This window comes from Camponotus floridanus, unplaced genomic scaffold (genome assembly GCF_003227725.1).
Source record: "Camponotus floridanus strain SB8 unplaced genomic scaffold, Cflo_v7.5 scaffold165, whole genome shotgun sequence".
In the NCBI taxonomy this organism is placed as follows: Eukaryota; Metazoa; Arthropoda; class Insecta; order Hymenoptera; family Formicidae; genus Camponotus; species Camponotus floridanus.
Window position 1 is genome coordinate 106,398 of NW_020229287.1, and position 144,179 is coordinate 250,576.

General features: G+C 27.6%; 1 protein-coding gene across 2 annotated transcripts; it reads left to right on the forward strand.

The window, feature by feature from the left end:
* Positions 1-3,019: 3,019 nt before the first annotated feature.
* Positions 3,020-116,763, forward strand: LOC105250564 (acetylcholinesterase). Of its 2 annotated transcripts, none has more exons than XM_025407171.1 (7): positions 3,020-3,082; positions 10,017-11,448; positions 94,322-94,464; positions 99,193-99,345; positions 108,285-108,448; positions 112,583-112,740; positions 115,192-116,763. In XM_025407171.1, exons 2-7 carry the CDS (start codon positions 10,296-10,298, stop codon positions 115,317-115,319), a joined length of 1,899 nt encoding a protein of 632 aa, XP_025262956.1. In that variant the 5' UTR covers positions 3,020-3,082; positions 10,017-10,295; the 3' UTR covers positions 115,320-116,763. The 2 variants fall into 2 exon arrangements, with proteins under 2 accessions (XP_025262956.1, XP_011255026.1); XM_011256724.3 differs by lacking the exon at positions 3,020-3,082 and adding an exon at positions 5,254-5,779.
* The last annotated feature ends 27,416 nt before the right edge of the window (positions 116,764-144,179 follow it).

The following is a 144,179-nucleotide window of genomic DNA, read 5'->3' on the forward strand; positions in this document are numbered from 1 at the left end:
TATATTGTAAAATGTTTAAATGCAAAATTAATTGGCATTTGTTGATAAAATGAGTAATAATATACGTATGGCAACGTGCAATAAAAATAATTTTAAGCTCTTTATTACTTAAAGATATAGATTTCTCTTGTCTTTCTTTTCTTCTTTCTTTTTTTCCTGCTTACTTCTTCTCTTCCTCTTTTTTCCTTTTCTTTCCTTTCTTTCTCTTTTTATTTTCGGTTTATTCTATATCTCTATTCTTTTTCTATTTCAGTTCCTCTTCTCTATCTTTCTTTCTTTCCTTATTTTTTCTCCTTTCCTCTCTTTCTTTTTCCAACTGCTTTTCTTTTTTTTCTTTTTTTTTTCATTCTTTCGCTTTCTCTTTTTCTCTTCCTTTCTTTCTTTTTTTCCTCTTTTGCTTTCTCTTCCTTTTTCTTTTTATTCTCTTTTCGTTCTTTTTCCTCCCTTTTTCCGCTTCTTTTTATGTACTTTTTTGTCTTTCTCTTCTCTCTTTTTTTCTCTCTTTTTCTCTTTGGCAGGATTTCACGGAAATCCATGTGATCATAGATGAGATCGTTAAATATTCCGTGCGCGTTCTGCCGGGTCTTCTCGTTAATAACATCACGCATCTTGAACATCTTTCCGTGTTCATGGGCCCTGCAGCTGCGTGTCTACGGGTGGAGCGCAAATCTAGTCAAGTTTCATATAATACTCCCACATAAAATATTTTATTGTAATATAACTTTTAGTCGTACATTATAAAGTTAAAGAATCTTTACAACATTTATAACTACGACACTATAGTATTGCATATATCTATCGGATCAATTCATTCTCTTTGTTATATGTACATACATTGTTAATATTGTATTCAACAACTCAGGATTTTGTTTTCTGAAAAGCAGACATTTATATTGCAATAATATATTATAAAAAATGTATAAATGTTTTTTTAATAGAATGTTTTTAAATAAAATATTTATATGCATATTCAATTATACATATTCAAAATTTTATGACATATATGGTTTATTTATTTCAATAAAAAACCTAAATAGTTTTTATATATGTATATGTATAATGTTACATTCTCTGTTATGTATGTCATAATCTCATATAACATACAAAAAATGATGCAGAATTATTTATTTATTAATAAGTATGCTTGGTGATATATTAGAATTCTAATTAAGTAAATGATAAATTAATAATTAGGATATATAATGAAATAAAAATATTAAATATTTATTTATTCAAATTCTTTATAAAAACTTCTAAAAATATATATAAATTACACATTCAGACATTGTTAGTTTTTCAAGAAAGTAAATGACCTATTTTGTCTTTGTACAGCAAAAAGTTATCATACGAAAATAGAAACTTGATATTATATAAAGTCATGTACAATATTATTCTTTAATGACAAATAATAATAAAATATACAAAAAGATATAATCAAAAAAATTGGAATATTTAATTACTTTTCTCTGCCTTACACACACACACACACAAACACACGTAAATTATGTGATACAATAAAAAAAACTATACGCTTAACAAAATTAAAATAATTTTAGAAATTTTAAATATCTTTAGCGAAAAAAGTGATAATATTCTTCTTGAAACTAAGTACACATAAAAGCAAGTATTCGCTATCTTATTTTTATTTGGAAATAAAATTAAAGTCAAGTGACCCAAAAAAACCTGATGTAGAATAGATAATACAATTCTCTTGTATTAGAGTGGATGTTATCAATGTAAAGAGAATAAAGAGAATATTCTCTTGTATTGGAGTGGATGTTATCAATGTAAAGAGAATAAAGAGAATATTCTCTTTTAGAAACGGATTTGATTTACAGAAATTCAATAAATAATATCTTTATTGCCAATGTGGATAGAAATTAATGATTATACGATACTGTTAATTATTAACAAATTTATATGTTTGGAATTTAATTTAAGATTTATAGATTTTGAAATTAGATATTTATTTGTTTTAAGTCTTGATAAAACTTTCATTTAAAATTTAGTAGTTTGAACATTAATCAGCTATTAAATTTGATCCTTTTACATTGATAATTTATATTTACAAATGTATGACATGAGAAAACGCAATTTATAATACATAAATATCAGAATTAGAATTTTTGTTGATGATTAATACATCAATTTGAAAGCGAAATAAATTTTTCGCAATAGTTACATTTCACTGACCATTTTGATTTTCATACATATATATATATATATATATATATATATATATATTATATAGAATCCTGAATATATCTATGTACTTTGAATCATGTTGCGGACTTCTAGTTTCTGAAATACGACCCTTTAAAATATTGTATTTTTATTCCTGATTATATTCAGTTTTCCATACTGCATATTATTCATGCCCATCCATTTTTTGACGTCTTCTGTTTGTGTACGCTATCTCTTTTGTCTTCAATATGATTGTTATATAATCATCGATAGATTTTATTCTATTTCTGTTTTATTTCTGTCAGTTTTTAAACAATTTTCAAAATGCGATTGCATGAGTATTTGAATGCAGAAAATAACTTTTTATTGTTCTATTTTACTTCAAAACACATGAGAGAACAAGGAATATATTTTCCCAAGCAATAATCATTATATCAGTGCTGTTATTACATTTATTCTTTTAATTTAAGTCTTAACATTTACATATTTGAATAAGAATGCAAAGAGTTATTAAACGGAAATTAAATTTTAAAGTTAAGTCAGGAGAATGAGTTACATAAGATTCTGCATTTTTTCTGCACAAATTAATTGATGACAATGCAGAACGCTGTTGTATATATATGTTGGCCATTAGGTTATAAAAACAAAAACAACTGAGGAAAGAACAAATACACTTATATCTTCGATAAATTATCTATCTTATTATTGTAAATGCATGATGCAAGCTTTCCGTATCATTCTACAGATTCAGTCTATTTTTCTGTGGCTTAATAAAAACATCATCTCAGAAACAAGTCTCTTGTCAGAAGAGAATTTTCTGTCCAAAATTTCAGATTATTTCCAATTAAATTCATAATTAAATTTGAGTCTGTGATTCGTTGTGACCAAGAACTGTAAGGTATATTTATATTTTATGTAGATGTGATTCTGGTGTTTGGAAATTTGCTTTTTCAGTTGCCTATTAATTTGACTGACATGAGATGTTTCTCAAAATCTTTGCACGAGATTTTATGTATTAAATTGTTACATGAATATTTCTGTATCTTTATGAATTTTAATATCTTTACAAGTCTTGTTTATGTGTCTCTCGATCTTTCGAAGACTGTGTCTCTAACCGGCGAATGCTTTCCAATGACTTTTCTGAATATACTTTTTTGAATATATTATAATTGAAAATGCACACATACATACATACATAAAAGTTATCTCTAATCGCAATTAAAACAACAATGTTGTGGTGTAGTACAAAGACTATAACATCGATTAGGACTAAAACGAAATTCCGCGTAATCCCTTTCCAGATAATTGCTTCTCCTTGCTCTCGCGGCTGTAATCTCCGGATAATAATTACGTTATTTAGGATTTATAGTAAATTACTCCAATCGTGAGAAGGACACAATCCTTCACGTACAGATTAATATTCTTTAAAATAATAAAAGTTAAACTTATATGTATGTATATATGCTGGCACATGAATATATATATATATATATATATATATATATATATGTGTGTGTGTGTGTGTGTGTACGTGTAAACGTGTAGTAAATTTTAGCAGTCAAAGTGTGTCAATATAAATAAAAATGTGAAAAAGATATCATGTAATATAATTTTATGAAAATTTTATCCAAAAAGTATAACAAAAATTATATAATATTTAATATACGCGCACACACACATACATGCATGAATGTATAAATATAAATTAATTCCACAACAATTAATTGTTAATGAATTGTTGTATACTCCTGGACAAAATTGACACATATTTTTTTTCACTTTTTCTTTAAAATAAAAATTTTTCTTAAAATTTTTGTATAACGTAAAAAAATTTCAAGAAATAATTAGTTCTTGTTTTTTTTGTTAAACTGTGTTATCATAAATAAATCATGTCGCTACTGTTAAAAACAAGATATATAGTGAGATAATATAGTGAGATAAAAATATTTTAAAGCAAATATTTTGTAAAAATAGCTATTTACATTAATGTTATGAAAGTAATTCATAAACGCATAGGAATATTATATGACAATAAAATTAGGAAATATTTTATTACTTATTTTACTAAAAAATATCTTCTTTGGCGACACATTTTTTAATATTCTTTTATTAAATCACATTATCACAAATTCATTTTATACTTTTATATAAAAACAATTATAATGATAATAATTCAAAAAATGTTGCATTTTTTATATTTATTAGATTAAAAAATTCTTTGTAAAATTGCAAATTAGGTAAAATTATGTAATAATTAATGTAAAATGTAATAAAAATGCAAAACAATTGATACCAATATAACGAAATTAATTGTTATGTTATAGAAACACAAAAGTAATTTTTACATTTATTAATACTAATAAAAATATAACAAAATTAAAAAACATGAAAATTTTACTCCTTTACGTTTATCGATAATCTCTCTGTGTGTATGTGTGTGTGTGTGTGTATTAATGATTTATTATAATATATCCTCTTAAAAGCTAATTCTATAATCATATATAAATAGATCAATATAAGTAGATTTGAAACACTGAATAAGTGATAAACAAATATTAAAAGATAATAAAAAAATGAGATTGATACAAAAAAATAACTCCATACAATTAATAATTCCAAAATCTTATTTTTGTTCTTTGATATCAATCATAAATTAATTTTTAAGATAAAAATTGTATGTAAAAGTTTTTCTATTTTGCTTTCTTTTTCTCTAAACTGAACGGTGCAAAGCTTATCAGTGCTTCTTACCAAAATGGAAGACAATGCTAACAGTTGTCGTAGACATATCTCTGTGTATTTTAGTGATTAAAAACCAAGAATTAAAGTAGGATATAGATAGATAAAACAATGTGATAGTAACAACGTGAACATCACATGAATAAATGAATAGAAGTAAGAAAGAGAAACAAAAAGGAAGAGAGAGAGAGAAGGAAAGAGAACAAAAGAAATTAAAGAAAAGAAAGGAATGAAAAAATGAAAATAGAATGAAAGGTAAAAAGAAAAAGAAAAGAGAGTGTAAGGAAAAGGGAAAATGAGAGATAAGAGGTAAACAAGGGAAGGAGAGAAAAAAAGAGGAAGAGAGGGAGGAAAAGGGAAAGAGATGAAGGAATAGGCGAAAGAAAACAAAACAGAAAGCGAGGAAGAAAAAAAATGAGAAAGAAAATTGTAGATGGAGAAAGAGAAAAAGGGAGAAGGAGAATCGTAGGAAGCAAGGACAATGTTTGAAGATTGAGTCGCTTGTAGATACGACCGCGCGGCTTATGCGCGAGGCGTACGCCACCACCACGGCTAGGACTGCCACCACCATCAGCACCACCTCCATTTCTACCTTCTCGATCAGTCGACCCCGTGCAACGCGGCACGCCGGTTGCCGCGTGATAACTGTGTCTACGTACGTAGTGTTCTCTTTGTGGCAACCCGCCGGAAACGTCGAAAAAATCGAAAAAATCGAAATTTTTAAGGGTTGTCATCGAGTAGCAAAAAAAAGGACAGGAATACGTCACGAGAATCAGAGTGACAAAGAGTCATCACTGGAAACGATATTTTGGAGGGAGGGGGGTGAAAAAAAGGTCAAGTTAGCGGAAGCAATTGAGAGGTAAACTTCCGGCGCGTATATATTGCACACGGAAATGTGTATTGGACGGAAAATAAGGATGAATTTAGAAGGCAGAAGGGAAGGAGGGAAAAGAAGAAAAAAAAAGAGAAGACATATCATGGCAGAGATAATCGCATTAAAGAGTGAAAGTTGGCTATTTGAAAAGTCGCCATTGATGAGAAATAGCTTATTGCTATTGCTGTGACTTCATGATGCAAAGGAACACTTATAATTCTTATAAAATAGTGCTTAAAAATTATTTTAAAGGACTGAATCAAAAGAGTGATTATTTTACAAAATAAGCTCTGAGAAATAATTTATTATATTCGTTTTCATAAGAAGAAATTAAGAATGTATTTGAAAGAGTACTAATCAATTGTTTTATACAGAAAAATATATCTATTCGATAAAATGTTCCTAATAAGGAACATATTTGTTATATGTTAGAGGCAGGAATGTAAAATATATATGAAAAAATGTGATATAACAAAAAATGTAATTTTCTAGTTTTTAAAAAAATACACACGCACACGCACATATATATATAGTAATTGAGAACCATAATACAATCAAAAAAAGAATAATCCTTGTAAAAATAAATAAAAATTAAAGATAAAACTTTGGAGACTTTATTTTCGCAAAAATTAAAAGATTTTGAAAATTTTGGAAAATGAATGACATATTTATATTTTTTGTGGGTTCAATAATTTTGTGTTATTAGAGTTGTCTCCACGATATTACTAATACATAAATATCAAAATACATTAATCTATTATACAACTTATAATAATTTAAGATACTAAAGAAAAAGGGGTAGAGAGAGAAGGAAAGGAGAGAGAGGAAAGAAGACAGGAGAAAGAAAGAGAGAGAGAGAGAGAGAGAGAGAGAGAGTGTGTGTGTGTGTGTGTGTGTGTGTGTGTGTGTGTGTATGTGTGTGCGTGTGTGTGAGTTATAATATGTAAAGTATCAAGTTTTATTTTTTAAATAATAATTATATTTAAGATTTAAAAAAAAAAAAGATTTTTATTGTGATTGTAATTATCGCGATAAATTCGATAATAACACAAGATTGTTAAGGATTAAGCTTAAAAAGCATACATATATATTATTACAATTTATATTATTACAATTTAGATTATGTGAGTATTTTATCAATTTTTTAGATTTAAAAAAACGGAATCTTATACAAAAAAATTTTATTTTATATTTTTTGCTTATATTTCTTTACAATTATCATTAAGAGATTTTTCTCTCTTTAATTATATTGGTTCATTCTTTTGATCTGTATAAAATTTTACATGATAGCTCTTTACAATTACATACACAACATAAATTTTAAAATGTTTCTTACTACAATTTATTACACTTCAAAACTTTTCAAATAAAGTTTTGTTTATAACTTTTTTATTACATTATCCCAAGCGAATAACGATTATGTGATTTCTATGATATATTTTGTGCAATTTGTAAATATTTTACACTGGAAAATGCATATAATGTATAGATGTAATCAAAATTTATGCACAATGGAAATTTAATTTATAAAACGTTTTTTTTAAGATTTTAAAAATCTTAGGATTATTAATTCTATTTTTTTGTAATTAAAGAGAATTAATTGTTTTATTTGTTAAAAACATTTAGCTCTAAACATAAAAATCAGTTGAATATTGTTCTTTCCCCCTTTCCTCTCTCTCTCTCTTTTTCTCTCTCTCTCTCTCTCAATCTCTTTCTTTCTTTTTTATATTAATTACTTATAATTATATTTTATATTAATTACTTATATTAATTACTTATAATTAAAAAATTGATACGATTTATGACTGTAAGAGATCCCAGAGTCTAATGTGCAAAATTATGTGTTGCAAAATTATTCTTTCAATGGAGACTTTTCTTGATGAAATTTTTATTTAATTTTGACGTAGCAGTTCTCAGAACTAAGTTGCTAAAAATGCTAAATTTTATTTTCTAAATAATATAGTGCTAATTTTATTTTCTAAATAATATAGTACATGGTGAACGTTCAACGGCTAATACGTTGACGCAGAATCCCATCGAATCTTCGGTTCATGAAGCTTTAATGATGATTCGTAGCGGACTGCATTATTGCAATCGACACTGTGTAGTATTCTGGCGTTGTGGTTTATGGCGGATACTACAATCGGAAGTAGAAACTGTTTCACGAAATACGTGAAATTATTATCGTGCGTCGCAAACAGTTACACAATCCGATAATTGTAAATAGGAATGTTATTACTAATATTAAGTGTAATTTACGTGATTAGTGATTGAGAAGTATATATATATATATATATATATATATATATATATGGCCAATTTCACACATAAACATCATTTAAAACAGTTACACAATCGGACAACTGTAAATAGGAATGTTATTACTAATATTAAAAGTGTAATTTACATGATTAGTGATTGAAAAGTGTATATATATATGGCCAATTTCACACATAATCATCACTTAAAACAGTTACACAATCGGACAACTGTAAATAGGAATGTTATTTCTAATATTAAGTGTAATTTATGTGATTAGTGATTGAGAAGTGTATATATATGGCCAATTTCACATATAAACATCACTTAAAATTTAAACATGGACATTATTTCCTTCTATTCTTTTCTAAGCCTTCTAAGTTAAAAAACAAAGAAAAAAATAGAGAATGCAGATTAATCGATTTTGGTGAAATTAAATTTTAATTGCAAGAAAAAATAATATTGGTACTAAACACGTGCACGATTATAGTGATTATTTTATCGTGCGAAATATTTTTAAATATGTGAAGAAAAATATGACAGTTATATAATTATTTATAAAAATAATTTTATATCATACGCGTGATAATTATTTATGATTGAGAATTCACATATGCATTTACAGGCAATAATTTTTATATATATATTATAAAATTGTGTGATAATCATATTCTTTTGTAAAGAGAATAATTTTACATAATAATGTAATTATGACTTAATTATAAAAAAAATTTATATTACACGCGATAATAACTTACAAATTTTTATCTCAATAATTAATCTATCTACAATAACCGTATCCTTATTTTATCACGTTATACTATTTCTTATTATTTATTAAAATTGTTCCACAAAAAGTTTATATATTTAACGTGAAAAGTATTTGACTTTCTTAATTTTTCTCTAAATAGGCTTAGAAGTATTGAAAGAGGGGAGTTGGTAGAGGGTAGTTCTCTTACCGCCGGCCTTTCACTTGCTAACTTGTTGAGTCTCTCTCTTGGCAGATACAGTCCCCATGGGAAACGCTTTATGACAATTCTAAATCTTTTATGTGGATATTATTTTTCAATTACCTATAAAAGTTTTATAGTAAAAAGAGTATCCGTTGTAACATATCGTTGTAGCGATGTAATGTATGTGACACTCGCTTTTTATGAAAGATTGAAATTAAGATTGATATTTTAAACAATCTAAATAAATATCTTAATATTCATGTTTTAATATCTATCGCATAAAAAAGTAATAGAAATAGATAAAAAGTTAACTCAATAAAATATTAATCTCAGTGTAATATTCAAATCAAATGCGAATGAGCAGTATTATTGCAAAAGGAATGATTTTTTAGCGAAGCAGAAGGACCACTTTGGAGGAATAAAGTTTTTACACAAACTATCATGTTTTATAATACTGCGATTGAAAACGATTTATTTTTATCGTTTTGCAATAATAATTAAATTAAACTTCACTTAATGTTACTAAAGTAATTACGTAAGAAATGAATCATATTTTTATCTTATCTTTTTTGAATTATGGCGCAAAAGCTGATAGATTGAAATAATTATTGGCGCAAAAATATTTGTATATATCTTCACAAAAATTTGTATTTTAATGCCGATTTTGTGCGGAGGTGGATTAACATTTCGTTAAATTGTGTTTAATCTGTTTTCAATATTGACAAACTGCAAAAATTATTCTTTTTTAAAAATCGAAATCAGATATAAGACAGCAAAAATACGCAGGATGTTTTATAGCTTTCCACAGTGTAACAAAGTTTTCCTTTGTTAAAAAGCAACACGCAAAGTGCATTGAATGCAACTTGTAAGATTGACGATTTACCTAAGGGAACTCTATCCCTCAAAATCGTCTTACTCTTCGCCAAAGAATCACTTTCTACTCCCGTTCGCCCATGTTCTTGATACATCACGTGCATAAGTGGAAACTTCTTTCCTATGTATCTTCCTAGATGACAACGAAGACATCGGGATAGGTGATTCCTGAAGCGTGCAAAATTCTGGCAAACTAGACGCGTGCTGAATGAAAACTCAACGAGTTTATCTACGCGCAAAGGACGCTTAGTGGAGTATTTAATCATCAAATAATGATGATTAAATAGTCGAACTCTCGCAGTGCTACTTGTAGTGACCACACAAGGATCCCCACTCGCGAGAACCACGTCAAACACGATCAATACAACAGACAAGACAATTGTTTCTTATCGAATACAAGAATATTCAATTCGATCATGAGTTTTTGGATGAATTGTCCATCGTTGTTGCTGTTGCTGTTAGGCCTAAGCCTGCACAGCGCGTGCATCACGCGAGCGAACGTCGCCGGCCAGCATGGTGGCCAGGACAATGGTCACGACGATCCTCTGTTGGTGCAGACTACGACCGGCTTGATGCGCGGTTTCGCTCGTACGGTGCTTGATCGCGAGGTCCACGTATTCTACGGGGTGCCATTCGCAAAACCTCCGGTTGGGCCGTTGCGGTTTCGTAAGCCGCTGCCAATCGAACCGTGGCACGGAATTTTAAATGCTACAACGTTACCCAACAGTTGCTATCAGGAGCGTTACGAGTACTTCCCTGGTTTCGAGGGCGAAGAGATGTGGAATCCAAACACTAACATCTCCGAGGATTGTCTCTATCTAAATATCTGGGTGCCACAAAAGCTGCGTCTGCGTCACAAACCAGAGTCACAGGACAACGCCGGTAATAATGGCATGGCGATATTAGTATGGATCTACGGTGGCGGTTTCATGAGTGGTACCGCCACTCTGGACGTTTACGACGCCGATCTCATGGCAGCGGCCGGGAATGCGATAATCGCATCGATGCAGTATCGAGTGGGTGCTTTCGGTTTTCTGTACCTAAATCAGCATTTTACTAACAGCGAGGAGGCACCGGGCAATATGGGCCTTTGGGATCAAGCTTTAGCTCTTCAGTGGCTTCGCGAAAATGCACGCGCCTTCGGCGGCGATCCCGACTTGATTACAATCTTTGGCGAATCCGCAGGCGGCAGTTCGGTATCTCTACATCTGATCTCACCGGTTACGCAGGGTTTGGTACGTCGGGGGATTCTCCAGAGTGGTACTCTGAACGCTCCATGGAGTTATATGACCGGTGAAAAGGCGAATGAGGTAGCCCGAATATTGGTAGACGATTGTGGATGTAATTCGACGATGCTGCAGGAAAATCCAGCGCGAGTTATGGCCTGCATGAGGTCGGTGGACGCAAAAACCCTCTCCGTGCAGCAGTGGAACAGTTATTGGGGTATCCTCGGCTTCCCGTCGGCACCCACTATCGATGGCGTCTTTCTACCTAAAGATCCGTTGGACTTGGTCAGAGAGGCGGATTTCAAAGACACCGAGATCCTGATTGGAAATAACGAAAACGAAGGTAGGGACATCAATATTTGTGTATGTGTGTGTGTGTGTGTGTGTGTGTGTGTGTGTGTGTGTGTGTGTGTGTGTGTGTGTACAAGAGTGTTGTTTTACGGTGGCATTATTGCGACGCTATTTATGGCCGGTGGCGCGGTTAAGCCACCAGCATATTATATGGCTTGGCTTTTTGTGAATGAAAATATGTGTCTACATGCCTTCACATGGCATTTTTAACAGAAAGATGTGAAACAAGACAATTTTTATAGATTTTTAGATTTTTATTTTATAATTATTTTAATATGTCGAAAATTCAATTTGCACGCCAATTCAGTTTACGATATAAAGATGAATAATAACTTGTAGAGATTAAATTTATCTCGTGATTTTTTCTTTTTATATTACTTCCGATTCGGTGGAAAAAATTATTTTTTTTTGTATAATATTATTACATAAATGCAGAATTCATATGTTGTTTATTATCATTATCATATATTGTTTATTATCAAACTTGTTATATTTAAATTAATCTTTTGATGATCTTTTATTTTATTCATTGATTTAATGTATTTTATATTTTTAGTTTTAAATATTTTTTCTTCGAAATAAATTTTTGATTAAAACTTTTTCCAATAAAAGATTTTTTCAAATCGATTGCGAAATTTATGTGCATCTTTAAAATTTAATTAAAATAAATATCGGTATAATTTCTTTCTATTTTTTAACTTTTCCGCAGAAAAAAATTAGAATTTGCATCAAATTTTTTTCAAGAAAAAATAGATTTTGAGATTTATTAAAATTAATTATTATAATTCAATGCACAAGATTTACGTTGAATTATTGCACACTGGCTTAACAGAATATTCTTAATTATTTGCTGTTAAATGCTTTTAATTTTTCTAGTTTTGTTAATTATATCTCACAGTTAACCAACATTTTATTTTATTTTATGTCAAAGTTGATTTATGATTCAATTATTTCGCAGTTATTTGAATCGTACATTTGCTGATGTACTGTATACGCTTCTCGCGATAATTTTGAATAAAATAATGAAGAAAAATATCTGTGCGTAGATGTATGTGCAAAAATTGCAATATTTAAACATCTATCTATCTGGTCAGTATTTACATTATATTAATAATCGCTTACAACGATTATTTCTATTAGCATGTCAACAAGCATATCAGCAAAATGCCATCCAAGGTTATCAGCAAAGAGTTCTGCGATTTAGAAACATCGTTCTTTTCACTCAATGATAAACTGGATTACTTGAAATAAAGTTATGTAATGATAAAAGCCATTGCGACCAATTGGTACGTGGTTCTGGCATATATTGATTAAGTGGTCAATAGAGAATGAAATGCGCGACATATATGTAGCGGCTATAGCCTGATATTCGGATGTTTTTTCATTGATATTTGAGGAAAAATATTATATATTATTTTTAATTAGTAGCACATATTCTATTCATGTACTAATAATATTCATTTAATCGAAACTCTATGAATTCGTTACTGATAAGAATTATTCCTCCACGTCTCTATGTATTGAAGTTCAAGTATGTGATTTATATTTATAAATGCGAAGAGGAGAGATGATTTGATAAAATTTCAGTTCACTGAATAAATATAAGCAAGTCAGATAAATTCAATAGAAACTTAATACATTATATTTAATCGAAATATAAATTATAAATAAAATTATTTTAATAACGAAATTTCGGTAGATTAATTTTGCAGTTAAATAATGAGAGAGATGCTTTTGTTCTATAATCATAAAATTCTAATGAAACATCTATCAAAAAAAGGAAGATGATTAGATGTACACTTTTTAATAAAAAAAATATAATAAGATTTATTGTATTATCAAAATTATACATGGTTATAATTTGATGAGAAAACTCTATATATGTCTGCATAAAAGTTTAGTTAGAATATAATGGATCTGTATTGCGAGAAGTACAAAGAAATATATTCATTTTATTCACGTGATAAATCGGTCAGTTAATTCTGAAACGGTTTCGCATGTCAAATGATGTAAATTGAGCGATATATTACAATTACTCATCCCATGTCTCTTCTCATTTTCCGCATTTCTCTCTACTTGCATATATTTTGCTTTTTATAATCTGACGGAGTGTTACGCGATGTCTCTTGCAAACGTATTGCATCTCAAAAATTGATAATTCTTAAATTATTAATAGATGTCAAAACAACATTTCTAAAATTTATAATACTTTATGCGCGATAAGTAGTTTACCAATGTTTCTGATTAATATATATAATTATATTTTATATCAAGCATTTTTATGTTTATCACTCGTGTTTCTCACAATGATTTTTTTTAACAACTTTTTTTTGTGTCTCGTAATTCCTCACAAATATGTCTCGTGCAAGATAAAAGTTGGACAGTTTGTGCTTTTTGTTGCTTATTTCCTTAATTAAGTACCAAAAGAGTTAATAACTCTTGTAACTTTTGCGCTTTTTCATAATCGTTTAACGCATAAACGATAATTTATTAGCAATCCGAACAGACACACATATATCTTTTATATATCTTTTTCATTATACAAACGTTACTGGCGATTTAATGATCATATTGCTTCCCACGCAGGATCGTTATCTTATGTTTGATTATCCAGGCGCTTTCTGTTGCTGGCGCATCTATCGAACATGCAAATGCCATGCCGAGATGATAAATCGGTATTGTCTGCAGAGGCCGCGCACACATGTATATGTTTAGTGCGAGTTTAATTCAAAATATAACCAAGCCTGCTAGCTAAATCAGTTAATTCAACTTTGCTATTGACAGCCAGTCACTACCGAGCGCAATCCTGTCTTCTTTTATTTATAGAGCGTTTTAGAGAGCGAAAAGAGAGAAGAAAGAGGCAAGAAAGAAAGAGAGAGAGAGAGAGAGAGAGAGAGAGAGAGAGAGAGAGAGAGAGAGAGAGAGAGAGAGTTGTTCGAATTGGCATTTGGCAGAAATTTTTAAAAATTATTATAAATGGATAGGAAGAGGAGGAAAGTAAAATAGATTAAACAATGAGAGAGCCAAGGATAGAGTGTTCGGGGCTATTGTTGAAATTGGATTGAATTCCGCATGTATATCCAAATATCGGCAACAGGTTTCTAGCAATGGCAGAACGAGGATAGGATTTGCTGAATGGAGATGAAAGGAGGAGGAGAAGGGTGAAGAAGAAGAGAACGAGGAAGAAGGGAAAGAGGAGAAGTGTAATTTTTGTCGGGGGTCAGAACTCGATCACGAGCACGAGGAGATTTAATTAAGGATATTCTAGTGGATGATTGGTGATGTTACATTGAATTGTTATACCGTACAGGAAATCCATATTTTCCACGACACATTGCGCGGAACGTCGCCACAATCAGATCATTCAAGCATACTGGCTCGTAACGCGACATTTCATTAACTTTATTGAAATTATTTAATATTGCTGGACATATTACGCATATTTTATTTAAAATAAAATTAAGCAATTTGAATTTTGACGTAATAATCAGTTTTCATCTTACATAATTAAACTAATAGGATTGCAAAGGAGAAAAATTAACTTTTTAATAAATAAAATACTTTGTATTAAGAACAAGAAAATGTGAATTATCAAAAAATTTGTGCATAATGATAAATATTTTTGTTGTTGGAATTAATAAAACAATGAATAGATCATTTAATTTTTATTCACGCACAAGAGAATGCAAAATTAAAAAAAAATTACTTATCAATTTAAATTTTAAACTAAAAAGAGACACAATCTTTTTTTAATGAATTTCAAGTGAACTTTACTTCACCAGAGTTATAATTTGACATTTAATTATCATGGTAGTTAATACTAAAGAATACAAGTTTTTGAGAAACAAGTTTTTGAAAATAGCTTTTATGAAATTTTTTTTACAGAAAAAAATATTTACTTCAAATATGTCAAAGAATCTATTAAAATCTATTAAGAACTATTAAGAACTGTTAAAATATATTTTATTTAGCAATCTTAAATATCAATCTTAAAGCAGATTTTTCTAAGGATTAAACAATGTTCGATCTAGACTAGAGATTGTTCGCGCTCTCCAATCTCTTACAACGATATCTCAGAGTCGAAAGTGATGAAGGCGATCATTAATAGCTGTTTCACGCTCGAACGAATCAGGGCAATTAAGTACCTGGCCGTCCACCTTTGTCCCTTCTGCTTCTTCACTTCATCCTTTCTATATTGAACCTAAATCAAGAATGTTCTCTTTTTAACAGAATATAATCAAGATAATAATTTGAGAATAATTTATTCTCGGATATTATGCAATAAGAAATTTTCTATAAAACTATGTGTATTGCATAATTTTTAAAAAATATACTGAACGAAGAAGCATTCCTTTTTAAAATATATAAATATTTTTCATTTTTTATATAAGAATCAATATTTTAAAATTAAATACTTTACAAGCGTTAAAATGAGCGTTAAAATTGAGTATTATTAGTCTGATCAAATATGAGCTTGAATTTGCCATATATGCATATCATAAAATTTTTCACTGATTATTGAACAAATTTCATATTAATATCAAATTATTTTTGCGATAATATAAATGAAATTATATATGTATATGTGAAAAAACATATATATAATACTATTGTTTATATTATTGTTTTGCTTTATTTTCAATAAGATTATATATACGTTAATATTATATATATAGTATCATTTAAATAAATTGCCAAAATTACAGAATATATTTATAGATGTAATTATATATATAATTAAATTTATCAATTATATTTTGCAGTTATCGATTTATTCAAATGATTATTTAACAAGTATTTTATTAATTATGTTTTTATTAATATCTTAATTTAATATTCGAGAAAATATCACCTTTAATGATAACAGCAGTAATTTGATGTTCTATGTAAATATTTTGAATAATTGAAAGATACAAAATTGCATAAAAAACTTATTTTAATATCAATATTGCAAGCAACATTTTTCATTAATTAAGATATCAATAAATGTTATTGAGATTGTACAAAATATTATTGTATGTAGAATGCACACATTTTATACTCTTTTCATTCTCTTAATTACTAACATCCATTTCGATTATCTGATATCTCTGTTTGTTTGTGTAATTTGGGAACGTGAAGTGACAGGCATCAAATATTATTGAATAATACATCTTATGAGAGCGAATTGTGCATTAGTAAAAGAAATATGTATTAGTAATTTACGATCAAACTCAATGTTAATTATATAATTATGACAAAACTTTGACATTTGTTGCATCGACATATATATAATTCTTCTCTAAAATGTATTTTTGTCTGAAACTTTTCTCGTTACATTTTATAATATATGTTGCTTGACATTTATATGACTTGTAGCTGTATTTTGGCATCTAAATTAGCTAATTGTAAGTAACGTTTACGTGTTACATGTGTTACGTGATAGCTTTTAGATTTATGTTTCAAGTGCTTGTATATAAACTTCGCTTTATATTCGGGTCAAAGTGGTTTTGCTACATATTAATCATGAATAAAACACATCAGCAACATTGTTATAAAATAAAAACGTATAAGACATAGCGAAAGAAAAGAAATTTTTGCAAAATAAAATATTTTTTTTTTTAAATGAGGCTCACTCGAGACTAAAACTCTATTCATCAATTTGATAGTTTTATAAAGAAACATTTATTTTTACAAGAAATATCGTCATGTTTGTAGAATGCAATATTATAGAATTTTGTAAACTATTATCAGACTGATAATCAACATAATTTAATATTATTAAGAAAAAAACAGAAATAAATGCAAAATTCAGAAAACTGTGATATAAATTGTGATATTATATCTGAATTCAAAATATTATAACTCCTAAAGATTATAAAGATTGTAAGCTAAAACTCTTTGAAGATGTACCACTGGAAACAGGTCAGTTCATGTAGCTTTCAACAAGATGATTACTTAGCATTATTTTTTACTTAGATTATTTTATACTTAGATTATTTTTCATTATTTGAAAACCGTATAATTAATCAGCTTTTTCTAACAAAATTAAATCTGCCATGCAGATCTTGTAGTTTGGAATGCCCAGTCACCTGATTTGACGCTGTTAGATTTTTGACCCCTTTGGGGGAAGATAAAATATCTAGTTTCATCATCAACGCTCAACAAAAGGAGACATGAAACGATGGATTTAGGAAGCTTGCCATTTTTTAAATTCTGCAAAAGTTTTGAATGTCGTAGATAGCATAAGACGACGATAGAAAGATATTTCCATCAACGTAGCAAATACTTTGAATATTTTTAACTATTTTGAGTCATTTTCGAGCGATATTAAATTATTTTTAAGCAAAAGGTATTCCTTTTTAAAAACTCTATCCAACGTTGTCCCATGTTGCCATTCGAAACTTTCAAGTTGCACCCAGTTTTTGGTATTTCCATGGGTCTCCCAAAAATGAAAGTACCTAATCCAACCATTAGAAACTTCAGATAGACTTTTATGGTAAACATGTTTTTGCTAACTTTCTAGCACCACCCCTTTTTAAAATAAAAAGGGAAGATGGGGATAGTTTGAAACACTCGATTCTTTCTCCGAAAAATTTAAAAAAATAATTTAATATCTATAAATACTAAAATATATCTAATATATACAGATTTTTGAATCTGCCTTGAAAAAATGAGTATCGTAAAATTAAAAATTAATTATTGCGATAAATATACATGCCACATATGATTCCTATCGTGCGACTAAATATCGTGGCTCATTGAGTAACATATTTTTTGTAGAACAGCATTTTAATTTTGTACTACAGCATTTTATTGATTACGATGGTTATCGCAATTTATTCTTCTTTGTAATACAAAATATCGAAACAGATAACTATGCTTTTACCATTATTGCACTTTGTTAATTATTTGGCTACTGCTGAAAGCTGGTCGTTTTAATACTAGCTTTATGTATACATTGCAACGGATAATTAAGCAGATCATAACGGATACTCTGAAAAACAGTACGTTTAGTTAATACCCTTTTGCATGCCTTTTAAGTTAGTTTCTTTACCCATTTCGTAATTTTAATTACACTGAAAGTATATCGCGGTTAATTACACCAAGGTTTCAACTTCTCAACCTGTAAGCTAACAAATAAATAAACCTTTCTTTCAAAAACAAAAAAGATCTTTTGCGTTAAATTTTTTTGTTTTAGATGTACTTATAATATTTAATGTAAAAATAATTATACTAAACGTATGGATTTTTTGCTTGTGATAATTTGACGAATTAGAAAAAAGAAACATGTAACATACATATATAAAATAAATATTTATAATAATCATATTAGAATATATATATAAATATTTATTTAAGTAGATTCGTATTTACTTATGATTAATAAAAGAGAAAGAGGGGGGAGAGACAGGGAGAGAGAGAGAGAGAGAGAGGAGAAAAATGCATACTTCTACTGCATATTATATTAATCTTTCATTAAAAAATAACAAGAATAAAGAAAAATTAAATCTATTAGCAAAAGTAAACTTGATATTATTGATTACTGTGTAAATTTCATAGAATTTATGTCATAAATTTCGTATGCAAATTTTATAGAGCATTCGTATTCACCATACATGTTCAAAAATTTATAATTTCGATAACGCGATATGCATATTTTTCTAAATCCTCTCGCCAGTCTGTGCAACTTTATTAACGTGTGGCTATTGTAAACCGAGCAAAATTTTTTATACAGTAACAAATTTTCGCTCTGCATTCCACGCCGCTGAGATGATCCGATCAAGCCAGTCGACGTCGAAAAAAATTCAAGTTGTTTCTGATGATTCGTCACGCGGCGCGTGCTGCTGAATCGATTAAAAACGTAAAAACCAAAAAAAAAAGGAAAAAAACTAAAAACGCTAACAGACCATCGGCACCATCGGCGCATATACAATGTTTTCTAAAAAGAAAAAATAAATAGCGCTCTATTACTTAAAGAATAATTCTTGATGATACACGTTAATTCTTGAACCTCTCTGATTATCCCAAGTTTGAATAAATTATTTTTTTTTTTGATAATTAACATGGAGACACGAAAAGAGGAGAAAAAAAGTTGAAATCATATTATTTGTATAAAGTCGACATACGACATAGATTTATGATAATGACAATAATAGACACGCGATGATATGATATTATATATGACCTCGTTTTGATTATTATTTCAAGATTTGTCAGTTTTATGTCATATTTTGGACATTAAAAAAACACGAACGCGAAAATGTCTAATTAATCTAATTAATTAATTTTGTTATCTTTGTATAACAATTTTGTTATCTTTATTTTTACTTGAAATAGCAGTAGATTATCCAATTGTTATTAAAAAGTTTTTTATTAATATTAATTATATGATAAAGAGATTTATAACAAATTATATGAATATTATATTTAAAAAATAAGAATAATCTTGAAATCTGTTCCAAAATATTAATTTAAAAATTCCTCTTGAAGTCAAAGAAATATGTAAAATTTATTTTTCATCAAACTTATTATCAAAATATAAAAAATATTGAAATAATGATTTTAATATTTTTATATATAATGAAAAGATAATATTTAAGATAATTATGATTGAGATATTATCTTATGTGAATATTTTCTATTTTGAATATATTAATTTTGTCTGTCATAATTTTTATTATATGCTCGATTTTATAATATTTTATATGTAATATGTATTAAATTATCCATTAAATTTTTGAAATGTTTTTTAAATGATGCAATAAACAACTTTTTAAAACGTTATTTTATGATAATTTATTTATTTAAATTATTAATAAATGTGCAATTTTTTATTACTTTACAAAATTATTATCGATAAAAAATTATTTCTTTCTAAAAGACTTTGAAGAACGATAGAACTTTAGAAAAAAATGCTTTATTTATGAAAGAAAAATATATAGTTACGGTTTTCTATATAATATGTTTGTAATAACTTACATTTATATGTGTATTTTATATATTGAGTGAATATACAGTAAATGGAATAAAATAAGTATAAAAAAATAAAAGGAACATTTTTTGTTTTTAAAGAAAAATTTTCTTTCGCATCTTCTTGAATAATATCTTCTTATGCGTTCCTAAAATCACTATCGTATGCTATTCTGGAAGAGTCCTTATTTTGTTACAGACATTCTATTTTGTCTTATTCATCCGTCAACTTGACTTTCTGCTTTGTTTTTCTTACTCCTATTTTTGTTTTATAGTAGTTCAAACTCCTAATCATCGTTCTGTTTTAATATTCATGTAAGAATTGCAGAAACAATCTTTCACATAGTTTTGCTTGAGATTGCATTGAATTATTGAAAAGCATCATCATTGTCAATTTAAAAAAAAACATGCAAAGTTATAGTATGTATTTAGATTATCCAAAAAATTATATTAAAAACTCATTGATCTAAAAAATATGATTTTTAACATTACAGAATTAATGACTCCGTATATATGATAATTTATATTAGTAATCTTTATTTCAATACGTATTTTATCTTTTTATGTTATAATATGTAAATTTGTTTTTTTTAAATACATGTAAATTATTTGTTTATAGTTTACTATAGTTGCCTTTTTGCATACTCTTTGCAAAATTAAAACATTAAATAAAATACATACACAATCTATTTTATTTTTATCAACAAAAACTTATTGTTAGCTTTAATTAAATTTTACTTACATTATAATTATTCATATATAATGCTATTAAATTGTTTAAAAAATTTTTTAAATATATAAAATAAAAAAGTAATATAGTTAAAGAAATCTTCTTGAATAATTTAATACAATAATTTAATATAATTTGTATCCCGTATTTTTACTTTGTACAATTTTCTATGATTTCTTTTTCATTATATTTAACATCCAATTTTGAATTATTTCATGTAACTACAATATTACAATATTACAATATATACTTTTTAAAGAGAGTTGTTGCAAAATTCAGGGATTAACAAATAAAAAGATTGTGTATTGTTACATTTATTAAATGAGATAATGCCATTATATTATAATAATAATAATAATAATAAAATAATAATAATATTCTCTCTCTAATTTATAATATTTTAATTTAATAACATTCTAATAGTTCTAATATTTATAATAGTTTTGCAACAGTTTGTGATATAATATTCTGTGAATAATTACATTATTATTCATTAATGCTTACATGGAGCTAACAATTACTGAAGTTATTTTATAAAATTTACCTTTACATACAAACTTAGGATTATTATTAAATTTTCTAAGAGAAGATTTAACGCTTGTATTAATATATAATATACAAAGATTATCACATGGCACATGTAGCAAAGATATCTAAAGCGAAAAAGATTTTATAGCAGGAGAGAGACAGCTCATATCTCTCGTCGTATCTTACATTGATCTTTTTCTTTTACTCTTGTTCCCACTCGTCCTTTAGGTTGACTGCACGTACCTCGTTCTACTTACGCTCAAGACGTCGCATCTCATGTGAGCGCACCTCGCATCAAATCCACAAGAGGTACTTTACGGACCAAGTCTTGCAATTTTTTTCATAGACAGTGTATGAAAGTTACATAAAACAGTGTAAAAAAAAACATTAATTAAATTCGCACACCAATATTAAAGCAATCTGACTATACAGTCTTTTATATAACATAATTCTTATCTAATCATCAATGTTTTATTAATCATTTATTTTTCATTAGTTATTTATTTCATTATTCATTTATTTTTAGTATAAAGCACGCAAATATATTTTTTAAAATCTTAAATTTGTTCATAATATAGATATAACAAATATAAATTGCGTGTATCGATTAAGCGTTGCGCCAAAATTAGAAAGAAACAAAACATAAAATAGTTATCTAATTTTTCTTTAAATAAATAAATTATCTAATTTTTCTTTAAATAAATAAATCTAAGGATATTAGATTTTCATAAGTTAAGTCCGTTTTAATATACTATTGTATATTTATTGTAGTTGAAATAATTCGAAAATTCTGATCTTAATGATGCTTTGTCTAGTTTCTCCAAAGACGTCTCTAATATAAGCATCGAGCTATTTCTGTTTTATCTCGAAAAAGAGACGTTTAAAGACAAAAGTGAAGAATAGGAAATGCGTTCGTACAATAGTACGCTAAATTAAATTTTTCGAAATCATGCTATACGATTGATGTTTCGAAATGTGTTACGCTCAAAGGTAGAGAACAATACTTGAAGTTTGATACCTGCATTCCAAAAAGGTACTCTCAATCGGTTCGAATTTCGAACATTAATGTAATTCTATGTTGCAATTTTAATAAATGTAAAAAACTTCTCTTTTTATATTTTTTCATAAATTTAAAATTCATGAATTTTTATGCAGTTTTTTTATATATTATAAATTTTATAAACTCTAAAATAAGTAAAAAATACTAAAAACAGTAAAACATACTCGGTTTTATTGATCTAGCATACAGAGATAATACTACAAAATAATTTATATACTCTGTAAATCTTGTTCATTGAGTATAAATCTTATGGCTTTACGAAAAATGTAATTTAATGTAATTAACACGATTTTATCAAAAAATTATTATTGTATCTCTTATTTTGTTAAATAATTGAAAAGGAATTAATAAAAATTAGTTAAAATAATTTTTTTTACTATCTTATAATAAATAATTTTATTATTAATATGGTTAGCCATTATGTATTTTATGTGTATGTGTGTAATTAAGATAAAAGTGGCTTTATAATAATTTTACAAAAAATAATAATATTATTTTAAATAAAGGCAATATTATTTGTAGCTATGTGAATGTAGAAAAAAATTACGTTAAAAGCAATTGTAATTTTTATTTTATTACATAAAAAAATTTATCCTTTATTTTTCTGAAATAAAGTATGTATTATTAAAGATATGTTATAGAGGAAGAATATGTTCTTGTAGATTTTTCTTGTGATGATTAAAATAAGGCGTATAGTTGATCTGTCAAATGTTAGAATAGAAATATTTGTTTTTGTGAGGATATTTGATTTTTTCTGTTTTAAAATTATATGTGTGTGTGTTTACAAAATAATAAAAAAATTATTAATATTTTGATGCTATGGACATTTTACGCAAATTTATATAATCTACATACATTTGAATGTTCAAGTTGAAGTAAATAAAACTCTTGTGGAATAAATTATTATCCGAGATAGTAATTTAAATTTAAACAAGAGAGAAGAAGGTTTTATTAAACGAGAGGTGGTGATTAAACTATACATAATCTCTTACCTATATGCAAATAAATTAATGGTAGCTCAATTTTTTATACTCTACATAATAATAATAATAATAATAAAATAAGCATGGAAATTCTTTTTTAAATTACTAATAAAATATTATAGGAACAATTTATTTAACAAAAAAATTGTTATTTGTTATTTATTTCTTTTAAAAATAAAAATAATTTAATATATAATTATTACTTACGATGATTTTAAAACTATAAGATAATATATAAAGTATAGTATGAAAAAGTTTTTAATTTTTTGCAATGTGATAAAATCATTTATATATTCTATGTATGAAAATCTAGAGCCATAAGACATAAGACTAGGGCATAAGGCTATATAGACCAATGAGCATCGAGTATTATGTTATATATGTAAGTCAATATGACGATTCGATGCTCGATGCTCATTGGTCCATACGGGCTTACGCCGTGCACATGCAGCTATGCAATTTCATGTGCGGTGGGCCTTATCTTTTCAAACCCATCTAGTTCGCGATCGGCGCCGCTTGGCGACGCTACTTGTAGTCGCGCGAAGTTGATCTTTTCCGAGGAGGATGCGGGTCGCGGGTGAGCTTTTTTGCTTCGGGAACGTCGAACGATCCTTGTTTTGCGATACGCAATTATCTGTGTCGCAAAATTTGCCGTGTGTGTTGACAGTACTGTCGAGAACAACAATTGGAAAGCATTAATTATCGATCAATAACATTTCTCTTCGACGCCCCGTTTGTCGTTTCAAATCGGCGAGCTTATCTATGAAGACATTTTCAAATCGATCAGATCTACCTACGAAGGCATTTTCTCGATCGAGGAAATCCGAGAAGTTATCACATACGTAGTGGACTTGTTAATTAATAAACTTTCACGAGAGTATTATATTAATTAATTATTCTCGTCTCCTCGCAGTCGAGGAAATCGGCGTCGCGATGTGACGTCACGAACTGTGTAGCGCGAAGTTGCGCGGCAGGGCATCCTTCGAGTGTCCCTTGACGTCACGCGTCTAATACATGTCAGTACATGTTGATCTTTGGCGTTGTATGGTTCAATTACGGTTTATGAAACTCGTGTGCTTTATAAATTGTGCGGGAGTGTCGAATTGAGTAACGGGCGATCATCGAAAAGTGCGAAAGACGTTGCGTCATCTTCAGCTGTTCCGATTCAGGATCCGATTTTTCACCTATCGAGGGGCACATTATTTCTTGTCAGCCGAATCGGATAGCGTATAAAAGCAAACATCGTCGATTTGAGAACTCCTCCTCGAGACTTCGTAATTAATTAAGGTACGTGACCGCAATCAGCTGTTTCTGCTTCTTGCAGTACAGTCAGGTCTGCGGTCAAATTTAATAATATATCGATTCGTAATAATATTACGGATATTTAATCGATATTACGTTACATGTACTTCTTTTTTATTAAGTATATTGCGCATTAATTCAAGATTAAATTCTTATTTAAAAATAAGCAATGATTAATATATACAAATAATTATTAATTTTAAATATACACACATATATATATAATATATTGTATAAATACTTTGAAACATTAATAGTGACAAATACATAGTGTAAGAACGATTTAATATATGTGATTTTTTTACAAAAAAAATATATCAAAAAATAATATTAAATATAAATCAATATTATATCAAATTAATAATATTATATCAAAAAAATATTAAATATATCAAAGAATATAATATTGATATATCAAAAAATAATTGGATGAAAGTTTGCACGATTGTTTCTTGATAAGGAATAGAAAAGTGGTATTGCATTTTTATCCGCAGTAATCATTTTTAGGCTTTTTTGTTTTCTACGAACAGTAATATCGGCTTTCAAATGCACATGGCTCTGAGTGATTTGCACACGGTGGTCACGCGGAATTTTAAATAACTGAAGAAAGGTTCTTTCGCGGGTCATGCCCGCGATTCACTGAGGGCATGCATATTTTAGAGGCTGGGAAGGTGCGAAGGTATAAAAGAGACTACCTGTACTTTCGTGCACTTTAAATTATAATTCTCCGCCTTCCTGCCTTTCTGAAATGAAGATAAGTTTAACTTATATTAATGCCATTGTTTTTCTAGAAAATATGTGCCGAAACATTTCATCTATAAGAAGTAGTGAATGTGTCGCTTGCGCGTGTGTGTGTGTATATTTAAAAGAAATATATTGACCTTTTTTGAAAATCATTTAATTCGGTACAATAATTATTGCGAAAGAATTATATACTTCATTAAGGATCATTTTGATTTTTATACTAAATCTTGAATTATGTGCACTTTGAAATGCATCGTAAACTCTTCTGATTTTTGAGATATATTACTTCAAAATTTTTTAGTATTGTTAAAATCTTTATCTTTTTGCTTATGGAGATGTTTTTGAAAACTTGATAGAATGCTGAAACAAATATATAATTAGATAAAGTCAAATTTTTATTAAATATATTATTTTATACAATTTACATTATTTTGACATGAAAAAAGACAAAAAAGAGTATTATTGAAAATTTTTAAATTTGTGAAATTTTTTAAAATAATATGCTTATCTCCATTATAACATAGAATTTCTTAATATAGAGAGTTTTTCAAAGTCCATATAAGAATAACACAAAAAAATATATAAGTATCGAAAACACAAATAATTTAAAAATAATTTAAATTTTTCCAAAAGTAATTTAAATTTCAGGAAACTTTAAATGAATTTATATCAGCCTTGCAAAATATCAAAATATGAAATTTGAAAAACTATGAAAAATGTCAACAGACGCTTAAAAAATTATTGTTCTCAAAAATTTATTTGGAATAGAAGATGATACTCTAAATAAGAAACTTATAGCATGTACAACAAGATTATTTAATTGTATTTAAAAAACTTTCTTATTATAGTATTTTATGAATATCCAAGGAGAATAAAATTTTAACAATTTCGAACATACAAATTTCACTGTCAACAACAAACATTAAAGCTCTATTACGTATTATGGAAGATGCCATGGTTTTCTTTACGTATTACGTAAGGGGTCACTAGGTTAAAGCATCTACTAAGCAAAAAACATCATCATCTTAAATTAGAAAACTTCTCTTCCTTAATAAGTGTCTTTAATCTATATAATTATATACTTTCGCAAGAGTTTACAGCATTTTATTCAAAACGAGGATTATACACGTAGAGAAAAAATAATCTTTTAATTTACACGGAAAACAATGTATTTTATTGTTTCATTTTACTACAAAGTATATATACATGGAGGAGGAATTTCGTTTCTTTTTCCACATTTCACCCTAAATTTAATTTTAATTTAAGAAATAAAAATTAATTTTGGTTAGATTAGATTTTTCTGGGATGAGAGTGCAAAAAGATATATTCTATAGAAACCTTGGCCTTCGTCTAATTTAAATGCATGTTATTGAGTTTAAATTTTCTATTTGACTTCACTTTAAATTTTTCAAACTTCAACCTTTGCGATATTTAAAAATTAGGAGTAAATAAGATATTAAAAATTAGGAATAAATAAGAAAAACGTTATATTCATTTTTTGCAAATATTTTTTATTTTTCGATATACATAACAATTAAAGATTGGTATGCTTGTATTAAATGTAAACAAAGCAATATACATTATTTAAGATATAAAAATATAATAGAAATTGCATTTCTAATGTAAGATTCGTTTTAAGAATTGCGAAATGGAACATCATCATGGGATTATCGGTTAAACATTAATACGGTTTATTAAGCAACTCGTTGATGCATAAACCTGTGCTCATCGAATGATGTAATTTACATACTTGCGGCAGTACATTATCGTTTATCTACGCTTAATTGATTCTACGGTGTGAATAACCTACCTATTACGCATTTCTAAAGCAGGGTGAGATCTCGATATGAAACTGTACGTTGCATCTATTCACGTATACAAGAACATAAATATTTTAACATTGCATATTACGGCTTAAGGGTAAAAAATTAAGTGACACGTGTGTAATTTGTTCATGGATAAAATTATTTGTGAGAATGCGAGTGCACTTTATCAAATAATTAATCCGTGTGTTTTGTCATAAAAGCACTTAACTATTTCGATTAATTAAGATCTATAATTGTGTATTGATGAATATGAATAGGAATGAATATCTGTAATTGATCTCAGAATTATATATACTTTTTTAATTAAACTTCTTGAAGAGAACAGAAATATTATGTACAATACATATAGAATATTATAATTTTTATTGTTAATTAATCTTCCAAATAATATAAAATTTTCAAATAGTATATAAAGAAACATTTTTCAATTAATATATTATTTTGGAAAATTTTTTCTTTCTTTCTCTCTTTCTCTTTCTATACACACATATTTAACATTAACGGTTATAAAAATAAATATAACAAAATTTAATAAGAAATTATATATATTTATCAGTAAATTTACAAAAATATATAAGAATTTATCAATACATAATTTTTTTAGATTTAATTTATTCACTTTTTTTAAATACATATATATTTTCAAAATATGTTTATGAGATGAGGATGTGCTATTTTAGTTTTGTGTAATAAAGTTTTTTTATATGGGGGGGCTTTAATATTATTTGTAATATTATTTGTTTTATATACAAAACGATATTTAATGTATTTATATCTTTATAAATATACTGCAAATATGGTTGTCGATATAATCCAATATGGAATAATCTGTAGATATTGAATAACTTTAGATTATTATATATGACATTAATTGTCCAATGAATATATATTTTTCAATATGTCCGCATTATTCATTTTTGACATATTCTATTGCCAAAACGTTAACAATTATTATAATAATTACGATAAACGTAATTAAACTATTTATTATTATTAAACAGAAAGCAATCATACATTGAAAATAGCGAAACCGTTAATAATCTAGTTTAATTGGTGTTTGACAATAATTGCGATATTTGTGTTCTTTTAATGCAAATAACTAACATAAATGCTCTCGATAAGGTGACATATACAAGAGAGAGAGAGAGACGAACAGTAATTCCATTAAGAAATGAAATATTGGAGATCAAAGAATCGGAGACCAAAATTAGATAACTAACCAGATTCCTTCTCATATAGATCATAAAGCCGCGCTTTCATTTTCAGCTTGACAAATTGTTCGGAAAAGAATAAGATGAGTAGAACAAATTTTAATGATAAATTTTTTTTGGAATTGTTTTCTCGATAATATCTTGCATCCAAAATTAGAAAAATAGTGAATTATTTTCAATTAGCAATTATAGCAATAATTAATACATAGTTCTTAAACTTTTTTTAAAGAATAAAAATAGAAAAATTATTCAATATGATACTATTTTATAATGCATTGATTTTGTATAAATAATATTTAATATTGCATGCAATCTATATGTGAAAGAGGCTTTTAATTTAATGCCAAGTTGGTATTCAGGATTTAAATGCATTTATGATTCGTATTTTGATTGAGTTCTATAACTTGTTTAGCGGAGGAGTTAAAATGCACCGCACTTCAGATGAGCAATATTTTATGATGTTTCTGCGATATTACCTCCTGTATACGATATTTCATTTTATATAAGGCTCTTGGTTTTAAGACAGTATATTAATAAATTTCGTTGTGCATCCTTGCAACTAATAACTATAAACTGTAAGCTTTATAGTTTGGCATGCTTTGTTTATATTATGCTTTGTCTACATTATATTAAACACGATGCTCTACATTATATAAATGTCATAAGATCCGAAATTTTCTTGATATTTTTAATAATCTAATAATTACCTAAAACTAGTTTTTTAAGTGCGGTGCATTTTAACTCCTCCGTTAAACAAGTTATAAAACTCAATCAAAATACGAATCATGAATGCATTTAAATCCTGAATACCAACTTGGCATTAAATTACTACTAATTGTTTTGTTTTATTTATTATATATATATATATATATATATATATATATATATTTATATATACATTAAATTCAAAACATAAAGTTTATAAAATAGACATATTATATTGGATTATTATTAATAAAAAAATGATGAAACTTGTCTTTTTATCGAATATAGCTAGAATTTTTCTCAATTTTTATTAATATTCAATATTAGTGACGCAAGTTATTTTATTTTGATTAACGCGTTATATCTATTTCTAAAATAACATTTATCAACCTTTTTAGAATCTTTGCTTATATAAATATTTAATATAATAACGTTTAATATGAAGTACAGATATAAAATATATAAATATAATGCAATATATACATAATTTAAGATTAGAAAGAAAGATATATGGATTGAAAGAGATATTCTGGTTTCTTATTAATTTTTCAATGAGATATATAGAGCAAATAAATATTGCAAAATTTAAAATTAACTTCGAGACATATTATTAAACTAATGAGTGATAGGAGTGAAAAAGTGATAGGAGAAACGAGATATTAAAAGAAAAATAAAAATATAATATTATATAAAGATTCTCACATCATAAAAATAAATTACAAAAAACAAAAATTATTCTATCTATTTTAAATATTTTAATAATAAAAAGAAACTTCTATTTGAAGAATTGTTCTCTAACGAAGAATGGACTTTATTAATTTCGCAGAAAATTTCTGACAAAATTGTTTATCAAGCATTTGGCTGATAGGAATTTTCATGCAATGTCACGCGATTGCTCTACGTCGTGAAAGATTTACTGGTATAGAATAAATTTTATGCTATGACATCGTCTCTGGTTGTTTTAATAAATATCATTTACGATAAAGCATTAAATATGCTTACAGAATATTTATCTTGTTTTTGATAGTTGATGTGGAAAATATAATTTTATCATTTACAGTATATTTTCTGATTTAATTATTGGCAAAGAAAAATAAACTTATACTACATATATTGAATGTATATATATTAATGATATATTGGACATTTTTAATTTCTGATTTATATAAAAACTTACACTTTTGCGACATCAAAAATCTTAATATTATATCGATTTCTTTTATAAATGAGAGATGTTTTACTTCAGAAAAAAATGATAGTTACAAGAATAGTTTTGATAAATTATCTCTATTATAGATAGTTTTATTTAAAAAATGTCATTTTTTTATATGATTTAGGATTACCAAAAAATATTCAGAATAGAAAAAAATCTAAAAAATTTTTTGATAATTTTATAAAAGTTTTGTTGTTTTCTTATTTTCGTTATATTTAAAAAATTTCAAGATGATGAATGAAATAAATATTAGGTTATATATTTTTTAAATGCTTATACGTCAGAATATTTAAAATAAACGATAATAATACGTTATATGATTGAATAATTAATTTTTTAAGTACCAGAGCATATGTATAAAATAATATCTTGTTGAGACATAAAAAGTTAAATAAAATATGTGATTAAATTAAAATAATACATAAAGAATAAAGTTATTTCTAAAGTTCCAAAGTCATTTTACTAATAAGCTAAGAATAATAAATCTCAGGTAGTAATTTGAGATTTATTATTTATTATTAATAAAAAATTTCATCGACATTTCATTTCTTTACCATAATTTTATATTGGAAACAGGCAAATACACACACACACACACACACACATATTTAAAATAGACATATATTGCGATTTGTACGAAAAATGCAATCTGGATATTTAACGCTTTCCCAAGTTATTGCATGCAAACTTTTTTCGCAACGTGGGATTTTGCTCGCACGATCGCTCAGGCAAGTAACGAATAACTGTCGAGGGGTCGATAGTTGTGCGGCTTACCCTACATATATCTCAACCATCATGTTTTAATCAACCAATCAATAAATTCTCAAGCCAGTTCTCACGGAGTTTAAAGTTGCGGAAGTCGCCTAGAACAGTACGAACTATCAATTGTTCTGCTTGACACGTGTTGCACGTGTACTTGGTTGTGACTGCACATTTTATATACGTGTGCACTTAGCTCACGTGCGCGCGAATAACTTTCTGTTTTATCTTTATTACGAATACTTTTATCGCAAAAGGATTTCAATCCTTAAAACATTTTTAATTTTGAAATGTTCGAATTAAAAAAATCATATATTTTATCTTTATTACGAATACTTTTATCGCAAAAAAATTTCAATCCTTAAAACATTTTTAATTTTGAAATGTTCCAATTAAAAAAATCATATATCTTTTCTCTTGACTATATCTTAATTAAATTGGAAATTTTATAAGAAAATCTCGCAAACTCGAAAATTCTGATTTTAATAAAGGAAGGGGATAAATAGATAAATTTTGAAATTTTTAGTTGCTGTCTAACAATGATTCTAATAATAAGAGAGATGAAATTATACGTAGTGATTTTTTTACTTTTCTCGAAAAATATCTTTTAAAAATAAAAATAAACTTTTATCAAAAGATATTTTAAATAAAGATTTCATCGTAAGAATATTTATATTTAACGACTAATAAAAAATTATTCTTTTTTCAAAAATATTTTTAAAAATTAATTTTCTAAATTTTTAAGATAGTTCAATAGAAGTATTTTTGTGATAAAATTTTGTATGTATTTTAAATAATCTCTAAGATACATCGACAAAAGCAAAAAGCCATTTTATTTTATAAAATGGTTTCATCCTTTAGAATCATTTTTATTTATTTATTTATTTATGTAAACAAAGAAGCTTTTTAGCACAAGAATTTATGATTACAAATTATTTACATCAGAAAAATCAACAGAGACAATGAACAAGACAACTTTAAAAGAATTAAAAGATGTTTGAAAAAATGTACGTGAGCAGAAAATACATTTGTCATTACACATATTCGATTTAGGGGCTTGAATTTTGACGTGAGAAATGCAATACAATTCCTCGTAAGAAATTGAACTGTTTCTAAGAGACTTGGCCTCTAGCTATGTTCCAACATGCAGTCGAATACGAGTCAACAAATCAGAGCACGTAGTGCGTTTACCAATTAACTTACAAACGAACAAGTTAAAAATGAAACAAAAATTTCTCTTCTTTTCCAATGTAACGAATTTAAGTTTATTTAATATAAAATTATAAGTATGATCGAAATAAGACATTGGATTTTCTGTAAGAAAACTAATTCTGTGAGAAAGTGTGCTGGCCTCTCAATCATCGCATAAAATTTAATTTTATATGAAACCCATATTATGACAGCAATTATAATCTAATTAATGAGTAAAATAATTTTAAAATGAAAATAAAGTATTTATAAGACTGCATGATAAAATCAGGTTTCTTAAACATATATATAATTTGGTGACAGTCTGGCTATGTTTTTCAAAAGATAAAACAGCACAAAAAAATTAAACTTAAATCACGAATGGATTCAGTTATCGAAAGAAGAGTTTCGTTTAAAAAATAATCATGTATATATACATTCTTTTTCCGACTATAAAATGCATCACGAAACATTTGGATAGATTAAGATGTAGGTTATTTATCGTACATTTTAATTCTAAACGAATAAGATCAATTTACAAACGACACATCGTTAGAGTTAATGTTAAATAAATTAAACACAAAGAGATCTAGGTGCGAGTCCTGATGTACGTCCGAAGTAGCGTTTATGGTCTTACAAAAAACAATTTTTAAATTTTACATCAGATCTATTTGTAATGTGTGAAGCTAGATATTTACTTTAACATGGTTTTTGCACGACAACTAGACATTTTTAAATTCGTATATTTATTTTTGCTATATACATGTGTGCGACAAGTTGCATTAAAATTAAAATTTGCACGTAATAGTGATATTTGTAAACATATTAAATGCCCTTAAGAAAATAAAAAAAATTATTTTAAAAGAATTTTATTCAAATTAAATAAATTAATATTGTTTTAGTTTTAAATTATATTGTGTTTTAAACGATTTAAAATGAATAAAGTATACGTAGTAAAATTATATAAAACTTTATTCTATAATCTCAATGGATACATCTTCTTCACCTTATATTTTAGGCATATTTTTGTTTACAAGGAATTGCAATCATTTTAATCTTAAATCGTTCGCAATTTTGAAATCAACATGTGCAAATATTTATACATGGTGACTCTTTAGATGTATTTAACTTATACAAAACAAACTCAATCGTCAAAATGTTATATAATGTTGTCCCTAGATTTTACGCAAAAATAATGTTTTTATTTTTATTTATTCATTTTGCTAGAATGACACGCATTTACTACATGAAAGAGAAATCAGTATCAGAAAATTACTACTGCGTAAAAATTAAAAGCCTGGGAAATTAGATAATAAAAATGTGTGATTTTGAATAATATTGAATTAATTTGCTTTTATTTTGAATAATAGTATAGTAAAAGAATATAATAAAAGAGATACATAAAAATTTTTAAATTTAGTCAATTATAAATTTATGGCCAATCATAAAATACAGTACAATTTCTTGTAAAAAAATATTCCAAAAATATAAGGTGAAGAAGTATCCATTGAGTATAAGGTGAAGATGTATCTACTGAGATCAATAGAATAAAGTTTTAACAACTTTGGGCAAAGAAAGAGAGAGCGAGAGTTAAAGAGAGAACGAAAAAGAGCGAGAGAAAAGTCGGCATAAAAAGTATTCATTACTACTATTTCTATAATTTCTAATGTAACGACAATTTTTTGACTCAGTATCATACTTTTCATACTTCCACCTAGTTGTTTTCTTGTCGTTAGGCTACCTGCTCGAAAGTTCTGTTATACACGTGTATAGCAAGTGATAGTAAAGACACTTTGCACAAGAGGAAATACAACGGTCGATTTATTATGTACAACATAAATCATATCTTTGATCGATACTTGTACTGCCAGTACATTCCTGTTGTTATATTATAGCCTCAGTCTTTGAAACTATATAATGCTTTTAACGTATGTATTCTACAATTCTCGCATGGTGTGCTTCGCTAACTTTGTCGTACAAACGGTCAGAGCCTCCTGATGACTTGTAAAAGCTTTAAACACGCCATGAAATCCAAAAATAAGAGTCATGTTTTTTTTCACAAGTCTTTCTCGAGTGCTTTAGAGACGAAAATTTACAAAACATATTAAATTCTATTTGATCGATTTCTAATTTAAAAGATACCATACACAATATGTAATGTAAGTGTAATGCTATCAATGCAATTGCACATGTAATTCAAGAATTAATTTTATATTTATTTTTTAATTTTTAATCTATCTTATTTTTTATTTAAAATTTAAAAGAAAACATTTGTTGCCTACATTTGTTTTGTATAATAATAATAATAGTAATATTCTTTTGCCATTCTTAGAATGTAATTTTATAAAATACATGCATGTGTACGTGTTACTTGTTTGTCAGAATCCATTCAGTCTAATTTACAAGATATTCTTCATGGAAAAAAATAATTTAATAACGTAATTTTTTCGATTTTTCAATTTGAAACATAAAATGAAAATGTATATATACTTACTAATATTTTTAAAACAAAATAGTTCGTACATTTATATTAAAAATTACATATTTAAAAATGTAACATAATTTAATACGTCGAAATTTTATTAATTATTTATTAATTACTAATATTAAAATTTGAAATGCCTAATTTCTGCCTGTTTTTCATATATTTTAAATTAATGTCTAAAACTTATCTAACTATCTTTTGTACAAATTTGATTTTACAATTCAAGTTTATACAAATTGTAATTGATATTTTATTCCTTTTTAAATGTTTATGTATAGAATTGATTTTTTTTACATGTATCATCAATTTAATAGCATGAAAGATTGTGTTATATAATTATATAATTATATTATTGTGATATTATATTTTAAATCGCGACGTGTGTATGGCGTTGAACATTGTACAAGATAATATCGATAATTATCTTGTCTCACGCATTTCACAACTGACAGCACTGTTATCGGCAGACCTCAATATGTTTAAATGCTATATCTATGAGCAAGATTCTCATCCTAAATTTTATCATGTCACGCGAGTTCCGTATCTTTGATGGTGATTTAAAGAATACGTCTTCACGTACCACGGAGTAGAGTACGTGAGCAGCGCGGCTAATGCAAGCTACGTGTTTCGAATTATGTCATAAATGCATATTCTTGAATAATAGTGAATAATAATGCTGTTCATTTTTCATGCATATAAATAAAATATGTATACTAATTTTATATACATTCTTATATACATTCTTTATATATATATATATATATATATATATATATATATATAAACAACATGTATACAAACTTTGAATTAAAAATAGGATTATCGATTACTTATCCCAATTTTGAATTGTACACGTAATATCGAACATTTTATATTATTATGTAATTATTACGTAATAATCTAAATATACAATTTTGAAAATTATTGTCTACCAGATCTTCTTTTTAAAATTATTTTTATAATTAATTTATATTAAATAATAATATATTATTTAATATAATAATATATTATTATTAATTTCACAAATGATTATATATATATATATATATATATATATATATATATATATAATAGTTATTATATAAATTTCCATTATCAAAAAATTTCTAAAACACGAAGGAAATTTCTATCTTTAGGAAAAGTTTTTAAACAAGACTTTTTTGTGTGAAATTTTCAACAACATCGGCAAAGTACGATTTTGAAATCGATATATCGATTCGATTTCACCACTTGATAGTCAAGCGACAGCGAGGCTAATATAGCACCGAGAAATTGAGAGCTTGCGTGGCTCCTTAAAATTCAACTGAAAAGTCTCTGCAAAACCATGTGCAAGATTTTCCTTCGCCCAACTTTAGCAGTGACATACGATGCATCTTCGATAAGAATCCTCCGCACGCGCTCTTGTGTGCTTTTAGCGCGACATACGAGCTCGAAAACTCGATAAGTTGAAACCCAAATGAGGAATGGTCTCCGGAGTACTGATGTTGTATTTTCACGATTTGCGTAAAAACTTTTATTAAAGACAAATATTCTCGATTCTGATATTCCTTCAGAATTTTTTTTCGCATTAAATTTAAAAAATTGTGTTACTGTGCGCCAATTTCTGCGAAAACATGCCTTTTTGCATATAAGAATTTTTATTAATTATATTTAATTAGTTCAAAAAAATTTATTATTTTTTTAAATATTTAATAAAATTGTCAAAAATTGTCAAAAATTTTTAAAAATGTGCTAATAATTATGCGTACACTTATAATTATCACTTACTTATAACTATCACAGATTTTGTTGAATAGTAATAAAAAATGCAAGTTAATTTTAATCGCATGATCTTCTTTTCTTAAAGTCCCTTTCTTCTTATCAAGATATAATATAGATAGTCCTAATATAAATTTTATTAAAAATTGTACGCATTTTATTAGTCATTCTCATTGTTAATTAAAACAATTCTAAAATCATAAGAACAGATGCGCTAAGGAAAGGATTAATATAAAGGCGATTTTAACATATCTAACCAAGTGTTTAAAATTCATCATTATTAGAATTCATTGTTCATCAAAATGTTATCCGGCTATCTCGGAAAGAACTCTCTTTGGCGATTCCTTTCTCGTTCATGTGACGTCTACTTTCAAACTATGCCAGGAGTTAATGCGATTTTCGAGAACGAATGTAACATTGGCTGATCTTTTCAACTCTGGGCTAAAATTTCCCGGCGAACTTTCGTTCACCGTAACTTTATCCACGACACATGATGGATATCCAATAAGAATTCCGTTCGCCCCCCGATAATGCGCTTTATCGCGTGCGCTACTAGTGCACGCGTTTGAGAGTTCTTAAGGATAACTCGCGGAACATACGACAATAGATGAGAAATATTCCCGCGAGATCAAGCAACGACGACACCATTCCGGTGACCCTTCCCGCCAAGTTTTTATATGCGCATACATACGTGACGCGCGTGGCCCCAAAGTGAGTATTCCCCAACGTATACTCGCGCAGATCAGCCCGAAACTTACTGGAAAACGTGTGCGAGACCACGTGTGTGGCAAGATATGTGAGGGCTCTTTAAAGGGGATGGAACCAGCCAGGTGTGCTAATAACCCTAAAAATCCCAAGAAGTCGAAATTGTAACTTCTCTCTCTTGTAGTTTGCTCGTCAGCAGAAGTCGAGCCATTCGATTTAATCTCCATGATTTGTCGATGGCGAGTTATCGAGGATCGTACTCGTTGCTTCTGAATTTTTTTCCTTTACGATTCTTACGAGAGGAAAAAATTATTGGATAAGATGGATATGTATTATGACGTTTTTAAAGGATTGCGGATCGTGGTGAGACTAATGAGATGTGTGTTTGTGGGCATATGTATTGTCGACGATTTTGCATCGTTGGATTTGCATGTTTTATGAATCAGTAATTTATTATGATTTAGCGATCAACCGTTTATCTCTAATCGCATTAATCTATTTTATCATTTATTTTATAATATGAATAAAATTTGTGAGAATATAAAAAAATTGTATGTATATACATATGGCAAGCTCATTACGTCTGAGGAATGAATAGAAGATTCTCTTTCTTTTTCCCTACCTTTCTCTCTCTCTCTCTCTTTCTATATATATGTATAGAAAGAGCAAGAGAGAGCGAGAGAGAAAGAGAGAAAAAATACCCCCCATTCATTGCTGGACATGATGAGTTTATCAATAAATGTCATTGAAATCAATTAGCAGTCCACAATCAATCGAAAAACCACACAGAATGCTTTGAATTTACATTAAAAAGAATTACAAAATTTAGAAAAAAAAATAAAATTATTAAGTATTAGTAAGCATGTTTAATTTTCATTCCAGTAAAGTAATTTTCATTATGTTTATATATGTTTTTTGTATTTTTAAAGACATACTTATAGAATATGTAATTGGTGATAGTATATAAATGTCCATTCGATATATATGCGGATGTATTTTTCTTTAAAAATATTTTACACAAAATAATATTATGCCTACGCTTATAAGATATTTATAACGTTTATAACATTTTTTAAATTACTTTTAAATGTGGGACATGTTATATCATTTTATCCTATATTTAATATAAATATGTATACATTTTTTTCTACTGATAATAATCTATCTATTTATATTTATTTAATCAATATTTATCGAAAAAGTTATATAATAGTGTTATATATGTATAAAATTATTATTATTATATATATATATATATATATATATATATATATATAGATAAAATGATATATGTAGCAAAAGTGTAATATATGTATTAAACTTTAGACACACGTATATCGTACTTTTATTATTGTATGTTTTATAAATAAGTAATATGATTATTACCAAAAATAGCATCGAAATTCGACAGCTGACATATATCAAAGCAGACCCCGATTAATTAGAATTTGAACATTATTTGACGAGTTAATGGTTATTTGATATATTAAGCAAAGATTGAACAGTTATATCAATATTATTACTAATGATTTTCTGATTTAAATAGCGATAAAACAGATTCATAAGTTACGAATTTAAGCAGCTCATCTTAATAATCTAATCAGTAATTTATGTGTGACTGTGAAAATATATTTAGAATATGTTTAAAATTATTTTAGATTTAATATATTAAAGATTGAAATTTATCTATGATTATTTCTACATCCTATTTATTATATTCATACTTATTTGAATTGCTATCTGAAGATAATGATAGATGTAAGAGTATTATAATAATGTTACACAAATTTTTTTATCACTGATATCGATATTGTTATTAATTGATATTATTATTATTGTTAATAATAATAATAATATTATTATTATTAGTGATCTGGCATTTTATTATCATACTGGCATAATATTATCGGAAATCTACAGTTGTACTAAATTATTAATAATTAATAATAGTCGTATTTGTATACATAACATGTTCTAGATATATATAATCAAGGATCAGTAATGATTTAACACATAATTTGAGCACGTATAGAGCATATTTGACGCATGTGATTTATTTCTAAATATTAGTATTATGACTGTTGATCATTTGAGAAATAAATAATATGGTAGTAGTTAATAAAAAACTAATAATAAGAAACATTACATTACAGAATTAACCCTAACAAATTAACATTTGCAACAAGCAAATTATTTGTTTGCTTTTGTTTATGGATATGATGCAAGCTTTTCTCGTATTTTAATGGAAAATATAACTAGCAAGAAAGCAGTTGCATGTAATGGTATCTTGTTTATTATTTTTCATTATCATTACAAACATGAACGTTTAAATTAAATTTCTTCTCTAATATAGGGCAAATTATTTTAAAAGCATCATTATAATAATCTATTTCATATTCATTTAATGTATGGTCAATTATGAGTTATTATGTTTTATCCGTTTATGTAATGTTAGCTTTTCCCTGTACACTAAAATTTAGATATAAATTTATATATAAATTTCATTGCAATAATATATAATCTATATTAATCTATATAAATTTTACTGTAATTTATTTTAAATTTCTTCGAGTTTATATTAATTACAATTATTATATATAATGTTCTCTTTTATAATTGCCAAAATCAAATTGAATATAAAAATAAATATCTTAGTTATTATTGTTAAATAAATAATATATACGTTATTATTTATTTAATACATCATAATTAAAGAAATTTATATTTATAGTGTCAGTGTGTTTTTAGTAAAACTGATTTATTTTTTAGTCGAGCGTGATTAAAAAGCTGCAAAAATAAATATAAAATAGCCGCAGGAATGAATTGTGCGACGTATTTTGCCGCACACTTTGTTTATCTAAAGCAAAAATAATTTTATCCATAAGCATATATTTCCGTTAATTAACAAATGTTTACTCCCGCATTATTTATTCATTTTTGCACAGGCATTTACATCAATTATTTGACGCGAAAATATTCGACATTCGATTAATATTGACTTCTGATAATTTTCACTTTCTGATAATTTGTCCGGGCGAGATTTACCATATCTGTTTATAACATACGATATGGAACAAGCACAATAACGCTATAATTGAACCATTTTCGATATTTTGATGAAAGTTATTAAATAATTTTTAAATTTTAATATTAAATATCAAATAATCATTTCAATAAAACTATTTAAATATCAAAATGTAAACAATGTTATTGTCGATTCGATTTATCAGAATTATCACTTGAGTTGAAAAATATTTTCATCGTCAAATCATTAAAAATCATGTCAATTGTTGTAATGATCATCAAAATTGATTGAAAATCAAAAAAAAAATCACGTGAAAATCACGCAATAAACTCTTTGCCTGTACGAAGACCACTATATGAGCTCGTAAACGACGGTTCGTAATTTTATCCTTGAAATTCGTAGCGACGAAACACCATTAAGTCGTCGAGGATTGTTTTATTGATAGATCACTTTGTCGGTCACAGTAATCGACATCTTGACTCGATAAGGAAATGAAGCGCCTTAACTCACCATTTTCTCTCTTGTGATTTCGCTAATAAAATCAATTGGACTCCACCGTGCGTAGATAAAATTGTCTCTCACAGTAGTACAGTACAATAACATACGCGACATCTCTTTCCTTTTCAATTGGCTAAGCTACGGTTTCACAATTTAATATGGAAAATATATTTTTTATGGGAAATTTATTTTTTAAGACATCTTATACTTTGAATCGCAAGATATGATTATGATAAGATAATGTCCGTAACGCTGTTTACGATTGATTTGCAAAAAAATTGTGAAATGTAGTATTTCTCACTTTAATAATTATTCAGAAGATCCAATCTCGTGTACACGTATAATATTTGACCGAATTGATGCATAAAATTATTTTTTTTTTATATTATATATATATATATATATATATATATTATATTTAATTTTATAAATTTTATATTATTGTACAGTGTATTGTATTGTGTGTTTTATATAAAACGTTACAAGGTGATTTCTTCAACATTTGATGTTGAATTTTAAAAAAATATATAACTTGTTAGCAAATTTATTTCTTTTTTATAAATAATATAAAATATTGAAGTAAGATAAGTATTGAAGTAAGATAATCGAAAAATATATGAAATATTTCATAATTTATGTCAAATTATATTAAATTCAAGTATAAAAATTTCATTAATTACATGTATAGAACTTATTATTAGCCATCTTATCCCTATAACTTTTAACGTTGAATGTATTGCGAAAAATACATCTATTTATTTCTATTATAATAAATAGAAATACATCTATTTATTTCTATTTATAAAAAAATTAGGATGATTCTATTTATAAAAATTAGATTCATGTTTCACATGACTTTGAAAAATAATCTTAGTATTAGTTAAAATTTGAAATTATCAACTTTTTTCTTTCTCCTTATAATTTTTGTATAGAATATTTTTTGTACGATATCAAATTTTACAGAAAATATCTTGTAATCTTTTATGTGAAATATTTGTATAATTATATATTGTTTTTTTAAACGTTACACAATTTGTATAACATTGGTATTCATTGATTGAATTCAGAATTCTGCTTTATATCATTTGAAAAGATGGGGTGCAAGCTCGCAAGTAATGCGTATTTTTGATAGAACTAGAGTGGAAGAATGGTTTCAGCATTTCCAATTCCGGCAGCGTTTAGGCGTGATCAAGGTCAGCTTTGTGCCATAAACGTCACGAGGTTATTGGAAAACACGCGAGAGCGTTCTGCTTTACAGTAGATTTCCCTTGCTCTAAGCGAAATCGTTGATTCGATCGTAGTTACGAAACAACGAGAATGTTTGGACGAATGCATCACTCTTTGCGTTTCAGGTTTGTTGACCAAGTGCATTCCACATGCATTGCGTTTTATATCTGTGACTATAATGCTAGCTTTCTCCTAATATTACATACGTAACAAAGTATTTGTATGAATTATAGAAACTTTGTCTTAAAAGACTGATAGAAATTGTAGGCAAATCTGCAAATATCTTTCATCTTTTGTCAGAGAAAATTTTTATAATATCACAGTCTGATAGAAAAAAGAATAGATATAATTAATAATCATCATTAATCATAATAGTTATAACAATAATAATAATAAAGTGCTGAAAAGAAAATTTTTGATACAATAAGAATCGTAATATGAGTATTGCGTGCATTTCATCTGAATAGTTACAAAAATAAATTATCACAAAAATAATTAATATTCTTGGATTCTTAATACAATGAAAAGAGTTAGAGATTACATATATAAATTTATTTATTATATAAAATTAAATTTATATTTTATCTCAAGACATATTTTTTTCGATATATACATTAACATTTCTTTAGCATTATTTCAGCTAACTAAAACGTAATTCACAGATATTGTCACGTATATTATTGATAATGCATTCATCAAGTCATTTATTTCTTGGAATAAAGTTGATTTTATTGTTAAAAATTGATTGGAATAATTTTGTTGAAAAGTAAATAACTTTTTGCTTTCTATTTTAATGTATATATTTTGATTTTCTTCTCTTTTTATATTTTAGATTATAATTGTATATATATATATATATATATATATATATATATATATATTTACAATATATATATATATATTTATTGCGAAATAAATGTACAGGCGATGAAGGAACTCTGTGAGAAATTTCTAACTTAACCTAAATCTATTTCTAATTAGAAATTAAAATTAGATTTAGATTAGATTAAAACTTTTTTTGGACGAAAGCAGGCAAGAATAGAGAATCTGCCTTTTCATTTATTTAATTAATAATTAAATATGCAAATACGTAACTAATTAAAATTTATATTTGGTGAAATTCAAATTATCACATTTAACGCTCGTTTACATCATCAACATTATTAGTTAATAATTTTCTACCGGAGACGATTCTAAAATCTTTTTAGGATTACGCAGAATCATCATAATAATATATATAACACTTAGTTTAAAAATTACTGAACATAAATATAAAATATCTCAAAAATTATGAGAGAACAATTGATTCCAAGAGCAGAGAAATAAACTCTACAACATATGTCATGGTTAAAGTGATCTAGATAAATGTGTTTTAAAAAATTATTTTATAAAATTCCTATGTATATTATATTGTAAATATTATATATATTTTTTTATGTTGGTTAAAGAATGCTTAATATATAATTTTGTTTAAAAAATTTTTGATTTGTAATTTGCAAGCAATTTTGATAACATATTTCTTATCTCGCGATTAGTCTGGAATCTGGAATATAAGATGGATATTCTCCATGTGACTATTAAAATAATGTCCATTGAAAAGTTTTCGGAAGATCGTTCAAGATGATCGTTCAAATATTCTGTAGGGATTAATATGAGAAAGTTTTCGCCATTGTCTGTTTGCACCTCTGCATTATACTGGAGTTAATTATCACATCACGACAAGAAAGTTATCTCATTGTTTCAGAAAGATAGTAAACATAATGTGACATAATTATGCATTAATAGGAAATTGCTTCCTTCCAATATAGCATTGGAATTGATTTATAGTTCATCATATACAAGGATTTCATTTAATATAATATATTATCACAATAATATAGAGATGAATAAATATTTGATAGTGAAAAAAAAATCTAAAATTTTAATAAATAAAATAGTTGGATATAATAGAGAGTGATTTATGCTACAGGCCTTATTTATATTTAAAAATTATTTGTATCATATTAATTATTTAAAAAAAGTAAACACATTTGAAAAACGGATAAGGATAAGTTTTTTAGGTTTCTTTTAATATTTATTATGTAAATTTTTATTTTTCAATTCAACTTATTTTTCTACTTAAATACATCTGTATAGTATCTCGTAAATCTAGTAATTGCTTGCAGGAATATACCATTTAAACAGCAATTTATAATACACGAGCAAGTTACGAGAGTTTTAAGAAAATCTGTATATGCCTCATGAGTAAAGTTTCTGCTTGGGAAACTACGGGAAACATCGCATGGCGATATTCTAAACTTAAAAGGCGGCCATTACTAAAGTTATCATACCAAGAAAATCCTAGAAGAACAGTATTACAGTAAATTTAGTATCTCTTACATTATATTGCCATCAAAATGCAACATCTTATTTTAAAGACATGCTGCTTTTTTATTTTAAATATTACGCTTTTAAATATGCGCTTATTTTTTATTTTTATACGAATAAAAGTGTTTTGTTGAATTTACATTTTTCAACAATTGTATCGCTATTTACGATTAATTTATATAATAAAAGTTGATATTTTATTTCAAAAAAATTTTTAATAATATATATTTACACAAATTGAGATATAAAATTAAGAGAAAAATTATGTTTTTCTAATAAATTGTTTCTCATTTATTGTTTTTTAATTTTAACTTATAAAAAATCTAATTTTGAAAATAATATTATATATTATTATATTTAAAATATTATGGCAAATATTAAAGTAGAAAAGTTTGAAAATGGAATTTTATAGGAATTTACCGTTTGAAATAAATGAAACGCGTGCAATTGTATAAGGTTACATTAAGAGTCGGCTTACAATTCATCGAATTTCGATTTGGGAATTGATATGTGGCGTATATTTATCGCGGTACAATGTTTTAAAAAAATCAGCTATACTACGAGAGAATATTCGCACTTCTATTCTGTACCTTGCAGAATAGAGGAAGTCCATTTATCCATTTATCACTTCCTCTTTTATCTACTACGCCGCTTACTATTCCGCCGTGTCATAAATTCGTACCTCAAAGATACATAAAAGCGTCATTCTCCAGATTCGTTTCCACTGACACACAGCTAACTATTATTTTAGTTATACGCAATTCCGTGATATCGATTCGAATCAATATGATAAGTTCATTCGTTATTCACCGGAAAATGAAAATGAATTTTAATGAAGTTTAATTCCACGGGTACATATTATACATTTTGTTATTGCATTTTGTAAACAATATTATGCAATAAACAACTACATTACGCTTTTAACTTTTAATTTTAATTATAAATTGCTAAATCTATTTTGTCGCCTTAATTATACATAATTATTAAATCAAATTATACTAACTGTTGCTTATAATGAGTTAAACACAATTATGCAATTAAAGCCAATTTTATTATTTTTAGTATATTTGTTTCTATATATTGCAGAGTTTACTGATTTAATGTAATTGCAGATGAGATCTATTAGTTATATGAAAAAAGGTATTTAATCTCTTAAAGCGGTCGCGTGAGCAACATGTTTTCCAGCGTGCGATTTTTATTTAATGACTTTTTCATTCTTTTAATGAAATGTAAAACATGTACAATCTCTAATAAATGCTGGAATTTCATATTTAATGAATAAACACAAAAATAAAGTTGCAAAAGATTTATTTAAAAAATTTTCATATTATTTTTGTATTATTTTGTATTATTTTCATATTATTTATATTATTTTAACAAAAATAATGCATTCAAGATTTGTATTGATCGTATACTTTAATAATAGAGCACGCGCGAAATATGTAGCACATTAGTATAATAGTTTTTAAGAGAAAGAGAGAGAATACAAGATAAGAAAAATTTGTAGTGATATATGAAATTGAAATTAAGAAAGTTTCGAAAAATGACTTAAAAGCTTATTTCAGAAATTTAATTATTTTTATTTTTTAATAATTATTAATTTAATTATTATTATTTTTTAATAAGTTATAAAATATTATTTTTACATGAGTCTCTCTCTTTCTTTTTTTCTCTGTGGTAGTATGCGATGTTGTGATGATGATTTTAGTCTCCCGTCTTTTCTTATTACATTAAAAACTTTTATGAGATTTTTGAGACATTTCATTCAATTTTATGAGTAATTGTATCAAGTTATAATAAATGGCAGATGGTTCGCAGGATACTCCTTCTCTTTTAAGTTCAATAATTTTGTTATTAAAATTCTTAAGTGTGTTATGTCTTAAAGCTCTTGCAAGAGAAGATTGATTAAAAATTCATAGGTTAATGAGACTGTTAGATAATATTAAGTTAAGAGAGTAAACCTGTACTATAGTAAACTATATATTCAATGTACAAACTACAATCTACACCGAATGCACATAAAATTTAGTTATTATCTGGAAAAAAATATAGAAATTAAAATTGTACCCTTGATTTAATAATTGTATAATTTTTGTTTATCTTTTTAAATGTATTTTTGCACTATTCTTTATCATGTCATACATATATAAAATAATAGAGTAATTATTTTTTATTTTATACAATATTATAACAATTATACATAAAATGACGTAAAATTTGATAAATTATGTATTACATTATATTACTAATAATAATTTTACAAACATTAAATAAATTATATATATTATAGATATTCACTAACACAATTTTAATTTTTATATAGTTTATCAATATAAATTAGGAAACGCACAGAAAAAGAATATTTCTTTCAGTTTGTGTTCATTACAAATACCAATCTATCGTTGAGACCTATTTTATTTTTACCCAACTGCAATTAAAGTCGTTTTAAAGTACTAGCTCAACTTGTAAATCGAGTATAATTTGTGCAAGTTCTGTTTTTAACAAAACACGCTTTTACAAAGAAAAATATTATTTCGTAATTAACGATATCTTTTTTTAATTGTCTCCTTTTTTATCATCAATTGTTATGCACACTTTATAATTATAATCATTATTTAAAATAAATGATGCAATCACAAAATGTATTTACATTGGATTTTTTAAATAGTAATTCTATCTTTGTTTATAAAATAATAATTTTTTATAACTAATTTAATTTTATAACTAATTTAATACTATATTATATCTTTTGTATATGTATTCAGATCATTTTTCTCTCTCTCTCTCTGTAAATTAAAACATACATTTGATATCAATTAAAGGAGTGGAATTTTTACATAGAATATTTTGTATATAACATCAATATATCTCTATTTAACGCATGCAAATACGCATACACGCATATATATAGATATTTATTTATTTATACACATAATTATATCAATCCGATTATGAATGCATATGGTGCAAATTTGCCAGGAAATTTTTTTGTGATAGGTTTTCGTGGAAAATTAGGAATTTGCGCAATACTAATTATTGTGGAGCAATAAATATTTACAAATTAATATTTAAAAACCGAAAAGATTGGTGTGAATAATTATCACATTTACTGTAATAATTTATATAATTATTCTCTATGATGAAATATTTATATTTGTAATTATACATCGCGATTAACTTGTCTCACACGTTTTCATTTATATATATATATATATATATATATATATATATATATATATATTAATAAGAAGAATAATTGACAAAATAATTAAAAGAATAATATTTTCACATTTTTTTAGAAAAAGTAAAATTTGACAAAATGAGGAAGAATTGCTCATGCACTGAAAAAAAAACTTGGTTGAAAAAGGCAAAATTTGTTTTGCCCAACTAAATATATTGTCCGATACGTTCAAATAAATATAACTAAAATATTCCGAAATAATTTATTGATGTAAACAAAGTTTATTCAAATCATCAAAACAGAGAGTTCAGTACACAACGATGTACAGTTACTACAACAGAATATTTTTTGGTAATATTCAACGAAATTTTTTTTTCAGTGTAGATGTATATAATCACATATAAATTTAGATATGAAAATATATAAATTTTATACATAATTATATACATATTTATGTTTGATTATATGCGGACTTTTTTTCTTGAGAAAAAAGAAACAGTTTTGATGAGGTGGCCGTACAATATCAAAAATGCTCGTGGAAAGTCTTATATGGAACATTAAGCGTCTTATTCAGCTGGAAGAGAATTTTAGAAACTTGTGAAATCGACCCTGCCAGATAAAAATGAGCGGAAAAATGGAGGATTTTTACACTCATGTTTGCAAGATCTTTGCGAGGTTTTCGTTTTATGGCATTCGCGATGTTTCACAAAAATAGTTTCATGAATTTTGTAACAACAATCGATGTGTGAAAATTCTATCAATCGTCTCTACTATACGTCATCTAAAAATCTTTCTTAATTTTCGAATGCATGGCATATGGTTCATAATATTGCAAAATTTGTTTTGGCAATAAGGAATAAAAATCATTTGATACACATAAGAAGATAAAAATAAGGAAAGAAATGTACGAAAAAAATAATAAGAATAATTGAAAAATAAATAAAAGAATAATTTTTTGTTTCCTTCGTTTAGGAAAAATAAAATTTAAAGAAACGAGAAGAAATTGCCTGTGTATAATCATACTTAAATTTATATGTGATCATATATGAGAGAAATAATGCAAAAAATGAATTTTCTAGTATTCATAAAATTAAGATAATAATTTGATAATTATAGTTTAATTATTTCTATTTATGAATGATAAGAAAAAAATTACTATTAAAAATTAATTAATTTAAAATTAAAAAAAAACTATTTAATATTTTCGTTCAAATATTATATGTATTATAATACATTTTTGATCTACTTAGCATAAAAATATACACAATTCACAAAGACACAAAACATTATAATATAATATATGTACGTGTTTAATTTAACCAAGTATTTGCGAATTATAACGAAAATTAATTTCTCTGCAGTTATTTTCTTTCAAATAAATAGCGCAGATGAGATCCATTTCTCTTATATCCTATCTTCTCGTAAGAACTGAAAGATCCTTGTGAATTTTGATCCTTATCAATTTTCTACATTACCACGGTGTCGGATTAAGAAATGCATCCGTACCGCTATGGATCGCTTAGGATCTCTTCGTCAACGATGCTTTTAACCCGGAAAGTACACGAAGATAGAAGCTTCGTAATTCATCTCGTAGCTTTTATAAACTTAACACTCGTTATATATATAGTGAAGAGATGATGTAAATCTAGAAGATGTTTGAGAATTATCTCGTAGAATCCGCTCGTTTTTCTCTGTCGTCGATTCTACGCCGTAATGTTTTATGATATATAATTCTAAATTATTAACATAATCGCTTTATCTACTAATCATAGACAATACTCGATTGTAACTTAATTAATTTAATAACGTTATCTTTTAATATTTCACAAATAAAATTATATTATCGGGAAACACGTGTTACAATTTTATATCTATCGGTATAGAAATTGTTATACTTGTGAGAGGAAGGGAGGGAGAGAGGGAGAAATTAATTGGAAGCTTTCTCTATGTCCATGAACAATTTATGATCAAAACAAATAACTAAAAGAAAGATAACAAAACTGTTTGTTTATTTTATTCAGTGAGTTATTAATTAAACTTGAGTTCTGACAACTTGATTAATCAGGATTTAGTATTCTAAAAAAAAAATTATAATTCTTACAATTGATTAATTACCTATAAACTTAATTCAGTTTAGTTCTTAAAGCAAATAAGAGCGCAAACTTATTAAGAACACAGTTAAATGTCCGATGTTATTCTTATAATTATTGGAAGAAATTGTGTTTTTACAAAGTTAAGATCAATACATCAAAGTGTAGTAAAGGTTTCCGAAGGATCGAGATAATTTTATATAAAAACAGTACATTATTATGGAAAATATGAAAAAATTAAGAGAAGTCGACTTTTTCAAATAATATTACTAATAAACATGTAACTGTGAAAGCAAATATTAAAATATATTAATATTATTAATTTCTTATATTATTGAGTTGTTTCTAAAAAATAAAAATGAATGATTTTTTTAGCAAACTAGCGTAAAATTATTATGATCTACAGATGTTCAGTAATGATTTCAATGTATGTTTTGGGTCTTCATTAGTATTGAACTATTATTTCCGACTATCCATTTCTCGTCGCAAACAACAGAAATTCCTAAGTCTACTGCAAACATGCGAACTTTGTGCTAATTATTCTTTATTTATAATAGATTCGCCAATTTCCCACGAGTCCCATTTCCAAGGTTTATATTACCATATCTAAATTTTGTGATCCAATGTTGGATATTTCGCTCATTAGCAATTTCTGTAAATGCCAAATTAATGTTTGAAGCAACCGTATGTTTATTATATCTTAATTTAAATGCAGAAAAATCCCAATTCTTTTAAAAATATCATTTTGTATGAAATTGCAGAAAAATACAGGAATAATTAATTTAAACTTTAACAATTAAAAAACAATTAAAAGGACAACAATCCATTCTAATCAAAGTGTACAGAAAAACACAATTATAATATATGTATGAAATTCGAAAATATTTTATAATATATAAGAAATATGATTCATATATATTCTCAGAATATTTTTTTACAAATATCTAAGGCTTTTATAAAGCAGTAATATATGAAATAATGTTTCTTTTTTATTACAAGGCACTGAATAAATTCAAAGAAGTATTGTACTAACAACGGAGGAAGACTTTTCATCATCTTCTTTCGTTTTTCATAACTGCAGCGTACTTAATGCATGCACTTGCATGTGTCGCATATTAGTAGATATTCACGTAATGTTATTTGCTGACAGAAACACGTTGTTCCTGTTTGTGAAACACTACGCGTAGTTTGTTTCACGCACCAATCGCCTGTTGTGGAAGTTGCCGACTGTGTATAGTAGGTTAATGGAAACGACATTTTCGTTGAAAACTTTTAAACTTTTATAAATCTTGTTTGCTCTTTCGTGACAAGACTGTGACATCGCCGAAGTAAATACATAGTTACTAATTAGGCAAATTTCTAGAGTGATGTCAGAGGTGACATATTTCTCTAATCATTGAAGATTACTTTTGTAATACGGAAAATTAATTTATGGGAATAACTCTTTCTTGACTTTTAATAAAATCTACAGGGGGTATGGTTTCCGATTTTTCTATATACAATATTAAGTTTACATTATGAATATCGGAAAGATAATCAATCATTCGCTATGTTTGCGTGATATCTATTCGTTATTACTTTTTGACGGATTATGCAAATTGCAATTTGAAGCATTGCGTATTCAATTTTAAAATATATTATAATATTACAATATTAAATCTCACATATTTCTGCGTATGTTTGTAAAAGGTAAATATATAAAGTCGAAAAGATGGATAGGATTAATAAGAGTCAAGTGCAGTAAATATATACACTTATATATTATATATTGTTTAAAAATTCTTTTATAATAATATTCGTTATTATTATTAAACAAAATTATTTAACAGAATTTTTACATAATAATAAGTACATTTATTTATTTCACTCGACTCTTCGCTCTATCCGAGATGATCCATATGTTAAATGTCAAAAGAAGGTTGTATTGGTTCGAAACGTCTAAATCTGCCTAATAGCTATGAAGAGTTTTATTTTATTTCCGCGTTATATTCTTGTGTGCTTGCAAATAAGAAGAGAGCGCGACATAAAAATAGCGCGGAAGTAAAATAGAAAATTCTATTATCTTATTTATAATGTTTTTGTTTTCATGTTTTAATTTAAAAAAGTATAATAAATATAATAATAAATATAAATTAAAAATATAAATAAATATAAATAAAAAAAGTAATAAATATAAATTATTTTAATATAGCCATCACATAAGATATAATCTCACAAAGATATTCTAGAAATGATGTAATTCTTGAAAAATACTGGTTTTGAAATTCAGGCTCAATTTGGTTACGATTTCTTGACACACTTTAGTGCTCGAGACGCCATTTATAGCTCGCTCGCATCTTAACTCTAATGACTTACTACCGAGTAACGGGCGAGCAAAATGCATAGAATGCTTAATAATACAGACAATCAATATTTTCGCCGGAATGCTACCTGCATCTGATAAAAATGGCATCCTGAAATTACATGCACATCTACGAAGATCGACGTTTCCATATAGAACTGATACTCTGGAGCTGTAAAGTATGGAATTTCGATAAATATTTTAGATACATAGTCTTCATTTCTTGATTTTCTCTCTTTTACAGATTAAAATATTTAATAAAATAAATATATGGGAAAAGTGTTTGGAAAAATATTTAAATTTCAATCTTTATTCTTCAAATAAAAAATATTTGTATACATTTATAAACATAATATAATACAGTATAATTATTTTGTATAGTTATTGTATTATTCTCTAAAAGCACACATTAACAAAATACTTTAATATTGAACACATCAGTTATTTTACATCAATATTTTATGTATTGACCATATGAGTATACATAGTGACTTTACACTATACATATATTGATTATCAAGTGTTTTGCTACATGCTGCTACAAACTTGTATTTTCACTGCTACTTGTTTGGAATTATTTTATCATATTGAAATATCTTCACATAAATTACAATTAAAAGAACTTACGACAGTCATATCTCTCCAAAAAAGATTTTTTTGAAAAAAAATAAAATTATACACTGATTATATAAAAAAATGTATCTCTCTCTCTCTCTCTCTCTCTCTCTCTCTCTCTCTCTCTCTCTCTCTCTCTCTCTCTCTCTCTCTCTAAACTTGTATGCAACAAATAGACAAGTTTAAACAAATAAAAAAATTGTTAAAAAATAAATTATTCAAAAACAAGCGTAAAAGATCGTTTAATTATATTACCTTGTTTCATTCAATATTGTCAAAATAATTTTCCAATTTAAACGAAAAATTAATAAACAGTTTTTATTGGACATATTTCATGTCTTGCCATTCGTATCTAAAAACACTACAATAATTGACAATAATTTTTAAATGATTTAAAAAAAGAATAAAACTGAAAACACTTTGAAAGAAAAATAATCATCCATATCATATCATCCTTGTCCAATACATTTTTTAAAAGATAAAAATGTTCAAAAAAATATGAAAAAATTCATATGTCTTCTTTGATTCTTTAAAATAGAGATTAGATAAAAATTAATAAATTTGCAAAATAATTTACTTTAGTATATTTTTATTATAAATACATAAAGCAAAATGCTGAAAATATATCGCTTAAGAATCGAGAAAAAATTATAACATTTAAACAAATGATTGAATAAAATCGAACTTTTTCAAGATGGAATTTGAAACTTTAAACAATAATAAAAAATGTGTTATATTAATTAATTAGAATTATACGCTTAATCTCGAGACATGAAAAGTAATTTTTCAAATATTGAAGTCGATTTACGAAAAGTATACATAAGATATATATGAAATCTTTTTTGTCCTCGAGAAATTTTGCTCGTTTGCCGTCCAGAAAGAAATTAACCAGCTTTTCGGCTTCCATTTGCTCAACTTAATAACTTTTTTAGGGATGAGAGTATTGGTTTTATCGTTAGTTTTTGACTAATCAATACTGTTAGAAATGTGGGGTCAAAGTGATCTCCAAAAATAATTTCTATGAATAGAAATTATTTACAGAAGAAAGCAAAACACATGGAAAATATTTCAATTCTTTTGAAATAAATATGAATATTCTATTTTATTTATATGATTTTTCTATGTTCCACAAATTCAATCCAATTTCTTCTTGCTGAGATAATTCTCGCAGAAACATAACATCCAAAGGGACAAAGTCCCTGCAAGTCCCGATGTAAATGCTGTTAAACATGTCCATTCTAGTATAGTCAAGAATGTTGAGATATATAGGTTACTATGAATTCGTGTTTATGTCCGATTGTAGTCTTGATTGAATGTGCAACGTATTATCAGCTTTGCGGTTCCGGACAATGCATTTAGGGAAACAAGAACTATTCCCAATTCTACTGAGAAACAGCGCAGAACTTCATTAAAGATCAAATTTATAAGAACAATAAAGTTACGTTAATAAACTTTAATGTAAAAGAATACAAATATTGATTACCATATTTAGACTGATGATTCATATATCATTGAACAATTTCATAAATTCTTTTACTGATATTGAGCCAATTTTATTTCTTGATATTTATTTTATTAATATTTATGTTTGTATTTTAAAATCTATATGCTTAATTTAAAAAAAGCATAAAAATGATTTTTAAAAGAAAATAGCAAATCTTTAATAATTAATGCAAAGCCACATTTTAATAATAATAACATATATATGTTTTTATATTAAACTTGCGTATAAAAGTTAAAAAATATTTTTTGATATAATATTAAAAGTAATATAAAGTGTCAAACATAAAAGCCATTTTAGAGATAAACTTGATTCTATTTTAGAATCTCAAAAAGTAGAGATAAACTGATCCTATTTTAAATAGGATAAACTGATCCTATTTTAAATAGGATAAATTGATCCTATTTTAGAATCTCAAAAAGTTTTATGAGAAATTATCTTTGAAAAGTCGATAACGCAAGCAATCATTGTTAAACTTTAACAACAGTCAATTCACTTACCAAATAATACCTCTTACCATTGCTATCTTTATATTTTAAAGTCTGTTTAATTGTATGTCAGATATGACATTTTGATTAATGAAATAATCAAATTTTCCACAATAACTTTTAAAATTATATTACATAAATAAAGATGGAATTTAAAGAATAATCGCATATTTACAAATGAATTAATTCAGGTGAACGGGATTTACAACAAAGATATTTAGGTGCGATTCGAGTTAATCAAACTAATAAAATAAAATTAATAATGAAGTTAATTCAGCGAGAATGTAAAAAAAATTATCTAGTTATTGTATGTGTGTAAAATCATAATTTCACTTATTCTTATAGTTACACGCACATAAAAGCTTAAATGTATCGTTTAAGAGAATTATTCACACAGTTATGTTTCAGTAACATAAAGTTTGCATCAGTTGCGTGCAAAGTATGTTCGCGCTTTTTTAATTGCGCGTTGAGTCCTCTCCTTAATTGTTACATTACGTGCCGGTTGTAATTTTTATAATCATCTTTTAAGTTCACATGTGCACGCGTAATCGCTTACGAGTTAACGTATTTTGCGCGATATACCTTTTAAGTGATTATGAAATGTATTTCTATATTTTTGCCAAGATAATTTTGTTAAATCGATCAAAGGATTCAGCCGCAACGGAATATTAAAAATAACTTGATGACGCAAACTAAATTATGATAATATTTAATAATTCGAAACATAAAAAATATCTCGTGAAATATTTGTATTCTTAAAATATTTTCAAGATAAAAAGAAATATTATAGCTATATATTAGCTATATATTACATAAACACACACATACACACTCACACACTCTCTCTCTCTCGTTTGTGTAATACCTTTATTCTGCTATTATAATTTTTTTTTTTTTTAATTGAAAAATGATTTAAGAAAAATTAATTTAATTATGTTACAATCTTGAATGCATATAATAATCTTATAGTTTCTAGGAAGATAATTGGTGCTAATGCTAATGTGTCTTTATCAGAAATCATTTTTTTAAGGTAGAACCTCCTATCAGTTATTCAGAGATTTTTGTCAAATCAGTCAATTTTTTTGAAAACTTATTTTTACATGCTAAAAATTATAAATATAAAAAGTTATATATATAAAGCGCATCAAAAATTTAAAAACGCCCAAAAATCTGAAATAAGCTGGATTTTCCACGTCTACGGTGGCGCGATTCCACGAGAGAGCATATATGCAGATATATCACGGCGGAACTAATGAAACAGTGCTTTCACTGTACGTTGTATATTTCTGATTGCGACGGAGTTTACATTCCGACGAATCAGATTAGATGACGTTGCGCTCGCGGTCATACTCGCGCCCGTGGAGTTCATATGAGTTTCTACTCGTCGTAGGCGAGCGCGGACATAGCGCGGCGTGAAACGCAGCATGGGATTTGGCGAATATCCGGGAGATGTATGGCGTCGGGTCGGATGAATAGGTAACGCAACAAGGGGATACAACTCGTTCAATTATCCCGGGGACGCTATGGCCGTTTCGTTTTATGTCGCTTATGTTACACAGGGGCAACAAAGTGCGCAATAGACGACCGTTTTATTGTCATAAACCTTTTAACATCGCATGAAATTCGCTGAGAAAGAATTTAATTGCATCTCTGACTTTGAGAAATTTCATCCGATTTCAAATATAAAAATGTATCGAAAATGATGGGAACCGAAGATGATAAAAACGCATGTAGGATTATACACTGAGAAAAAAATGATCTTGAAATAAAAAAGATTTTAGTTAACTGAAGAAAAAACTATTTATTTGGAGGGTACTAATCACGTTTTTACTTGTATTCAAACGTTGTACTTAATATAACATGCATATTTAATTAAAATTAAATGCTTTTGCATAAATGAAATAAACAATTCCTTCTATTTAAAGCAAAAGTTTCAAAAAAACAAATTTATTTGATTTAAAAAAATTTTTCCCTCAAGTAGTTTATGTACTCGAGGAAAGGCTATTCTAAAATTATATAAGGATAGATCAGAAAAAGATTATTAAGATTTATTATTGCTTTATATATTAAGATTTTTATTTATAATTTATGCACAAATTAAATTTATTGAATTAAAATAGGAGTTCATGAATTAGTTTTCAATATAATCTTTGAGAAGATTGACGTATGTATTTTATTTTGACACGAATTTGAAGATTTTCTTTCGACAAAAATTCGAGTTTTAATATTTAAATCATTCTCTCTTCTTTCTAGAAAAATCCAAATCTTTTTTATGTGACTTTTCCTCACGATAATGCCAGATCTCACTATGCACATCGAATTTCAATTTCAACTAATCATTTGATTGAAATATTATGGAGCATCCTTCCCACAGCTCGCGTTTGACTTTTTTCAATTTTCATTTGTTTGAGCTATTGAAAAAATATTTTGAAGAAAGACAATTTTCAAGCAGTTTTTATTCAGCGATGTGAAATGCTGTTCAAGAATGCTTTAAACAGAACCGGATTTTTTAAGGAATCTTCAAACTCAAGAATCAAAATGGAACAAGTGCATCAATTTTTTCAAAAACTGTTTTTAAAAGTAATCATTACCTTCTATTTTATAACATCAATCCAATTTGTGCATAAATGGTAAATAAAAATTGCAATAAAACATATTTAATAAATCAATATTATTGTGTTAGATGTACTCTTATAAATTTTAAAACTAGATTTGATATTTTTTTATATACATAATTATATACGTAAAGATCTATGTTTGTGATTATTTATTTATTTTACTTAGATTTATTTGCTAATAATTTTTTAATAAACAATAAACAACAGCTAAAATATTTTAATGTCACTCTAAATCATAACTTTAATAATATGTCTAGATTATTACTATTATAGTTCCTCTAATCAAATATTATAAATCTTTTAATCGGTATTTATTAAAGAAATAATTATAATTATTCATATAATTTTATTTGAAAAATAAAGTTGACTTTTAAATCTTTATATAACTTACATTTTAAAAATATTCCAAGCGATCCAAGTTTAATCCTTACGTGCAAAGACCAGTATCTCAAGATGGCGTTAATCTGCTGGTTTAACACAAGTTAATCGCAACAATAAGTTGAATTTGAATAATGACTTAATTAAAGAGAGAGAGAGAGAGAAGGAGAGGAGGGGAGAGAAAAGGGAGAAATGGGGGAATAGAATTTAACGTGAGATGTAGATTAGATACGAATTATCAGAGCTAAATCGGAGTCAACCAAGAGAGCCTGCATTTGAGTTATATCTGAATTACATTTGAGTTATGTTTGGCTTATGTTCGAGATACATCTGAATTATGCGTGATATATAGCAACGTTAGATCCACGTGATAGAATAGAAGTATAGCGTGACATACGAGCGTATGTGAGAGAGTATTAGATATTGAACACAAAAGTTATCTGATCGCACCTTTTTCTCATTTTGACATTATTTTAATAATCTTTAAATATTATATTATACACTGAGAAAAATTGTTTGAGTGTACCAACAAGACGTATATGATTGAAGGCATTTTGATTAACAAGAATTTCTAGTTATCATGACTCGATTTTTTATAACTAGAACGTTTAATAGATTTTACTATAAGGATTTTACTATAAGGATTTGATTAGTATTTTCTGGTTGGATTTATCAAATTTCTTGTTACATTAATTTCTTTGCTTGCCACTCTTAACTCGTATTCAATATTTGCCATAAAATGTAATAAAGAACTATTAACATTAAATCCAAAGTATATTTTTTTTCTCTTTCGAGTAGTAGTGCCAGAAAGAAGATGCTAACTGTCTGATTGTGTGTGTTTGAGCTGCATCTCTTCTTGCATCACTGTTTATCAGTTTAATTTCTAACAAACTAAATTTAAAATAATTTATTCAATAATGGATTGAATTTATTCAATAATCTTGTTGGAATTCAGAATATTAAACAGACTTTTGAGATTAGATGGAAAAAATTGTAGACGACTTGTTGCTGGCGAGTTTAATATTATTAACCAGAAAATTTGGTAAATTTAACAGGAAGAAATAATCAGATTCATCTGGTAATTCCTACAAGAATTCTGGTTTGTCCATTTTCCAACAAACATACTGGTTAAATCTACCAGAATTTTAATTAATGCAACCAGATTTTTTTCTCAGTGTATAACAAAGTGTATACAGCATTTCCCAGCTGAAGTTTTTTTGATCTCTCTCTCTCTCTCTCATTCGTGCTCCTTTTACAGAAAACTAACGTCAATTTTCAACCGGTTTATTTGCCACTTGAAACGTGAAATTCCTCCAAACGTGTCGCAGATTCCGCAATTTGTAATAAATGCTCCGAACGAACTGGAATCCGTTAGACACATGGAATAAAGGTTCTCGAGGATTATAATATCCTATGACTTTTGACCCAATTTTCATCGACTGGAATGGGTAAACGATTCTGACGCACGCCAATTCGTGGTGCCGCGTGTCCGCCACAGACTTCCATGATAAAATCGATTCCCACAAGCCTTCGGTCTTTCTCTCTCTCCTGTCGCTCGTTCCCATTCTCTCCCTCTCTCTCTTTCTCCCATTTTCATTTCGTCCTACTCTCCTTTCGATATCATTTCGACCAAGCTATTTCGGTCCGGTCAAGCTTTAATTGATAATGGAAAGCTGTCGTGTCACTTTCGCGCTTGCTCGATCCTCCTATCAACTTTACTTATGCAAGGATTCTACTCTACCGCGACCATTTCGAATATTCCCGCGCTACATTCGTGGTACGAAATAATTCAATGGTGAGATGTCTTTTTCGTTTGTTATCTATTCGATTATATATTAATTACATAGGTAATAAATAATTCTGATTAGACATTAAGCGTCTAATCAATATACGTAATTTCGAAAAAAATCTATTATTAAATTGGGTTGCTGATAGGACGAAAATAGTAAATAAATTTCTTAAAATAGTAAATAAATAGAAAAATAGTAAAATAGTAAAAAATAGAAAATAGTAAATTTCTTAAAATTTTTATAACCTTCAAAATTAAGTATATTTTACTAATACTTAATATATATTATGAAAAAACTATTTAAAATTACACCAGAGAAATTAAAATTAAATTATTGATAATTAATAACTTAATTTTAATTTTGATAATGTACAATTAAGAAAATATTTTCTCTTGTTATTGACACATACGCACACTAAAAGTACACAACTTGAACATTTTACTAATACTTATATATATTATAAGAAAGATTTATAATTTTAAATTAAAAAACTTAAAATTGTACTACTAATTGATAATTATATGCATATTATATTGCAATAGTAATACAAATGAAAAAATATAATTCAAAGAATATGATTCAATATGATTACTTTTGAACGTTTTATCTCGAGAACTTGCGATTAATTACAGAGATTATTCATCCAAGCAATAACGAACGTCTGGTCTTTTTGGACATAGCAATTTCGGACACTCTCTATAGAGGATCCTTGATAGAACTCTCATTTGGGTAGAATATTTGCATGCCACGACATGGCTTAGTTGCCATTACAGCTACAAGTGGTCAATCCCGCGCTGTACCTATGTAATTCTCTGAAAGCGATCGCCTACCACGTAGACCTAGGACCTAGGTAATGCATGCCATAGAAAGGAAAGCACGGCACCACATGCGCCGAGCAATTCAATGATATAATTAAATCATTACTCTCCCTCTCTAAATTTATCAGCGTACGAAACTTTTATTCAAAATCGATGAGATAGTAAAAATATTTTAAATGAAGTTTAAAATATATGTATTTTATTAAAACAAATATTAGTAAAATTTGTATTCATTGTATTTAACACTTATTAGTTGTACAAAATTTGTATTCATTGTATTTAACACTTATTAGTTGTACATCAATATAATTATATAATATATTAAATAAGTCATATATCAATTGTAAATTTATTAGTGGATTTCAATCAGATTTATTGTTTCAATAAATAGATTAAAAAAAGAATCCAAGAATACACAGATTATACATTATATGTATATATGCTGTGTGAGAATGTTTTTTACGTGTTAATATGTAAATTGTAATTTTATTATATTTTTTAAATAATTTCTCTTTCTCTCTCTCTCTCTCTCTTATAATTTATATAAAATTATATCGAATTTTTTTTTTAAGTATAAAATATCTATCAATTTTGGTCATCCTATCCTTATAACGCTGAATATTGCGAGAAATCAATTTATTTGAAACTAGATTGACCCTGAAAAATGATCTTAATTAAAATTCAGTATTATCAATTTTTTTCAAAACCTTATAAAGAATTTTATTTGAAATATTTTTTATACAACGTCAAAGATTTTCGGAGAAAATATCTTGTAACAATTTATATGAAATACTCTATATATGTATGTATATATACATGTATGTATGTACGTATATTATAATGTATGAAACTTTCTTTTCTTTAATCTTCTCGTGATGTATGAGAATCGTAGAAAATTACGCGTTGGTAATACAAATATATCATAATCCACATTCTATGGAAAAATAGACTAGTAAGATACAAAGCAATATGGTTGCGGCAATAGATCTTTCTTGATACCAGGACGATAATAAATATTCGTTTAAGGAAAGGCAATGATGCATGATATCATGTTGCTCTAATAAAGATTTTAAACATTAAATTCCGCTAATAATTTTCCGTTAATAATTTTATATCTACAAAGTCTTGTTGAAGAGATTAATATAATTTCATTGTTAATTTTAAAAGGATTACTTATTTTCTGCATTAGATATATTTACACAAAAATATTATCGTCTTCTTCTTTCTTATTAATAAAAGTGCAAACAATACTGAATTAAAAATATTAAAAATTAAATTTCAATAAACAATATTATTTAATGTCAGTAAAAGAATCCGATTTAGATAATAAGGATTTTTACAGGAAAAAAAATTTTTTAACAGGACAGGATAGCAAAGGGATTTTTCTTATTTTCAATTGTGCTTATCCTCGAGAACATAATTTTATTTTTCAATTATTTTATTATCAGAATTATTTATTGTCAGATATTGCATAATTCTTTCGAAACGATCGTCGATTCTCCTTACTTGGTCAAAAGCTTTACTTGATGTCCACAATTTCTGTAAAGAGCTCCTTAACTCTTCGCTTTCACGAGAAAACGCTTCGAGTATTTGCGAAAATGGTCGTGGAAATAATTTAACAATAGGAAATAAAAATATTTGGAGGTCTTACATTTTTTATATGATGATTGATTGGATCGCTTTCTAAATAGAGTATCGATATAATACTCAATAATTTGTTCTTTTCATTGCGCTGCGCATTTATCGAGAATAGTTCATTGATTTTTCGTTTCTATCTGGCAGGGGAAAATTTAATTACAGTGCAGATTATTTATGTACTTGAATAAGTGCTTGATATAACATGATTAAAAAATATGTCATGAACAAAAATGGAGAGAGGTAAAAAAAGAGAAAATAAATATTTGTCAAGATAATTTCATGTCATAATTTTAAATAATTCGCCAAAATTGTCGTATCTAAAAAATATTTTTTTTATTCTCAAGAATGAAGTCTCTACTTTAAAGAGCATTTACTAGATTTTCAATTTATCCTCTTCCTCTTCCGCCGTCTTTCCATAAATTCAAAATCTAACTAAGAAAAGTGTAGATACAAACAATTTCTATCAAATAACGTTAAAACGTACGAAATTAAAATATCTTATTTTTTGTGATGCAAATGAAATAAGAGGCAGTATAAATATACATACAAAATATAGTAACAAATATTTTATTAACTTTACTTTATAAAATTATTAGATATTTTGTCGCTGTCTCTCGGTTTCGTGTTTTATATTTCAATATGACTACTGTTTTCCTTTTCAGAGATTATTTAAATATTAGTCTTCTGCAAATTTTGCTTTTCTTTGCCGTAGATATAACGATGTTTTTAATTTCAATTTAATTCTATCTTGAAGAAAGAAAGGAAAAAAAGAAAAAAATAACGAAAAAAAATGAAGAAAAGATTTCCTTGTCTCAAAAGGCCCGAATAGTGGAATATAGATTTATTTATTTCTTTTTTTGAGGTATTTTTTGAAATAATTGTCACAGATTTGAGTAGAACTAGGTTTTTATTCTACTATCTTCAGACTCTGAATATGCAATATTTCGTTATTTCCATATAAAAAGAGAAAGGAATAGAAGAAACAGTAACAAGAGAGAGCCTTTATTCACACGCGAGAGTTCATTTTCCTTGAAATATGGGCTTTGTAAAAAGTACCAGATGAAAATGGTGTCACATTTTTCTTTCTTTTTTTCGATCACAGACATATTTTATTGCAAAATGAGAGAGCGAGATGCACATGTAACGTCACATTACAATTGATTGATTGATATCAGCTAAATCGAATATTTATGCCAACATTTCTTTCTTCCCATAATAATTTGTTAATTACATTTTTCGATAAAAATTATACTTTTCATAATACGAAATTCTTTGATTTTAAAAGATATATTTACATTTAATTATCGCTTCAACTCTCAGATTATTTCGATTATTTAAATAATATATGCAATCAAAATTAATTCATTCAAAATAATTTTGATTATTATTAGGTTTCATCAATTTTTAAAAACTACTTAAAATTTTTTTCTTGTCTTTTTCTAGTTACATTATGGCAAACATACATAAATGTAAAACTTACATTTATATTATGGAGCGATTTTAAATGAGATAGAAATTGGTTTTGAGGAATCGATTATATAAATTACGCGAAAAGTAAATCGAAAGTCCAAGTTTCTCTCTTAAATGATCTATAGTACCGTTCATAGTGATTTATGCGATAGATTTTCAAAACTTTCGATATAACTTATATCTTCAAGATCTTCATCATTATATTCATCTACAGAAAATTTTTTTATTATTATACTACCTTTCTATAAATCAACGATTCACGAGCATTTATTTCTATTATCGTATTTCATACAAAGATTAAACTCTCAATCAATTAATAATTCGCTAATATCAATTAAAAGTCAATTAATGTTTATTTCATAAATACATAAAACATAAATATATAAAACTAAAAGCGGGATACATAAATAGATGAAAGAAAAATAATCGAGATCGACAAATAATTAAAAAATGATGATTGTATTTGCATTGAAGAAAGTGTAGGAGCTGAATAATTTACTAAACGTTCCTTTTTTTCTCTGACAGTGTTAATATCTTTTTAAAAAGGTATTAAATAAATAAAATGAAAAATACAATCATACAGAGAAATAAAGGATTTAGCGATTTATTTTCTTTTCATTTGTGCAATCTATAATACATTATGCATACATATATATAACAATCTGCATTAATAGATTTCAATCGAAACGAAAGTTTATTCAATTACGTATTGAATGAAACGATAATCTCGAGTTCATTAATTTGCAAATCAAAGCCTGTTTGAGAACCGCTGGTTTGCTGACCGATTTTCCTGGTCACGAACTGTGCAAATGCCGAAGTTCTTCAGGAACAAAAGTAAAACAGGATAGCCGAAGGTGTAACAATGCTCGTATACGAATCCATTATCGTGAAGCTCGGGGAATTGAGGATTCATGAGCGGTTTGTATGGAAAGGGTGTCGCTTTCAGATACTATCGCCGCTGGTAAATTCGTTGGCCGTTAATACTTACCGATATTAAGTAGGGTGTACTAGTATCCGACGTAATTAGTTGACGCCCTTTACATCGTTACATCGCTCGAGGCGATCTCATTACCCCGCTCGAATTTGCGCGACTTTGAATTATACGAAGCGGTGGAGGCGGCCGCGATCACACGCTCGACATCTTCCGCTTAATTTGTGGTAAGGGTACTATTAAGTGATCTAATGCGATAATTTAATTGAGGCGTGTAAATATTATCTTACGCTATAGGAAGTATTATTGATCAAATGTATCAAAAATATTACGTTTTGCTAATAATATAAAATATAAAATATATACAATATAATCTAAAATAAATATAATATAATATTAAAAAAAAAAAATATATATATATATATATATATATATATATAAAATAATAATATAAAAACTAATATGTATATGTATAAAGTTTTTCAAGTTAAACTTAAAATTATGAATTTAGAATTTTAAAATAAAGAAGAAAGTTTCCCTGAAAATAACAAATGCGATAGAATTTGTTTATTTATTTTGAGGCCCTAAATTCATATATAAAATTAATGTTTCTTTTTTAATTTTAAAACACTTATACAATGTACATGTGTGTGTGTACGCATGTATAAGAAATTAAGTACTACTTAGTAATTTTTTGACATTTAGATATGTATTTTCTGTTAATATATTTTTATTTTTGCGTTAATTCTCCTTATATATTTTTTCAAGCTAAACAAAATAAACTTTAAAAAATATTTTTTATATTTATATAAAGATTTTATATAAAGATTAATTTGTCACTACGAGGATGAAATGTAAAAAGAAAAAGTAGCAGTTCAAAATATTAACGTTGTATTTAATTTTTAATTTTACGTTATCGTGTATGAGATAGTTAATCTAGTTATACTGTGCTTTAATAGGTATCAAGTAACGAAGCAATTAGTTATATATTAAAAGTATAACAGAGTTATAACCAAATATAATTTCATAAACAAATTTGATTAATTTATAATAATTTCCGATTATTTTGTTATTAATTTTAATTGTGAAATTGCATTATAATAGTATTCACAAATGTTAAATTTCCGCAGTTGTATTAATTTCCAAAACTATTTTCATTCTGTTTTGTTTAATTACAAATTTTAAAATAAATTTTCTTTGTATATATGTATTTAATTAAATAATTATATAAAATTAAATATAAAAATTTTTAAATACAATTACAAGATGAACGTTAACATGAAAATGTGAAATTAATATAAAATATATCAAATTAAAAATCTGTATTTGTATTTCAATTTTTATACAATTTGAATAATATGACAATGTTAACTTTTTTAAATTGTGTTAGTATATTGAATCTAGCAATATGCATTTTCTACATAAATTATAATAATAATTAAAAGTTTCAATTCTGGATCACATATAAAGTTTCCGCACGAGGTTTCCGTTAAATTATTATAATTCTATATATATAAAATTATTTCTATTTTAATATAATTTCACTTTATATTATTTTAATTGGATAATTAATTGACACAGTTTTATAAATTTCTTCACTTTGATTTTAATGTTGACCTTGATCCCTATGATCTGGTAAATAACCTCGGTTTAAGCAACATTTTCTTGAGAAATTATGATATTGTAAAACATTATAAATCAAGTACAAATAAATTTTACTTTATATTATTGTATTTTCAAATCTGATAATATTTTGCAATATTTATATCATTTATATTTTATTATTTATATTTTTATGCTTACTTTGTATCGCTATTTTGTTCTTTATAGATATATTCAAATTTCTTTAAATTTATTCTTTTATGTTAAATTTTAATTTAATAAAAATATTTATTTTCAATGAAACGAATATTACATTATTTAATGAAAATATTTATAAAATAGTTGGTGTTCTCTTTTCTCGGATTCAATTTGACATTTCATAAAATAGTGTATTTGCTTCTGCTATAAAATACGGATATTTCCAATAAATAGTTTCACTTCGATTTGCGCGCATTTCTCCATTCTGAGCAAACTCAGCATCGTTGGGGTAAGTAGGCCTTCTATTTGAAATCATATTTGAAATTATCAACGAAGTAAGTACCAAGAACTAGGTTATCGGAAGTTTCCTTAGCGCTTAATAACGATTCCGGTATACAGCCCGCAGCCTCTTTCCCTCATTTGTATTCGTTGACAAAGGAAACTTTGCCTGGCATCGTATTCCAAAGCGATGCTTTCAGTCAATGTTCTTCAGATATCGATTTTCCGCTGTAGATAGGCCGAGTAATTGACTGACGATTTCTGTTAATTGATGCCAATTTTTATATTCCGATTTTTATGAAAACAATAGATTCAAGTTACTATTTGCAGTGTACAAGTTGTTTTAAATAATTATAATTTGTTATAAATTAAGTTCTCTCGAAGAATGTGAATTCTCAAAATAAAAAGAATAGAAAAATATAAGCACCTTGATATCTTAAATATCGATAATCCATTCATGTGAATATTGCAGGAATTTTGTAAAATTTAAAAGGAAAAATTTCAAGGATTTAAAGCTTTTGATATATCCAAAGATTTACGATTTTCTAATACAGATTTTAAAAAAACCTGTGTGTTTTCTAGGAAACAAATGTTGAGAAAAAATATGTTTTCTTTTATTAATATGAAATAAATTTCATTTATTTTCAAATATATATAATATTTTAACAAATGAAAACTTTAGTTCCTTTTTCATATTAAAATAGTGAGTAAGTACATTTTTTAAAATTACAACATTCGTATTTACAATATAAAAAATTCATTCCAGTTCAATTTTGATTTGTTTTTGGAGAATTTACCTAATTAAAAATAATAATTGCATAACTATACATTTAAAATAGTGATTGTTAATTCAGTTTAATTCAGTTTAAATCCATTATTTTAATCCATTATTTAAAAATCCAAATAATAAATAATCAACTCGCACAGTAATCAAAATATAAAAATATCAAATATCTGAAAAAATTAAAATTCTGAAAAACGAGACAAACTTTTTAAATTTTCTCAAATCATAAAATATTGAGAATCAAGTTTGCAAAAATAGGACATAAAAAATTTAAAAAGAAGAGAGATCGAGATATCAGAGTAAAATATCTAAAAATAGAAATCTGTAAAATAGAAAAGATCAATTAAAAATAATAATACGAATACTATGTAGAAAGATATTTATTGTATGTAAATGTGTGTCTATAATATTTGTCTTAAATATTTAATTAATATCATCATAGTTTAAACCTTTTTTAATTATAGAAATATAAATTCTTTTGATAATACCATTGATAATTCTTTATTATCTTTTACAAAAATTATTATTTATAAATATTGTTATATAAAATAGTAAATAGTAAGATATTTGTAATTGGATCAGAATAAAATTTGCTTGAATCATAAATACAGATGAAGAATTTGCATTGAAACTGAAAAATTTCGTCAACCTAACTCAGGTTGAGTTAACATGCTGATGCAATTTTGTAAACCCGGTGTAAGTTAACATGCTGATGCAATTTCTCTGTGCAATGTCGGAAAATGCATAATATATCCAACGGCAAGAGGACAGATCTCCTAGAAAATCTAGAATTAATCATACAAATCATGCAAAAGATTTTCTTTTTTCTTTCTTTTCCCAGAGATGAAAGTATAAAGTGTCCTACTTTTGCAACTGAGCTTATATTCTATACGTGATTCCACAGACTCGTGAAATTTCGAGCATCTTTATCGTACTTTCACGTGTCTAGCGTGAAATCGTATTATCTTAACGAGCAAACTACGGAGCTGAAAAACCCTGTAATTGTTCAGGAATCGTTTCTATAACGGTAAAGTTCTATACGGCAAGTTTTCACTTTGTAGAATAATATTTTAAAATATAATGAAATTTTTTCATTCGCCGACTATTGAGAGGATCGGATTCTAAAGCTCATAGCATATTAATTCGTATCGCACAAGTTGAACTGCAAGATTACCAACATTAGTCGGATAGGTGAATTCAAGAAACTCTCGCAATTTCGAAACCTCGAAGGTTTCGAGCAACTTGATGTTTATCGAACTTAAAGATTATCGGACTCGAGAGTTGCTATCTGAAGTTTGAAGTGATATGAACAAAGTTTGAGGTCTATTTTTACAATTTTCAACGATTGCCGTAAATTCCGGAAATGGCAGGACTCCTAAAGGAAGAAAAATGTATTTTAATCTTACAGTGTATATAATACACACATGCATATAAAAATTAAAATAATAAACTCTTCTTTTTATATATACAAGTATACATATGCATATGTATAAATAGAAAAGAAATCTGTAAAATAGAAAAGATCAATTAAAAATAATAATACGAATACTATGTAAAAAGATATTAATTGTATGTAAATGTGTGTCTATAATATTTGTCTTAAATATTTAATTAATACCATCATAGTTTAAACTTTTTTTAATTATGGAAATATAAATTCTTTTGATAATAATTGATAATTGATAATTCTTTATTATCTTTTATAAAAATTATTATTTATAAAAATTATTATTTATAAATTTAATAATAAATCATACACAAATAAACATATGCATGTGTATAAATTTATTAATAAATCACACATAAATAAATAAATAATTACGTGAGGTTAGGATCATATATTTCCTTTGATCTGGAACATGTTTTCGAAGAAATCCATTTTTTCAAAATATTTTACCATCTCAAAATTATAATTAATATTGAAGAACACAATGGTACTTAATGAAAAATGTTTGGAAATGTAAATTGTGTCAGAAGAGATGTCAGTCTGAAAAACATCAATATTATAATAAAATCAGCGATGCATAAGATTCTTGAGCGATATAGTCATCGCAAATCTCAAGAGAAATCAACGTACCGGGTGTTCACGGGGAGGTGCAACGGATTCCCCTCCGATAAAGTTTGCGAACTACAAACCGCAAACTGTCAAGCTTGGCTAAAGAGGAGGACAAAGGACCATCGCGGCAAGCCGATTAACTGATTGTGCCCAGCATAGAAATCGAGCTCGTAGCTAAGAACACACTCACATCCCGTTATACATTCCACGTAAATTATTTCCGGATTTACTATTGTTAGAGTGAGATTGAAGATAGATACAGATTGTACAGGGCATAATGTCGTGCTTAATAAATTAATCGAAAGTAGATGTAAATCGAATATATTTAATTGTTCATTAATGCCTCATACAAATATTAATTTAGTTTTTTTACTTTATGTGTATTAATTTTCTCTTTTAATAAATTTAAAAGAAACAATATTATTAATTAAGTAAATTTTTATTGGTTTCTTTTTATGTATCTCTTGATAAACAGATGTAAATATTTATTATTCAATAATCAATATTTATTGTTATCGACTTATCATAAACATTAAAATATAGCTAGTTTCCATTTTTTTCTATGATTCTGATCAATAAATTTTCGTTGTGAAAAGAAATAAAAAATAAGAAATAAAAAATATTACAACATATTTTGTGTATGCATATGTGTGTTATAAATATATAAAAATTGAATTTTCTCTTCTATTTAAAATAGATGGATATCTTATTTTAATAACAATTTTATGGACATTTTTGATTTCTGATATTTTAATAATATGTTTATTAATTTATTTAATTAACATATTAATATATTAATATATTAATTTTGATTAGCAACATGGCATACTCGGTGTTTAAATAATAGCGTACATTTGTCTATATAATATGTCATTTGTTAAAGTTGTAATGATTTATTAAACGACAAAAGAAACATTTTCCAACTGCATCAAAAATTTATTACAAATTTTATGATTTTATCGCTTTAATCTCCCGATACAAAGAAACATTGACCGTACTGACATAATTTATTACAGTAAATTCATGTAATGATTTTGAATCTGTGAAAACAGTGCAATGCGCTTACAATGCCCACCAGTTAGCAGATAACTATACTAGTTCATTCGTACATCTGAGTTGGTTGACTATTGACAGGCCACAATGTTTGCCGGGTTCTCCTCGATACATAGTTTTGATTGTCTCTCGGTCAATTAGAACTTTGGAGTGGTTGTTATTCATACGGTAGAATGCGAAACTTTTGTATTTCAAGTATATGCATTCTATAAAAATATTCTATGAAAATAATGATTAGATTAAAAATAATCTTCTTCTTATAAGATTATACAATAATTCCTCTTGTAAATAAATCAAATATTTTTTATTATTATTTTTATTTAAAAACAGCTGTATTATATGTAGAAGCTTGAAATTTGTCATAGTGCTTTGGTAAAAACTACTTTCTGTATATCTGAAAATTGAATGTTACGCAAAAAGCAGCACCTTATTAAAAATTTAATGACTTTCAGTAAAAAGTCGGAGTCTTTTATAAAAAGTGGATTTTTTATTTTTATAAAAAAACAATTTACGAATATTTCTGCGACATATTCATACGAGAAGATAACATTAAGACGACTATTAAATTTCATAATTTCCATCTTGGTACGATGGTGCTTTTTTCTCTTTTTCACAAGTTTCATTTAAATGTCGCTTGTTTACACGTTCCTTAAATATACGTAAAGCATTTAACAAGCTTTTATCCATTTTTGTTTTAATTGCTCTTCCATTAAAATCGCAAATATCATTACGCTACTCAAAGCCTTTAAAAGTGCCACTTTAATTTGCAAACATTGGTCATTCATTTAGCTAATAAATTTATTTGAATATCTATTATATCAGTGTTATAGCAACTTACATTATTAATTATATTATATAATCTATATTGAAATAATAAATATTACATTTTGATAGATTTATACAATCATTTATGATAATAATAAAAGACCGATAAAAGTTCAAAACACAATTGGCGGTGTATTGATTGATCATTGAGATACTCGATCAATCGATTGATACCAATTTAAAAAGAAAAGATTTTTTTTTCAGTACTTTACAGTATATTTTTTGAGTTTTGATTGACTTTTTACTAGAGAAATTCCTGGAGAAATGCACGTCTCTCTAATTTGAAATTCTTTTTTTAATTGTCGGCGAATGTCTCTCCTAAGTGGAAATTTGACACAAGTGTGGGATTTGAATAGCTTAGTTTTAAGAGCAGTCGCCCGAAAAACGGAAGACCTGGATTTGATTTCCGGTTCAGTTACTCGCGCCCCGACATTTTTCTCCACATGTCCGTCCGCTAAATTTCCGCTTGGGCGGATTGTTCGGGGATAATCGGAGAGAATCTCAGATTAGAGATGTTTATTTCCTAGAGCTCGGAAAATAAGTCGAAGACTTATATATATCGCAAAAGATTGTGAAAAATTGAAAATATTTAATTATAAATATTTAATTAATTAATTAATTACGCCATTTACTTTATCTTAAATTCTTATTAGCCTATTATTAATTAGAAATCTCTAAATCTTTATTATTTAAATTTATGTAATTTATAAATATAATAATTATATTATATAAATATAATTATTTTTATTATATATATAAGTAAAATCATAAAAATATATTGCTACATTTATTCGAAATTTTTATATTATACGAGAACAAATTTTTTCTAGCACAACTTTTCCTACATATTTAGTTAAAATGTGTCTTGGCTTAAATTTTTTCATTATTTCTCATATCAAACTAAATTTGATCGTTACTTTTTTTAACGTTTCTGATCGATTGCTTTGCAATTTGAACAATGTTTTAACAGTTAATTTTTCTGTCAACACACATGGTTATAAATCAAAAATATCATTTTTCATCGACAGAAATAAAATCGTGCTACTGACAGTATTGTGAAGTATAAATGATAGACAACATGGAATGCATACATTTTCACGGGAAATCATTTTTTTCATTGGTATCATGATGCATCGGGCACTTTATAAAAAGACAACATTAACGCCGTACACAGCCGTTCAACTTTATCATACCGCATTTTTTTTTTCCAGCATAATCGTGACTCGGGTTCGTTCTAGTTACGCGATTAAGCCCACACGAAACACACACGCACACTAAATAATTACTCTCGCTTATCGGGAGGGCGGGCTTTCAGTTTACTTGCAAAGCGAAACCTCGCCTTCTTACTTTTCGCGATCTTATCGGGAGCTTAAAGCAACGAATTTAACACCGCATCCGCGATAAGCTCTTTTTACACCGAGGAGTTAAGGCGACTTGATGTAGCAGGCCTCTCCTCATCATCCCCCGGTAACGAACTTTGCTGAGAGAGTCTGGAATTAGATGAATTGCAAACAAAGGGAGACACCGGCATATTTGCACATGCATCGACGATTCGTACCGAGTACACACATTCACACACACATGCACACACACATGCATAAACATAACGACACACCGTGTCGAGCTAGTGAAACACCGACGGGTTTGCACTTGTGTACATCGTGGCATGGTATGTACATTAAACAACGTCAACTGATGTAATTTTCGCAGAGAGATTCTGCATGCGAGTTTTGTCGAAAATTATTAATTAATGCGGTGCCCCAAGAGAGTTTTAAAAGATTTTCAAGGTTTTTATCGAGAATCTAAAATGTAAATTTACCATGACATTCTTATTTTTTTTTATTTCCCTTATATGAGCGAAAATTTTACATAAAATGTTACAATCCTTTGATTATTCGAATGTTTCTGTTGCATATTGTAATTTAATCGTTTTTCAATTTAACTTAAATTTTTGGCGCGAATATGACCCTTAAAATTTTTCATTTTTTTTAAGTATTTAAATAACATTTATTTATAACATTGGCAAAAAAAAGAAATTAATTGTTAAAATGAAATAATACATTTTTTACGCTATGGTACATTTACACTTCACGATATCCTGCAAGCTCCAATTATATTGATAAAATGATTAACTGGACAATTTTATGATATACGAGAATATTGTGCGAATAAAAGAAAATATACATATTTGAAAAGTTTGCGTGTCACGTATCAAAAGCGCGCGAATAAAAAAAATATTTATCTTTATGATGACAATTTATTTTTCACATAATTCAGTGCAAAGTTTCATGTCAAATATGTTTCTTTGCTGTTATAAATAAATGTGATTTAAGTGTTTTTAGAAAATGAAAAGTTTTTAAATTGTATTTTCTTTTGAATATTCTTTTAGCGAGAGAAAAAAAAGATTGATGTCAAAAAGAAATGCATGATGACATGCAAGCTACATTAGGTGAATTTGCCGCATCATATGCAACTATTTGTAGTGGGCTAATAAATTTAAAAGAGACAGCGAATGAGCTTTTCTATGAAAAATTTAGCAAATATTTTATTTAAGCATATATATATATATATATATATATATATATATATGTATATGAAAATGAGGTATAGTGTGCTTATACATATAAACATACACATAAAATATGTATATTTCATTTCTTTATAAAATACTTTACATTTTATGTCAAAGTAAATTATGATGTATTATTATATGTATACGTCAGCTAATAATAATACGGTTTACGCTGTGGCATATTTTCACAAGATCTGTCATTTTCTCATTCTCACTCTGTATCTTCGTACAGGATGTTTTACATAAAGTAATACAGAATATTTTCTTTGAAACTTGATCAATAAATATTTCGCATTCGACGTTAAAAATGATAAAGGAAGGATGGCTAAAAATTGAATCGAATTGAATTTAAGAGATATTTTATATACTCCAATTTGATATTCTTATATAAACTATGGATTATTTGCTAAAATGCTCTTATTTTTTAATTATTTTGTCCTAATTTCACTTTTATGCACAAAACAATAAGAAGAATTAATTGATGTAAAAAAATATTATTATATTAATTGAAATATTATTATATTAAAAATATTATTATATTAATATTATTATATAGTTGTTTAGAAGAAAAATATGATTGTATCAGCAGCTGCGTGTTTTTCTTGAAAACAATTGTGTTTTATTTATACCAATTGATCTCTCTTGTTATTTTTAAAATGTTTTAATATATAAGATAATCAAACAAATATCAGATATTTCATAATTTATGTAAAATTACATCATATTAAAGTATGAAACACCTCGTAAACTATTCAATTTTTGGCCATTTTAACTTTTAATATTCGAATATCGGTAGGAATCAACTTGAATAAAATTTAGAGTAAATTTTACTTAAAATAAAACTAGATTAACCTTCATTTAACTATGAAAAATGATCTAAGATTCAAGATTATCAATTCTTTTTTCTCTTAAAACCTTAAAAATTTTGTCTGAAACCCTCTTTGTGCAAAGTCAAGTTTCGGAAAAAAAATCCTTCAACACGATCATCTTTTATGCGAAACATCCTGCATATTTTAGAAGATATTAAGCTATTAGCTTGAAGCTTCATCTCGTCAACTTCATCTTTCCCCTTAATCGGTTCACCCCGGCAACCGCCGTCGACATTTTCGCGCAGTCCTTTGACGTCGACTGCCGTGACTCATTCTTTCATCAAGTTGCAGTTGCACGAGGGATTAAACTTAATCGTCGCATAAATCTCGCCTCGCTCGGGTGGTAAGCCTAGCGGCGTGTAAATGTAGCTCGACTTATGCTCGACACACGGGAGGTACGAGTGAAGTGAAGCCGCATGTAAATGCTTCGACAAACCGCTCTTCGCGCGCATCCACCCCCGCTCGCTCTCCGGTTCGCTCTCTAGTATCCGGCACGTAGTTCTCTATATGTACGTGCTACGTACAAGGACGAACAGGTGGGTATGTGCACCCTGTGCGATGCACAGTGACCTGAGTGGCGGGGCCAGGTGCGACGGCACCGTCCTATCATTTCCTCATTATCTACTCAAACATGGCGCCGCTCGTTTCCACCCTCTCAATCGCATTGCCGACGTATCGGGCATACCAACCGACTGTAGTTAGTTCGTATTGCAAGCGTTCCTTGCGCGAGCTTTCGAGCGTAAATGCGTTTCACTCGAATCGAATTTCCCCGAGGTTTTTAGCAAACACACTGTCGTCAAATGAAGCGAATAAAAGCGCTTTTAGAATTTATGGGCTGATGTTGCTTTACTATAAATTAGTGCAATTGTACGGAACGAGTATTTATAATATTGCTGTGCGATATATTTGGTTTCTTTCGATAAAAATATGCTACATTTTGTATACAGGGTGTTTCGGATCAAATTATATTTCAAAAAAATAAAAGACCAAATAATATTTCAAAAAAGTAAAAACATTTTCTTTATAAATCGTGTGCGCTCTATTGAATGGTGATAGTTTCAACTTCTGGTTCCGGAAATAGCCGATTCAGACCGAGTGCATTTTTTTTAAATGAAACCTTCTATTTTGCATTTCCAGCCGCAACCAGATGTTGAAAATATCATCATTCGATAGAGCGCATCCAATTTATAAAGAAAAAGTTTTTACTGTTTTGAAATAATCACTTCTCTAGCTTTTAAATGAGTGGTCTGAAACATCCTGTATAATAATTTAAACATTTCTTTTTTGGACCGCAGATAAACATAGCGAAATAACACGGTCAAATTATAACCGATATGAAAGATAGATGCATACGCACAATAAATTTATATTCTTATAAATACATTAATTGTGTGTTCCACTGCTAATATTTGTTTGTCTAAAGTAAAAATAATATGAATGTTAATATTGCAACATCGTTAATTATTAAAGAAATAAAATAGACGATAAATAAGATATATTTTCACAACTAAAGATTAATATTAAAAAAGAATGAGTACATATGTAACACATGAATAGATGCACTTTTTATAAGTCAAAATTTATGTTGCAAACGATAAAAGGGTGATTTTATGAGAGTCATTATTCTTGCAAACAAATTTTACGAGGAAAAAAATTTCATGTTACTTTCTTGACTTATTTTCTTACGAAAAATTATCTTTTCATCAGTTGTATCGCAAATTTTGGCTCCCGCCTTTTTTACGTTAATAGAGTTGTACATTTTCCAATTTTCCAATATACAATTTTATGAAAAATCTTTAAAATATATTAATAGAATATAAAAATAAAATTTATCAAAGATATATATTTTTCTTTTAATTTTCTCAATAATTTTAGCTCTACGTTAGATAGATATTAACATGTGCATATTAATGTCTACTTTAATGATAAATTGCACAGATACATAAGTGCGATGTAATCTCGAGTTTCATTTTAACTAAAGTTTAAAATTCTCTTGGATGGCTTCTTTCTTGATTAAGACCATTGTACTTCTTTCAAATAAAACTTGTGCAAATAATGCGACAACTAAGCTGTGCGGTTGACAACTATCTCGAGTACGGACAAACTTCTTGCACTCTGTCCATAATAGTCTTACTGTTCTCACACCGGATAAGTCTTACATTAACTCAGCCTGTCGGCAGTAGCAATGCATGGGTGTTATTTAACCACTGCGTCGACATTAATGTTTAAGATAAGTCTTGTCCTATCGTACAAGAAGTACCGTATAAACTTTATGTAGCGATATAATAATGGATGTATATGTATTACTAAATATTTATATGCCCTTTGAGAAATATTTTACTGAACAACTTGATATTAAATTAACTTAAGTTAACTTTAATATTTTATAAAATTTTATTCTCAAATCAATTCGCAAATTTAATTCTCTAATCATTATTTCTCAATTATATTCGTAGATTTTTGCAAATTTCAATTTTAAAAAAAAAGAGAAAAATTTATATAAATTTTATTAATATAAAATAAATTATACTAATTTATAAAAAAGGGAAAAATTTGTATAAATATTTTATAATAAAAAAATATGGTATATACATTTATTATATTGCATCCCGAATATTTTTAAGTGCGTATATGCCAGTTTTCTTTCAAATTGACATTTTAAAATTGTGTCGACAATTTTCTATTGTAAGCTGGCGTGCCACTAGTTTTTTTAAGAAAATTATGTTATCGTTCAGACCTTTGTTAGATCTCGTTTTTAAGTAAATTTAAAACCTTTTTTGAACATCGTATCGACGCGAAACAAAACGAGTTTTCAAGCGCACGCCCAGATGCATCCTCGTATTTGCACATTCCTATGTGGCATGTAAAAAGCAGTATAATGGAGTACCTCTCAACCGCGAAAGTCGAGCATTTCCTACAGAAACTTTCTTTTCCTTTTTCCGCGAAATAATAATAAATATTTAAAACTCTAAACGTTTTTATATTTTTCTACTAAGCTCCGCGATTAAATAAAAATGAACTTGACTTGTTTTACGTTTGTGAATATACATATATATATTCTTATGATACATGAAGTCTAATTATTTTATAAAACTTATGTCTTTTTGTTTTTTATATCTGTGTTTTCTTTCAAACTTTTTTTAATATTTTTATATTAATATAACGAGAGTCATTATAGAAAGAATCTTTTCTTAAGGTATACTTATAAAATTTAATAAACGTAACATCTTTGACTTTAAAGCATAATTTCTTTAAACTACATATTTTAATTATATAAATATAATTAAAATATAATAAATTTTTGTATGAATAATTTATTATGTTTATGTAATAATTGAAATCAAACTTATATATATATATATACATTTTTTCTCTGTTTTTTTTAATTATCATGTAGCATTGCTTTATAAAGAAAAAGAAAATAGGAAAAAGGATTTTAAAAAGTAATAAAATGAAAGAGAGAGAGAGAGAAACAGAGAAACTAATCAAATTAAAATATATTAAAAAAGTTATTCTAGATTATTTCAAGATGCATGCAAAAAAATTATTATAAGTCAAAATTAACTCGATACTTACAGCTAATTAATGTTATACGATTAAAATAATAATTTATAGAAAAGCAATATCTATCTTACTAATTTTTGAAATGAGATATAGATTCTGGAATATTTTTTATTTATATTTGATAGATTTAGCACAAGGCCACAGAAAAAATAGTTTGAATACTTTGAACAATAAATATTGAATGAAATAAAGCAGAAAGAGTCAAGAATATAAGAATAATGTTATTGCGGAATAAAGTGATGGATTTAGGTAACGTAAACTTTGCGATAGAATGAAATGTAGAAATAGAAACACGCTAGAGAAGAGGAAAAAACAATGTATTTATTGTTACTGTTCCCTCCATTTCTCCTGGCCATTTGCCGAAGCAGCAACCCTTGGGTGAGAAAACCCTTCAGAATCTCTGACCTACTTTCTTTTCCGGTAAAATGCCTTTCTTCGATGGCCTTCAGCAGCCGAGCCTGCAACATCATGTTTCTTAAGATGCATTACTTTAATCCATTACAAAGCACTACAGTAAAATAAAATACTTCTTCTAATCGGTTGATTATAATGAGCAATACAGGTCAATAACGTTGATTTAATTGAAACTTGTAAAATAAAAATTATTTATATTATAAATAGAATACATATGTATATGATGTATACATTTGTTTTAAATAATAGATACATATTTGGTGCATATTCCTTAAAAAATTTAATCTAATTTTTCCTTCATCAAAAGATGGAAATATGCCTTAATTTTTTTTATCTACGATTAATTAAAATAAGTTTGATGTATAAATTATACTTTAGAGATTAAATTATGTACTGAAAGAAATTTTAATTTTTCAATCCATATTTATCGATTTCGAGCAATTATATGTGTTGCGTTTATTAAATAAGAAAAAATATTAATTTTTTTTTAAATTAAAATAATATATCTAAAAAATTCAGTTTTGTTTCTAATGCGAACTTTAAATGTAAATTTTTTCACATACTTGTATTGTTTCACACGTTCAAATAAATTTGTTTTTTCAAATATCGACTGACAAACCCAATAAAGAGCATCATTTTCGTTTTTCGCTTTGGTAACGAGATATGTGCAATGTAAGAATTTCAGCGACGCGATTTCGATCTGTAACTATCGCTACGCTAACTCAGCGTTCTGCCAGCAGAATTAATTTACTTTGTCGAGTTACGTAACTTGCAACAATTATTTTCATTAAGCATTTCATTTTATCTTCGTGAACAAACTCAATTTTCCTCGACAACGGGTGAACAGAGGATCAAGAGTTTAGATTTTCCGTGGTTTTCTCGCAATTCGAGTAAAGCGCGATATCGGGCAAATAGCATTCGTATATATCTCTTGTCGTTGCTTTTTTCATCCTCGCCAATCGACGAGAGAGAGTGAAAATAGATGCACAAATTATCGACGGGAATGTTCCACAAATGCTGAAAAATGGCTGTCGCGAATTAAAAAAGACGGAAACGGAAGAACAGAAAAGGTGAGAAAAATAGGTGTGATTTAACGCATGTCAAATTCACAGACAAACGAAAAAGCCAGACTGCGTAATACGTGGCAACGCATTTACGCCATCAAGAACAAATTCAATTTGTGTCTACACATTCATGCGCGCACTACATATTTGCATTTTCCATCGCAGTTCCGACCGCTGAATGCGGATTCAATATCAGCTTGTTTCTCCCGCATCGATGGAAACGCAGTTAACGAACGCCTGGAATATTGGGCGCATTGAACTACATAAATAGGAAGAACGAATAATGTGTGGAGATAGAAGTGGAGGTGAAATAATCAAAGGCGAAGAAAAAATGCAATATACGGGATCTCTATCGAGAAAGAGAAATCTTAATTCAAATCTCGCGCATCACTTTTTTTTAAATATTTTTTAGTATTTTTTAATATTTTAATATTTTTTAATATTTTTCAATATTTTAATATTTTTATTTAATATATACATCGTAGAGGGGATTCATTCCTAAGCAATAAATTGTGACCTTTCTTGGCTCCTGAAAGATATATGATTTTGAAATATCATAATATTTCATATTTAATCGTATCATCCTTTTGTTTCTTATCCTATTTATGCCTTTATATTCTTTGTTTTACATTTGCTGGTTACTGTCTCTGTCACGATCGCTTATAGTTTCTATTTAGTAGAGGTATAAACAGAAAAGAAACTTTTTGTAATAAAAATTTTTATTATACATTTAATTTAAAATAATTTGAATCATGTTATATTTGGTATAATTTGCCGTAAAATTTCAATAATTTATTAAAATTACTTTCGCGAAAAAATTAAATATATAAAAACTTTATTTTTTTTTTTATGACAATACTAAGTAATTATGTTCTTCATTTGAATTAAAACGAACGCTTTAAATTGTGAAGAAATCCAGTTTGCGTTTAATATTTTCCAATAATCCGTGTTGGAAATCCGACGATGTAATAATCATATTATAGTTTTGATATTTTTGCTCTGTCAGCTCACCGTACATGTCGCTACCAAAGTTCTTGCAAGATGTTGCGTAACAGAAATTTCATCATATCGTAATAAGTTGGATTATTTATATTAGAACTAATTTACATCAAATTTACATCTAACGCTTATATAACTTTTATATAAATATATATTTTGATAAAATTATTTTAATAAAAATAAAAATATTTTTAAAACCACTTTTTTTAAAATTCACTCATAATATCGAATTAATAGAAATTTTATAATATAGCGCTTTTTCTCGTGCTATAGAAAATGTATATCGATAGTTCAACATTTTATATCTCTCATAAAAATACTAGCAAAGTTATAACTTTTATCTTTTAGGAAAGAAGGAAAGAGAGAAGAAAAGAAATCAATCTTTCGGTAGAAAAAATAAATTTATAAAATATATCGTATTTCTAATTTTTAATATATTTTATATAAAGAATGTTTTATATAAAATATTACAAGAAGTGTTTCCTCTAAAACTTGACATCGTACAAAATAAAATTTTACGCAAATTTATAAGATATTTATAAGATATTTAATAGTTTGTTAATTTAGAAAAACATTTAGAAAAACTATTAGTAATTGATCTCACGATCTTAAAAAATAATCTTAATTAAGATTATCAACTTTTTTCTCTCTCATTTTATACGATATTGATTTTATATAATTGTAATGAAAAAAAAAATTTTATCTAATCTTTATTATATTTTTTTAATTATCTAAACCATCATTATTATTGCTTTATTATCTTGATGTGTTTCAACTTAAGCGATATTATGCATCATTATCTTGATGTGTTTCAACTTGAGCGATGTGTTCGCTCAATTCGTAATTAAAAATTTATGCGACACGTGAAGAAAGATATTGTATACGTCTGAGAAACATCTCCCTCCCTTTTCTCTTTATCCCCATTAAACGTGTTTATCCCGCACACTTATTCGACACGATTCGCTGTTATTGTCGCGCTTCGACGCATCCACTTAAGTGTTAACAGACCTCGAGTGAGAGCGCGGGAAGAGATCGTCGGCGGTCCTGACAGTGGAAGATAGCCAACAAGTTGATGGCGTTGAATCGATAGAGATGGCGAGCCTGGGGGTAGATAGGCAGAGACGAGGTCGCAGCAGGTCTCTCCGTTCGCCACCCTTTTCACTCGAACTCTCTTCCTGCCTTTTATCCGTGCAACCTAACCACCGAGGCTCCGCTCTTACACCCCCTTTCGCACCTTTTCCTCTCTCTCTCTTTCTTTCCCCCTTTCCTCCTCTTTCTTTCTCTTCGTCTCTTTCTTCATTTTTTTCTCTTTCTCGAGGCTATCCGTCAAGCTTGGAATTGCGCGCGTGGCTACGGCTCCTTTCTTCGCCCTGCCTCCGCCGAACCTCGAGGGAGTTGCCCGTAATTGAGTTCTTTTGCATCGGACTCACCTTCGAGGTGGTGGAAATATGCTTCCGCAGTCTTCGTTGGAACGTCGGTAAATTCTTTATTCTCTGCATTGACGGATCGCATGGGTTTGCGTCATTTCGCTGTTGAATCGATAAAAACGAAGAAATACATTTTGGTTAACCTGATATCTCTACCACCATAAGATTCGGGTATATCGAATAATTAGGTGCTAATTTATTGCTAATTTTCACTTTAACTTCAAAATTATTATTGCAATCGATAAGGTATTAAAGGTAAAATATTGATATATTCGAAAAAAACTTATAAAGATGAATAGCAAGAGAAAAACAAACGTATCAAAATCAATTACTAATTGTTAATTATTTATAGATATTGTAAATGGATTTTAAAAATTTATTGAAACTAAAAAAATTTTTTAAATTTATAAAATTTGTATAGAGAAATGTATATGTATGTGCACATTTAATTAAAATTATATTATAAAATAAATATATATCCATTCTATTTGAACAAAAATAATAGCAAAGAAAAAAATTTTTATATAATATAAAGATTTCAATAAAGATTTTTGTACAAGAGGCAAATCATTTTCTCGCAATTATTCATATTTTATTTTATTAATTTTTTTTTTCGTAAGTTTCTCCAAAAATATTGCATCCCTATTTTTTATCTTTTTCACGGATTTTATTTTTTTTGCCGCAGTTTATAAGTTAGAGCCACAAAAAGATGCGACTCACTTATTCGTGATTATGATCTTTTGTGATGGGCACACTGAGTTCTGCAAACATAAAAGCGTGAACGAGGTGAAAAAGGATAAGTTTCTGTACAAGATTCATTAGGAGTATTTTTAAGAGAACCGTAAAAGAAGCGCGAGAAAGAGCGAAAGAGAGAAGGAAGTTTTTTGTTTGCTTCACGGCTTCACAAAGAGAGGAAAAGGGTTTTGTATCCAGAAGTATTCGGGTTTATTCTAGCAAGTCTAACAATTATTCTGCGAATTTGCAATATACAAAGACAAGGAAAACTTGTATAATATTTATTACATTACATTTAATTACATATTTATGCACAAATTTATATTAAAAAATATTTTATATTAAATTAATTTGATATTAAAAAATAATATAAGAATATAATGTTGTTCCGTACGTTGCCCAGTGCTTTTTTCAGACTTCTTGCTTTTTCTCTTCTTTGCCACTTCTTCGTTGCATTCGCATTCACTTCCGAAAACAAGATTAATTAAGGTTAGTTATATACGCAACGATCGTAATATTTATCGCGTAATTTATTCATTTAATCAAGTAAGAATCGTAGAAATAGAAATCTAAAATAATAAATTATAACTTCGATGTAAATTCGATTTTTAACAGAAATTATTTTAATGATATTTATAGAATCAAATATAATTCGACCGCGACGCTTTATCTCGTATAATTTTTCAATTATTTAAATATAATTTCAGATATTTCAAATATAATTTCCTTGTATAATCTAAAACACTCCTACTTTAATTTTCCGTGTATATGTTAAAGTACGTAAAATATTTCGGCAATAAATGAAGAATAACACGTTCGGTTCTTGACCTCGCGTTGTGTTTACGTACACGTCACGGTCTTGATATCATTCGCTCAGCAACATTCGGAGAGTAAGGTGCAAAATACGTACTTCGTATATTGTCAAATTTTCTCTCTAACAATAAATCGCGACTAGTTGAAACATAAAATTTACTATGATAATTATAATTAATCCTTGTTAAACTTTGAATTGTAATTATTACGCGATCGGAAGTGTCGTGCAAAGTGTTTCACGATTGTTGCGTATAAATCTTAATTAACTAACCTTAATTAATCTTGTTTTCGGGAGTGAATGTGAGTGCAACGAAAAAAGGAGGAGCAATGGAGAGAAAAAGCAAGTCTGAAAAAGCACTGGGCAACGTACGGAGCAACAATATGCGGTAAGTAATTTACAAATTATTTATCATTTATATTCAGACTATATTATATATATGTATCATTTATATTAGATTTAGATATCATATTCAGATCATATTATATTGCTCCTTTTTTTTACTTTCTCGATAACGATTCTCTCTCTCTCTCTCTCTCTCTCTCTCTCTCTCTCTCTCTCTCTCTCTCTCTCTCTCTCTCTCTCTCTCTCTTATTTTAAATTATCAAAATTATTTAAATTTTTAAATTTTATTAATATATGTATAAAATATTCTGAATTTTATTTTAATATATTTAAAATATCTATAATAAAATGTTTTCGTATTAATTAATACATTTATATAGATAGTAAAGTATTTTTAACCTCCCTTACAATAATATATTATTTAAATATATTTTATAAAAAATAAATTTTTATATAAATTTATATTCAAAAAAGAATTTGATAATTTACATTAACGGACACCTCGCATGTAATACATGTAAAGGCCAAGGATTATATATATAAATGGACTTAAGAAAAAAATTATCTTTTTATTCATCTGTATATCTTATATCTTATATCTGTCAGAAATTGTAAATTCTATCTAAAATCTACCTAAAATCCTATTTACAGATATATGAGAAGGAAACTTTCGGGGGAGGGATGTTGCGCAAACGTGACGTTATCTAATCTTAATTCGTTACCATTTTGGGCAGCTAAAGGCACACCGCAAAAGCCCGAATTTGCTATTTGCTATAACATTTCTCCTCTCAAAAGTCAATCCGCATGGAGTTCGTAATGCTATGTCGGTGTTTGCGGTTAAGTTTCGTGCTGTTTCGTTTCCAAGCCGCGAATCTCCTACGACGGAGAATAACTCCTTCCCCTAAATCTCTCCGCATTCTACACCAAAGTTGATCAGTTATCTTTTTCGCCGATAAAGCTGCTTCAACTAATTTGTATGTAATTAGCTCGTAATTTGTATGCACCTGTGCCGAGCAATTATCATCAATATTTTGAAGCATAATTTTAAAAAATGATTGATAAAACGGGCAATAATTTGTAATTATCATTAATACTTAAAATATTGTATAATTTAAAAAAAAAAAAAATCCTATTAACTATTTTAAATTAAATCCAAACATCGTTAGTCATTAATTGTTACTCACTTTATAAACAACAAGCGGATTAAAACTTTTTGCAAATTATTCAGAGCCTTGATAACATGCATCAAAAGTTATTAAAATTGACGAGGTCAGTGCTAATATCAATATTTATTTTTTTCTGGGGGGAGGAGTGCAAAGGGAGAGACCCTTCCCCATCCATGTATATATTTTACAATAAAATAGAATAATAAAATACAACAGTTATACTGAAGAAAAATGATAGCACATACAAATAAAAACGTCAACAGGCAATAACATTTAATACGAAAAACAGAATCAGGAATAAAAATGTAATACTTTAAAGAGCCAGATCTCAGAAACTGGAAGAGTCTGCAAGGTGATTCAAGGTGTATAAAATTTAGGATTCCATCTAGTATAATACACGTGGAAATCAAAATGATCGATGAGGTATAACTTTATTGAAAGATTTAAACATTTTCTTTAAGCAATAGAGAAAAAAAGACGATATTGATAATTCTTGAACAAAAAAAGTTTATTTTCAAATATATCACATTCATTATAAGTATAAGATTTTAATTTATCTAATTTTTAATCTTCGATCATTAATTCTTTAAATTGCTTTAAAAAATATATCTCGTGAAAAGATGTAGTTTTGATTCATCTTATTGTATTCTTCGGATTCCGAATAAGCATTCCACGTATAATACATCGAAAGACTGAGGGGAATAGAATTGCAATCTTTTGTTTTAGAGCACATGTACTGAGCGTCATTGAATGATTGATTTGTCTCGACTGTTTCTCTGGTTTCTCATTGAAACCACTGCGATGCAAGATTGTATTCATCGAAATTGTCGATTTGTTAGCCAGGTCCTACGGGACCTTATTCGTCGGGATCCGTCCATTAACCCGGAAACTGAAACAAAAACGTAGCCACCTCGGGCGAGTCAGCCCGGTTTCCAGCTTTGTTGTCAGACGCAATATTACTACAATACACCAGCTTCCAGTAAACTAACACACGGAGTATCTCCGCGATATACATCTCGCGCACAACTGTGTTTTGTTGCAATAATAAAAAAAGACAAAGAAAAAAAAAACTGCTTCTCCGTGAGATCCCGTCATTCTGGGACACGCGTCGGCTGCGTTGGACGTAAAAACCGAATTCCCGCTGCTTTTCAAAGAAATAAATTTCACGCACGTCTTGCGCACGTGTCTCACATGGCAGATCACGCAATAAAACCCTCCTCCATTTGTCATAAATACCAATATCTTCGGTTTTCCGATATCGACACGACGGCGTGTACTCTCTTACATTTATTTTTGTACGCAATCAACGATTCTATGGTTTTTAACGAGTTATTGCATGGATGGACTATGCATGCAGCAGTATGGATGATGTGAAATTCGTCGCAAAAGTAACGAGATTAATTTGCAGAATACATCGGATATCAAAAGCGCAAGCCGCTTTAAGCTGGGAACTTTGCCAACATATAACTAAGTACAGTTTAGTTCGGTACGAGTCGAATAATTGTGGAATAAACAAGAGTATCCTGTCGTATCGTGAGAAATATAGCAATTTCATTGGTGGCTCGTATTAAAAGCAGAAACTGCTCGGATCAGATATGTCAAAGTTAATAAATCTAATACATTTCGAGATTCGTGAATTTGACACTGCGCAGAGCACTTTTAGCTTCTTTTAACATAAACTTAATAATTTTTAATTAATTTGTGAGTTAAAGAGCTTTTCCTTGTAAAATTAAAATTTCTATTTTCATGAATTTTGAATTTTGTTTACAGTCACTATAAAATTTTCGTGATACGATCATTACAAAAAAGTTTGTTGGATATATAAGATAATAAAATATATGTGTATTTTATGGGGTAAATCTTTATTTTAATGCACAAATCAATTATTAATTTTATCAATTTTTAATTAATTAGTTAATTATTAAATTCATACATCTCGAAATTATTAGATTTATTAACTTTTGATCTAACTGCTGATCCCTGCTGATTCTCTTTTTATCATCATATAATATCAGTTATTATCATAATCACTAGATATATATATAATTGCTCCTCAATACAATATCTTTATATATTTCTATTATTTCTATTTCTATTATTTCTATTAATCTCAAATTATTAATATAAATTCTTATAATATAACACTGAATCAGAGAGAGAAGTTAAATTTAAATTTCAAGTTTTACGCTTGGAGGATTCTCCAAGAAATATATTCTCATATCTCTTCTGTCAAAAGTATATCTAATTATCTACTTTAATAACGAAATAGTATTAAAATCAAAAAAATTAATTTTTTTTTTTAATTTGATATATTTTTCTGGCATCTTTGAAAGAAATAACTCATCTTTCTAATGAGTAATTATGTTGTTTCAAAAATCTATTTTGAAAGGATTTAAATCACATTTTCGAATAAACTTAGTATTTTTATCAATGTGGCGTAACACGTTCAGAAATATATCTTTATTAGGTTTCCCGGCTTTCTTTTATATCTAAATAGAAAATAAACTATGTCAATTATTCTGAAAAAAGGTAATTAAATTAAAAACATTATTATATTTAAATATTATTGACCAACAAACTACCAAATTATTGTAGTTATTGAATCGCCGTCTCAATAATAAACTTTTATTGTCTTTATCATCATAATAAAACGATCGATCTTTCGTTTCGATAAAATCAGCGCAAAAGAACGTTATTTTTAGCTTTCTTGTAATCTTTTTGATTTTAAGTAATAACGTGAATGCACTTAATTCGTAAATACAGTTAACGATCAATAATTGGAAATGCCATTTTAATCCAGATAGTTGCATATATTTGGTATCTTCTCGTTTTTTTTATACATTTATTTTATATATGTAAGCCGAGAAAAGCTTGTCACGAACGTGAATATTGACATTGCTTTATATAGACTTAAATTCTATTTTATTTGCTTTTTTATTAAATTTGCAATACTCGCTTTTGTTAAATTTGCAATCAAAATTTTAAGTAATGAAATTTATTTGTTCTGTATTATTACAAATTAACATGTTATAAATATGAAAATAAGTTTTTAAATCTTATATATTGAATATGACTTGCTAGATAATTTAAAATATATTATCAAATTTTTTATTTTCCTTAAATTGAAATTATGATATTTACATTTTGATATAACGCTTGAAAGAATTATTTAATATTTTTCTTATTAAAAAGATATTGTATGTAATATACATAAATATATGAGTAATATATAAGTAAAGTGCATAATAATATCCCGCACTTTATCGCGCGAATATACAATCTTCTTAATATCTAATGGTTTTGGCGCAATTTTCCGATAACATCATCTTTATAAGGGGAACAAATTTAAAGAAAACATTGTAAAGTATTTCTCAAATGTTGATATAATAAAGCAGTATTTTTCTATACTATAATTCTTTTTGATAGACGCATGTATTTGGCATTTTTATTGTTTTTTTTTATACATTTATTTTATACAAATCGATATTCAATGGCAATATACACGCACAGTTACCTGATAAAGTCATATGTTTTCGATATATTCAAGTTTAATACGAAATAATCCTTTAGTTCATATTTCAGAGTATATATATCTATCCGAATCAGTTTTAAAATAAAACTACCTTAATTTTTTCATATAGAATGATTTCTCACAATATTAAGGATAAAAATAAAAGTAGAATGGCCAAAAATTGAATAAAGAGTTTATTATTTAAGAAATACAATATTATAATTTTTTTAAAATAAAATATATAAATAGGAAAAAAATAAAAATTAATGAAATTTATCTATAAATATTATTATAAATATAATTATTTAAATATTAATATATATAAAATATTATATCACAAATTAATGATTAAATATTTAATTAATATTTAATACTTATATATAAATATAAATTTATTAATTATTAGTAACATAAATTATTAATATTCAAATAAATTAACTAAAACTTGAAAAGAATTCTTATATTTATTAAATAGTTAATTTTTATATACATATATAAAATCTCTATACAATATCTCATAAAGTATTCATTTTTTGATTATTATATCCTTTAATATTTTTACACATAAAATAATAAACAGAATCGTGAAGAAAGCAAATAATTGTTTTTAAGAAAAAAATATGTAGCTGCTCGTATATACATATCATTCAATCAACATCAAGACTAGATGCATCTAGAATTTCTCTCGAAGCAATTGAAACGTTTGTGTATTCGAGAAGTTATAATTTAATTCTAAAATGCTCCCATGTGCACCCGACACGTTAATTAGTAATTTGCAATCTGTTTGTATATCTAAAGTTGCAGGAATGCGACGTGTTTACATCAGTCTCTTTTCACCGGTCAATTGCATTGTAATCGAGTTCGCAATTTCCTCCAACAAGTTTCTTTGATTAAGAAGTTCCAGCAGATACTACTAATCGTACCTATTTAGTGTGACACGCTCCCTCTCTCTCTCTTTCATTCTCTCTTCAATATATACACTGAGGAAAAAATTATTTTGAAATAAAAAAATTTTAGTTGACTCAAGAAAGCTATTTATTCGGTAGGTACTAATCACGTATTTACTTGTATGCAAAACGTGTGTTTGCTTAAGTTCAGTATTTATTTACATATGTTTAAAAAAATATATATGCTTAAAAAAATATAATTTTTAATTAAATATTTTTATATTTTAATTTTACAAAATATAATATTTATTAAAATGCATTTTTTATTCCGTAAAATTTTAAATTTTTTAATTTTAAAAAATAATATATTTAATTTAATAAATTATAGTATATATTTTACGAAAATAGTATTTAAATATAAAAAATATATAAATGAAAATAACTGTACTTAATATAACATTCATATTTAATTAAAATTAAATGCTTTTGCTTAAATGAAATAAACAATTCCTTCCAGAGCAAAAGTTTCAAGAAAACAAATTTATTTGATTCAAAAAAATTTTTCCCTCAGTCTATATCACGGAATGTCCCAAAATTCATAATTGACCTTTCAAGGGGTGAAAAATGGTAAAATTTTGAGACCTGTGTTATTTTTCTTGTCGATCATTATTCACTGTTAGTTATTTAATCATTAAGTCATTGAATCCTCTATTCTTAACATCCGTACTTTTTATATTATTTTATTTGATTTTTTTAATCAATTGATGAGTCAATTGTGACCGAATGATTGTATGATAAAAAGAGTGGAAAGGAGAGGAGCATTAGGAACATATCAAAAAGTGAAACGACCGACAATAAAGAGAGAAATCATGTTCAATGTGAAATAACGAACAGTAAATGGATCGATTATTTTAATTGACCGACATTACAACATACGGATCGATCACGTTGAATGGCCAGCATTGAATGGATCCACCATGTCAAACGGTTAAATAGCTAAAAGTGGAAATTAATGAATGAAGCAAACAGTGAAACGAAAATTATTTATTTAACTCTATGTGACATATTTTGGTGACCCTGAAAAGGGTGTAAAACAGTTGTGACTTTACAGAATTGGCTCGAAATTACGTCGCTTGAGTCGACATTGCAGAGCATACGGATTCGTTGACTTAATTATTAAAAATTCAATGAATATTGACCAGAGAAAAAATGACACAGAAACTTTTGCTTCAGAATTTTACCCTCTTTCATCTTCTGAAAGGTCAGTTATGAATTTTGGACATTCTGTATATTATTTGGCTTATATATTTCACATGTTTATATTTATTATTCGGATTTCGAAAGAAAATAATTATTATCGCTTTTCGTACAAGCTATAATATTTATCAATTTCTTTCTTAATACAAATTATAGATTATTAAACAATAAAACAATAATGATCCGATATATTAACAAACGATGTTGATTTTTTCTTTATTTTATTGGAATTTTATTGATACAAAATTTATCGGAAAAAATAAATTTCGTTAACTTCTTCTGTAATTTCCAAAACGTTTTATTTTTTTTTTAATACAAAATATTAAATACACAATTATGCGAAAACTAAGCGAATGAAAAAGTTTAGCTTGTTAAAATGTTCACGTGAAAGTAATTAAAATAAACTAGAAGCAAAAAGATTTCCTCATTATTACTGATCAAATCACTATCTCCACTATTGTGACAGAACTTAATCTCTCTATTGTCTGTTCGTGTTTTTCTCTCTTTTACAGCTTGTATCTGGTATTGTTTAGTAGAATGCATGATATATATTATTCTCTTTTCAGCTTTTTCTTGTTTGCATACGCGCTTTATCCTTCGACGTCATTTCATATCGCGCATCTATTTGTGAAAAGAGAGGAAAGCCCCGCTTATATAAAGATATGCAGAAAATACTTTGATTTATGACTATGAATATAAAACATTTTTTATCTCCATAGATTAAAAAAGTTGCCGCGGTGTCTCGGAATCATGGCCATATTATGAAATTATGGAAAAATATTTGATATATTTCACATTTCTTGAATATATAAGAAATTATTTAATATTTCAAGATTGAATTTATGTGTAAAATAATTTAAATTATTTTATTGATCATACATTAATTATGAATTATGATCAATCAAAAAAGACAAATGACTCTTATTGTCTCGAAATCTCTAACAGTTGATAGTATCGTACTAGACGATATGATAAACAAAGGAATTTAAACATAAACTTTAAATCACGTAGAATAAGGAATTAAAAGTTGAGACATATATTTAAATTTTTTTAAATCTTGAAGAAAAAAATATTCGGTCAAAAGATTAATCGATTCTGCTTTGAAAGCGTAATAGTAATTTTCATCTTCTAATCTTAAAGTTTACCATGCGCATAAAGTAGAACACGTGGTCCTTTTACCTTTTAATTAAAGCCATTTATCTTTCGCTCGTAAAGGAAACTTTTGATATGCAAAGATAATATTTTAAAAGTGATTGTGTCCACGAAAATTGTGCTAATAGTGATAATTGGAGCTAAACGAAATTATTTGCATCTAAATTTCAACATAATTGTAGACAAAAGTTTGATTAGATAGAAAAGTTCACACCTAATTGAGAGAAATATTAGATAGAGATACATGTATAAAAAAAGAAATCTGTAATATTGTAAATTTATTAAAAAATAATACATTTATATTGTTTGTTTCCACGCCATAGTAATATACATTTTAAAATTGTTATAAATATTGTTGACAAACACTGATGGCAGTTTTCATGTCAATAATGTAATTACGTAAAGTTTACTTTGTTAATGAAATTAGTTTTTATTTTTTCCTCATCTTCCTTCACGTGCTCTTTGACATGAAATAACGAAAATAAAATTTGTTTCATTATACGATAGTCTTGTTTATATTTTATAATTAAATTAATTATATTGCATAAGTTATAAGTGAAGAAACAATCATCTTTTTATAATTCTATTAGATTTTTATTGACGATCTAATTTAAACATAAATATTATACGCGGTGATGATAAATAAAATATACTAATTCATGCATGCAGTAAATCATATTTATAAGAAAAATATAAAGCAAATGTATAAAATGTATAAAATGTATAAAATATAATAAATAATGATTATAAAATTTCAGAAATTGCGTAAAAACAAATTTTTAATAACGATAAATTTTGTATGCATATGTAAACATATACATACACATTTCATATATTATATTAAATATAAATATAAATTTTTTATAAAATAACTGCAATGTATAATAAACATTAGATTAAATATTAATGGAGAAAATGAAAAGATTAATCTTGCCCATTCCCCAAAATTTAATTTTTACCTCGCACCTGTAAACAATTCATAATCAAATCAATCATTTATCATTTATTACGTATTAACTTATGAAATATCTATTTTTTAGCCTCTTTATTCAATTAAAAGATTAAGTTCCTCTGACATAGAATCTTGCAAAGACCGACTAAAAATAACACGCGTGAAATGTTTATGGGAGTGCTGGCTGCCTGTTATGCATATTACTCAACAAAAGAGAGGAAAATCCTTTATATCGGAAAACTACATTTTCTTTTCCACGCGCGTTCCCTTTGAAGCCCTTGTGCGCAATTTCAAAGACAGTCGCGCGCCCGAGGCGACACTTGCCAAGAGGGGCCATGCGAAGTTTCCGCATCGCGCATGTGTAAGCAGCGGAAATCCGGAGTTTCGCGCGCCAGAGAACGAGCAAGAATGCATATGATAACGCGCGGTGCGGTCAACTTTTTTCATTAAACAAAGCCGATGTATTCTAAAAATGTGTGCGTGTCTCTTTGCGAATTACGAGGTGGTGCTTTTCCTCCAGTAATGCTTTTAGTAGTTGCGTTATGTCATAAGAGTCGCGATGCCGGAACAAATTGCCAGCTGTATCACTTAAACACGCACCTAGAGATACGGGTGAGCATGTGTTTCTCTTTCATTTTTTCATTAGTTTTAGATATTGCAGAACGAGACACGTGTGTTTCGCAAATGCTTCTTTTTTGAAAATTAAATAATTTTTAAGAATTGGAATTTAAAAACTCGGCGTATTAAATTTTGAACAAATATCGTGGAAATTGTGAGAAATATTGAAAAAATATTTTAAATAAAGAATTTTCAGATTATTTAATCGTATTTGTAATCGTGTATTATATTTTTTGAAAATGTCATGTATTCAATATATTTTCATTGTCTATATTTCATTTCTTTTAATATTTCCAATAGATTTCCATTGGCATAATATCTTTTTTCTGAATTTAATGTACGTATTAAAAGTGTAAAAAATCTATTTTATAATAGAAAGCATACGTTGAAAAAAATTAATCGGACTTTTTTTAAGACTAAAAGATACGGCCGTTAAACATTTTTATATTTTTATCTTCAAAATGTTACAAATACACGGAAACTTTGTTACAGTATGAATTGTGTGTATGTGCACAAGTGCGTGTTAATATTTCCGAATATGTATCTTTCTTTATGATGTAAGATTTATTTTTGTTTAACAAATATATATTTCTGTTTCAGGGACGTACTTTATTCTGTACGACTTTATTGACTTCTTCGAGAAAGATCAAGCCAGCTTTCTCGATCGAGACAAATTTCTCAACATCATCAATACCATCTTCAAGAATATGTCGCAAATTGAGCGAGAAGCCATTATTTTCCAAGTAAGTCTCCCTATCTATGCATTTTTTTGTATGTGTGTATTTTATTGTATATGTGTAAATTTTATCTACTATATAAATATTTATCTAAATTTCTCAATTAATATTTATAAATATCTAAATTTATAATAATATTTATCTAAATATATAAAGTAATTACAAAATGTATTATTAATTGATTTATTACATAAATTTTGATATTTAATACGTGTGTATGTGTGAATACATCTATCTATACACGTACAAATATATTTTCATAAATAAAAGAAACTGACAAATGAATTGTGAAATTAATGAAAGTTTGAAAATTCATACTAAAACAATTCTATCATATTTTAAGAAGACAAGTGTGCAAAACATACTTATGCATTTGAGACACTGGGATTAAAGTTTTTTCTCTTAAAATCATATATTAATAATTTACGTATTTTTCTAAAAATTATAACGCGCCACTCTAACTCTGCAAGCGATATAAAATTATTATGCCCTCTTAAATATTTGCACACATACATTGATGTAAAAATATAATAACATTGTAATAGTAGGTGTGCGAATGTTTTAGCAATTTATACAATATATTTAAATCTCTGTTTAAATAATAGTCACATGTCATACATAATAATGTATCGGAATAATTTGAGTTTTTACTCGGCTTCAATTTTTACTGTTGACTCATTTATTTATGCATTAAAATTTTGCGTGTGCGCGCTTTAAAAATGGACGCCGGCGACAGTTTGTTGTACTAAAAAGGATTGGCCATGATTATATTATTAAACGTGCATTTCTCACTGTGTATCGCGTCGGATACGAATGGACGTAGAGTGAAAAACCGTTAATTGGAACGCCTACCCGCTATTCTTTCATCTCCTTTTCCGCGGCTTTTCCTGCGCTTTTGTGTTTTTTTTTGCCCGCACACGATGATTTTCCGTTAACCAGAGACAGCGGTCCCATGTAATTGCGATTATAACAAACCACAATTTTTTCCCCTTCAGAAAAAAAGTTAGCCCTCCTCCTCATCGGCCAAATTTCTGTTTGATTTGAGTGGAAATATTTATCGATCCGTTTGCTTTCAATAACAATAGAACGAGCATAATTAAGCTATTATTTTCTACCTTCTGTGAATAATATTGCAAGCGTGAATCACATTTCGAGTTGAACAAAATATCGATGAAAAACCTATATTTGCACAAAGATATTTTTTTGCACCGATCGTTATTCAAAAAATGGAATCTGTTACAAAACGTACATTTAGGCGTAAATTTTCACTTGCGTATTAATTTATCATTATTTTATTCACTTGAGACTCTCGTCTATTTTCATTACTTTGTTATAATCATGTATCTTTGTTTTTCAAGTTCGAATTTGTTAATTTGCAATTATATTAATGGAATGATCTTGCATGGACAATTCACAAAGTTTTATTACATTTCTCGTAGAGTCAACATGCAACCGGAAATGTAATCGCCATGATAGAACATCTCTGTCGGGAATATCTGTTTTGCTAAAATTCACCGTGGTGTATAGTTGTGTTTCTTGAGTGATTTATGAAATACCCATATGCAGAGTTTCCAACGGTATCTCCTTAGTTATCCGGAACACGGTACGTTATAACGTGCGTTTTCCACGAGCAGAGACTCAATCGTATTGTATAAAAAAGAGAAGAGAGGAAAAAATTAAAATAACAAACGAAATCCATGTAGCATTTCCGCAGGAAGTTATTGATAATCAGCGATTTGTTAACCTGTTTTGTCAAAGGGTATTGTGTAAATTAATTGCATTATTTTTGCATACAAAAGACATTTGTTGCGATTGCCCACAGCGCATGGAAAGTAAAATATATATGCCATATAAAGTTCAATGCTTCCGTTCTCGTTGCACATAAAAAATGCATTAGAAAGACGTTGCATTTTTCTCTTAAAATATATCTATAAATTTCTTACGTATTCAATGTCTTCTTAAGGAAAATCTTGATTTAAAATCGTTGTCAAAATTTATTAGTTTTAGCAGAAAATATTTTTATCGCGCTAAATCAAAAATTTATTAAAAAGAGGCGATCATTTATGAAAATTGTTAAAAATAGATTTTACTGTTTTTTCATTGTTATATATAACCATATATGAGAGCAGCCCAGTCGAGTATCTTAAATTAAAATATCAGATCTCAATAATTTAATTGAGTTTTTATTAGACTTAATCGATAATTTGGAGGTCACAATTATGTGAAGAAAATATCTTTATTATTATGTGTACTATGGACAGAGATATTACGACACGAAATTTTCACTTAAGAGAAGCCTTGTCGGAACAAATTACAATTAAAAATTTTTATGCAAGATTGCCAGCGGCGCAGGCAGTTGATATAATAAACTGTGGCCAATTGTGCTTTTTAATAATGACAAGCGAGTTTATGCCACGTTTGAAATAAATATTTATTTATATACACAACACAGTTGTAACAGTTTAATTAAATTTCTAGAAAGAAACATTACGAAAAAATTATAATACTTCTCTTGATTTTATGAACTTTGAAATATGTATTAATATATATATATATATATATATATATATATATATATATTAATATATATATTAAGATATATAATTAAGATAATAATACATATATATTATATTAATATATATATATATATATATATCTTAATTATTAATCTTAATTAATTAATAATAGATCTAATTTTCAAGATTTTTTAAATATCTAATACATATATATATTTTAAATAAAGAATTTCTAAAAGCGCTGTGCATGTGTATGCGTGTGTCATTAAAAATGATAAAGTCAATCAAAAATAAAAAAATTTAATGTAAAAAAAGGTCGGCGCTGCTGTAATAATTTAAAATAATGTTTTGACTGTCATAATAGCTACCATAATAAATGTAGCAACATCAAGTTTCTTTCATCACATTTTTTTTTACTTTCAATTAACCTTATTACTCTTATTAACATATATATTCTACTCTTAAAAATCTTTATAAAAATTTATATTTTAAACATATTTAAAATTCAAGAAGCAGTTTTTAAGCCTGCTTAGGAGAATAAATAAAATATTATCTTTTTAATCGAATTATTAAATCGTCTATAAATAAAATATGTTTAAAAGTAAATACACAACTTTAAAGCTTGTTTTATTTAACAATGAAAGATATTAGTTGTCTTTTATATTAGGCAATTATGCCCAATAATTTCACAAAGGGAAACTGAAACGCAATTTTCATCCCTTCGCGCAAAATTTTATGAAACAACCAAAGATTTTGCAACGACACAAAGGCTGGAAGTTTCTTTCACGATACTTCCGACAGATTTTCTAGTGCGTAACAGAGGCCGAGTTACGGTCACGGGGAAAATCGATATCGTTATGTACTGGGGTAATGTCACTCTTCAAAGAGCTCCGTTCTACTGGGCGACCGCTAATTACTTTCCGATCAGCAGAACGGTATGTCAAAGTTGCTTTGTCAAGAGCCGTTTCATGGCTGCGTGAAACCTCGAGTTCCGTGTACATTTCATTAAGTATCCGGGAACAAGGCATCGGGAACGAGGATGCCTTTCGTTTATGATGATATATGTGTACGATGAGCATAAAGGTCGTCGAGGACTTGTGTCTTTGATATATTCATCGCTGATGCCGTCCGCCCACGCGCGAGTAATCGAACGGAATCAATTTGTAAAAGCGCACATTTTTTTTCCTGCCGTTTCGTATGGAAGAAAATCGATGACACAGAGTTACCCCGTACGTATAACTAGCATCGATGCTCCGGTAATATCTTTTAACCCCCGCGAGCTATGTGTGAGAGCATTGTCGTGCACTCGGGTAAAAAATGATTTCCTTTTAACATAATGAACAGCGAGAAAAGTAGAAAGAATAAGCTAAAAGTCGCGTAGCATAGAGAAAAGAAGATATTTAATTTCCACGGCTAATAGCCATGTCTAATTTCCAAGCGCATTTGAATTTTTTCCCTTAATGATGCTTGGGCGCAGTCTTGATGATGCCTTGAAATTACTGATTAAGATTCAAGGGCCGGATCTAAGGAAGCGAGCTTTCACAACGCCGTAAATTTATCTTGCGCTCAAAATTGTTAGAAAAAAGATACATCGAATTCATTTATTTTAAATTTCCTTTCGTGCAAAAAATTCAAATTGTATTTTATATAATTTTACTTTGACTACTAGAGAAGAAGGAGAGAGAATGTAATTTCCTTTTCATAACAATTTTGAGCACAAAATAAATTTGATGATCTTGCGAATGTATCAAGATTAGAATCTTTGAGACTAAATTTTCCATTTAAAAAAATCTTATTTTTCAAAGTCGCATATCTTAGGAACGAAAAGAAAAAGTGTCATATAATTTCGAGCATATATTAGGAATATATATGGAGGAATATATATGGAGGAATATATATGTTAAAAGAAGAATGATCCCTGGGATGTTAAGTTATATCAAGATTTAGCAAATTTTATTATACGTATAATGTCATATTTTATATGAATATCAAAAGAAAAAAAAATCTGTTATTCTTGTAGTCTTTTTAGAAAATTTTTTGTGCAATTGGTTTATTGCAACTTTATCGAAAAAAAATTTGGGTGAAATGATGTAAGACTCTTTCTCGAGAGAAATAAAGTATAAGAAAACGAGCCGAATTTAGATATGTCGCGTAAAATAATATTTTTGGACGCTAATTAACAATCTTTAACAAGGATTCGTCCGGACGTTTGTTTCAGTATACCGATTGGGATCGGATAAACGATGGCTACAATAATCAAAAGGCGGTAGCGGACGTCGTGGGCGATTATTATTTCATCTGCCCATCCACGCATTTTGCGCAATTGTTCGCGGATCGTGGCATGAAGGTCTACTATTACTTCTTCACGCAGGTAAGCGATTTCTGCTGTCAACATTTTATAGGATAGGCATCAGTCATTGAGGACGTCAAATGACAGTCACTAGTTGATAAGTTGTCATTATACGCGCGCTATAATATTTCAGACTAAGGTGACAATTTATCTTCATAATTTATGAAGTAAGAAAAATATTTTGCACTTTAATCTATCGAACCTCTCATTCATAGTGGCTAGTACATAATTTATGAGACACTCTGTGTGCATGCATTTGAATATATTTGCGGATTCCCATTTTTCCAACCATTTATAACTATCGTAAAACTAAATATTTCCTTATCTAATGTTTATTTCTATTTTCTGTGATAATAATATTTTATATCTACGTGTATGAATTTCTTGGTACAATTTTTTTATAAATTACTTCAATTAGATTTTTGAAGTAAAAATTTTCATTTTTTTACCTTTTTTTTAATTTTTACTTTAAAATGTGAAAGTATAACTAATAGTAATTTTTAAATAATAATTTTAATATTGATTTTTTTGGAAATTGTATAGGAATAATCAACGCATTATTAATTATTTTTCCTACTTTATATCTCTCGGTATCTTCGTCTAATTCATTAGTATTATTCAATAGTATGTCAAGTTTTGATTGTACGGAATCTAACCCATTTTAATTAATAATTAACTCGAGTCGTGTTGTACAATATTAGAGCAAAATTACTAAATTATACCAATTATATAATTATATAATTATATAATTATATTAATTATATAATTCGCTTAACATTATATAATTAATGCTTGTACTTTTAGTAATTAAAAAAAAATAAAAATTACTTGTATTTTTAATAATTGTACTGTTAGTAATTAAAAAAATAAAAATAAAAATTAAAAAGCGAATTATATAATTCGCTCAACATTATATAATTAATGATTGTAGTTTTAATAATTAAACGTAATGTATAAGTATAAAATGATAGTAATTTTGATGATAGTAATTTTGATGATAGTAAAGCTTTCGAATTGTTCCCCCGAAATAAAGTGCGTATCGTGTGTAATTAAAACGTTGCGCACAATGTCGTGATTATCGTATTCTATCGATTAATGCGATTATAATTGGCTGCGTTCAGTAGAAAAAGTTGCTTTGCAACTGTTGTAAAATTCGTAAGCTTGATTGGTATATGCTCTTAATTTTGACTGAATCTAAGAGCATACACCAATCAGATTCACGAATTTTACAACAGTTGCAAAGCAGCTTTTCCCGCTGAATGCAACCATTAACTATGTTTTCGCGAGTGAATGTGAATGCCACAAAAGGATAAACAAACGAATATGATAAATTTAAATTTATTTAATTCACTTTTAAAAATAACTGCTCGTTTATCTTTACCATAATAATTTACTTTATATCATGTGACATAAAGGTATATATAAAATATTAATTTTCAGATTTTATCGTCAGGTACATTTAAAATGCTTAATAAAATATTTATAATATATAATTTATAATAATATAATACGTTATATATATATATTTTTTTTGTTTAATTAATTAATTAATTTATAGTTACATTTATATTAAATGATATGAAAAATTAAAAAACTTTAATTATTACGTGTATACCGGTAATTTTTCGTATACGTGTATATCCCTCATCGTCTCCAACAATATTATCTTTAAGTCACGTACACTCAGCACAGCGTGATTGTTGGTACTGAGCTTTTGTCGCCCATTCTCCCAAAGTGGTCCGACAGAACAGAGTTTACAAGACTAGGAAATTACCGCAAAAGTATTATGTAAATTGGATTCTGAGCCGCTTGCATAACGCAACAAGAAGATTTCACGATGGAAATAGCCGAGAGAGGGAACAGAACGAAAAGATGAAAAAAAAAAGAAGTAAACACGTTGGAGGATTAGTCGAACATCGAGTGAGATGGATCTAATGATGCAAGGTGAAAACAATTATCCTAACGCAATTATGCCATTAATATCTTCTTTGGCTAACATGACAAGCACGACACTCATTCGTGACGTCAATCACAATCATTCATTCACGTCGTAGTGAGAATATTTGGATAGCGAATAATAGGGAAATGTCTCTCTACGCTTTCCATTATCAATCACGCGTATTCGCGTGATTTATTTTGCCGGCATCGCGATTTTGCCGAGTGTAATCACAGCGGAAGACAATGCGTTCCCGCAATGTCATCGGAGTGTATAATGTTTAGATCTAGAACACGGCAAATTGTGCACATTCATTCGACACTATATAATTATCGACCCTCTCCTCTCCTCTCCTCTCTCGTGACCATCCCGAAATTATATACATAAATGCAAACTCATGCGAGAGGGAGTATTTATAGACACGAACGATATATGATGTCGCGTTTGCCATATTGCTCGTATTGTCATCGTACTCGGCTCTTTATCGTGCTTATCTTCCTCGCGAAATCACCATCGTTGAAAACTTGTTGATTCTTATACATTCAAATTGCAGTATAGCTGAGAAAATTGTTACCAAATGACAGAATTGGCGAATAAAAGCCGAGGTAAGAATTAATTAGAGCGTAAGAAAAGAAGCTTTTTTTCTTTTTTTTATATATTTATTATATATTTTTTATATATTATATATTTATTATTTTATTTATTATGTATATTTATATATTATCTTTTTTTATATATTTATTATATATTTTTTATATATTAAAAGAAGCTTTTTTAATATATTCCGGGAATTGTTATTATTTTGAGCCTATTTTTTTCATTTTTATTTTAGAAAATTGTATTTAATTATTTCGAGATAGCTCGCTCACACGAATATTCGATTAAACATAATTTTTGTGATATTAATAGGTTTATTATATCTACTATGCCACTTATATATTTATTTCATTTTTAGCTATTATGTAACATAAAATATACAAAATTTGTCTGGCACACTAAAGATTTTTTTTTAAATACATAAATAACATTTTTTTAAAAGAAAAATTTAAATAAATAGTATTTATGTAGTATTATCAAAAATATCAAATATCTTGATATATAATAATATAATAAAATATATAATAAAATTTATTAACGTAACCTATTTTAAAAATGAAGGAGATTTTATTTACTTATTTATATAAAGATTAATTTGATAGGATGATTTAATTTTCAGCCACTGAAAAAAAAATCAGTGGATTTATTAACAACTTTATCATCATTTTATTGATATTTTTCATCAAATCTGTTTTTATTTTCTTCTTGATATAGAATTTCATTGATATCAGGTTCATCGATATAACGATATAATGAAGCATTTTTGAAATCGACGAAATCGACGCACGATTTATCACTGATTCGAATAAGAAGCAATCTGTGGCCACGTGCCAAATCTAGCTTAACCGAAATCACAAGGAAATTCGACCTTCCTTCCCTCTCTATCGCTCTGTCTCTCAGATATCTCAATTTAAGTTATACGTGTAGGGTTATTGAATTCTTCGCGAAAGCCGATAGTATAGAATGTTCAACTTGAAAAGTGACTCCATATGTCTTAATACGTGAACTTTTGAATTGAAATAAATTATAAAATTTGAACTTCTTTTTTTACTTTCTCGTATTTATAGTTACGAAGTTAGTGGATTCCTAGAATTTCAAAGTTTGCCAATCAATAGATTTTAAACAAACAGCAAAATTTAATAATCTATGCATTACACACATATAATATTTTTTAAAATATTTAAGTACACTCTCTAGAAATCCTGCATTAATATAATCATATTTCACACAATATAACATATCAATAGAAACACTTAGTGCCCAAGATATAACTTATAATAATGTTATAAATTTTGATTTTCATTTAATATTATTAGCAAAAAAAATTCAAGAGAGTAGAAAATTATGAAAATCACTTAAAATCATTGATTAGTTTATATTTATTAATTTATTATATTAGTTTATACTTGAAAAAATTTGATTAATTTATTATAAATTGTTACTATATAAATACTATACTGGTTTAATTTTCCCTTCTTACATGAAATATAAGTGTGGATAATACATTTTTTCAATCTTGCTAAATTAATTAAATTTATAGTCACAATTTTATGATCATTCAAGATATTATTCTTGTCATAAATACATAAATTGATATAATAAATGTTCAAATTGCATAACGGCTTCTTTATTCCGCGTTTGATAAATGCAAAGTTTGTGATATGTTTGAATGTCGTGAACGTTCATTGAAAATTATTTAAACCCGACGATTCATTTCTGCGGTTGACGTCTTCGCGTGAGAATGCTGGAAGTCATTGTGGGAAAGAAATAGAGAAAAGAGGAAAAGGAAGAGAGAGAAAAACAGAGAAGGAAAACAAGAGAGACGGTTGAGAAAGAATGGAATGGGATAATGCAGGTGCTATTTAAGAGACATGAGAGATTATAATGATAAAAGTAATAATAATTTCTTCTTTTGCTTCATTTAACGTTGTTCAGTTTTTTGTCCACATTATTGATCTAAAGAAAGTATTACATGCATTGAAAAATATCTGTGATTGTTTATAAAAAAATTGTTGATCAAATAATAATGCATTCTTGTAAAAATTAATAAGATTAATATATTAATAATAGTAATAAGATTTTTCTTTTTATCGCATTGCATAAATTAATACAAACGCATTTTAAGCATTGCATAAATTAATTCAAATGACTGCTTTCCTTGCTTTATTTCTCTAAAATAAAACAAGGAAAGCAGTCATTTGAATTTTTATTCAAATATAACATAATTTTTTAGTGCAATATGAGATTTACAGATATTTCATATTGAATGTTTTTCGTTCAAAGTTTTTTCGTGCAAAAGGATAGGTCAGAGCAATTCACTTCTCCCTGGATAATCCATTTTATGAGAAGAAATAAATTCCACATAGTATTGATGAAAAAATCTGCACATGAAATAATAATGTCTTGAAGTGGAAATGAAAATGCGATAGAAGGGGCAGGACGTGTATTGCGAGGGAAACATTTGATCGGACATCGATAATAAATAAATATTCTGTCAGCACGTTTATATCGTTTTTGCAACTCGGACTTTCCTCACTTCCGTATTCTGGCAATCGCGATGTGTGATTCAATTTAATGCGATAACATGATCTCGAAGTATCCCTCTCTCGCGTACTCGTCGTATTTTTCGCTCTCTGGGGCATTTCGATGGTAGCTTTTGCGTCAAAAAAGTAAAAAGTTTGTGCAAAATGTATTTCAAGTCAAGGAAATAAATAAAAAAATAGATATACCGCCCACGAATCTGTATAATGTTATATCGTTTTTTTTCCCGACAATATGGCGTATGTAATGGCTTACGCGTAACATTATTGATTAATAATTCCTAACATTCCACAGATTAAACGTTCTTAAATTTTTCAAAGAGATTCGTCATTTTGATCTTCATTTATATTAAATATTATGGCGGTCAAAATTTTGCCCTTCTCCTGCAAAACACACAGATAAAAAAGACATTCTTATTTTAAAAATATGTTTAGTTTTAACATGGAAATCTTGAAATGATTATATCGCGTTAATTTAAGAAAAATATAATTGCTTGAATAATTGTTTACTTGAATAAAGTCATTTTATATAGTTCAATCGAGAAAAATATATTCTCATGATTTAAGATTTAATTTTCTTGAATGGAAAAGAAACAATGTTGAAGAAAATAACATTTTTAAATCAAAGATTATAATTTTCTTAAAGTAGAATTAAATAATTATATATTCTTGAGGTGACAGTTACAATATTAAAGAAAGACGATAATATTGTTGAAATTTAAAATTATTAAATTCTTCTAAGAAGATTAGAAATTGTTGCGTATATACGAAACAATGAACGCGTTAGTTTAAGTATAAATTTTGATTTGACACTTCTTTTTTTCTGTGCATCCTTTCCTTCAAAAAAATATTAACCTATTCAAACTAGTTTGTTTTCTAAGTAAAAATTGTTAAGGCTTGGTTAGAATTTTAGATGGGTCAAGTTTAAATTTTTCTGGGATGGAGATGTAGGACGAAGAAGTTGATCCCATCACGCATATGCTCTTGGCAATAGAATAAAATAATAAAATACACAATTTTTTGTATAAGTTAGAAATTTACTTGTTTTTTCTCACTTTATTTTTATTAAAAATTGATTAATTTTATAAAGAAAAGAGACGATCTTAATTTTTCTATATATCAGTGTAATCGAACTATTTACAAATATTACAGATTTGTTTCTTAAATTTATGAAAAGTAGAAAATTTTGAAATGATATATTTGGGAAATCAGAAGAGTTCGCAACGTGATTCAAAATGATTCGGAACTTTCCGCAATAATATATGCGAAGATCAAAGTGATCGGTAAGGTATAATCTTTTCGGAAGATTTATCGAAGAGACTATGTTATCAGAAAAGCTTGCGTGAAGAAATGAATTTAATATAGAGTGATTTAATGAAAAAAGGACAATTACGACGCGAGAAGAGATTGCTATAATTAGCAATTAATTTTTACTCCGCCGCAGATTCGCCAGAGATAGAACTCAGAAATATGGGGAAAGTACTTTTAATGGCGTAGCATATCTTGCGACGTATAATGTATTATTTTGCGTAATTTTATCCATGGATGAAGTTCTTTGAACTTCAGATACGAAGAGAGAATTCGCAGAAACGCAATAATAATATTCAAAAGAGAGAGAGTAGAGTTGAAATTACAAATGGGAATCCCAGTTTCAACGAAGAAAACTTTGGTTTTCTCTTCCATCGTCAATTTCAATATTGTCTAGATTGTCACGTTATATTTTCAGTTGCGGTCGCTACGTTATTTTTAACATATCACAAATATTGAATGTACGTGGCAGGTCAACCTAATCTAACTTATCGTGAAAATCACATTTCAAAATTTTTAATTCTTATCAATAATAAAACGCATTATTGAATAATAATGTAAATGATGAGTTTAATGAATAGAGAGTTTTGCAGTAAATTCCCAAAAAAAAAATAAATATAAAATAATAATATAATAATAATAAATATAATAATATAATAATATAATAATATAATGATAATATAATAATATATAAAAATAATATAATAATAATATAATAATATATAAAAATAATAATAAATATAGTGATGCAAATGATGAGAAGAAAATCAATTATTCAGCTGGTGAATCAGCGAAAGATTTCTTTTACCCGAATGATCCTTCATAAAATCTATTCAAAAGTCGTATCAAATTGTATAACAATTTCGTACGCATCTTCTTTATCGTATATTATCCACAACGTATCAAACTCATGAACCGAGAGAGAAGAGTTACCGTGAAAAATAGCGCTTTTATTCAATCCACGTTGTTGATCATGTCACTCTTTCCCTATCTACATTTGACGCTGCTCCTTTTTCCTCCACCCCCAGTTTCCCGCTCATTTACTTGGTACGTTCCCTATTTTTCACCACTCTATTCCCCCGCCCTCCCCCAGTCGCGCTTTTCAATTTGTGTAGCTCCCTCTTTTCCCCTTTTATTCCCTTCCTTCCTTTCTCTCACTTCTATTCTCTCTGTCTTCACCGCAGCTCCTGGACTGCCATGAGACGTGCGTAAAGCGAAATGTCGAGGCACGAGGAGGTTCGAGCAATTAGCGGAGAAGGTAATTTATCAGACGGGTAGCTCGGTTCTCCTGAAAGTAAAGAGGATGTCATTACTCATGCGCGCCAGCCGTAATCTTAATAACGGCTTTACCCGCTGGTTAGACGAAGCTTTCTCGCGCTCGCTGCCCCTTTTTTTCTCGTCCACGCTGGCCGTTTCCGTCCTTGCGACTTGTCACAGAGAGATCGATATTCAATCACATGTCCCAATCACGTGCCGATCAGGTCATGGCAATCCCAAATGCTTCGGAGCTTGACTTTTCCATTGTAATAATACTGTTTTGGAACCTTGGTATTTTCTATTTAAATATCATAGTAGAAGTCAGGAAAGTACGTGTAATTATTCTTATAAAAAATTAATAATTATATAAGAATTATTTTATAAGAATAATTGATTAATTTTTTATTAATAAATTATTCTTATAAAAATTAATATCGATTTTCTATTCGATATTCTCTACTTTATGATTATACACATACATTTATACAAATGTATATAAAATGCCCTTGCTACAAACATTTAATTCAACGAAATATTTAATTTAGAAATAAATAAAAAAATGGTTAAAATTTTGGTTAAAATTTTGGTTTAAATTAGTTTATATTATATTAAATTAAATTAATTTTTGTTTAAATTAATTAATTAAACAAACATTTCGAGGAAAATATTTTTTCTTGCTTCTCATTTTGTAACAAAAAGTTGAAAATGTCTCAGTTTTTTTTTAATAAAGCTAATATTACACATACTTCATTATCTTCAATAATCTACAAATATAGTAATTATTTGAATAGCATTATGTAACATTATCTCTCTGAGAATCTGATAGAAACGTAGAATATATATAATATGGGGTAATTTTCAGCTCTTATAGTCTGCATCATCTATTATTTAATACTATTCCATCTCTAGATACATTTCAAGGTACATTTCAAGGCAAGAATATTTTTAACCCTCTGACATGTGTTCACATATTCTCGGTTAAAAATAACATTACTTAAGGTTCAGGAATATTTTATAAGTTAGGTTATTAATTATATTTTATTTATATTAATTAAATATTAAATTTGTCTCTTTTAAAAACATTTATTCTTACTGACAAATGTTGTAGTGACAAGTTAAAATTAAAACCATGTACCTATGAATTAAAATTTGAAAATACGTACAGCGACATAATTCTATATATAGAATACATATATCTGTAAAATTAAATGCAAAATAGTGTGACATATTTTATCCTTAATTTGAAAAGTTAAATAAAAAAATATTATTTTTGGAGCAATACGACAATCAAGGAATTAATGATAGAAATATGTATGTTACAGAGAACGAGTACTAATGTGTGGGGGGAATGGATGGGTGTGATGCATGGTGACGAAGTGGAATATGTCTTCGGGCATCCGCTCAACGAAACTCTGGTATATAATGCCAAAGAGCGAGAATTGGCTACCAGAATAATTCGCTATTACTCGCATTTCGCATACACAGGGTAAGTATATGACAACATTACTATAAGTTCTGTAATTCCATCTATTGAGTGATATAAATATAATAGATATAATCTATTTAATTAAATATATATTCAGTTATTTTTTTATCTATTTTATTATTTTGTGAAGTATATGTTTTATGATAAATTTCAAAATATGCAATAAAGTGAGATTTTCAATAATAATCGTTATAAGATATTGTCACAGCGGAAAATAAAATCTGTTTCGAAAAATTTTGTTTTGGATGAAAAATATTTAAAAATCAAAATAATAATTATTTAAATGTATAATAATTGTTATGAGAAACTATATTTATTTACTTGTAACTTTAATTCATACGAATCTTTGCATTAACATAAAAAGAATTAATTTTTCGAAGTAACGTAGAAATTAATTTATTTTGTTATTGTGTGTGATAATCAGTGTTAAACGAAATTGATTAACTTTATGTAAAAAAAGAAAATGTAGCTTCATATAGAATATGTAAAATCGTAATTGTCACATTAAAATGTATATAATTATAAATTATTTAGCAAGTATAATATTCTATTTTAATCATTTTAGTATAATTTTAATATAGTTTTAGATTACTAAAAATATCAGAATTTTATTTATTATTATGAAAACAACAAAAAACTGAAGAATCTTCTGACATTGTACGTTTGCATATCTGCAAAGTCAGATATAACTTTCACAATCTATGACATACGTTTGAGATCTGAGAATACTGATTTTATAGACATTCGATAAAGTTTAATGCAAAGGTTGGCAATGTTTCTAACAGTCACGACTACACTTTACGAAAGACATATGGAGAGGACACTGGGATCAATTTTATCAAGGACGATGTCTATGTCGTTCCATTGGCTTCTAGTTTTTATAGGTCACAAATCATATACACAAATGCAATAATTATCTATTATAAAAATTATTGACCGTTTTGACAAATGTACATATTTTTTATCTATTTTTACTCTTTTACGAAAAAACAGAGCACAAAAATTGTTCAACTTGAAAAAAATGTTATAATAAATATTATAAAAAGTTGTCAATCTTCAATTGTCAAGTCTTTAAAATTTGCTAAAAAACATAGTTCAGGTACTGTTGTTTGGAAATATTAATTTTAAAATTCTCTATCATATAATTCTTACTAATAAAGGAATCTTGGGAAGCTGAAAATTCTGATTTTAATGAAACTTTACACATATATACAAGAGTAAATAGATTAATTTAGACATTTTCAGTTGCGGTCTAAAAATGATTATATATCTACATATAATCTCCAAAATTATTGTGTTAAATATAAATTATATATAAAAAAAACTATTATATATTAAATATTATGCATAATTTAAAATTGCATAAAAAATGATATAATTGTGATAGATCATATTATTTATAAAAATCAATATTTAAAATTTAATGAAAAATTGTACAACTGTGACAAATCATATTATTTATTAAAAATCAATATTTTATGGCGTATGCATATTTATTTAATGAATTTTATGCGAATACGTGTGCGTGAAATAAAAGTTAGACATTTAACTAAATTAACAAAATACTTGGTAATTGCGTTGATATGTTAAACGTATAATAATATGTAAATGTAAGTAATATATCATATGACTGCGCACCAATACGTGTGTGCGAATAAATTCGCTAATATGTGAAACAAAGTTAATTTAAATTTAAATTATAGCTCAGAGAGAGAGGAAGAATAATTTTTTTCACACTAAAAATTCGTTGATATTCGCATTCGAAACTTTCATGTGCTAGTATGGAAATGTTAATATCACACATAAAAATTTTCTTTGAAACAATGAATCGTAGAAAAAGGAACTTAAAAAATTTCACATAAATGTTTACATATTATTGGATTATTATAAAACTTTTATTTTTTCAATTCTTAATTTTACAAAATTTTTTTGGTTGCATTTTAGATTTTAATAATAATTTTCGAGACAAACATATATACATATTTTAACTGAAATATGAAATATGAAAAATGTTGATTATATTCAGTTATAGTGACAATTATCGAAAAAAAATCAATTGAAAATTACAAGAGATGATTAATTTTAATTTAATAATTTTTAAAAATACTACGATTTTATACTAAATTCTTTTTATTATTTAAAAAACTTATTATGCTTCTCAATTAAAGAGATCATAAATTCATCGAATATTTAATTTTTTCTTTTGATTATATGTGCAAAATTAAATATGAAAATTATTTATCTATAAAAAAAATTATTTATCTATAAAAAATTTATTTTATTTAATATTTCTTCTATTTGATATAAAATTTTATGTTATGTATTTAATTAAATTTATCGTAAAATATTTCGCATTAAATTGCACACTTGGCTACTTTTCTCTTTTAATAAGATATTAAAACCGCAATAAATCGATTAAATTTAATTATAAATTTTAATGAAGTTTTATTCTTTTGCGTTGTAATAATATGAGATTGCTCCAATTTTTATGCATATAAAGCATACTTTTATTTATTAATTTTGAATAAAACAAGAGCAGTTTCCTATTTTATCGTAAGATGAGTTTATGAAGATTTAAAGTTATTATGACATCTCTTAAAATATTATGACATTCTTAAAATTTAAAATTTTTTAAATCGACATAAATCGATCGATGTAAATGAAAAACTAGAAAAAAAAGAATAATAGGAAATAAAAATTACATATTCGTTTTTAAATATGTTATAATAATCTGCAATTATATTTGATAAATATTTTCAAAGAATTATTTTTGCATATTTTTACCTTTAAATGGAAACATAATTAGAGAAAATTTATTTATTTCTCTACAAAACTTTATAAAACTTTATGAAAAGTTCACTTAAAGCACATTCTCAGGATATATCCCAATTTTCTGTGAAATACTTTTTAAAAAACATTACTGTAAGGAAAACTTGGTTAGATTATATAAGATAAAACAATATAATATACCGTCCCGGCAGGAAAATGGTCTATTCATTGCTCTGATTTAATCAGCTTACCAATAGGTATTATTGAAACAAAACGATCGATAATAGTATATAATTAACCGAGGAATCGCATAGAACTGCTCCAAATGCGATTGTAAATTAAAAACAATTACAAAATCAAATAATGTCAAGAAAATAAATTATAAAATTTGTTGGCAAATATTTTTCATTCCATAAAAGTAATTCAATCATAATATTTACATATGTTCTGTAATATTTACATACTTTTTTCTATTTATATATATATATATATATATATATGAGAACGTAATATTTTTTAAAATACAAGAATACTCTAGCTCTATTATAACATTTTTATCATTTTTTTCTGATAGATTATGATCAAAACGTATAAAAAAAAGCTATAAAAGTGGAATGGAGCGAGAGATATTGCTAGAAGCAATGGCAAAGCATTACGAATGGGTATCGATGTTTTTTTTTTTGGAAGAAATAGAGAAAGATGTAATTCTTACAAATATTCAATCAATACTTTTATTGAGTTAAAATATGAATTTCTATGTTTCGCCGAATTTTATAATTAAAATAGAAATTATTTTTGTTGATCTGAGACGTTTTTCACTGAAGTTTCGGAGAAAACATACCTTTTAGCATTTTTAAAAAATTGAAATCTCATAATTAAAATACTTTAATCAATCAAAAATTGGTGCAATTATTAATTATAATATTAGTAAATCTTTGTAAATTTCACAAATAAAATCTGCTCATCATAAGTGTATTTTATAGTGATTTAAGGAAATGTGTGGAACATTATTACACTGTTTTAGCCTATATATAAAATAATAACGCAATCTTTTGCAAATATATATTGTTGGAGATAGCAAACGTGCTTTTTCTATTTACCTCGCGATGAATGTATGTATTTACGCGAGGGAGATCTCGGGCAAACCGTGCTCTTTCTCCATCGGAGACAGATTCCATTCCGTTTGAAGTCGAACGCTTCTCCATCCGACTCGCCTTCCACTCTCGTTTCTCCTGATTTTACATCACTCGTTTCGCGTTGCCTCTACCACCTCCGCCCTTTTACGATAGCTGCCGCTCGTTCTCGGGACATTCGACGATTTGCGAGTGACGTTCAACCATCCTTACCTCTTGAATTATTTTTCAGGATGCCGACACCGGATGAATCCGATTGGCCGCCTTACACCAGGGACCAACCGCGATACTTTATTTTGGACGCGGAGAAGAAGGACTTTGGTCAAGGTCCACGCACGACAGCCTGTGCATTCTGGAACGATTTTCTGCCACGATTGAGGGGGATCCCCGGTATGTATAAGCGAGAGAATTAGCTCTCGACTCATTGATCTTAACGAGTAATCGTGCACATGGAACTACTCCAACATTTCTATAGGTTGCCTTAAATCGCAATAGTCCTTGACAGATATAGCCATTATGAAAATATGGAACTTGGTTTTCATCAACGAAACACACTAATCGCACAATCTTTCAATTCTTTTCGCTCCATGAATACATTTTTGTAATATTATATAAATATGGCTATAATTTATAACGTCTTACGCAATCATCTTCAAACTTTTGTGATTTGTCATAAAATGAAGAGAATTAAATTTTATTTTCTCATCAAACTTAGGATAAATTAAAGAGATTAATTCTGTAAAAAAATCTCTTTAAACCTTTCTCTTTCATTGCGACCTAATATCTAAATTAAAATTAACACATTTTTAATACCGAAAAAAATTGATTAACGTGAAAAATCTATTATATGATTCCTCATTCAAAGAAATATCTAAGATCTTTGAAAGAATAATCCTTGGAAAGGAATTATTAATCCATCATAATGTGTTTTTGTAAATCAAATATATATATATATATATATATATATATATATGATTTCAACTTTTGTCAAAACATTTTTTTCTCAAGTGCCTTCCTAAAGAGATATTGTAGTGGAAACTTTAAAATCGTATACCCTGTATAGCTTCTTTTTCAGATAAAAATAAAAAATGACATCAATAATATATATTTAATTCACATCAAAGTTGCAAAAACACTTTACTGCCGGAGAAATTTATTTTATTTCAACTGAAGTAGAGTTTCTTCAAATATTTTATTTTATAAAAAAAAAGGTATACACACAATATGATAATAATTAAATATGGTCACATTTGTTAAGTAATAAAGATATAATAGTAGATAACAATAATATTATATTATATTATATTATATTATGTTATACACATTATATTATAATTATAATTATTATAATATTATAAATTCGATAGGGAAATGACTGTATTAACATTTTAGCGAAAACAAGATCAAAGCAAATTCGCAAAATTGCCACACTCAAATATCCCGATGCTATATTAGTCACGTAAATATTTCACGTTAGCAATATGTATGACGAAATATGGTACTATCAGTTACATTCAAATTCCCCCTCTCTTTCATCGTCAATAAATATATATTTTGAATTTCCGCGCAATAGTACGTGAAATCGCTCAGAGACATTTTTATGAAAAAATATGTAATTATGATTAGAGATAATTATAAAATGTTTCATCGAGTCCTGGCTTCGTTCTTAATTTTAGCGTGATAAATAATTCAATTATTCTTCGATCGATGGTTATCTGCTCTTCAATGTGTTGGCTATTTCATTGTATCAGCAATTGACATTGTGTTAGAGAGAGAGAGAGAGAGAGAGAGAGAGAGAGAGAGAGAGAGATTTTGTGTATCGGGACGAATCCAATAGTCGCAGCTCTGGCCAGTTGTTATTGCAAATAATTTTGATGTTTCTGTTTATGTATCCGGAATATATCGGATTAAACAGCAGCGATTGTTTGCGAAACGAAGCAAGCGATTGCACACGTATTCATTTCCAATAGTTTTCCGTTGAATGTTGCAACGCGTGATAACGGAAAATCATACATAATTGAAAACTTCCGCTCGCACCATAATGATTGTACTTGCAGAAAATATATTAACTTGACTTAATCATATTACGCGAAATTCGCGATGCGTGCTACAAATTATTATTGACTTTGTAATAACAAAACTTTCATATCACGCATTACATATTTACCCTAATATTTCAAATCACAAATCAACATAAATTATTAGTATAGAATTATACATATATAATACATTCATTTTCAATTTTATTTATTATTTTTTTATTATTATTAATTAATAGATATAAAAATAAAACATTTTTTTATTTGGGAAAATGATTTATAAAATAATTTGTCGCGCGCATGCGAAGAAATTGTGTAATAAAAGTATTCAAATAAATTTTATTTTTGCGGTAAAGAAAATTTTTTATATGAATATTTACTATAATTATTATAATATATTATGTATGTATAATTATTATAATATATTATGTTATAATATATTATATATTATTTCTTTAAACAACATATGTTATTAATCCACTTAAAATGAGTCGAGATTAAATTTTATAAAAAATATTGTTTATACGTTTATATTAAACGTTATAACAATATTTCAAGGTAAATATTTTTCATGTGTGTGTGTGTGTGTGTGTGTATGTGTCTTCTTGATAATGCAATAGCACAAAATATTATTCAAGAATGATTTAAGCAAGATTCGAATTTTTATCGAAAGAGAGTCTTTAAACTCGTCTTGTAAATAAAAATCATAAAACAGGAAACCTTTCTTTTTTAGCCTTCATATTCGCAATTTATAAACACATTTCTTATCTTCACTCATTTCGTTATTTTATTCTTTTTTCAGACCCTACGCCCGAGGCGTGCAAAGGCACAATGGCGTCGAGCGTTTTAGCGGGTGCTGGCGTGCTGCGTGGTTCACCAATCTTGTCCATCCTCTTACTTCCGGTGCTGGCGGTACATAGATTCATATAAGTGATTAATCATCCATGTCAACAAACCCTTTACACGGCTGGCAGGTACCCGGCTGGACAGAAACGCTCCACTCTGGCGCCACCGTCCGACAAACAGGTCCTATAACGAGCGTTGTTTACGCTTCAAGGTCGCATTAGCGGTCGTCAACCATTCGTAGATCGATATAAGCCCATCGTAGGACGTACACAAGGCTATCGTCCCATCTTAAAGCAGTAGTTCGTTTTCACTGTGTCGTTATGTCACCGGTACTGGTAGCACAGCGCGATGTTTGCGAATGATAATCAAGATGCTCCTAGCAAGGGGCTTCGCGCCGCTTCGAGATAATCGATCGATTCACGCGATCGAAGACGCGCGATCGTCTTACAAAAAATCCATAACGAATAGCCGTCGAATGATCGACGTCAGCAGGATCCGATTCGCACATCTGGATTCTAATGTATCCCACCTTCATCTCGTGCAATCGCGCACATCTATCTGGATTCTAATGCTTTATCTCCGATTCGCTGTCCCTTGCAAAATCCGCTCTCATCGATTCTCATCGATCTCTGGACTTGATTGATCTTATCGTAGATTTGATTGTTAATGCGAGATACAATTATCGTGGCAAAAACTTGCACGAATTTATATCGTGATTTCTCGTGACACGAATACCTTTAAATCGATTGCCGCAAATTTTAGCGCGGGCAATGGTTATCGTAGGATGATCGATGCTTGATTGATGACAAAAATGACGATAACAAAACGTAATCGAATTAGGAAATCCGTGATACAGACTCGGAAAAGATTGTTCCCGCAATGAAGATTAAATTAAAATGATCGTGAATCATTTTATTCGAAGTTTATTCGTGATGGTTCCTGATCGCTCGCTTGATTTGAACTCGGGTTGCGAGAAACCTATGCTATCAGCTGCGAAATATCTTACAACGTATTTGATCTCTCTTGGTTTGCGACATCAATCGTTTAGACTAAGTTGTATACGCAAGACCAATTTCAGGATACGAAAGCCAAGGAGAAGAAATGACGAAGACGGTAAATAGCGAACGCTTAACTAAGGAAGGTCGGAGTAGAAGGACGTGAATTATTAACTCCGAACTCATTAAATCGGAGAGCGACCAAGTAACGTCAATTTTTACCGCGTAAATCGCGACAAAAATGTCCTTAAAAGGATCTTTGAGCATTCATTTTTTGATAAAGAAGCACTCAACCACATGTAAAATGTTCATGTTTGCGAAATTAAATGCACTTATCCCGAATACCAAGATACATTTTGTAATCGAATGATTACATCGATATTTGCCGACGTATTAATAGAATATAATTCTTTAACGATGAAAAAGGATTTGACGTACAATTGAATATTGATGAATACGCAAATTTGAGATTATTGAGAATATGATACATGATCATTAAGTGTAATTAAAGATTTACAATTAGATAATTTTATTGTACAATACATAATTACAATAGATAATTTTATTGTAAAAAAAGAGAATAGAATATTTAGGAAAATTTAGAAATAATTAATTACATCACCAAAAGAACAAAAATACCCACCGGTTTTACTATAGGTGTATTCTAATCTTTACATAATTAGAACGACCTCCTTAGAATATTATAAAGCAGAACGGATAATTCCATTATTAGCAGTTATATTCTAGGTAAAGCAGCAGACGGTAAAGCATAAATAAATCATACACCAAATCAATTTTGAGAATATTATCATAAAAGATAGATTTTAAAAGAGACCTAATAAATAATAGGAATCTGTTAATTGTAATTATCATCAAAAACTATCGGCCCTAAATTGCCTCTGTGCAATAAATCATTCATTTTATAGTTGACAAAGTCAACGAAGCAAAAAGAAGATTGATAAGACCGAGGAATAACACTCATCTAAAAGTTATATTTTCATCCAAGTGCTCAACACGATTTTGCAAGAAATTTAACTTCTGCTCTTCATAATTTATCACGCTATAAGTTGCCGTGAAATGAGCCGAGAGTGGAAGATTAATAAATTCCCATAGCAAACTGCATGAGAAAACTAAGTGAATGAGAAAGAAAGAGAGCGGGAGAAAGAGAGAGAAAGAGAGAGAAAGAGAGAGGATAGCAATGAAAAATCCATTGTTACGAAATTTTCAATTTCCAAGTAATTAAAATAACTTGAAATCCCGTTAAAATAAAATATGTTCTACATTGAAAGTGTGAAATTATCACCCTATTGTTTTCAAGCTTTGTAAGAATTTTCATATTATACAAGGTGTTTCACATAAAGTATTACAAAACGTTTTCTTCGAAATTTAACATCAAAAAATGTTCTAAAATAATAGTAAAATTTATAGTTTTGAGAGAGAGAAAAAGGTTGATGATCCTAAATTTTAAGATCATTTTTCAAGCTTATGTAAAACTCAATCTAATTTTCTTAAACATAAAAGCCCTAATTTTATTATTATATTGAAAAAATCGATTGTTAGAAAAATTATTCATAAAGAAAAATTATTCATCTGCAACAACATGATAAATTTTAAAATCAAGTACATAATCTTGTACGATCTTTTAAGTTTTAAAATCGAGTACATAATCTTGTACGATCTTTTAATAATTTTCCAGCAGATACCATCTGGAATTTATTTATTATCCTCAATTGAAACGTAATCAAACGAGACATTCGCTCGTTGCACGAAACGAATGATGCTCACAGCAATATTCTTATCGAAGCGAATTACAATGATATCATTATTTTCTCGTTTTTCGCGAAGTTCTCTTGAATGCTGCCTCAGCGAAGCGCTCTCTTTCGAGTCTCTCAACGGAATCAAAGATGCTAAAATGAAGTGGACTACGTCGTCTCCGCCAAGCTTTTAAGAGTATCTTTCAGAAGAGACAGATAGAGACTACGTATCTAAGCTGATTTTCAAAGAAAGAAAACGAGAAACAAGCTTGGTGAATTTTTAAAATCTGCTTCGTCCAAGATACACGTTACTTGCTACCAGAGAAATTGAACAATTGCATATCACGTGTATATGTTTTAAGGAAAATTTGAAAATTTGTGTTACTCTCAGGATGTAGATAATGGAATTTGAATGCGAGCCGATGTCCAGTTTTGTGGAAATTCTGGAAGCCTGATTCCGCACATTCATTCGAAGAAATTACGAATGCGTTGTCGACGTTAATATTAAACGCTTATATCGAGGACGTCTAGAGGAAAGTGAGAGGAAGGGCGAGAGGGAGACCGAGAGGAGATTCGGAATCAATCGTCCGGTTTATTCATTTTATCGCGGGCGAACTTTTATTCAAGATAAAATCAGAGAAGGAGGTAAGTGGTTCCCGATGCAAATGCGCCTTGAGTTTAAAGGTTACGGGCGTGAGTGAAGTCGCATTAAGGCTCTCTCGTTTCGTCTCCGTTTAACGTTTTATTGAGACGTAACCGCTCCTGGTGGCTTACCTCTACCCAGTCGGTTGGCAACGATAAGAAATATCTGGATAAAAGCGTAAAAGTCGTAAATTTCGACGGAATAATACAAATATCTACAGCTCACACCTCTTTATCATTATACTCGACGGGAGAAGGCGTAAAATGATTTTATGATTGAATGTAAAGATCGCGTTATTAACGCTTCTTTGTTGCGATAAACGTCACGCGATCGTGCGGAAAGAAAAATTGACGAGAATTTAGTTAAGGAGCTCATTATACGATACGCGACAGAGATATATACAGAGGGAATTTTGTTTATGATTATATAGAGCTAAATTGGCAATGTGTGTGTATGTGTGTTTTTCGTATGCGTGTGTAATTTCTCAAGCAGTTACTGATCATTCTTTTCGCGAGCTTCTAATGCAAAATATTATATTTTACATCTAAAGTATGAAGAGTTTTAATTTTCTCTCTTTTATTCATGAAGAAACAGAAATAATTGAATTTTACTTGGTAAAACATTTTTCGAGATTATCTTTATTTTTCATACAAATAATAATTGATTTCATATATTACATAATTTTTATAGATAAAAATTAATGAGATTCGTTGCGGTAAATGTACTCGTTAAAAATTTAACAAACATAAATTTATCACATTTAATACTTAAAAATGATAAATAAATATATCATTTCTTTTTCTCGAAAAGAGAATTTAATTTTAACGACTTGTAAGTCTTATTTACATTACTCTATATAAAATTTATTTTTATAATTTAATAAGTATATTTCACGTATCTTAAAATAAAATATCTTTATGATGTAAAATAATAATAGAGACTATTTTACATTATTTGTCACAGTTAATCATATAATTATGCAACATGAATCTCAATTTAGATTTTATCTGCATTGATTCTAAATTTTTCATTTAACCTTTTTAAAATTAATGATTAAGATATATTGAAAATATTTATGACTGGCTAAAAGAAAAATGGAAATATTCGACTTTCGCTATTTACACACAAATATGTCATTGTAATATATTAAATGGAGTCGGCAACAGATAGTGTTTTGAATTTATATTTAACATTTTTAACATCGATAATACTAATCAACAATTTGCATGATTTTTTTAAATTAATAACTTATGTATTACATCGCGTGATTTCTCCTGATAAAATCATAAATGCACGATATGTAATATACGAACAGTAATTAATGTAGTATAACAAAATCCGCAGGCAATAAAATAGTCGGAGAGCTCAAAGTATTACTAAATTAATCAAATAATAAAAGCAAAATCAATTTACTTACATTATCATCGATTTGACGAATTTAAATGATAAAAAACGATAGAGAAATTGAAATGGTCGAAATAAAACGGAATTGGAAATCGAAAAAATGTTAAAAATAATTGATAAATTTAATGCCTATATAATCTATATAAATCTAATTAACTTTGCTTTATTTATAGACAAAGATGTGAAGTTTGTCCCGTTAGAAATTCTTCAAATAGAGATCGAGCATTCGCGAGATCTACGAGAATAAACGAGATTATCTCGTGAGGGCGGAAGCAAAGGAGGCAGATCAGTTTGTGAAATATTATGCAGCATTTATTACATTTGCACGAGGTTTCACACTTGCATATTTGAACCGCGGGAATAAGTAAACAGGAGGGAACTCGGGAAATGTCGACGTCGAATCGTTACGAAGACGAGCTATAATAATAAAAAGGACCCAGAATTTTTCTGCTGGTCGAAATCAGACGTTATTAGGATCATACGATAGCGAAAGCAAACGATAGCGAGAGCGATACGTGCAAAATGGAGGCAAAAAATATACACACACGTACACGCATAATTGATAAGCGAAAGAAATGTATGTACATATACAGGTGTTTCAGACCACCCGTACCACTCATTTAAAAACTAGAGAAGTGGTTATTTAAAAAAAGTGAAAACATTTTCTTTATAAATCGGCGCTCTATCGAATGGTGATATTTTCAACTTCTGGTTCCGGCCGGAAGTAGGCGATTCAGATCGGAAGTGCATTTTTTTAAATGGAACCCCCTATTTTTCATTGCATATTCTTGTAGCTTATCTCGAGAGCTTTCCAAAACACTATAATAAATTATTTTTCCATGAAGTACTTTTCGAGTTATGAGGCTTGAAATCATTTCTTTTACATAAACCATAAAATATCTTGTAAAATATTCATTTTTTGATTATCTTAATACTTTTATGTACAAATAATGAGAGGAATCAATTGGTGTAAAGAAAACATACAGTTGAATAACCACAGAGAAATAACCACTTCTCTAGTTTTCAAATGGGTGGTACGAATGGTCTGAAATTCTGTATATATGTACGCGTATATGTATATGTATATAAAAATGCAAATATAATTATACACTATATTGTATCCAGATGACGTGTGACGTCGCGCACGAGACAAGGTCTAGCTGTAGGCTTAAGTATTAAGGCACCGTACAATTTAAAAAAAACTGCAAAACTCGCTGCGGGATCCTAGGTCGCGGCAGCGATCTCAGCTTTATCTAAGAATCAATGCGAGAGAAGAAATGTGTGATAAACGGTCTCTTGTTTCCGCGATGTAATCGAAAAAAAAAAGGTTCTATTCTAGATCAACTCGAGCTCTCTCGAATCTGTCTCTATTTTCGCTCTATTTCGTCGACTTTCATATCTGACTTTCGATCACACATTAATGTCATTTGATTCGTGATTAGTTGTAGGTACAAGATGATCCGCGCTAAAACACAGCTGTTCATTCGTTTATTCCAATATCTTACACACACACACACATACATACACACACACACAAGTACACCCACAAGTGCGCGCGCGCACAATATTCTTTAGATAAAAATGATAAATTTTCAAAAAAGTAGATTATATTTTCCAAGTAGAGTGAGATAGAAGTGTATATTCGTGGGCGCGATATTATAATTGAAGATTAGATTGTAAGAAACAGTCTCTGAAATCTAGTGTAATAGATTTACTCGTGATTTAAACGCGTATATGAATACATATGCCGCATGTACAGGGTGTTCTATATGAATCAATATAGTAAAGTACGGTTGTTGTAGCGAAGAATTAAGAAGCTGAAAAAAAAGATTACACATGCAAGAATATCGTCGTACATCGTAAGCTCATACATTGAAGCCAGTTTCGTATTGATCCGGTTTTATGCAAGCTTGTGGATTCTCTCGCAAGTTTACGGACAGTCGATTTCGAACGTGGCATTTTCGACAAAGTCACACCGATTCTTCGGGCGAGATCGCACGAGTCAAGTGAACTCTGAGATATTTCAGCAATTAAGCTCGCGCGACTTAATTCGGTGTACATTGTTAAAATCATGCGGAGCGAATGAGAGAATTTAATCGGGCGTGTATCAGAGGAATTTTAGGAGGGAAATTTCATCTCGAGGGAGCTTTTGCCGCTGACGTCACTAGAAATTGCAGTCAGCCTTGTCAGCTCACGCGCCTCTGCAATCAGACTCGAACACCATGTGTATGCGATACACGCTGAGCGGTTCTGTATACGAACGAATTGAATTTCTCCCTCTTTCCTCTTTGATCTAAAATTGATATCTCTTGTACAGATGCTCGAGCGGAAGGACGTTACTGGGGGGAACAGGTATTTGCGACTCTTTCGAAAGTCTTTTCTTCGAAACTTGTCTCTGAAAATCTTCTTATTTTCAGAGATATTTATTTCTAAAATTATTTCTAAAATTTTATTTCTAAAATTATTTAAATCATTATGCGGATTTTATTTATTTATTTATAGGTTTATTGCGATATAAAATGAGTCAGAAGATATATATACGCCACATAATTCCAAGTTTACATTATTTAGGAATATACCCTCTATGATATTATACGTCAAAAGGGTAATGATCCATGATGTAAATATCAAGATTTCATCAACTAGTGGATTTATTCACTACAAGATTTATTCGGTATAAAGCTAGTTATTCACAAGCGATTTTATGTTTTGTTTTATTCTCCTTTTATTAATTAATATTTGTTTTTAATTTCATTTAGCATGCTTTTAACAACATTCGAAAGTTTTAATTAAATTTACATACGTAAAAGGAAAGAGTAATAATTCCTAGCAGTAATGTTTTTATTCGATCATTTATTCGTGCATATATGTCGTTTTTTGATCTTGTTATATTTTCTCTAGTACAAATCTCTAGTAAAAATCGGCCGAAATGTACCGTTCTTGCCGAGCTCTGCTCTAGTACATTGAAATATGTGTCGTGTCTTATACCATTTACAGCTAATCGTTGTTTATTGCCCCATTTTAGTGAAACTAGTCTAGCGCGTTTTTGTATTCAATAAATCATCTGTTTATTTCTTCAAAGTTTTCAATATTTTACAGAGCAAAATGAAAAAAGCTAGTAGATTATTGCTGCGAAAAATCAAATGAAAAAAAATTAAACGTTTCTGATCCCCCTCAAAAACCTAGCTAATCCAAACAATTCATCAAATTTATCAAAAATAAATTTTGCAAAGTATATTTGCTATTATCTCCATTGATAGAAAAAATTAACCAAGATTCCACATAATTCCAACTATTAACAAAGTTAAATTAACGTCAAAAATTGGGTCGCATAGATTCTATCAAAATCTTGCGACATGTTGGAAAGATGAAATTAGTATCAATATTCAATTTACGTTAATGTATCATTTAAATTACAGTTATTAGTCAATATTCAATTTAATATGCCATTTGATTAAGTACATTTATTCCCATTAGCTTGTCGTCTGCAATGGATTTACATTCGATTTTTACCACCAATTTTTAATTTTACATTCTATTTATTTACAGTGTATTAATTTCAAAAAATTCTTTTACAGTTTTTCAAAATTTTTGGTTTAATAATATTCATTTGATTTTCTCGCGAGATATAATTAACTTATTATTGCATTTACGTAATTTCATGCGCGAGCATCTCTCACAGAACGCAAATATTGGAAATATTTCAGAGTTGACACATTGATGAGCGTTTTCTATGCATGATTGACGATATGATGCCCGACTGACGATAGTTGGCGGCAATGATAGAGTTATTAAACGGGCATATCGATGATATAGTAAAAATCTTGGCCCTGTTTCGAAGAATAAAACCTATGGGAAATACGAAATCTTCCATTTACATATCATCTACATCTAGAAAAAGATAAATATATGTATGTGTGAACGTATAAATGTGTGAACGTGCGTGTTTCATATATCAATGTTATAATTATAAAATATATTATTTGTTATCCAATCGACATTGGCCGTTAATTAGCATTGATCTACATGGATCATTGAGTGAAAAATAAAAAGAAAAATGATAGAAGAGAAGAAAGGAAAATGGGAGGGAATTAATTTCGTATTTTAATTTAATTAACCAAGAAGGACAAAACTATTTTCTACAGATCAATCATCGGCTCTAATGTCAATCGGCTTAAAAGAGATAGCACCTTGTCATATCGATTGCAGCATTGCATGTCAGAAGCATGACGGAAATACATGGTATCTCTCGACAGTGAAATGAGAATATAAATATATGCGTATACTCGCGATAAGTCTATACAGCGTGTCTCAAAAGTTAAGCACTATTTTTAAATATATATATTCTATTTATATTAAAAATGATAGAATATTTATAAATCAATATATATTATATCAAATACAAAATTTAATATTGAATTATTTCGGTAAAATAAATTTGAAAAAATTAACAAAATTTCTTTAAGTTAATTTTAAATTTACCTTGTTTTTTTAAATAAAAATATTTCACTCGGCTTAATCATTAAAAATGTTAATATTGAAATTTCATATTATTACTTCCATTCTAACACAATAAGTTTCACTGAGAAAAAATCATTCATCCATTTCAATTTCGTCAAGAAATTCCGAGTTTCTATTTCGGCTAAAATAAACTGAACTGAACTGAAATAAAAGATGCTGGGTGATAAAAGAAAACACATCACACAGAAGCAATATGTGGTAGCATGTATGTACTACTCTGAAGAATATTTTATAAAAAATGTAAAAATGTTTTCTTTTTATTTATTTGAAATCAGAAATGTTATCCGAATGGCAGATACTGCAACTTTGTGCAGGTAAAATCTTTTTCATAAAAGCATAATCTTTTAATATGATATGATACTTTTAATATTTTTATTACGCACCATTTATCGCGTCCAGGTTCTAATTGATATTTCCTTTTTATTATTAGATTGATATCACTTGAGCCTTGTTTAAATTAATTTTTAACATTTTAATTAATTTTTAACATTTTAATATTTTTAAATCAAATCTGCGCTGTGTTAATTGCGTGATTAAGACTCGTGCTTCTTTTATGAGATTCACAAATTCACTTTTTCTTGCTGAAAAAAAAATAAAAATGGCAGAGCAATTATTCCAATCATTTTACGAATATCATATAATAAATGCGGATTAAAATCATTTAAGAAAGAATTTTTCGTGGCAAGAAATGTTTTCGTCGTTTTCTCTCGTAAACGAATTCTTTTTCACAGCGTGAGAAAAGCTGAAGCAAGTCGGGTCATATACGCATTTTTTTGCATCATTTGTTTTCTTATATATATTAAAAATTATTTACATACCGAACGCAGATACATGATTTTGTAAGAATTTTTTTTTATAAACTGCTTGCAGATTAACATTTAATGCCCTGCTATTAAATATGGAAGAAATAGTTTAACGATGTTCACATAAGCTTAATTAGAATTTGCATGTAATTTTTTTTTATATTTTTCCATATTTTGTTACCTTTTAGATAGTATAGTTTTACCTCATTATTTTAAGAAGATAATTGCATTAGATATTCCCTCTTCGTTCGGTATAATATATTCATACTAAAATGCAGACATATTATTTTTATTCAGCAGTAAAATCAGGTAATCTTTTTTATACGTTAGCATCCATTCTTTACAACCAGATTTTTTACAATTGGATTTACGATGAAAGAAGATGGTATCTATAAACAGCAGATACCCAAACCACAATGGGAAACTACGAAAAAAGGCGCAAAAAAAAGACAGAGGCATTTCCGAGGTTATATTATTCTGAAATGTCATAAGATATTTCTTGAAAATGTTAAATGCTGTGCAAAATCTAAAAACACAATAATATTCAAGTCGAAAAAATAAGATGTTATTCCAAAAATTTATTATTCATCATTTTGCAGTTATGCGTAACTATATCTTCTTTTATATTTATTAATAAATTTTCGAGATTTTAAAAATTCTGTTAAATTTGAAATTTTTTATCTTTCTTTCTAACATTTCACAAAAATACATATTTATTAGTTGGTCTTGTGGCATCCTTATTCTTGCGCATCAACAAAGATATATTTTTTATTACTTTACTATTTTTATAAAAAAATGCATACTGCAAGTGTATGTGTTTCTGATATTTGATGATATAAATGAATTAAATAATCGAAAATTAGCTTCACAATTATGTAACGAATAAAAATTTGTACTGTTATTAGTTAAAAATAATAGTTCTAATAATAAGATGAAAAATAAATCTGACAATCAACAAAATGTAGAAAATTTGCAAATTATTACATATTTGATTATAGTGCACCCTGGCTATATTTATTATCATTTCAACTTCTTAATCCACGTATAATAATAATTCTTATTTCATAAAGAAAGAACAGTCGCTTGCATTATTTATAATTTCCTTAGCTCTGCAATTTTTGTCTTTCTTAAGAAACGATTTGTTTTTTATGAATAACGGATATGAATCGTTCTCGATTCATGGCGCGACTTGAGCCACAGAAGGACGAAAAATCTCTGAGATCCCTGCGCTTTACATAGTCAAGAATCGAGTATGTAAAGCGAGGAGACGACGAAAGTCGCTTCTAGCAATAGTCGCTGTCGCGGGATCGATAATCGACCAGATCGCGGCCATATCTAACGTTCGACAATTTTTCAAAATTTGCCGAGTACCTTAATGCTCATGAAAGAGCGAGTTACGAGCAATTTGCGCGTGGCCATTAAATCGTTCCCTTGAAATCCGGTGATGGATCACAAAGGCGTGACCTCGTTTCCCCTCCGATGGCACTGTCGGGAGCAGTACCAGGTGCTCTTGCACAACTTCGTCATTCTGACGAGCAATCTGCCGTCGCGCGTTCTTGCATCAACGAGCGATGTGACTAACATAAAGGACATAACTGAGCGAGTTTAATTGCACCGACGTATCTAATAGAAATTGCATGGGGATCTCCGACATTTGGAGCGACGATGCGTATTTTTTTTTAGACACACTCTTTGAATAACGAGCCGCCCACGCTTGTCAGCGTTTTTTCGTCGAAAAATTGCCGTGATAATGAGCTCTCGCGTAAAGCGAGGCCACAATATGATACAAGAGACGGAAAATATAAAATAGACGAAAGGAGTAAACAGTTGTGTGTACAATGAAGGGAGGGAATCTTTCTGATTTATACATCTAACCACGAAAAATTACACGATATTTTGAATTATATAGGATGTCTTTTCTCATCGATATCTCATTTTTTCTCGGCTGTGGATTCTGCGGCTAATGCATGATCGATTATAGTTAGGAGGATAAAGAAATTCTCGTAAATTATGCAACTCTGAAAGTGCAAATCAAGAAACTTTATTCTACGCTTTGTTCAAAGATCGATTCTGCTTTAACAACATTTTTAATGTATAAATTAAATTTGTAAATATTTATTCAGAGTTTGAATATTTATATTGAATTTATATCAAATTGTGAACTTTTATTAAATTATTAGAGGGAAGGGACAGGAACAGGAAAAGACGCAAAGTATTTTCGTAGGAATTCGCGATAAGCGTGGAATATTGTGAATAAAATACAAATAAGATGTGCAAGATCGTATTCGCATGCAAAATGCGAAGATGGGAAGATAAAAACGAAGAAAACAAATATATATATATTTGCGTTTTAAAGAGATAAATATATTTGTGTTTTAAAGAGAGAGAGAAAAAAATAAAAGCAAAGAGCATAAAGGGCAAGATAATATTAAAATAGGGCCTACAGGCTTTAGCGTTCCATGCGCCCCTCTCGTAAATGATTAGCATGCCCTCATACATATCATTAGATAGTCTCTTATTCATCGAAGCGTCCAGTGAAAATAAGTTTAGGATTAGTGCCTCGAGAGACGATGCGTTCACAATGATCGGCTACGCAGGGTGACACGAGCAAGAATGTTATGCTTTGTCGCTAGATATCACTTTTATATGCATCGTATTACGAGTAATATGTCATTTTATTGCCGGCAACAACGCGAGTAAAAATGAAAAAATGTAATACAAGCTATTCTTCAATTTTTCTGATTTATAAATTTCGAAAGATTGACTTATGTTTCTCGATAATATTGTACGAGAGTTTATCCATACATATATGCATGCTACGTTAATCGTACAAATCATCTGTGAATTTACATGGATAATGTTACGATGCGAGATAATGTCGAATAAAAACGTAGCAGATATATAGATATAACACTCTCTGATGCATTTTTGTTTGGAATATTATTAATAATATTGACTGGAAAATTTTCCAAAATATTGCTTGCAATAAAGAGACAATTTTAAAAAAGTATCCAAATTTGAGAGTTTGTTTTTGCGAAGAAAAGTGAGCTATTTTGCATGTTCTATTCGAGCGACAAAATAACCCCTTAATTTGTGTCATTCTGTAGAACAGAGGTGTACAACACACGCATGATTTATTACCATTTTCTTGTTAATTTTTTTACCAAATTTGATTTATTTACGTAGAACAGTATGTATATACAATTATAAGAATTGTTGGCTATTTTTTAATATATTATATTATATAATATTATATGTGTAATATTAAGAAAATGTACAAGATGGGGCGAGAGAATGTACAGGGAGGTAAAGTATTGGATTACTTTTCTTAAATATTTTAACGAAAAATGTTTTGCATAAAAGAAATATCAGATGGCATACCCTTGAATTCTTCAAAGTCGCATCAAGAGCACCTTAAATTTTTTAAATTAATATTTCCATTTTTATCGCATGGTTTTTTAGCTGCCATTGTAATGTTTTCAAAATAATCCCTTTTCATTAAGAACTTCCTGAATTATAAGCCGTAGAAATTACAGTATTCTGCTGACATCCACGTTATTCAAAATATTGATAGAAGTGCTGCATGGACAGCTTTATACTCTTGTACGTGCGATATTTTATTATTAAAAATAACTTTCGGTCTGAAAAGAAAATATATAATATAATAAAAAATTTCACTTCTTGTTCAATTTTGACATAATTATGTTTTGATATTTTTCTACAAAGCTTGAATATATTTATATTTCTCCAGTTTAAAAAAAGCGTAGTTATTTACGCACATATACATTCTCTTAATATAATGTAAGATTATATAGTGGAATAAAAAGCGCGCTATCTAGAATTCTTTTATTTTAACATATTGTTTTAAAATAACAATTATTTTTCTCCTCTCAAGCTCGCAGTTATTAAAATCTGTGAATAAATTATTTTATAAGCCTGATTATCCGATTGCATGAACAATTTACTTGCGAAAGCATAATAAAAAGTTTATGTCGCACGATTGACTTTTACTTAAATAGAACGTTGCTGGTTTTAATATTTCGTGTTTTGCACCTCTGCTGCAAATAGATTGTTCCTACTCAAGCCGAGAGCCCCGAAAGGTCGCCTAGTTCTATGCGATATATAGAAACTTTAACTGTTCTGTATTTTTATGTGAGATTTAACTGAAATGTGAGTCGGTTCTGTGTCCAAAGTAATTCAAACGACATATCTATATATCGAACATTCTCACGAGAGAAAGAGATAGCTGGACGAAAGGATGAGTCAAATACATTGAATGCATCTCGTATGCATCAAGTGCATTCGCATTTGACGCTTTATGCGATGCACAATTTGATATTCGAATAATTGATATTATATTATATATATTATTTAATTTGTTGAATTATTTAAAAGGACACGCTAATGAAAGTAGAAAACTATGTTAACGGAAAAACAGTATAAAAATTTATTGCGTCGTTAGGTGTAATTTATTACTTTTATTTTATTTTTTTTAGAAATTTCTTATAAATTATTACTTGAAATATTTTCAAGTATTTTGTGTATCAATTGAAATCGAATATGGTGGATATTATAGTCAAATCTCACCCTTCTATCCGTTTTCTCAATACATACTTTGTTCTTCATCTAATAATTCTCGAATATATTTTGTGAATCATGATTATATCAATAAAATTATAATTTAGCCTTATACGAAAATAAAAATTGCACTAATTAAACATTGGCTTGATCATCTCGTAAAAAATAAAATTGAAAACATTAGACTTCAAGCGATTTCTATGTACGTGTGTGTAATATCATAAGTTTATTCAATTAATTACCGTTACTTTTATACACTCTCTATTAGAAAAATTCCGTTATTAATGCAAAGCATTAATAAGATTTCGGCGTCGTTAGTTTACCGTTAATAGCGATCGAATTAATGTATAGTATAAATACAATTTTAATATATCAAGAAAAATGCTATTAATTTAAAATAATGATAGATATAAAATTCTTGTATAGACTATCAACAGAAGCAACAAAAATAGGATAACGAATAAAAATACAATAAAAAATAATTAAAATATTTAGTTCCTGTATTAACGGCGGCTATAATATTTCATATCGTTTGCTTATCTTCTATTTTAGCATACAGTCCTCGATTTTGTGCATTTAAAAAAAGATTAGAGGATTTAAGTTCTATTCAGTCGAGAGATTATTTTATATATGTTTAATTATAAGTGAGAATTGCGCATCAATCGTAAATAATGGCGTGTTAAAATAAAAGTGCGATCTGTTAATAATCGTTCTCGTATTCCTTTATTTCGTTGTACAAAAAAAACGATCCATCAATAGTAGCTCGTTATTTTCTACCCACTCTTCCTGCTTCTGAATGCCACTTGTAGTTCGCATGCCCACTTGTTGAAAAACGCCGATCACAGAATGAAAAATGTGTAAAAAAAAACTTGTTTCCAATTTTATGAAGATAAATTAACAATCAAAGAATTAATATTTTTTTTATAAAAAAAACGCAAATTGCTTGCTAAAATTTGTTAGTGAATGTATACAATTTCTATTTGTAAAAATTTCAAAGACGAAAAAATTGCAAGTAAATTAATATATCATATATGCAGGTATAAGCATGCATGTTTTATTTGTACTACCAAATTAAGAATCAGAGTTTCATTTATATATAAAATTTTATAATAAAGAATTTCGTTTATATATAAACAATATTTTAAAAAGAGTTTAAGAGGGAAATAAAAATGCCTATTAAATAAAGAAGAACAATTGTTGAGATAAAGATATAAAATATATATTCTTTCCAACTTTTCTCCTTTTTATTGATAAATTTTCACATTAGTGTGTCCTCGCCTAATGATCGCAATCTTTGATGTAGATTGTCATGTTCCTGAAAGGAATAATTTTCCAAAGGTTGTTAAAATATTATTATTAAATAATAGTTTATGGAAATCAAGATTTGAATGTAAATTGAGAATAAAAATTTAATATTTATATAAGTGAACAATAATCATTTATGTTTGTGAAATAAACAGACTTTTTGTTCAAAAATATTATAGCTCTAGAGAAATTCGATAATTTTATAAAAATTTACAGCATTTCTCTATTAATCCAAATGAAAAGAAAATCTTACATTGATTTGCAACTTTTCAAAGTGAAATCCATTGCTCGATACATTTTTGCTGAAAAAGGTGAAGTCTACAATTGTACGGTTTCACATAGGTTTACAACTTCTTGAAATAAGGTAACTTTACATTGCCTGACGCTTTCAGTTCAAAAGTACACAGTATACAAAAAAATGGTTTTCACTAGATGAAACTTTGCTTTACACAGAAAATTGCACACCCATGTGAAAACCGTATAATTACATAGCTTAAGAAAAAATATCTTTTTTTTTAACTCAAAAATTAAGCACTTTCTGTTTCTTTTTGATGCTGATGATACAATTTTGATTTCCAAATTGTTTCATGTCAGTCAATTTGAAGAAATGTGCAGTTAAAGTTAGAAGGAATAACTATTTCAATGTTTTGAGTTGGAGAAGTTTTATTGCAATTATAAAATTTAGTATGGTTTCAGTCTTTAAAAGAAATTGAAGTGAAAAACATACTACAAATTTGATCTTGCATTTTTGAATGCTAATATTTCAAAATTGCCTTTTAATGGCACTCGCATAGAATTTTTGTAGGATTGTTTACGTTGTACGCAGAAAAATTTCGATAAAATCGAACGATATGCGAAGTGCTTTTTATTAGATCAGATCTTTTTACCAGTGCCACATAGTAAATATGTGCAACAAGTGATACATGCAATACACTGCTACTGGAATATAATCGAAAAAGTACAAAGACGTTGATGCATGCATGATATTTAATGCATATATAATTTTGTGTGCCCAAAAGTAATTTATTAATAATTGATTGAATCTATCAACACATATCTTATGCATCTTTTTAAATAATAAAAATATAATTACATTATATATCATACAAAAATTTTATTATACATTTTAATAAGGAATCACCTTCTTTTCAGTTGTACTATTTCTCGACACATTTTATACATCAGTTTATAAAAAATTTATTTTGATTTTGTATTTTTTTTCTAATAAAATAGTACAATAATATTAGATTAATAATGACTATTTTGTGCGCGATTTCTACTTTTAATGTATTATCTGAATCTTATTTTACTCATCAAGATCAATTTTTTGTTAACATATTAATTTTTTCAGTTAACTGTAATATATTGAAGTATATTCTTATTTTCTTATAAAATTTTGCGTATTAAAGTATATTTTTCTTAAAATCGATTTTTTTATACATATTGTTTAGTTCTATTATTACATACATATTTAAATGATTCAATTATTTAAATAAAATTATTTAGATATCAAATTTTGAATTTCTTTTTGATTGATAAAATATTGAAAATTTTTTTAGATAGAGAGAAGTACATTGAAGCGGAAACTATTTTTTAATAAAAATTATTACTTTTTATGAAATTGTATAATTTTTATTTTAAATTTTATCCGATAGATACAATGAATTTTTTACAATCTTTCGCATCAATGAATAAAAGGAAATTGATCCTATTCTAAAAAAAATTGTTTTAATATATACGAGTACGTTCCATTTACAAATCATTCGATCTATTTGATTAATTAATCAGAACAGAAAAAATTTCTTTGTCTTGATTGATCGCTGAATGTTTTAAAAATTTCTAATGCCAGGTGGAAAGAGCAAAATCTATCGAATCTATCGAATCTATTAATGAATGAAAATTAAGAGAAAACGAAAAAGTCAAACCGAATATGTTAATATTACAATGTGAGATGAATCCAAAACGTCGCATCCCAGCGAGAAGGAGAAAGAGAGAGAAAGAGAGTTCTCGGCTAATTAAACTATACGATCGATCCGGAATAACGCGAGGTAGTCCGTCGATGAGCGATTTTCGCGGTTATTCCGGATACTACACCGTCACGTCGGTATGCTTTTCCGGCACGACCGCATATACGCTCCCGACAGCTGCGCGGTTTCAAACCCTTCCGCCCACTCCCTTCTCGCTTCCCCTCTCACCCCATCACGTTCCAATCTCGCATTAAATGGAGTGATTTTGGAAGACAGTTCCATAAGTAAAAAGCAACCCGTATATCTGCAAGACGAATATAATGCGCGACCTGTTTCTGTAATATCTCGCTAAAATAATCGCAAACGTTTCCGCAAACTTTTGTAAGTTTTCCATGTTGAGGAGAAATTTTGAAATTTAGAACGTGGAAACGTCAAAATTCTATAAATGCTTCGTGCATCTGTTGTTCGTGACGGATAATTTAAAGAGAAGCTCCAGATTTAATTTAAAAAGGCGGAGGGAGGGAGAGAGTTTTTATGCTGCAACTCTTTGTGCACTCACTCGTGGAAAATTTGATAAACGATGATATTAATTTTTTATACCTTATTTAAAGTTTTCTTATTTAAAATAAAAAGGATTGCAAAATTTAAATTTTCTAAGGCATTTAATTTTTATTTACAAAATATCACAACATTTTCTTAAATTTCTTTAAATCAAACTTGGAAAACAAATTTTTGTATAATTATTTATAAAAATTTACAGTATTCCGTTTTTTTCCTTTACTCTCCTTCCTTCATATTTACTTAGAAAGATATATCGTATGAGATAAAATTTTGCAACTTAAATGAAGTGGAACACACGCTTTCAATCTCTAATATATACATGAATATATTTTTTTCTCTTTTCATAGTTTCTTTTCTGAAAAAGGAAATTTAATTAGTACTTAATTTAATCTATTTTAACTTAATCTGACTTGGCCTAATTAGTCATTATTCTAATTTCTGATGTGAGAGAGAGAGAAAGACTATATTTAATCATAGAAAGTAATATTATTTATACGAAACATGAATTAAAGAAATTTTTGCTACGAAAATACATGAATTGAAGACTAATATGTACATATAATTTTCTCTCCAAAATCAAAGTTGTGTTTCGATTTCTCATCTAAATTCCCCAGTTCAATCGCGACCAGATGACGACGCCAATATCAAATTCGCTCCAAAGAAATATATTTATTGAAGCTCGTGTAATGTCTCAAAATTAATTTTTGCATTTTCTTGTTAAAGAAATACAATTATATATATTTGCTCTTGAACACAATTTTATAAATTATATTATTAAACGTTTTTTTTTTCGTTTTTTTTCTCTTTTTAACATCGAGGAAATATCTATTTATTTTAGATGAATTTCTAACTTTATAGTATTATTTCTTGTTCAACAATTATTTTTTTAATGTTTATCGTCTTCGATATAGTCGGCATACATTTGAAAGTATTTTTTCGTTTTGCAAAATTTGTTCGCTTGTAAAATGTTCTAGCTAAAACCGCCAGAATATTTCGGCTGTCGCTATAGCTTCGCGGCCACTCGCCTATTGCTATTCCGGCCAGCTGCGACAAGTCAAAGAGAGCATCCGTTTCGGTATATATTTTAACGAATAAATAAAAATTCATAAATGCTGGAAAGCTTTGTTCGCTCCAATAGTGCTGCAGAATAATCGAGATACATGAAACAGATCGGTCATATTTTTTTAAGGGTTGCGGGGAATTTCAGTGACCAATTATTTGTAAATTTAAAATATAAAAGGCAACACATGTGAGAAAAGAAGGAAGAAAAGGCAGGAAGCTAGATAATAAGACATGGTGACGGATAAATCGATAAAATAAACGGCGATAGAAACAACGAACTGCTTTGACCATTATTCTCTTGTCATCTTCTCGTCTCGTTTGAAAAGAAAACAAAAAGAAAAAGAAGATGATTACTTCAAGTGTGGTTCAACAGATCTTGATCAAACAGGCAAATGATTATTAAGAATATTTATTTTCAAAGATTCTCCCTTTGTAAATACAACGCAACTGAAAAGTAGGCTATTTCATTAAAATAAACGCTTATGATGGATAAAAGAGAAGGAAAGAATCGAAAAAACCCAGGAAAATTAATTTTTGCATTTTCTTATTAAAGAAATACACTTATATATATTTGCCCTTAAACACAATTTTATAAATTACATTATTAAATGTATTTTTTCTTCTTTTTGACATCTCTTTGAAAATCGTCTTTTCATCAAATGTAATCTTCATCCTCCCTTTATTCGACTTTACTAAAGAATAATTTAATATCTGCCCACACGCATCCTTTCTCTCTCACATGATATAAAATCGATTCGATAAAACTCTTGTTAATCCTTATTGTACGAAGATGCATGTCTAATAGAAATTATATTAGATCGACTACCGTGCATTGTTGCCGAAACGAGATATGGTTGACCTGACGACGCGATAAATTTTCTTCTTTTTTGTTATCCTGCTATCCCTGAATAATTCATGAAAATCGGATATCGGTTCGATGTCTATTGCATACCCGACCCATAACATCTGCGCAGGTCGTTTCGGAAAGGTGTCACTACATTTGCAACCGTATTTTACACCTTGGAACCAAAGAGTGTTTTAGATGTGTGTCATGTGAAATTTTTCCCTTTTAAAAGAAATCATGTAATTTTATCGTGATTGTTTGATTATCCAAAAATTTGCACAGTACAAGCAATAAAAAATATTAAAGTATTTTTACGATAGCCATTTATATTTATAATAATTAATATAATTACTAATTATTAAAAATTTATAAATACTTTAATAGGAAACTTTTTATTTCGAAAAACAATTAGTCAAAATTCTAAATAAATAAGTAATAAAAGGTACAGTTTTGAAATATCCTATATTACGCAAATAATATAAATATAAGTTGACAGTATAATATCTTTTTAAATTTATCAGTTTCAACGACTACAACCTTTCTCTGTAAAATTTAAATCTAAAAATAAAATTTGTACATCGATAAAACGGACGTTATCGCAAAACACACATGTTTGATAGATAGAAGCAGATTTTTCACGTACATCCATAAGAGAAAGATAACCTGCAGTTTCCTATGTATTTATATTGTTATTAAAACCAAACACGCAACAATATAAAAAGACTTATAAAATGTGTATCTTGAGTTGCACCTCTCTTCCAATAACTAATCTTGATCGAAAGCATCAATTTTCTTCTCTTTTTCTGTTTTTCTTTCTCAACGTAAATTTTATTGAAGGCTATTGTAATTTCATAAATTCCAGCGTGAAAGACAGAAAGTTCTGTATACGATAACTCTTTATTCTGATTTGTTGACAATAATTCTTTATTCTGATTTGCATATTTGCACTTGCTTATACAAACAGCATTTCTCTCTTCTTCTCTGCACAATAACTGTGAATATCGACTTGATAACGCTTCATTTAGTTGATAGTGACTATTTTATGATCGCCGAAACGACTAAAGAGGAAACAAAAGAATGAAAAGAGATGATATTTTCACAAAATACCAGAGTTTCCATCTGTCTGTATAAACATGTAAATGGATGTTCCATTCTCCGCGCGTACACTTTTCGAAACAGCAATCCTGTAGTGTAGATCGAAGAAGATATGCTTGCATATAAATCGAGTATCTCGAATCTATCGCAGAATGCAATTTTTGCGAGCCAAAAAATTCGATAGACCGTAATTCTGGAAAATTGAGCCTCTCGCGAAAATCAACGGTAAATAAATAATAATCGGTTAATGAGACACAAATGAGGCATTTGCGAAGGAATTCATCGAAGTGCAAATAATAATTACCGCAGATATCATGATTACGTGCCAGGTTGGAATAAGCAAAATGACACAATGCGATTGTAACCGAGCTACGATTCTAAATCAACGAAATTTGAAATTAGCTGCGTCGAATGTCAGGCAACTCTGGCGATAATTAACGGTGGTAAACAGATGTATCTCGGGATCAAAATAAATTATAACGTCGAGTTGTCTCTCGAAAATGGGTGGAAAAATATTATCAACTTGCCAGCGGTTGCGAATTTTCACAAAATTGCGAGAAACGCGTTCTACTGTTTCGAAACTCGAACGAATATATTTCTCTCATGGAATATAAATTTTGAGATTAATTAAAATTCATTATATTATGAAACGCAGCAAAGTGGTAACGAGAGAGATAAATCATTTAAGGAACATATATAATTATTTGATTTTAAAGAGCGATTACGCGATATCGTTCCTTTTACACTTTGTGTAAAGCACGCGAATTTTTTCGAAACATAACATCTCAATCATCGCGCAAATCGCTTCCGTCTGCTTTACTAAATTATTCACATATCAAGTACCGTTTTCCTTTGCCGATTAAAATATCGGAAGGTGCATCGCGTGGTAAGAATATTTGCAATGCAAAATCCACGTATCGCAATCGATCGGTTGTATTCGGCAGAAATTGGTTTCGTTACTTGATGTTGCTACGTTAATCGCATTGACGAATCAATATTACAGAGAAAATTCCTATATATAAATATGTATACATATATAACTTTCCCAATGTGCGAAACATTGTTAGATAAACGTAAAAATTGCTTTGAACATTAACTCATAATTTTACTTTGTTTTTTCATTTTATAAAGGTAAATACTGCAATATAGCAAAATATACAAAATATATCAATGATTTTTATTAATTTTTAACTACTAATGTAAAAAAATCAATATAGTGAGACGTCTCACACATACACGCACACTATATCTTTCATTTTTTTAATATTTTTATTTTTTTCAATATATTAAATATATATAATATATAAAATATAAAATATTAGTCATTTTATTGATTATTTAATCCAAGATATTAAGGTATATAAGAGGCCTAAAAAATACCTAAAAACATAAAAAATTATTGCATTAAAATTAAAATATCTTCTATTATTTAATTATATATTTTTCGTATAAATACAACAGATGGAAAGCAAAGTTTAAATTTTAAAATCTGATACATTGCATATCTTGTTAAGGATTAATCAATAAAATTGTGTCAGAAATTGTTTAGCAAATTGACTTTCGTCAATCAATGTTAATCAAGATCTTTTTCTCCCTCTCGTCCCTCTTTTCCTTTTTTCCCTTTTATCTTCTTTTTTTTTTCCTGTTTTCACATTTTCAGTATTTTCGCAAAATTAGAAAGATTTAAAGATACTGCCTAATAATTCAAAGGATAATTAAGATATTGAATTTAATAAGTATATCAAATTTACAATATTGTTATATTGCTAATTAATTCCAAATAACAAGATATTTTTTTAGAGCCTGCCTAAAGGGTTTTAATCTACACACAAACATATTTATGTATATAAATTAATAATAAAAATATCCTTCTGTATTTATTTTAAATAAAAGTTTGTGTTATTTTTATTATATTTATTGGAATTATTTTAAATTAAATTTTAATACTATTTCTGTAATTTTCAAAATAAACATAATAAAAATAAACGCGTATATGTAATTACCGAATAAAAAAAATGAAAAATGAAAATATTTTTTAAACAAATACACATATATAAATAAATAAAATGCATGTTTATTTTGTTTTTTATAATTTGTATAAACCAGCATATAAAGATACAAATAATACCAGTCATATAAAGACATAAATTCGAAAAAGAAACTCAGACTAAACTTACATAGAACAAAGATGAATTTAAAGAATATTGTCAAATATAGAAAAAGCGCAAAAAATAACTAATGTCAATCTATGTAACAGTTAAATATGTGTGTAGTAAAAAGAATTATTATGTGTATTTGTTAATGTAAAAATGTAAATATATATATTATGTTAATTCAAAATAAAATCTAAATTAACGAAAATATTATCTGACTTTTATATCAATCAAACTTATAAATTGAGAGATAAAAGAGCTTATAAGATGTAATATTTGTATTACATCATCCCATGTGCCATAAAATAATCCTCCATATATTTATAGAAACAAATAAAAATAAATAAAATGGAAATATAAAACAATTTGCTCATAATATAGTGGAAAATATTAGTTTGAATTATTTAAATAATATATATAAATGATTTATTAATTCTTCATAATTTCTTATAATTAATATTAAACGTAAGCATTTAATGCAATTAGTGATTAAAATAAAAAATTGATACATTTCTATTTAGATGCAATGTATTAAAATGTTTTCTCGTTAACAAAAAGATCGTTTGTTTAAAAAAGAACGCTATTTCTTCATTTCTCGAATAAGTAAGCCTTATCTGTTCATTTACCAACATATGGCAGCGGTATTAAACTCAATACCAACTAGAATGAGTTCCCATATCACTTTCATAGAAAGAAAATAATAAAATAGTATCTCCTTTAAGTCCTCCTTTGTAAAATATCTGTAAAATTTAGTTAGAATTCATTATAATTTAAAAAATCAATCACATTTATATTTCTTTTATATTTCTTTAGAATGTTAATTAAAATGTTATGAAGATACATTTTTCTGGGATTGAATTTAGATTTACTTCATGACATATCCGTTTCATCAATTATTCATTAAAATTTATTAAGAAAATGACAATTTACTTTCGACTATGAGTCCTGTTGTTAAACATATATGTTTAAATTAATCATCCAAATTTTGATTATATATAATACTCATGAAAATCAATAAACATGGATTTTTAGAAAGAGAAATCAACTATTCTTAGTTATAAAAGAAAAATTATTTTTTATCATGTCGAATCTTTAAAACGTTTTCCGATACATTTCTCTTCTATTACTATTTCGATACATGTGTCTTGATTAAAATGTTTTTCACTGAAGTTTGCATATATTTCAAAATGTTACATTTTTCACAACTTTATTAAATTATTTTATTAAAAAATAAATACATAAAATTGACATTCAAATCTTTTTCACGTTTTCACTCACTATTGCTAGCATGGCATGCATCTCAAATTACTTAAAATCCTTTAATTTAATTTTTTTTGTTTAAAATTGCAAAAATATTTCAAGTGAATGGAATTATAATGTATACCTATACATATGATGCATGCAATTAAATAATAAAAAATAGAATAATTTTGCACAAGGTATCGTATGTTTATTCGTATGATTTTACATTAAGATAAAATAAAATTTAACAATTATTAAAATAAATATATCCACATACCAGATAACACCAAATCTAACAAACCGCTACAAGCTTATAGTTGTTACTATAAAATAAGATATGATTAAGCATGCATACCATGTGTATATTAATCACAGAATACAATGTAGCTGTTTATAATATCGATTATGTAGAAAGGTTATTTTATATAATATAATAAAATTAATATTATATATAGAGAATTACAAAAAAAGAGCTTGATAATTCTTAGCGCCCGATTTAAACTCTTCTTATCAACGATATCATCAAAAACTTTTAATTCATGAATAATTAAAGAAATGAATTTTTCGAGAATTAAATTTTAGAAAGAGATATAAATAAATAATTAAAAAATTAGATTCCTTAGATATAATTGTAATACAGGTAATACAGAATAATTATTTAAATCATTTTTAATTTGAGTTTTAAGACTGTTAAAGATACAATATTAAAAAATTAAAAAATTAGATGGATAATGATGATTTCTGTTGAATGATTTTGTTATTTTTAACTCAATATTCACCTAAAAAATCAACCATTAAAAAAACATTCGAATCTTTGGATTGTCTTGTATATATATATATATATATATATATATATATATATATATATATATATATGTGTGTGTGTGTGATTGTGTAGAGCTTTTAGATTTATATAGCTTGACATAACGTATATATTTTGCACAGCTTACAAGTTTATAACTTCCATCAAGTTGTAATATATTCAGAAGTCATACAAAGAGAAATACACTTAACGTATATTAGACACTATGTTATATTTAGAATTTAAATCGTAACGATTTGATGGTAGTCTCTAAGTCGGAATTATATCGCATTCATATATAATTTAATACTCAGTTTCTAAAAAATCCTATAAAAAAAGAAAGTTAGACAAATTATTAAGCTTTAGTAATATTTTGTCAGAGGTATCGATTTAACAAAAATATTTCTACTGCTTATATTAAAATGTGACATATATATAATGTGACACATTTATAACGAGAATCGTTTTCAAGTAATAAATATAATGAAATTGCTAATTGTTTTTTAGATAGATTAAATAGACATTTTCCACTTAAATCCACTTAGATTAAATAGACATTTTCCACTTAAATTAATATCAAATATGCTTAGACGAACTAGTTTTATTGATGCTTGAAATTTATACTAATATTACAACTAATAATTGCATCAATTTTTTTATTAATTGTAAAATCCTGATTATGACATCAACTTTTTGAAAAGAACATTTCTCTCGAATTTTAATGAAAAATGCCTGATAATTATAAAATAATTTTTTTTAAATCGAACATTAAATTGTTATTGCAAATAATATTATTTATATTTTACATAAGTTCTTTTTATACATTTGCGTTTAGGTACTCTTTTAACGCGATTGAAATCAAAGACGAAGATAAAAAATTAATCGCTATTTTTATTAAATTATAATGATTTTTTCTCAAGCCAATTTTATTAGAATATTATATTTAACACATTAATATAAAACACAATTTTATCTTTATTCTTACGACAAGAATATCTCCACTTTCATAATTTTTTAACCGTTTTTTTTCTTAATTTTCCACGACTTTCTAATAAAGTACTATTATTATAAAAAAAGAAAATCTATATATGTGAATGATAAAGTTTCGCGGCACTCTGTGTAATCCGTTCGCGAAGAGTTTTCCGCGAGTTCAATTTCAATGAAGCGGTCTGATCCGAGAACATGGCTACTTAAACGGGTAATTGAAGGAGCGAACGCGGAGGAATCGATAGAATGCGATTTGTTGGAGAAAACGAATAGCTCGTCCGTATCGATCCCCTTGAAGGGAACGCTTAAATCTTTCTCACGCTCGTCGAGCTTCTAGATATATTAAATAAAAGACACCTGACATTTTTGCATTGACAGACCTATTTTCTTCAGCTAGATTCTTTCAGATTCTTTCTTGGATCTCATTTTTACTTTCAGAATTATGCATGAGATACAATGAGAAATAAATAAGAGAGCCAATACGCATATGTGTGCAAAATTTATATCTTTTTTCTCTTATTTGTTCCTCGTTTACAAAAAATTTTAATATGAGCTGTCCACAAACTAAGGTGATTAACTCTATTTTTAAAATTTTTAAAAATTTGTGTTGCTAAAACACTTGATTAATCAATCAAATGTTAAAAATCTTAAAAAATTCAATAAATGGAATTAATTTACTTTAGCCTGTGAATGACTCATATAATATAATAGAATATAATGTAATAGAATATAATATAATAAAATATAATATAATATATAATATATATATATAAATAATTATAATTACAATATCATATAATATTATAGACATGTGTATGATATATTAGAATATAAGTATCTAAATATTCACATATTTCGTTCGATATACGTGCATCGAGTATGGAAATATCTGCAAGCGTGTGCTTTACATATTGTACGTGCATAATATTAATGATAGTAATAAATAGCAAGATGTCAATAGATAAAATTATATTTGACGTTTACCTAACAATAACGATTTAGAACAATCAATTATGTGCGATTTAGAACAATCTAATAGGCGAGTGATATCGTTGCAAGAATACTCGATCATATTCATTATAAATTCGCGAGGTTTTTTAGCAAACGTAGCATGTGTAATCCATTTTTCTTTAAATCGAGCATTAAATTACTAAATAATGAAAAAATAAATAAATAAGAAATCAGATAATCAGAAGAACAGTAGATTCTCAATTATGCGATCGATATTATCAGAAAAGTTTTAAGAGAAAAAAAGTTGATAATCTACAATTTTAATTTTAGATTATGTTTCAAGATCATAAATAAGTCAACCTATAAGTTTTTTAAATAGAATCACTTTAATCTTTTAATACAAATCGTTATCTCGCAATATTCAACATAAAAAGTTATAAGGATAAGAAATGAAATTAAATAGTTTATAAAATATTTTATAATTTAATTTAATATAATTTTAATGAAATATATGTTCATTTTTCGATTATATTGTTTCAATATTTTAATTGATGATCTTGAAAAATGACTAGTTAAAATTTAAGATTAACAACTTTCTTTTCTTCTATAAATTTTATCTAAAACATTTTTTAAAGTCAAAATTTAAAAAAAAAAGTGTTGAAACATTTTATGTGAAATACTTTGTAAATCATACAATTCAGACATAAGTCTCTCGTATCTCTTTTATAATTGAAGACTGAAAATACAGAAAAAGAGATAAAAAGAGATAGAATTTAATAATACTTTATTATCCTTAAATTAATTTCCAGATTCTTATTAACATAACATTACAAAATGAGTATCTTTCACGTGTAGAATACTTTTCTGTACAAAAACCGCTTAAAAAAAATTGCACTTCACTATATTTTTCTGTCATCAAAAAGACATATTTCATTCATTATTTGAATATTGTATAATTCACTTTATGTATACGCATGTGAGAACCGTTTTTGCTTTAAAAAAAAACAAAGCAGTGATAATGAGAAAAAGAATAAAAAGAAAAAAAAAGAAAAAATGAAGAAGCATATATTGCGTTAAATATTGTTAAGTAATACATGAAATATAATAAATGTTATACCATTGTACATGTCATTATTATATAAAGAGAAGAAAATATACATAAGAGAAATTAATGTTACAATAAATAAATGATTATTACGGCGAGGACTCAATGCTATTATTTCCAGACACCTCTGTACATTTATATATTATATATAGTTATATTATATTATACATAT

Bases quoted from the DNA above. Each gene is read 5' to 3' on its own strand.
- LOC105250564 (XM_025407171.1), top strand. From the start codon at position 10,296: ATGAGTTTTTGGATGAATTGTCCATCGTTGTTGCTGTTGCTGTTAGGC. The intron at 94,465-99,192 runs GTAAGTCTCCCT...CGTTTGTTTCAG, and splicing joins GAGAAGCCATTATTTTCCAA to TATACCGATTGGGATCGGAT. The intron at 99,346-108,284 runs GTAAGCGATTTC...TGTATGTTACAG, and splicing joins ACTATTACTTCTTCACGCAG to AGAACGAGTACTAATGTGTG.